Source organism: Pinus tabuliformis, chromosome 5_2 (assembly GCF_031772625.1).
Source record: "Pinus tabuliformis cultivar Carrire ecotype Pingquan chromosome 5_2, CPIR1, whole genome shotgun sequence".
Lineage (NCBI taxonomy): Eukaryota > Viridiplantae > Streptophyta > Pinopsida > Pinales > Pinaceae > Pinus > Pinus tabuliformis.
Genome location: NC_142306.1, coordinates 684,694,718 through 684,838,896, shown reverse-complemented (window position 1 = coordinate 684,838,896; position 144,179 = coordinate 684,694,718).

The following is a 144,179-nucleotide window of genomic DNA, read 5'->3' as shown; positions in this document are numbered from 1 at the left end:
AACTAACAATGTTATTAAGCGACAACTTGATCTCTTGGATAGATTAAAAAATGCAAAATCATTTCAAGAGTTTGATAATTAGATTCCACATCTTGAAGGGTGGATTCCTATACTAGATCAACCTGTGGAATCTTCTTTTGAAGCACTCTCTCGCCCGCACGAAACTCCAACAACGGATGATACTTTGAATGATGTGATTGATAGATTTGGGAGACTCAATATTGATTTAGTCCCAAATCAATCAAGGGAGCAACCTGGACCATCTGAGAAAGGTCCCCCAACGTGATTGACAAAGACACTTGAAAGTATTCATCCTGATGAGGTTGGAAAGACAGGAACTAGAAATTCAAACAGGCAAAATGGAGGTGATGTAGATGACTCCGATTCACATGTTGATATGGATGTTTCTTATGATTGTGAATTGAATTTGTCTATAGATTTTGAACTAACTTCCTTCAAAGAAGCTACTTCCCACGATGAATGGAAAGAAGCGATGCAAAAGGAGTATGGTGCCCTAATAAAGAATGAGACTTGGAAGCTGGTTAATCCTCCATTGGGAACCAAACCAATTGGCTGCAAGTGGGTCTACAAGAACAAGTATAAAGCTAATGGCTCACTTGACAAGTGCAAAGCCAGGCTTGTGGAAAAAGGTTTTGCACAAAAGGAAGGGGTCGATTATGAGGATACTTTTTCCCCCACAGCAAAATGGGCTATCATCCGGACACTCTTTTCCCTAGCAGCTCAGAACAGTTGGAAAGTTCATCAAATGGATGTAAAAACTGCTTTCTTGAATGGAGATCTAAAAGAGAATATTTTCATGTCCCAGCCTGAAGGATTTGTTGTAAAAGGACATGAACATAAAGTATGCAAACTTTTGAAATCCTTGTATGGCCTCAAACAAGCACCGCGAGCCTGGTATGAAAAACTAACTGAGCATCTTCTGAAACTCAATTTCAAACATTATGATCTTGATGATGCAACTTTGTTTGTAAATAAGGTTGGAAAAACAGTTGTATATCTTGTGGTATATGTAGATGATCTTTTGATGACAGGGAACAATGAGAGCTACATTGCATCCATAAAGAAGGAATTGAGGAAAGGTTTTGAAATGACTGATTTGGGCTGTAGAAATTTCGAATAATTTAACACATATTCAACAGAGATTATCCTGATCGTGTACTATTGCGGAATACATACACAATACATAAGCTCCTCTACGTTGATCATCAATATAGCAGCATCAATAACAATAAAACATCAAGAGCATTCACACATTAACACAGTATGTAACCCGGGGAAAGCATCTCGCTAAAAACCCCACACTATCTGTATATTAATGATTGAGACCATGTAACATTACAAAGTACAATGCTTATCACAAGCAATCCAGTACCAGCTCCACCTGTTACACACAATACAGCTAAGATCTGATCTCCAAATCTATTCCACTGCTTGCCTGCCTCCACTGCTCAATACCTGCTCAAGAATGAATGAGAATGGTCTACCAAACTCGTATTTCACCTCCAAAGAATCACTCACAATGTGTAAGGCGTGAGAAGAAGCTACAAACTGGGCAAATACATGAGCAAACTCATTGGCATACTCAATCCCTTGATTGTGCAAGATCTGATGCACAACTATAGTCACAACTGATAGCAATCTGATTCTCTAACACCTGTCCCTGCTGAACTGAACATGCACTGACATGCAACTGAGTTAACTGATGTATTCTATAGTTTTATTATGAGTTAATAATTAGTTTAACAACTCATCATTAGTCTATTTGCAGTTAGACTAACTACAACTAGTTTAACCAAGTCAAACTGAACACAACTCCATCAACTCCACAATCAACTCCACCAAACTCAACTGATTGAGTTCTAACTGAAGTCATGCATGTAACAACTCAACTGACTCATAAGAAAAGCGTACTTCCTTCTGACAGCTACATGGCCACATCTATAGCTCAAAATGAAGTGCTCCAAGAGAATAAGATCAAGTTTATAGTCCAAATATTATTATGAGACAATAATATTTGACTTTTCTATTTTTGACAGCCAGTCTAAAAATAGACTTTGATCACCCACACTTTGGTCACCCACATTGTGATCACTCACACTGTGGTCACCCACACTGTGATAAAAAATAGAACTTGCGCCATAATTTGCCTGCGGGGCCCACTTAGTGAAGGCGACTCTTTTCACTAAGCTCCATCATCTTGTTGCAATCTCAACATGGGCTATGTTCATTACTATCTTGGCATTGAAGTAACTCAACATCTGAATTCCATATTCCTTTCTCAAAATAAGTACATTAGAGATTTTTTGAACAAGTTTGGGATGACTAAATATAATCCTCTGACTACTCCAATGGAAGAAAACTTAAAGCTCACATCCATTGAAGGAAAAGAATCTGAGGATGCAACAAAGTATAGACAGCTTGTAGGAAGTCTCAACTACCTAACTACTACCAGACCATACATTTCATTTTTTGTTGGAATCCTCTCCAGGTTTATGCAAAAGCCTTGTGAGGGACATTGGCCTGCTGTAAAAAGAGTTCTAAAGTACTTGAAGAGAACTCAAGACTTTGGAATCAAGTATACACAGGTGGGAAACTTCAGCTTGATTGGATACTTTGATTCAGACTTCGATGGAGATAAAGAAACTAGGGTATCTACTTCAGTTTATGTTATGAGTCTTGGATCAGGAGCTGTCTCCTGGAGATCACGCAAACAATCAGTTCCAGTAGATTCCACAACAGAGGCAGAATATGTGGCAACAGTTGAGGCAACAAAATAAATTGTGTGGCTTAGGAAAATTCTTGAAGATTTGTAGGTAAAACAAGTACAATCGACTCCACTCATGATTGACAATACCTCGGCAATAAAGTTGGCCAAGAACCCAAAGTTCCATGATCGAATGAAGCACATCAATACAAAATATCATCTGACTCGACATCATGTTGAGGCCAAAATAATCCATCTTCGTCATTGTTCCACTAATGAGAAGATTGCAGACATCTTCACGAAAGCACTTGGAAGAGAAAAGCTTGAAAGATTCAGAACGATGCTTGGACTCACCAACATCCCTTCAGATTAAGGGGAGGAATGTTGAGACCTAATCATAGGGATTGGGTGAACAGCTGTAATTAGTGTAAATAAATAATAGAAGAAATGGAGAGTCATCAGGAGATGAACTGAACAATCACTCCCTCTTGTATATAATAATGAACAACCTGAATGAATAAATCAATTACATTTGAGGAGTTACCTCCTGATCTGAAAAATATTGTTTGGATACCCAACTTTTTCTCAATGGCCCATTTAGATGCCCTATATTTGAAGGCATTTTTACTATAAATACATATCTCAAATGGGAGCATAATATATATGGTTGAATATATTATTTCCAAAACTTTCCAATAGTATATTTAACTCCCTCTAACTCCATAGGAAAGAGGAGAAATGGAAGATTATGTTAGGTTAGTCAAGCCATAAACTATAGGTTGGCCCATCCAATTTTACAATTTAGCCCCTTCAATGAACATAGAAACACTATAAATAAAGGATATTTAATGCATTTGAATACCATCCAAGAAAGAATTGATTTAAGGTGGGTAACAAAAGTTGGGACATACTCTTGGGGCCTTAAAGGTGGAGCAAAAGTGTGATTTTTGGAGTGAACATGTCAACTTGGAAATTTCAATAAAAAATTCTTTTGGGATGTTTTGGACCATGAAACTTGGAGGATGTACAGGGATATTTTATTTACTTCTTATAGAAATTTACAACTCTAGAGATTATGATATAAGGAAGTTAAGATTCATGAATTCTACTTGAATCTACTTCAAACAAGTCAGCTTGGAATTTTCACTTTAAAAATTATTCTGATATGTTTCAAATGGTGAATCTTCGAGGAGATAGAGGAGAGATATTCCTGTACATGTACTAGAAATTTCATACTTTGGATTGTTATAATTTTGGAGATATGTGTAGGTTTTAGTTATATATAATTAATTTCTACAAGCATATTCTTAATTGAAACAAAAAATATGCAATGGAAAACACACACATTAACATACAAATTTTATCCTTGAAACCGAAAACTGAGAAAACCAACAAATTTTTTAATGTATATTCTTCTGTACAATATTACAGTACAATATATGTCTTGAAAAATACATGAATTAGAATACACCAATAGTTCCTTAATTGAAACTACAAAACCATGGGTAACACCACCAAGCGCAACAAAATTTAATTTAGAAAAAAACCGTGTGCCAAAAACCATAAAAAAGACAATGCAAAAAAACACCCAATTTTTTTGGTGTTTCCAACCCCCTTGTTGCACATTGCACATTTTTACAATGTGTGGGGATATTCATGCAAATAATATAACACATACCCAACATTACTCCCCTTGTTCTTTTCTTTGCACACATGGGGTCATAGGAGTACATAATTAGCAATATAAGGTGATAATTCCCATTGTTTCTCTAAATAAAGAGAAAATTTCAATGCTTACATATTTTGTTAATGAATTTGCAACATTATTCAAAGTGTTCACTTTTTCCAACGACACCTTCTTGTCTTCAATCATATCTCTCATTAAGTGATACTTAAAATCAATGTGCTTTGTCTTCAAATTATTAGCTAGGTTCTTTTCCAAGAATATTGCACTTTGATAGTCACAATATATACTTATAGCTTGTTTTACCAACCCAATACTTGAATACAATCTCTATAACCATATTTCTTCCTTACTTGCATGAGTGAATGCCATGTATTCGGGTTTTCTAGTTGAGAATGCCACTATACATTCTCTTTTTTTCATCCAACTAATTGGTCCTCTAAATAGGTTAAACACTTATCAACTTGTAGACTTTTTATGATCCAAATATCCAACCGAATTTGCATCAATAAAGCCATGTATGTCCAAGACTCCCTCCAATCCTGGTCTTCCTTTGTAGCATAATCCATAGGCATTAGTTCCACGCAAATATTTGAAAACCCTCTTTACCAGTGTCCAATGATTCTTCGTTGGTTTTGACATATACCTGCTCAATACTATCACTACATGTGTAATGTTTGGTATAATACATACCATTGCATAAATCCAGCTTCGAACCACACTAGCATATGGAACATGGAACATGTCCTCTTCCTCTTCTTGTATCTTGGGAAACTCATTTGTAGCTAACTTTACACCTACATGAATATGAACCTTTACCAATTCACATTCCTGCATATTAAACGTATGCAATATTGTCTCTGTATACTTCCTCTAACTTAACTATATTTTCCTTTTCTCCTAGTTTCTTTTAATTTCCATGCCCAAAATAAATTTGGTAGCACCGAGATCCTTCATTTCAAATTTATAGGAAATCTGAGTTTTCACTTCCGAGATGATTTCCCTATCATTTCCAAACAACAAAATATCATCTACATACAAGAACAAATAAATAACATGATCACCAAGTAACTTGAAATATACACAATGATCTACTTTCCTCCTTGTGAAGCCAAGTCACATTATATAAGTATCAAATTTTTGATACCATTTCCTTGGTGATTGTTGTAACCCATAAAAGGAAATTTTAAAACAACATACTAACTCTTTATTTCCTTTCATAGCAAAGCCTTATGGCTACTTCATGTAGATTTCTTCTTCCATATTCCCATATAGGAATGCTTCCTTCATGTCCATTTCTCCCACTTCAAGATCAAAAGAAACAACAATAGATAAAAGCAATATAATAGAAGTTAACTTGGAAACAAGAGAAAAAAATTCCCAAAGTTAATTCTCTCTACCTTGTGTTGCTCCCTGGAGACAACCCCTGGCTGTAGGAGGTCAGTTCCCAGGACATCTATCAAGATGTAATGAAAACTTTTTAAATAATTGGTTGGTTTTGGGAAAATAAAAATTGCAATGAACATATCTAATTCAAATACTCATAAATTCTAATCAAAATAGTTGACATCTGAGAAATGTAGATCTTCAAACTGATAAGATAGAGAGAAGAAATATGAGAATTATGTTGAAAAATGCAACAAGAAATTCTCAATTTTATTTTTCCTTGATTAAAATGAGAAAATTTGAATTTCCACATCAACAGACAACTTGGATGCAGTTAACTTGTGTGACATGGCTTGTGTCACCCAGTTTACTCAGTAAATTCAAGTTGGAGGAGTTAGAGTTCAGTTAAGCATGTGTGATTTCTAATTTCTAGCAATCAAAGTCAATTATCTCAAGTTATTTTCAGTTAAGCTAGTTCCAATGGTTGGAGAACTAGTGGACGGTCAGTTATGCAGTGGGACTTCAGTCAAACTCAGTGATCATCCAGTTAACTGATCAATCAACCAAAAATAACTAGTGCATGAAGATAATTCGAGTTCCCCAACTGTGGTGGAGATTCCAAGGTAGTGTAACATCAGTCGTAGACTAGCCTTGAGTGTACATTAGTCAGATGATCAACCTTGGGAATTTTGAAATTCATTTTGGAGAAATTCCTAAATAATAGGGGCCTAATTTCTCAAGGAATTGTGCAAGGAAATAGGGGCTTAGGCAGAGGCAGAAATTGACTAAGTCTAGGTCAGAGCTTCTCAGTGGGAATAGAGATAGGTTATTCACTTGTAGGTTGTGCTAAGTTGAGCAAAAAAATTGTAATAAATCTATATTCATCATATTAATGCAAGTAGGCATTGGGGGTTTTAGCATATTTCTTTCCCTAGAAAAAATATTGTGTGCATGTGTGGTATTTATCATTGCATGCTTGTGATTGATGCTCTAAATTGTGAATTGAATTCTACAGAGCGATAGAGTAGGTTTGTGTCTTGTGATTTTAATTAAAACTTCATGAGTAGTTGCAAATCTACACCATAATTTATACATGGCATTAAAGCAGGATTCACATTAGAGTAAGAATTTAGAAGTTGTTTCTTAAGAGGTTTGAATTTGCAGTTTAGTGTAGTAGGATTTGTTTAGAGCTGAGAACATGACATTCAATGAGATGAGGCTAGGGTATGCCTTTTAAGGAATCTATAATTTAATCACATGGATGCAGTATTCAATGACAATGGATTGCTAAAATACGTTAAGAGAGATGTTGCAAAAACAATGGAATATGATGCCCAGAACCTTGCTCAGTGGAATAAAGATGTAGCCAAGGCTAGGAGAATACTATTGGAGGGAGTACGAGACCAAATTGTCACCAATATCCATGGGAAAGAAAATCCTTATGCAATGTGGCAGGAACTAATAGATCTGTTCCAGAATAGGTGTGACCTCAGGAAGCTGGCGCTCAAGGAGAAACTTAAAAATATTAAGATGCAGAAGGATGAAACTATCCCACATTATTTGAGAGAGTTAACACACATTAGTAATGAGATTGTAGGAGTTGGTGTTACTATTTTAGAGGATGACTTGGTAAGCCTAGCCCTTTTGGGCCTTCCCAAGAGCTAGCATGGCTATCAAGTTTCAATGAACGGGAGGGAGAAACTACCAAATTAGGAATGATTATGGTTTGAATTGGTATGGGAGGAAATAAGGCAGAATACCAGAGATGCAAATTCATCCAAGGGTGATGATGAAGAAAAATTTTCATTGGTTGGAAAGGGAAAGAAAAGAAAAGGGAAGAAATATCAAACCAAACCAGAATCTACCCAAGGGGGTAAGAAGAAATATTTTTCCAAATTAAATGCTTCCATTGTCATGAATTCGGGCACTATGCCATGAAGTGTCTACACAAAAAGCCAAGTAAGAAGATATCGAGAGGAGCAGCAAGTGAAGCCTTGGCTTCACATTTCAAGATTTAATTTACCCTTATTGCATGCATGATCAACACAATGACGGGGAGCATGTTGTACTTGGAATCAGGTGCCCCGTTCCACATGACAGGGTGTAGAGACTTTTTCAGTGACTTGGAGGAGAAATATCTCCAGATGCACATGGAGATAGGGGACAATGGAAGGTACAACAAACTAGTATTGGTACAGTTACATTTCAGAGGGAGTTTGGATCCCCTCTCAGGCTCAAGGATTTCATTTTTGTTCTCGATTTAAAGAAAAAAATCATCTCTCTTATAGTTTTAAAAGACTATGGTTATGATGTGATCTTCAGCAAAGGAAAATCATTCCCGAGACACATAGCCATGGGAGAGGTGAAACAAATCGAGGTTCATGTGAAGAACCTGTATAAGTTAGATGTGGAAGGTTATGCTTCATTAAGCACCAAGGAATAGAAATTGTAGGGCCGCAATGTCAGTGTACTTTGGCACATAACACTTTGCCATTTGCATCATGGCACCATGAAGATTATGAAAAAAATAACCATTGGCCTACCCAAAGGAGGAATTGAGCAACCGGATGTGTGTAAAGGATGTACCTTGGGGAAGTACACAAAATCCAAATTCCATGATTAGGACAAAAAAGCACATGCAGTCTTGGAAATGATACACTCTGATTTTTGTGGACCTTTCTCTATAGCCTCCACTACTAGACAAATATTTTCTCATTTTTATTGATGACTTCTCACAGAAGTGTTGGATCTTGTTCATGCGGAGGAATGATGAGAAATTCGCCAAGTTCATAGAATTTAAGGGACAAGTTGTTAGGCCCCTATACTACTAGTGTAACCCCTTATTGTTATTAGTACAAGCCACTTATTATATTGATGTACCCATGTAGTGCCCATATTGTTACTATTGTGCCACATAGAAGCCCACTATTGTTATTATTGTGCCCTTACATTATTATTGTTATGTCGGCTCTAATTATGTTATGACCCCTTGGACTCCTATATATAAAAAGGAGGTCTTTTCATTTGTATCATCCAAGAATTGTTCATTTATGTAATGTAAAGGAGGTTTCCCCCTCGAAGAGGCTGAATTCTAAGGCGTTGATCTATATTTTCTATCTTTTCTTGAGAAGGTTTCATAACATTTGGTATCAAAGCTTTGGATTCTAGGGTTTCGTTGCTCCAAACAGGTCATCGTGGCATTTTCGCTATAACGTTTTTTCCACGACGTTTCAAAAGCTAAAAAAAAAACCCATTTGAGAAGACATCCCGCTGAAGTTCGAGTCCACATTTCAGAGTTTTTTGTGCTATATTTGTGGAGATATGATTTGAGGAAGTTGGTATTTTTGCAGACTCCTGAATTACATTCCAAACAGGTGACCTGGGGAAAATCATCATAACTTTCTCTCTGAGCATCGGATTGAAATTTCGTAAGAAGGTACAAAAAGCGGACGGACTGTAGTTTCTTGTAGATATTTTTCAGAGCAAAAGGTCGAAAGAGTGACACGTGGAACTTCATACAAGTTCACTCTTCTGGAAAGGTCTATAATCAGGTCATCTTGGGAGATTGTGCATAACGCTTTCTTGGAGAATCCAATTTGGATCAAACTAGTGGCATTGGAAAGAGGACGTAGAGGGCTACTACAGTTCGCAATTTTAGAACTTAAAGATCCGAAAGTATAGAGTTATAGTCGTTTCAAGATCGAGTTCCTAAAGTCAAGAAAAAGCAAGATGAGGAAGTTTGATGGCAAGGATCCGGTAAATTGGATACTTCAGATGGAGCAATATTTTGATCTACATGGTGTACCAATATTACAAAAGGTATGTATTGCATCTTCATATTTAGAACCAGATCAATTTTTATGGTATGAAGGGCTTTGTTCTCTTAAACAACTTGTTACGTGGTCAATTTTCACAGAGGAAATGATAGCACATTATGAGGATACAAAGAGCAACACCTTCTTTAGAGAAACACCACAACAATTGGAAAGAGTAAAAGGGCTTTGTGACATAGTGGAAAGAAAAATTATGGAAACCAGGAAGCATACCCCTCACAACTATAAAGATGGAAGTGTTGTTTCTCCCAGCCTTCCACAACCTACAAGGGTTACACCACAACAATTGGAAGAAAAAAGAGAAAGAGGGCTTTGTTACAATTGTGATAGCAAATGCACTAAAGGTCATAAGTGTGCTAAGAAGAAATTATTTTACATAGAATATGAAGAGGAGGAAGAAAAGGATGAAGAAACATCAAAAGAAGAGATATACGCCAGGACCCCACCCCAGAGAAAGAAGAAATGAATCAGATGATATCTTGTAAAGCATTGGCAAGAATTACCACTCCTCAAACTCTCAAGGTAGAAGGACATATCAAGAAGAGAAAGGTGCAAGGAGTGAAATATCACATCGAGAAAGAAGAAATGAATGCAACCATATCTTGTAATTCATTGGTCGAAATTACCACTCCTCAAACTATCAAGATAGAAGGACATATCAAGAAGAAAAATGTTCAAGAAGTGAAAGATCACATCGAGCATCAAGAAATGAATCTGACCATATCTTGTAAAGGATTGGAAGAAATTACCACTCCTCAAACTCTAGAGATAGAAGGACATATCAAGAAGAAAAAGGTTCAAGCAGAGAAAGATCACATCAAGCATCAACAACAAGTTCTCCAACTTTTAAAGGATAATGCCACTTCGGTGCAAAATCAAATGAAACAACAGGTAGATCAACATCGTAGTGAAAAATGTTTTGATGTAGGTGATTGGGTATTTTTACTGCTACATCTCAAGCAAGCTATTTATGAGAAAGAAATGTTGGCAATACTACATGCACTTAAAAAATGGCGACCTTACCGAATGGGAAGACTCTTCAAGGATGAGGATGTGGAAGCATTGTTTTGTGCTATTTCTATTATCCAACCAAATTGGATAAACGAAGCAAGGGATGAATGGAAGAAGGACGAAGAAGTATGGCCACTTATTCAAAAGTTGCAAAAGATCCCAATTTAAACAATATTTCCAGAAATCGAAGAGGAAGGAAAAATCATATTGGAACCTGGAGCAGTCACAGAAACAAGAACCCGACAACTATGAAATCAATCAATTTCAGAGTATCTCATCAAGTGGAAGAACTTACCCGCTGAAGATTCCACATGGGAGGACAATAATTTTATATAGAAGCATCAAGAACTACTCAAGTGTTGAGGACAATGCTTTTTGAAGGAGAGGGGCATGTTAGGCCCCTACACTACTAGTGTAACCCCTTATTGTTATTAGTACAAGCCACTTATTATATTGATGTACCCATGTAGTGCCCATATTGTTACTATTGTGCCACATAGAAGCCCACTATTGTTATTATTGTTCCCTTACATTATTATTGTTATGTCGGCTCTGATTATGTTATGACCCCTTAGACTCCTATATATAGAAAGGAGGTCTTTTCATTTGTATCATCCAAGAATTGTTCATTTGTGTAATGTAAAGGAGGTTGCCCCCTCGAAGAGGCTGAATTCTACGGCGTTGATCTATCTTTTCTATCTTTTTGTGAGCTGGTTTCATAACAAAAGTTGAGAAAGAAACCAACAAGAATGTGAAGGCTCTCATGAGTGATAATGGAGGTGATTACGTGTCGAATGAATTCAATAATTTTTGTGTGAAAGAAGGAATTTGACGCGAGTTAACAATACCCCACAACCCACAACAGAATGGGATGGCTGAGAGGAATAATTGTAGCATTGTGGGAGAAGTGAGGGCCATGTTGCATGACCAAGGCCTACCTCTGCATTTGTGGGATGAGGCATGGAAGACAACAATTTATTTTTAGAATCGAAGTCCTCATCTGATTCTTGGTATGATTACACAAGAGGAGGATTTCTCAGGGAGGAAGCCAAATGTGTTGCAATTCAGGATTTTTGGAGCCTATGTATACTGCCATGTCTCCAAAGAATGAAGGAATAAGCTTGAGTTGACAATAGAGTTTGGAGTATTTGTGGGTTACACAGAAAGTTCCCACAACTACCGTGTGTACTTTCCATCCCTCAAAATGATAGTTGTGTGAAGGGATGTAAAGTTTGATGAGGAGAAATTGATGTGGTGCTATCTTGAGAGGGAGCTTCAGATCCCACCAGAAGAGGAGATTTTAGCTCCAAAGGAGGAGCCTCAGGAAGTTGTGGAGTATCCACCAATTGAGGAGAAAAGAATGGAGACAGCCACTCAAGAATAACCATCCAAAGAAGGTAGGAAAAGGACTAGGGAAGATGATATACTCGTGCAATATGCAAGAGATAATGTGGGAGCTCCTTCAAATTTGTGCAGGCAGAAGAGGTCCCCTGAATGTTACACTGGCTACATGGCTCTAATGAATGAGCTTGTAGAGACTGAACCATCCTATTTCGAGGAAGTAGTAGAGAAACCTGTATAGGTTGATGCAATGGTGGAGGAATACGAATCCATTGTAAAGAAAAGTGTTTGGGAAGTGGTCCCAAGACCAATAGATAAATCAATAGTGGGTTCAAGATGGATCTTTAAGGTGAAGTAGGTAGCAGATGGAAGCATAGAGAAGCATAAGGCCAAATTTGTGGCAAAGGGGTACTATCAAGTTGAGGGAATTGATTATGAGGAGACCTTTGCTCCTATAGCAAGGTACTCATCCATTAGATTAATTATTGCATTGGTTGCATAGATGGGCTGGAAGATCCACCATATGGATGTAAAAACAACATTTCTCAATGGGGTTATTGAGGAGGAGGTGTACATTGAGCAACCAAAAGGTTTTAAGACATTTGATCAAGAGTCTCATGTGTGCAAACTCAAGTGAGCATTGTACGATCTCAAACAAGCACCTCCTACTTGGTACACCAAGATCGATAGCTATCTCACTAGTTTGGGCTTCATGAAAAGTGAAGCAAATGTGAACCTCTATCATATATTGGTAGAAGGAAAATTTCTTATCATTGTCTTATATTTTGATGATTTGATTTTAACTGGTGATGAGAAGCTCATCAGATCTTGTAAGGAGGACCTTGAAAGGTAATTTGAAATGAAGGACATGGGTCTCATGCACTACTTCCTCGGGTTGGAAGTATGGCAAGGTAATAGGGAACTATTTGTGTCTCAAGGTAAGTATGAAAACGAGATACTACATAGATTCTGCATGGAGAGTTGTAAACCCATGGAGACACCTATAGCGAAAAACTAGAGGAAGGAGGATGTAGCTTCAAGTGAAGAAGTGGATGCTATCATTTATTGGTAGCTAATGAGTTCACTGATGTATCTTATGAACACATGACCAGATATGTTCTATGCAAACAACCACCTGAGCCAAGATATGGTTAGGCCAACCAAATTATTTTGGAAGGTAGCTAAGCATGTTTTACGGTACCTCAAAGGCACTACCTATTTTGGACTATGGTATAAACAGAAATAGGGAGTTAAGTTGTGTGTCTTCATAGATGAAGATTAGGTGGAGAGTCCATTAGACTAAAAGAGTACATCAGTTGGAATTTTTAATGTTGGGTCTGTAGTTGTTACCTCGTATAGTAGGAAGTAAATATCTTTGGCATCAAGCTCGACAGAAGTAGAATACATGGTTGCAAGTCAAGCAACATGTGAGGCGATCTGGATGAGAAACATACATGTAGGATTAGTTGGTCAAATGATGGATCCAACTATGATATACTGTGATAATAAGAGTTGCATTAATCTCTCTGAGAATCATATATTTCACTATCAATCCAAGCATATTGATATCTAGTATCACCATTTACAAGATTGTGTGTAGAGGCGAATAAAGTTATTACACTACACTCTGACAGAGGAACAAGATACCGAAATTTTGATAAAGGCCTTGTTAAGAGGGAAGTTTGAGTTCCACATGTGTAGGATAGGGGGGTTGATTTTCCATTTCTTGCTGAGATGGAGTGTTGAAAAATGCAGCATGAAATTCTCAAATTTATTGTGCCTTTATTAAATTGAGAAAATTCGAATTTCCACATTAGTAGACAACTTGGATGTAATTAACTTGTGTGACATGGCTTGTGTCACCTAGTTTACTCAGTAAATTCGAGTTGAAGGAGTTAGAGTTTAGTTAAGATAGCTAGTGCATGTAGATAATTCAAGTTCCCTAGCTATGGTGGAGATTCCAAGGTAGTGTAACATCATTTATAGACTAGCCTTAAGTGTACATGTGTTGCATGCAGTCAAATGATCGACCTTGGGAATTGCACAATCCATTTTTGTAAGGCTTCGAAAGGGTCTGTTTTCTCAATGAATTTCACAATGAAATAGGGGATCAAGCAAAGGTAGAAATTGACTAAGTATAGGTTAGATCTTCTCAGTGAGCATAAACATAGGTTATTCAATTGTAGGTTGTGCTCAGTTGAGAAGAGAATTGTAATGCATCTATATTCATTAGATTAACGCAAGCAGACATTGGGGTTTGTATCTTGTGATGTTGATTAAAACTTCATGTGTAGTTGCAAATATACACCATAATTTCTATAAGTTCAAGATTTAACAACTTGAGCAAGAAGAATTCAAGCTTGAAACCTTGAGAGTGAAGTGATGAATAACACAATAAAATGAGTAATTATGAGTGAATTTATAAAAGAGACGGAGCACCCATTAAGGAAAAATTTACTCAAAATACAAGTACCTTTTGGTGAAATTAATATCATAGCTAAATATGTAGTATTGATTTAAATTTGCCTTGTTGCTACATATGTATTTCCTAGCAGAAGACAGTATAAGATAAAACACTAAAAACACAAGGAAATATAACATTAGATACTAAAAATTTTGCTTAGAATTTAGATTTAAAATGATCTTTCATTAATATGGTATGTGATAGATTTTGTACATTGCATCTCCATCTGTACTCCAAAGCCTTTGAACCCCCTCTTAGTTATGATTTTTTACTTTTATTCCTCCCCACAGTCTAACTGTCTTTATCATTTATAAAATTGATTTAGTTAAAAGTTATAAAACTATGTTTGTTCTATAATAAAAATTACAATGTTAAACATATATAATATTATATATAATAATATATCCAATAATATATGTAATATTACCTTTTTTTTAAATAAAATGAGGTCTTGTTGCCTTATACAAAATTTTACAATATATAGAATTCAAGCCCTTATGACTCTAAACAATATCTATATCTATATCTATATATATAGATATAGATATAGAGTCGGGCCAAGATATATATATATATATATATATATATATATATATATATATATATATATATATATATATAGATATAGATATATATATATATATGTGTATGTATATATATATATACACATATACATATACATATACATATACATCTTTATTGGCCCGACTCTCATCATATGTATTGGCTAGTGATGTGACACATTTGTTTGGTATGTGTTTTTTTTTTAAACCACAAACAACTACACGGGGGCTTCCTTTGGTGCTTTCAAATGAAGAGGTGGGTCCCCGCTTTTGACACTGGTTGTAACCACCCCAGGTTAAAGTTTCTTGTAATAAAGGATAATAAATGAAAAATAAGACAAAGGTCATGGGGCATGTATTCCAAGTTGAATGTTGGGAAAACACATTAGTTGGCATCACTTGTAGTTTAATAATGGCTATGGAAATTGACAAAGGCATTGACAAAGGAAACGAGGAAATAATTGGAATTCAATTATGGAAATAAAGGAAAATAGGAGAAGATGAAGGTGAAGAGACATAAATTTGCATGCAAGGAAAATTAGAGGAAAGCGAAGAAAAAAGGGGACATCAATGATAAAAATTCATTAGAGAATTAGTTCACAACTTTTGGCTTAGATTTTTGTCAATTTAGTTTTGGCTCTCATTCACTCTTTCACACTTAGAGCATTCTTGGAGCACTATAACATTCACTTGGATTTTGAGAAAGGAAAGTGAGAAAGAAATGGAAGGAAAAGGACAAGCAAAGAGAACAAAGGAGAAAGGTGGATCAACAACTTCAACATGAATAAATTGCATATAATAGGTTGCATATGTGATTTATTTGTTGGGATGTGAATGCATGGCACATGCATTTGTTTATTTGGTACATTAGTTGTCATTGGAATGGGTTTTTCCTGGTTTGACAATGGTTTCAACCTTGCCTTGCCATTTCTTGGATATACATGGTGTGATGGGATTCATTCTTGGTTGACATATTGATTGCTAGAAGGTTTTGGAACTAGGTGAGGTGGTCTTAGGAAAATCCCAAGGGTTGGGGGTGGAGATGATTTTCTTTGGGAATCCCTTGATAGATGGGTGGAGATAGGAAAATTCCTCAAGGTATGGTGAAGGAATTAAGAGGCATCCAAGCTTGGTTTGGTTTTGTGATCTAGGGACGGATTTAGGTGGGATCACGATAGCTTGAAGGTGGAGGTGGTTTAACCTCTGTATTCCCTATTGGTTATGCCTTGGTTTATCTCACGAGATCCCACATTCATGCTTGGAATATTACATGTGGGTGATTGGATGAAAGAAATATTTGGTTCAACCCAATCTATGGTTGGGTGATACATGGATGTCCCTCACTTGGTTGGATTTTTCATAAGTTAATATGGGATATTATTTTAATGTAATTAATGAGCACAAGTACTTTTTATTATGAGGATTTTATGGCTAATTTTTCATAGTTGTTATTTTGGTTATATACATGGTTATATGATCTTCTATAACTATGGCTCTTGTTCATGATTTGATAATTTATTGAATGGTTGATGAATGCATGGGATAATAAGTGTTGTTACAACTAGCTTGAGAGGGCATTGAGCCTTCTTAGTGATTCTCAGAAGAGGTTCAAAAGTTTATGATTAGGTATGCATTCATGACCTGTAGCTTATATGTTTACCTTGTGTTTAACGAAATGTATATCATTTAATAGGCATGTTCTGATCAAGATCTTGTTCAAGTTTTAAATGGTTAACCTTGATATCATGTTATTTATGTTTTTGGAAACTTACAGACAATTTTGGGTAGTGGTATGGAGGCTTGCTTGAAAAAGTGGCACAGATCTTGTGACCACATGCACAAGTGATCCAGGGATCTTTTGCTTATAGATCTATGAAAAGAATCACACGTGAAAATTGTAGCTTAACACAGAAATATAATGTGCACACAAGAAAGAAGAAGAAAACACATAAAGGCACGACAAGAAGACAACAAGACTTGATAACGGAGTTCGTCCAATTCGGACTATGTCTCTAGGCCCTGCTCGATCAATGGGGAGGCCTTCATATATTAAATGGCATGAAAAGAAGAGAATTACAATCACCAGTTACATAAAAAGAGGCTTATACCTCCATTCTGGAAAAATGGTTGTGAAATGGAGACCTCGGATGGAGAAATGGACAACATCACTGCATCTATGGCATCGAGAGGGGCAGAAACCATATAAAACTTGCCCAATTCAAACAAAATGATTAATCGGCCCTCCTACAAGCTGCTACCTCGAACTGTGTGCCAGGAAATCCTCTCCCCATCCTTTTTCCAATCATCGAGCTTTTATAATGTCGGATTTGTGACAAGGCCGCTTGAAAATCGGGGTTGTTTGTTTAGAATAGAATCTAGTGGAGTAGAAGGGTCGGTGGGTGCAACATGTTAGCTACCTATACCAATAGGTTTCATTTTTCATGATTGGCAGGGGAAGTGCTAATATGATCTACTTTGATGATGCAAAGATCTCATATTTGTGTGGAAAACACCTATCTGCAGTTGGTTGATGCTGTCCTACTTCTGAATGGGTGATCCAACAGTCTAAGCTGGGTCATGCCATATTTCAATTTTTTGTTGTAGACTAGAGAAAGAAATCTGTCCAAACTGTTCAAACTTGGCAGATAAGTAGCTAGGTAGAGAATGAAGGTGCCCAACTGCTTAATCTGGGGCCTTGGAAGTAATAAGGCTAGCCTTAGATAGAAAATCAAAAGAAAATGCCAAAGGAAAAGGAAAAGGCACATGAGGGTTTGCAAGTCTAAGTGCACCCTCCTTGAAGTAACAAAAAATGCTAGGCAATAGAATGGGTAGGTAGATGGGGTTGCAGAAGCATGATTTCTTTCATATCACTGCCCTAAGCAAAGGTAATACATGGCCAGTGCAGATATTCCTATTAAGCAATTTTGGAGCAACAAAGTGGAGCATGTCTAACTTCCCAATCATCCCCCATCAAATTCCTTGCTAACATCCCTCTATCACCTTGGTTTATGAGAGAAATCAAACTCATTCATTGATCCTTGTAGCATAAAGAGCCACATTTCTTGTGTAAAAAATCTTTTCATTTTGATCTACTCTCCTAACTAAGTTTGTTCCCTAACAACTTAGTCTTTGCCTCCTCCCATTCCTATTCCCCTCCAATACTAACTACTAACTCTATCTATACTTAACTCCCTATGTTCCCCTTTCCCTATTACTATAGCATCATTGTGTATAAAAACCCCAAAAAATAAGTATATTCCCTTCCCCTAGGCAATATAGCCTAATAGTCCTAAAGGGTTGAAATACAAAGAAATCAAAGCGCTAAGGCAAGACTGCGCTAATATAGTGTCTTGGGATTAAATCAAGATCCGCTTGGTTTATAACCCTAACCCCACTTTTGCAAAAAATATCAAAAACCCATTTCCGCCAGCAGAAACATTGTAAAACCCACTTATGCCGCCTATCCAAAGTTTTTGGTTACAATGCGCATTTCACAAAAAACAAGAGAAATTATTAAAATAATGCCGCCGTATTGTCCTACCATGTTTGCAACCCGTCAACCGTCGGATCTGGGCTTTCCCATCCGACGGCCCACATTGATATCGGACCGCCCCCGATGGCGGTACTTTACCTCCCGAAAAATGTCAGACCATGACGTCAGGGCAGTGCCACGCGTCGCTCCCAGGTTGTATCGGGAGGCCGCCTGCCAATACCGCTCCCGTACCATAAGCGGTCCGATGGAACCACTTACCGCTTTTGTTTACCACCTGCCCGCGCCATGCCCACGTCATGCCAAGTCAGCGTCGCGTCAGCGCCCGGCCCGCCATCGCTCCGACCTGTCCGCCACCTCAGCAGTTCCCATGGACCACTCACAGGCCGCCACGTCACCTTTCCGTACCCGACCCCACCCGATGACGTCATCCAAAAAACGCGCCAAAAGCCAAATTTTCGCTATTTTGGCCCAAAAAGCCCATTTTTTGTGTTATTTGCATTTTTATGCACTGTATTGCTGCATGAACAACCACGTCGTTGACTCGCCAACTTCAAAGACTGCTTCCGTGCTCCCTGTTAGCGCTTGAAATTTCACCTCAGGCTGAAAAAGGTAAACTCCAAGGCAACATCAAACCACTTAGCCTCGTAGCTAGCCCTACGGGGCAGGAGAGGGCTCTCTCCGGTCTATCTCGGTAAAGATCTTCAATGGGTGAGATAACCAATAAGGAAACACTGATTTTAGGCTAGTAAACTGATAAAAAAGTTTGAATTGCAATTTTTAGGGTTTTGGTGGAAAGTTGGGGAAAGGCAATTTTGGGTGCGGGGATTGGACACAGTTTTTGCAGGGGGTTCTTTGGGGCAAGGTAGGAGACTGTACTGATGCCTTTGAAGTAAGTGAATGGATAGAAATGACCGGTGAGGAGCTAAAGAGAGCAAGAAACCTTCAAGAGTTCTCTTTAGACAGATGAAAACATAAATATTAAGCAAACTTAAAAGCAGAGCATGACAATCATGAATTCTACTTTAACACTTCATTTGCCTAATTTTCAGAAGGAAAAGTAAGAAGATGTTTCACATAAAAAACTTACAAGTACAAAGAGAAACACACCATCAATACATGTAACCACAGGAATCCCAAAAAGGAATGCAAAACCCTGGTCTTTCTTCCTTTGCCAAAACTGCAGAGATACAATGAGTAATACAATAGAGCTCTCTCCCTCAAGAATCCAACCATGAAAATGACCAAGAAAGTACATAATATAGGCAATCTAACATCTTTCCTTGCCTCTAAGGGTCGAGCTCACTATCCTAGGAGCTGTTTCAACCAATTCTAAACTGAGCACTAAAAACTAGGTAGTCAAAACAACTTGCCTCTATAAACTAGGAAACCAATTCATTCATTAAATTTTTGCCTATCTCATGAATGAATCTTCTAGAAGAGATAAATAAGTGTCAAAATATCATAAAATTACATCATTTACAACAAGGAGGATCAAAATCTACTCCAAAAAGTCAAATCCAGTCAAAACTGCGTTTTGCTGAGCTGTAGGTGAATTTCTGTGAAAACTGCCCAACAGGTCGCGCCCTGATCCTGAACAGGTTGCGCACCTTTGGAGCTGTTTTTGAGGCACTTACAGGTGTCCAAATGAGGCAAAAGTGGGCTTGTTGGAAATATCTAGAAGTCTACTTTCCAACCCAAGTGGAATTTCTGAATTTGGTGGCCATTTGCCCCTCCAAAATTGCAATCTCCCAAGACTGCTTCCTATGTGTCAAAAAGGTGGCAGAAAGTCATTTTTTGCTTGTTTTTTGACCTTCTGGAGGCTCAAAACTTGATGAAATCTCTTGGTAATTGCTGAGCAGGTGTATCTTTGCATGACAAATCCAAAAATTTTGAGTTTTCCCGAAATGGAGTTGCCCATCGAATAGGTCGCGCGCGGCGCACGACCTGTTGGTGGAGAAAACCTGTTTTTTGCCCAAAAATTCACAAGTGACCAAAAATGCTCAAAATTCTTTGAAATTTGTGCTGAAGTTAAGTCATTTAGTATCATGCTCCTTCAAGGAAGCCTCAGCCAAGATGTGGAGGGGATTGGGCCTTTTCCTTCGTTTTAGTGCCTTGGCCAACCGCCCTTGGATCACCTTCATTTTCGCCTTGCATACGTGCATTCGGGCCCAATAATGGTTTTTCATGTTCCGGAGTAGGTCCTTATCTTTGTTGGCCTTGGCCAGCAACCTCTCCAAATGAGCATTGACCCGATGAAGCATAGCCTCTCGCTCAACGGGTACCAAGTCACCGGGTCTCTTGTGCGCCAAGTTGCGGTCTTCATGGATCCTCCGCAACTCATCAAGAGTGTGCTCCTCTTCAAGTTGCTTGTTGCCCTGCTCTAAGTAGGTGATCGTCCAATTTTCCATTTCCAATCTTTGCTGCAATGAGTCATTTTCACCCTTAGGTGCTGAATGATCTCCTTTGACTCTAGGCTAGGAGAACTGATATCAAGGTCAACAACCTCTATGCCTGGAACACCTGATGGCCCCTCATCAATCTTGGGCTGCTTGCCTCTCTCTGGTACCTGTGCTGCTGTCGAAGACGAGGCCCCTTCCACCTGGTGTGGAGATAACACTCGTGGTGCTGATGAAGAAGGCGAGACCCCTTCCACCTGGCGTGGAGAAAATACTCGCCTAGCTGATACAAATAAGGCCCTGTGGCCTCTCTGATATGTGACCAATGGAGGGGAGCTAACATGTCTGGTCTCAGGAATATCATGCTGCTGTGAAGGCCCTCCCTCCTCATGAACAACCTCAGGGGGTGATGATGCTGATGCTGTGAAAAAATCTCGAGAGATAAAATCCTCCCATGGGATACCCTGCTGAGCCAACTGATGCATGACCACAAGCTGGATCAAACCATAATGATAGATGCTCCTGTGTTGCTGTGTTGGGCTCCTTCTCTGCACCAATGGCACCATCTTCTCAATATTCCGGCACATGAAAAATGGTATGTTCATCATCCGTACCCGTGTGAAATGCATCAACAAGCGAATATGGTACGAATACAAATATGCAAATCTGCCCTCACAGGTGAAATAGCGCATGATGAGCCTCATCAAGGGAGCATACTCATCCCTCAAAAATCTGAAGGGAAACATACAAGTTATGTACCTCATGTAGGCAGGTTTAATGTAGGGCTCATACTGAAATCTGTCCAACTGTTTGTGCTTGTTCCACTCTTCTCCCACATTGGGTATCCCTGTTGCTTGAGCAATAATTTCAGATGACAATATAAAATCCACCCCTGCAAGATTTACATGCCCATCATGCAGATGCAAAACAAACAAGCGGACCAATTCCCTATGGTGCTGAATTTGAGAAATCCTCTCGCAAAATTCATAACATGAGAGGTAGCGGAAACATGTGACTGCAAGTGGACAAGCCTGCAAATAGGTCAAAGAGGTGGGCTCCTCTCTTAGATGGTGACCACTCTTACCACCCCTGTGAGGCCTCCTTTGTATCTCAACTTCTGGTGTTGACTCACGGTCATGACTTTGCTCATAGTCGGTTTCGGTTTCTGACATGGTTTCAAGAGCAAAGTGGCTGAAATGTACTGCTGCTTCTGCTCAAATGACCTGCTGTTTTTCCCTGTTTGTAATGCTGCTTCAAGGGGACAAATAACACAAGGGAGATGTTAGGGAAGGGATATTTCTAAGGGGAATTAGGGAAAATACATGAAAAAGGGAATTAAGGGAAGGAATCATGACATATACAACATCATACCATTATCATTTGTAAGGATTTTATGGGAAGTAGGGTTTAAGGTTATATTATTGGATTTTAGGGGTATGGGTAGGGTGTTGGGCCTTTGATATTTTTTGGTAGGGAGATTAGGTAAAAATGATAAGGGAGATGGTTGGGATGTGGGGGAAAAAATGGGAATGAAAGGGATGACCTTGAGAGCAGCAAAACAAAACCCTATCTCTACTTGCATTTTGACATTTTTAAAGCAAATATACATGAACCTCTCATTTCAACTTGATGGCATTAAAACACATTTCCCATGCTCATTTTTCTTTATCAAGCAAAATACTTTGATGATCAGAGGCCTACCTGCAATCTTGAAGAATTTTGGAGTCGTTTGGGAGTTTACATGCGATTTTTTTGTGGATGAATTCCCAATAGGTCGCGCGCAGGTCTTGACAGGTCGCGCGCACCCAACAGGTCACACCAGTGTATTTTCTCAACTGGTAAGACCTCCCTGACAGGTCGCGCTTGCCCAACAGGTCGCACGCGGGCTCTGTCCACAATTTCACTCAATTTCTCTCCAAATCGCTCTTCACAATGGCTTTGAGGCAAATGATGATCAAATGAGGGGAGAGAGGGGCTTTATAGGCTTGATTTAAATTAATTTCCCCTCAAACCCTCTTTCTAATGTTTTTAACTTGACACTTTTTCAAAATTTAAATGCTGCTGACTTTATGGTTTCTTTTTGTCCTGAAATTGGTTGAACTGATGTTTTTTCTTGAAAATATTTGCAGGGATAGCTTCTGAGGAATCTTGGCAAAGGGGACCAGGGCTGCATGCTGACTTTCGAAGAATTTTGAATTTTTACAACTTTTTACAAATATGAAAAAATGACCTTGTCTTTAAAAACAGGGTTTTTAAATCCAAGGTAAAATTTAGCTGCAAAGGATGAGATCTTTTGAAGAAAAAATTTGATAGTCCTCCCTCTGGCCTGTTAGGAATTTATTGACTTTTAAAGACATGACCTCAAAGACAAATTGGACCTAAACCCTAGACCTAGGACTTTTGACCTCAAGACAAGACAAGAAACCTTGAAAGAGTTTATTGACTGAAACAACTTGATCCAGCAGTGCCAAGAGGGGAATAAAGACACTAGCTCCTCCATCAGGGTTATGGCATGCCTAATGGAATGCAATGAAATGACACTGATGAGACACCTACTTATGCAAATGCAAAGAGTTTTGATCGCTGATGGAGGGCTACTAGACCGACTCTAACATTGGCTCCAATGGGGATGGTATCTCCTTGGAGGTACCAAGAACCTTAGACCTCTGGGAGAGCAGACCAGTGCTTTTCAATCATTGGGCAATGGAGTCATTATTTACATATGTGACCCAAACAAGGACAACTTTATTGACTTTAACAACTGACTGAAAATTGGACTAACTTTGACCCAAACTAACTAAACTTTTGGACGGAAAATGGACTGATAAAAACAACATAAAAAACTCACACCAACTAATCTCCATCTTCAGAATTATAGCCTTCACCGTGGGCCCCAGACTAAAGATGAAAGATTAGTGCACACTTGCAGTGAAATATAAAGTAAAATGGTAATTACAATGATAATGGCTAGAGCAGAAAATGCTCAGACATGGTACCTTTTAAGCAGCCGACCATTGACCGACCCTCCAAGACAATCATCACCGTTCATTTCTTTGAGAAGAAAGGGATTTGGACCACGGTATGCTGCAATTTTGTAAGGACCTTTCCATATGTTATCAAACTTTCCATGTTTCCCTTTGTCTTCATTTCGGGCATCCCACCTCAAAACAACATCATCTATCTAGAAATCATCCGACTTTGCTTTTCTATCATAGATTTTCTTTATGCGCTCTTGCAACTTAAGAGTATTTTGAAGAACTTCCTCCCGTGTCTGCTGTAAATGAATCATTTGACTAATCCGCCTTTGCATTGGATCCTCCTCGCCCCTAGTTTCTTGAAGCAACTTTGCCACCGGAATACTAAGTGAAGTAGGAAACACCGCATCTGTCCCGTAAACTAGTTCAAAAGGTGACATACCAATTGACTTTTTCAGACTTACACGATCAGCCCATAATGCATTTACTAACTGTTTGTGCCAGCTCTTCTTATTGTTTTCCAACAACTTCTTTATGATGTTTACCAAAGATTTATTCGAAGATTCAGCCAACCCATTTCCTTGAGGATGATAGGCGGTTGAATGCCCCAAGCTGATGTTATATTTGTAGCAAAAGTCAACCATCTTCTTTGATTTAAACGCTGCTGCATTATCTGTAATCAACTTATGTGGACACCCGAAACGTGACAAGATGTTATGTTCAAGGAAAGAAATAATTACCAAGTCTGTGGCCTGCCGAGTGGGAATGGCTTCAATCCATTTCGTGAAGTAATCGGTTGCTGTTAATATCCAGCGATGCTGCCCGGAAGATGCTGGATGAATTTCGCTGATGAAATCTAAGCCCCACTGCTGAAATGGTGCGCTGACTTCAATGGGCTTGAGAGGCAAGGGCTGTAATTTCTGCTTTCCTTGAAAATTTTGACATTCATGACAACTCCTGACTGCTTTATATACATCTGAAAACAACGAAGGCCAATAGAAACCTGCCCTTAGGATCTTGTTTGCCGTGGTCTTCCAAAACAAGTGACCCTCGCAGTCACCTTTGTGAAAATCCTCTACAGCTCTCTTAGCTTCCTCCTCGACCAAACAATTCAGCAATATGCCACCGGGGTCTTTCCAATATAGTGCAGATTTGATGATGCAAAATTTGGCAGCCTTTAACTTCAATGTCCTAGCTTTGTTTCGAGGCATCCCGGGAGGTGAAGACAAATTTTGAAGCACATATACATATCAGCATACCAAGGAGAGGAAATAAAGATATCAGATACCTGTAGCACTGAATTTTCTTCATCTTCATCGGACAAGGCAGCAATCAAATTAATGTCTAGGACATGGAGATTTGTTTCAGCCATCAATTTAGCGAGACCTTGGCCCTTGATCAGCTTGGTAGGCTTAACTTCCACATCATACTCCAATAGTGCAGCAATCCACTTACCCCTCTTTCCTTCCGGTTCCGCTTGTACCAAAACATCTTTAACAGCCGCGTTAGGAACATATGCCAAAATGTGGGAATTCAGTATGTACACACGGAAATATTTCAAGGCTTTTACCAGTGCCAATGCTTGTTTTTCAATGATATTATACTTCAGCGCTCCGTCCCTTATAATACGACTGAAAAAAGCGATGGGCTTCTCAACTCCATCTCTCTTTTGCATCAGCACTGCTACCAATGTATGCTCAGAAGCAAATGAAAATAAGACAAAATCTTGTGTATAATCCGGGCTAATTAGAGTTGGGGCTGAAGATAAAATCAACTTTACCAAATTGAAAGACTTTACCACCTCTTCGGTCCACTTGAGCTGGCTGTCCTTTTTAAGCATGTTAGTGATTTCTCTAAGGTGCTCGGCAAGATTCGGAATAAAGCGGCGCAGAAAATTCAACTTGCCATTGAAGGACTGAATCTCTTTCTTGTTTCGGGGCTGCTCTAATTGCTGAATGGCTTCCACACGTGCAGGATCTATACGAATGCCATATTTGGAAATGATGTGGCCCAACAACTTGCCTTCACTCATGGTGAAAAGACTCTTCTTTGGATTCAATGAGATACCATATTTTCTGCACTTTTGAAACACCATTGTTAAATGATACAAATGCTCTTCATCAGATTTATAAAACACAGTTAAATCATCAAGATAAACGACCAAAAAGACATCCTTCTCATTAGCAAAGGCCATGTCCATCGCCCGCTGAAAGGTGGCACCTGCATTTTTCAATCAAAATGGCATCTTGGCATAATGAAATGTTCCCCATGGAGTAGTGAATGCAGTCTTGTCGTGGTCATCCTCGTGCACCAAAATCTGATTGTACCCGGAATAACCATCAAGTAGCGACATCCTTGATGCCCCAACTACCCGCTGCAATATATGGTCCATTTTGGGAAACGGATAATTGTCCTTTAGCGACACCTTGTTCAGATTTCTAAAGTCTATACACAAGCGGATTTCACCAGTTTTCTTTCTCACGGGCACCAAGTTGGAAATCCAATCGGAAAATCTGATTGGCACTATAATTCTAGACTTGTACAACCTGTTAACTTCCTTCTCGATCAATGGCAGCAACTTAGGATTAATTCTTCTCAACTTTTGTCGGAAAGGCTTTTGATTTGGCTTTATGGGAATGGTATGCTGAATGATACTTGTGTCATAAGTTTTCAAATCTGAATAATCCCATGCAAAAACATTAGAAAATGAAGACAACAATCTGATATATTCTTTCTTTACCTTTGGCGACAATGCTTTCGATAGTTTCACCATCTTTGGATTTTCAGCTGTTCCAAGATTCACTTCTTCGACACCTTCTTCCGTTGGCCTCAAGGTTGGTTTGCGGGCCACATCATCTTGATCGAACAGTTCTTCTAAAGGAATTAATCCTTTAGGAATGAAATTGTCCTTAAGCTGCAATACATCCATTTGATTTACTTCCTCAGGTTCTGTATCTATGGAAATGTCTTTGAACTCACCTTCAACTTGCAGAAAATCCTTGATTTCCTCATCATCTTGGAAAACTTGCCAACATCTTTGATTGTCTGGGACTGTAGGACGGTGCTTCACATAAATCTCAAACTTATTGCTGGAATTCATGGGAATTTTTAGATTACTTGCTGCCTTAGCCAGTGCATCCGCAACACCATTTTGGATACGAGGCACACATGTCAAAGTATGTTCAGAAAAGAGCTTCAAGATATCTAGGACAGCATTTCGATATGCTCGCATACGAGGATTCTTGGCCTAAAACTCACCTTTCACTTGCTTTATAACCAGCTCGGAGTCACCATATACTGCTATCTTCTTTGCCTTCAACTTCCGAAGGATTTTCAGGCCAGCAATGAGAGCCTCGTATTCCGCCTCATTGTTTGAACAATCAAATGCCAATTTGTAAGAGCATACTCGTACCTTGCTTGGGACTTTGTTTCGGACAGAAAATGGACTTCGAATCCACACACCTATACCAGCACCATCGCTTCCCACAGCGCCATCAAAATCCATGGTCCAAAGACCATCCTCATCATCTTCTAAATGCTGAAATTGTGATGTCTCTGCATTTTCTGTTTGCTGCCCTTTCATTTCAGCTATTGGCTCCATGACAGCGGACCTTTCTTCACTTTTTTTTCTCAAAATTTCTCTAAAATTTTCTGTAATGTCTGGTATATCTTCTGCTTGAACCAACTGGCTATCTATCTCATTAAAATTATCAGCAAACAAAACAAACGATTCCAAATCTGTATGTACATAATTTACAGGATGATTCACTGGCTTTTCCTTACTAGTGATCATGTATTTCATCTTTTTCTCCCTATATAACTTCCTCATCTGACCAAAGACCGGGATTGTAGCATAAGAAAAATCAAGCTGAAGTGTACCTTTGAGCTTAGCTCCCCAAGATCTCGAAAGCAACATGCTGAACCGCGGAGGAATATCCGCCACCACCACATCCATCAAAACATTCTTTGCTGGGATTTGATCTAGGCTCACCACCAAGTCCTTGATCAAACCAATACATTTTACCCGGCTGGAATCAAACGAATACAAATCATGATATTTCCTTGTGATGTCTAGTCCCAGCTTCTCCATAATTGCTTTCGGCATTAAATTATGCGAAGCTCCCGAGTCAAACATGGCATTATGTAAAACATACTCATGCAATCGCAAACTGATATAGAATGGAGGAACATCACTTTCGGGAGACTCACCATTTAAAGCAGGCCCAAAAATCAATTCCAGCTGATCATCTTCTACATTCACCGTGTCTAGCATTGGATCAAAATTCAACATCTTGGAGATTTGGCCTCGGTAAGTACTGTTCTTCATGATTTCCGTCAAAGGTATGGACACTTTCAACTTTGAAATTTCATTCTCCAAACTAAAAGCTGTAACCTTCTCACCTTCTTTAACCGGAACTTCTCTTTTTTCCACTTTATCTCTCGGTGTGCTTGATGGCTGATCTATCTTGCTTGCTGATGATGATTGACTTGCTGAAGGATCGCTTATGTCTTTTCCTTTTGTTTGTGGGGAAGCTGAATCATTCTTTGCTGAAGCATCTTTCCTTTTCTGAATGGGATTTATGGGAACAGCTCGGTTTCTTAATTGCCTCTGCTGAGGGGATAAAGCATTGAGATATCCTCTTTGGTATTCCTCTGATTCTTCCTCAAGTACTGCCTCATTTGATAAGATATAATGCTCATCCTGATGTATGACTGAATTTCTCACAAATTCTTCTTCTTCTGTAATATAGGTAGGCAGATCATCAGGAGTGAAAAAGTGATTTTCCTCTCCCACCGTATCACCTTCATCCTCTGATTCTTGGCTAACAAAATTCTGCTGAAAAGGAGGTTTAATTTGCTGCTGAACTGCTGCCTCTTGTGCTCTTGTTTCACGCTGTTTGATTCTATATTGCGGCTGCTGCGGACCTCGAAAATTAGGATTACGGATCTGTGGTTCCGGCTTGCTGAGATGAGTATGTTCAAGTGCCCTTTCAATCTTTTCAACCTTACGGAGGAGCTGATCTGATGTAGAAGCTTCTTCTTTGATTGTGACTCGCTTTTCCGCCTTCATCCTTGCTCTTTTATCATTCAAATTCGCTTCAACACTAACAGCAATTTTCTGCATATCCTCCAACGTAGGCGGATCTCTATCTCGCAATGAATAAGCCATCTCCGGATCAAAGCCATCCGGGAATTTGAGGAGCGCTGATTTTCTTGACGGTCTCAAATCATCGGGAATAGCATTGTACACTGTATTGAATCTGATTATGTAATCTTGAACGGACTCACCATGATTACGCTTGAGGTTGTTGTATTCGGCATTAATCTGAAGCAGATCCTTTCTGATTTCCCATCGATCTAAAAACTGCCTTTGAAGTGCCTCTAAGGTAGCGATGCTCCGGGCTATCAAACCTCTGAACCACTTTCTTACTTCGCCATCAAATATTTGTACAAACAAACGCATAGTTACATCCTCTTCATCTATCTCATATAGATCAAAGAAAGTCATCATTTTGTCTATATGTTGCTGAGCAGAGATACTCTATGGAGTGCCATCAAACATGGGAATTTTACTCTGATAATCGGCTGGCATATCATGCAGATTTTGGGGAAGAGCAAGAGGTGCAAATCGGGCAGCCATTGCTTTAGATAGATTAGGTCTAGGAGTAGCAGGTGGAGTGAGTGTAGCTGTAGTATGAGGAGTATGAGGGGGAGAAGTGGTATGGGATGTAGAGGGCGAACCAACTGTAGATTCCGGATAAGTATTTATAGGAGAAACAGAAATAAAAGGAGGATTGGACTACTCATGCGCTGTGATAGTGGATCCGATATGAACAGATATAGTTTCAACGAACTCAGCAAGATTTGTAGCGTGAATATCTGACTGAAGAGATCTTAGGATGAAATTGTCAACCAATTTATTGTGTCTCTCAATTTCAAGGGCAGCTGCAAAATCAGGGTTGGGAACTAGAGAATCAAGTGCACTTTCAGATTTAGTTTTGAACAAGGACAACTCAAAACTCTCGTCAAAATCAATGTCTTCAAGATACTCAAAAACAGCTGGACATGAATGAGATTTGAATATATGACCAGAATCTAAAGCCATTTTGGATATTAAGGAACAAATAGCCAATCAGCCTGTGAAAACTCTTAACCAATCATCCAAAAGTTTAGAGTTTACAAATATACTGGGGTGAAATACAATCGAGGGGGCTGTATTCACAAGCTCACGGAGATTGACTGAAGCAGCGTTTATCTACTTCCGCTAATGCAAAGCAAAAGTGTTTCGAAGGCTACCTGGCATAACTTCAGGCTCCGTCTAAGACTTATGAAACCAACACATCAATCAACAAACAATTTGTTCTTCCCCAGTATGGTCGCCAATATGTTAGCGCTTGAAATTTCACCTCAGGCTGAAAAAGGAAAACTCCAAGGCAACATCAAACCACTTAGCCTCGTAGCTAGCCCTACGGGGCAGGAGAGGGCTCTCTCCGGTCTATCTCGGTAAAGATCTTCAATGGGTGAGATAACCAATAAGGAAACACTGATTTTAGGCTAATAAACTGATAAAAAAGTTTGAATTGCGATTTTTAAGGTCTTGGTGGAAAGTTGGGGAAAGGCAATTTTGGGTGCGGGGATTGGACACAGTTTTTGCAGGGGGTTCTTTGGGGCAAGGTAGGAGACTGTACTGATGCCTTTGAATTAAGTGAATGGATAGGAATGACCGGTGAGGAGCTAAAGAGAGCAAGAAACCTTCAAGAGTTCTCTTTAGACAGATGAAAACATAAATATTAAGCAAACTTAAAAGTAGAGCATGACAATCATGAATTCTACTTTAACACTTCATTTGCCTAATTTGCAGAAGGAAAAGTAAAAAGATGTTTGTTGTTGGAAAAATTATATACTCAGAATGCCCCTATCCCACTCTAAGGTGTGACAGTGCCTTAGCAACAAACAAGGAAAACTACTTTCGTATTCTTCTTTATGAAATGTAAACGAAGAGGAAGGATGTAACTAACCTGTGTCTTGCACTAGTTTGTTGATCCAATCGCTCTCCTCTTTGATTGCTTCCCGCTTCCTGCTCCCTTACTTTCTCGGCTTCACCAAGTTCCTGCAAGATCACAGAAGAGGAAAACTACACAAAGACATAGATTTACACTCACAAATAGCTTAGGATCAGATTTAAGCTAAACATGCATATATAACAAACATCATTGATACACAAACATGTAGGAGAAACTCAAATAGTTTTATTGATATGATAAGAAGATCCAAGAGGAGATACAACCAAGTGAGTCCCGATCCAGCATCTACCTCCCAGCAAAGGAATCCCTTCCTCACCTCCAACAAAGCATAAATCACCCAATGCACTAATCTCAATCTCAAAACCAACAACAATTCTCTGCAAAGTACAAAATTCCAGCCTCTGGATCTTTGGGATGAGGGATCCATATATAGATGTAAGCAGAGAAGATGAGTCAGCTTATGTTTTGACTTGTGGCTTCTCTCTGTCAGTTCTTGCTTCCACTTGGAGACTGAGAGCCTCTTACTCATCACTGGTCGAATTTAGTGAGGCAAGTGTCATTGGAGAAGATTCTGGAAGCTTCCATTGCCTTTCCACCTCGTTGAATGACTTTTCCATTTGTCATTTCCTGCTCAACGCACCCTGGTAGTGCATTCACCTGCGTTGCAACGCACCTAGCCAGTGTATTTGGGTGCTTTGCAACGCAGGCAGCTAGTGGAGCATCTGAATTGATCCTGATTTGACTAGTTTTGAGCAGTTTCTGGTGGAGAACTTCTGGGAGAAGCTGTAATTTGTTGACCTTGTTTCTTCAGGAGCTGGAACAACATCTTTAGGGACTTAGGATCCCTTGGTTTATGGACATTTCATGCTTATAGCTGTAAGGCACAAAAATGTCTATAACAATGTTTCACATAAAAAACTTACAAGTACAAAGAGAAACACACCATCAATACATGTAACCACAGGAATCCCAAAAAGGACTGCAAAACCCTGGTCTTTCTTCCTTTGCCAAAACTGCAGAGATACAATGAGTAATACAATAGAGCTCTCTCCCTCAAGAATCCAACCATGAAAATGACCAAGAAAGTACATAATATAGGCAATCTAACATCTTTCCTTGCCTCTAGGGGTCGAGCTCACTATCCTAGGAGCTGTTTCAACCAATTCTAAACTGAGCACTAAAAACTAGGTAGTCAAAACAACTTGCCTCTATAAACTAGGAAACCAATTCATTCATTAAATTTTTGCCTATCTCATGAATGAATCTTCTAGAAGAGATAAATAAGTGTCAAAATATCATAAAATTACATCATTTACAACAAGGAGGATCAAAATCTACTCCAAAAAGTCAAATCCAGTCAAAACTGCGTTTTGCTGAGCTGTAGGTGAATTTCTGTGAAAACTGCCCAACAGGTCGCGCCCTGATCCTTAACAGGTCGCGCGCCTTTGGAGCTGTTTTTGAGGCACTTCCAGGTGTCCAAATGAGGAAAACGTGGGCTTGTTGGAAAGGTCTGGATGTCTACTTTCCAACCCAAGTGGAATTTCGGAATTTGGTGGCCATTTTCTCCTCCAAAATTGCAATCTCCCAAGACTGCTTCCTGTGTGTCAAAAAGGTGGCAGAAAGTCATTTTTTGCTTGTTTTTTGACCTTTTGGAGGCTCAAAACTTGATGAAATCTCTTGGTAATTGCTGAGCAGGTGTATCTTTGCATGACAAATCCAAAAATGCTGAGTTTTCTCAAAATGGAGTTGCCCATCGAATAGGTCGCGCGCGGCGCGCGACCTGTTGGTGGAGAAAACCTGTTTTTTGCCCAAAAATTCACAAGTGACCAAAAATGCTCAAAATTCTTTGAAATTTGTGCTGAAGTTAAGTCATTTAGTATCATGCTCCTTCAAGGAAGCCTCAGCCAAGATGTGGAGGGGATTAGGCCTTTTCCTTCGTTTTAGTGCCTTGGCCAACCGCTCTTGGATCACCTTCATTTTCGCCTTGCATACGTGCATTCGGGCCCAATAATGGTTTTTCATGTTCCGGAGTAGGTCCTTATCTTTGTTGGCCTTGGCCAGAAACCTCTCCAAATGAGCATTGACCCAGAGAAGCATAGCCTCTCGCTCAACAGGTACCAAGTCACCGGGTCTCTTGTGCGCCAAGTTGCGGTCTTCATGGATCCTCCGCAACTCATCAAGAGTGTGCTCCTCTTCAAGTTGCTTGTTGCGCTGCTCTAAGTAGGTGATCGTCGAATTTTCCATTTCCAATCTTTGCTGCAATGAGTCATTTTCAGCCCTTAGGTGCTGAATGATCTCCTTTGACTCTAGGCTAGGAGAACTGATATCAAGGTCAACAACCTCTATGCCTGGAACACCTGATGGCCCCTCATCAATCTTGGGCTGCTTGCCTCTCTCTGGTACATGTGCTGCTATCGGAGACGAGGCCCCTTCCACCTGGTGTGGAGATAACACTCATGGTGCTGATGAAGAAGGCGAGACCCCTTCCACCTGGTGTGGAGAAAATACTCGCCTAGCTGATGCAAATAAGGCCCTGTGGCCTCTCTGATATGTGACCAATGGATGGGAGCTAACATGTCTGGTCTCAGGAATATCATGCTGCTGTGAAGGCCCTCCCTCCTCATGAACAACCTCAGGGGGTGATGATGCTGATGCTGTGAAAAAATCTCGAGAGATAAAATCCTCCCATGGGATACCCTGCTGAGCCAACTGATGCATGACCACAAGCTGGATCAAACCATAATGATAGATGCTCCTGTGTTGCTGTGCTGGGCTCCTTCTCTGCACCAAGGGCACCATCTTCTCAATATTCCGGCACATGAAAAATGGTATGTTCATCATCCGTACCCATGTGAAATGCATCAACAAGCGAATATGGTACGAATACAAATATGCAAATCTGCCCTCACAGGTGAAATAGCGCATGATGAGCCTCATCAAGGGAGCATACTCATCCCTCAAAAATCTGAAGGGAAACATACCAGTTATTTACCTCATGTAGGCAGGTTTAATGTAGGGCTCATACTGAAATCTGTCCAACAGTTTGCGCTTGTTCCACTCTTCTCCCACATTGGGTATCCCTGTTTCTTGAGCAATAATTTCAGATGACAATATAAAATCCACCCCTGCAAGATTTACATGCCCATCATGCAGATGCAAAACAAACAAGCGGGCCAATTCCCTATGGTGCTGAATTTGAGAAATCCTCTCGCAAAATTCATAACATGAGAGGTAGCGGAAACATGTGACTGCAAGTGGACAAGCCTGCAAATAGGTCAAAGAGGTGGGCTCCTCTCTCAGATGGTGACCACTCTTACCACCCATGTGAGGCTTCCTTTGTATCTCAACTTCTGGTGTTGACTCACGGTCATGACTTTGCTCATAGTCGGTTTCGGTTTCTGACATGGTTTCAAGAGCAAAGTGGCTGAAATGTACTGCTGCTTCTGCTCAAATGACCTGCTGTTTTTCCCTGTTTGTAATGCTACTTCAAGGGGACAAATAACACAAGGGAGATGTTAGGGAAGGGAGACTTCTAATGGGAATTAGGGAAAATACATGAAAAAGGGAATTAAGGGAAGGAATCATGACATATACAACATCATACCATTATCATTTGCAAGGATTTTATGGGAAGTAGGGTTTAAGGTTATATTATTGGATTTTAGGGATATGGGTAGGGTGTTGGGCCTTTGATATTTTTTGGTAGGGAGATTAGGTAAAAATGATAAGGGAGATGGTTGGGATGTGGGGGAAAAAATGGGAATGAAAGGGATGACCTTGAGAGCAGCAAAACAAAACCCTATCTCTACTTGCATTTTGACATTTTTAAAGCAAATATACATGAACCTATCATTTCAACTTGATGGCATTAAAACACATTTCCCATGCTTATTTTTCTTTATCAAGCAAAATACTTTGATGATCAGAGGCCTACCTGCAATCTTGAAGAATTTTGGAGTCGTTTGGGAGTTTACAGGCGATTTTTTTGTGGATGAATTCCCAACAGGTCGCGCGCAGGTCTTGACAGGTCGCGTGCACCCAACAGGTTGCACCAGTGTATTTTCTCAACTGGTAAGACCCCCCTGACAGGTCGCGCGCAGGTCTTGACAGGTCGCGCGCGGGCTCTGTCCACAATTTCACTCAATTTCTCTCCAAATCGCTCTTCACAATGGCTTTGAGGCAAATGATGATCAAATGAGGGGAGAGAGGGGCTTTATAGGCTTGATTTAAATTAATTTCCCCTCAAACCCTATTTCTAATGTTTTTAACTTGACACTTTTTCAAAATTTAAATGCTGCTGACTTTATGGTTTCTTTTTGTCCTGGAATTGGTTGAACTGATGTTTTTTCTTGAAAATTTTTGCAGGGATAGCTTCTGAGGAATCTTGGCAAAGGGGACCAGGGCTGCATGCTGACTTTCGAAGAATTTTGAATTTTTACAACTTTTTACAAATATGAAAAAATGACCTTGTCTTTAAAAACAGGGTTTGTAAATCCAAGGTAAAATTTAGCTGCAAAAGATGAGATCTTTTGAAGAAAAACTTTGATAGTCCTCCCTCTAGCCTGCTGGGCATTTATTGACTTTTAAAGACATGACCTCAAAGACAAATTGGACCTAAACCCTAGACCTAGGACTTTTGACCTCAAGACAAGACAAGAAACCTTGAAAGAGTTTATTGACTGAAACAACTTGATCCAACAGTGCCAAGAGGGGAATAAAGACACTAGCTCCTCCATCAGGGTTATGGCATGCCTAATGGAATGCAATGAAATGACACTGATGAGACACCTACTTATGCAAATGCAAAGAGTTTTGATCGCTGATGGAGGGCTACTAGACCGACTCTAACACTCCCGGCGCCCCGAATCCATCTGCATTGCCACCATTGCCAGAATATACCAGGTATTTATCAAATCATCCCCTTCGCGCCTGGTTTTTACATAAATCATAGAAGAAACTAAGAAGAGAAGAAAAACACAGTAAATTCTAGAAATCCTCATGAACCAGTGCTTTTCCTCCACACTGTAAGCCCAATTTCACTTGCAGAAGTCCCCATTGTGTCCAATTTCCACGAATATACAGTCTGTTTGCGCATTCGCAAACTAAAAGCTCTGCTGCACTAGCTCACCGGGAAAACCACCCTTAAATCCCAGTATTTTCTCATTAAACTTTTCTTAGGAGCGTTTCAACCGGCTTTCACCATAATTCACCCTGTTTCCCCTGTAAATTGCCTTGCTTTTGCAGAATTCATTGCTCTGTGTTACTGAGCCCAGAAAAACAAGTTCAAATACCATTCAAAGTAGAAAAAACCATGGAAACTCCAGTTGCATTAAATATTGCACCTCTAAATGCCCCACAAAGAGAGCTAGAGTGGCAGGCCCTGGCTGACAGAGATTACCAGATGGCAGAAGTACTCTCAATGGACACCAAATATAACATCCATGTACTCAATGACCTTAAAGCCAAACATCTTAGTGGTAATGATATCCTAGGGATTTGGGACTCCAATTTGCCCATTTTCAATCTCCCTCAAGTCAATATCCTCCCAGACTTGATACACAGATGCAGTGCCAACTATGACCCCTGTCAGAGAGCTGTCCTCAATTCCTCAGGCTCAGTTTTGTTCCATGTCACCCCTGAGGCCATAAATGAAATGCTACACTTTCATACTTCAAGGTCATTGACTCCCCTCTTCATCATGGATTTGATAAAGAAAGGAGGTAAGCTGTCCAGTGCCCAAATTGTGAAGATCAATCAGTTATTTATTCAATCAGGCTCTGAAACTGTGAGGACCCCTCCCATTGGGAATGTATATCTAAATGAGCTAGGCAAAATTCTTGTGGATATGATCAGTTATGTCCTGGGATACAGAACATCTAAGGATGTTGATGAAACCATTCTGGCCATGATGTCCATCTTCTCCCCTGGAAGGCCTCCTGCTGTTTACTATGATTATGCTGCCTACATTGCCAATAAGATTCATGAGCAGTTGATGAATCTAGAGAGGGAGAGGATATTCAGATACACCTCTTATATCTATCATTTGTTCCTATTCTATCAGCCTGATAGCTTCCCTATTACTCTCAAGAAGCTTGATGCCCAAGGGAACCCAAGGTCTGTAGTATTTTGGTCTTCTATCTTTCATCATACATCTTATTCACCATACAGCTACTGTGAATTCATAGACCTTTTTATCCACCCAGCCATGTCCTTGCTATTGAGTGCCCCTCCTCCAAGATTGACAGATGAGATGCAAAGAATCCTCCAGCTCTCAAAGGCCTACAGCATTGGGGATTGGTACTTTTACCAACACCATACAGTAATCAGAATATATGGTTGTGAGTTGGCCCCCTATAGGCTACCAAGATATGTCCCTATGAGACTCTTTGCTTTAGAATACTTCAGACAATTTGGAAATGCAGACATGGTCCATTTCCACAGCAAAAACAAAAAAGTGCAACTGAAAGTCAGAAATCAGCTAGGCCCATTCATTTATAATAAGAGAGAAGAGGCATGGCAAGAAGCAGACAAGATCCTGAAGTGCCTCGAGTTGCAGACCAGTTTCCTCTGGATACCCTATGATCCCAATCATTTCATTAGCCTTAGAAGGGTCAAGTATAAGTTGGCTAGCTATGATCATGTCAGGCTGCCTCATATTGAAAAATATGCAAATCTATTAAGATGGAAAGAAGGCACATTAGAAGAGGCAAGTACTAGAGAGGAAATACTACAAAAAGAAGCAAAGAATCTTGAGAAGGAAGCTGACTTGGAAAATTGTGGGCAGGTTTCCTCGTCTTATCAAGTGCAACTTGGACCAGCTGCCTCATCCTCTACAGCCCCCCAGCAGGCAGCTAAAACTACTCCTCAGGCAACCAGCAAAGGTAAAGAAAAAGAGATGGAACAAGAACTGCCACCCCCTACAGCAGAACAGCAGAAGGAGCAGCCCAAACAGCAAGAAGAAATGGCTGAAGCTCCCATATCTACAGAGCAGCAGGCTCAAGAAAGTGTGCCTCCAAGGCAGGAAACAATAGTGGAGACCTCGGTGCTCCAAACTCCATTAAACGAAGAGAGAACCAGGAAGAGGGATAGAGAGCAGGAAACTCCCCTTACTACATCAACAAGTCAACAAGGGGAGAAAAGGCAGAGAATAAATCCTCTTTCTGAGGAAGAGATGCCTATTGGGCCATCCATGGGTATGGGCCCCCCTAGCATGGAAGCATCTGCCAGTTCCTTTCAGCAGGAACAAGAAAGGACAATTGGAGGAGAGGTCAGCTCCTCAAGCCAGCAAAGAAGGGCAGAATCAAGCATAAAGCAGCAATTCATTGACATCAAGAAGAGGAATGAGCCAGTTAGACTCCAGTTGTACAATCACTTGCTCAAAATGGCTCCCACAAACTAGCAGAGGCTTATGTCAGCATATGACATAACATAGGGAAAAATGACTATGAGTCATTTCATGCCTACTATGCTGCAGCCACAGTCAGCTGCAGATTATATAAGAACCAATCTAGAGGTATTGGCAAAAGACATCCACCCAATGGACCAGATAGAGCTTCATAAGCAAACGGGTGAGATGGTATATTCCACTCTTGCAGACAAGACCTTCCTTGCACACAAATTGCAAAACAGTCTGCATAATACAACTGCCCAACTTGAATTGGAAAAGGCCTCTTCACAAGCCAAAGACAACAGGATTAGGTCTTTGGAGGATATTATTATAGAGCTTGGGCATGACCCCAAGGATCCCAAAGCTGTACAGGCACTACTAAAGGAAAGAGATGCAGATATAGCAGCTTTGAGGAAAATGGTAAAAATTCCAGCAACCCTTCACCCTCAAACAGAAGATGTTGCTCAACAGAGGAAGGACCAAGATGTAGCAGCCATGTTGCTAACACTACACAAACAGTTGGTGCAAACAGAAGGGAAATTGGTAGAAACAGAGGCTGCATTACAGGCAGCCCTGCAACAGAAAGAAGGAGGCCAGACATCTCAGCCCCCTCAGCCAGTGATCAACCTTGAGGAGCCCCCTCAAATTATCACTCCTCCCACAGGACAGACAGCTGAAACAGGTCCATCAACATTAGCACCAGCAACAACATCAGAGCAGGCTCCAAGCCTTGATATGCAGAAGATGATGAAGGAGATTCAAGTTCTAGAGGCCCAGATGGCAGAGCTAAATGAAGCCAAGGAGAAATTGGCCACAGTTAATGAAAAATATGATAAATCTAAGCAAACTGTAGCTGAAAGAACAAGGGAAGTAAGAGCTCTTGAGAAAAAGATAAAAGAACTAGAGAAAGAGCTCTCTCTTGACAAAGTGGTGGCTGAGATTAAGAAAGTCCCGTGGGCCAATATTGGTCAATCCATAACAGACCAATGGCAATACATAGAAACCATTCATGAGCACATGGACCTCATAGGCAGGGCACACAAGGAAAATCAGAGAGCAAGGGCATCTCTAGGCACTATGCCTGAGATAGCCAATAGGATGATCAATGTCCTAAACAACCACACAGGTCCTCAGCTGGCAACAATAGGAATCCCCAACAGAACTGACACCATCTTACTGATAAAGAGGGTCCTCACTTTGAGAAATCTGGTGCAAACATTGGATAGGAGATGCCAGGAAATGCAAACAGAGGTGAACAAGTTCACAGAAAAGTTCACAACATTACACAACAGAGGCCTTCCCAGCCTACTAAACAGTGCAGGTAGGTTGCTATCACATGAAAATTATGCCAAAAGGGTAAATACATTTGCCACAAATCAGATCACTGTAGGATCAAGTACTTCAGAGGAAACAGGCCCTGCATCTGGGCAGAGCCTCTATGAGAAAATAGAAAATTTATTTTTTATCATGAATGAGATCAGACATCTGTTTGAAGTGCCTCCTAATTACTACAAATATATTGAGGCAGATGAAACACTAGGCACAATTTTGAGACATCAGTTGCCTACTCAGGAATGGTGGACCAGCATGATACAGACATTGCTGTGAACAAATAGGCTTTCATCCAATTTCTACATCAAAATTCAGATCATCATGTTCAGATAGCTGATACATTTACTATGACTGCAAAAGAGTGGACTGAGCCAACTCAGCAAACCAATTCGGCCACTAAAGCAACCTCGAGAGATGCAGATGACAAGGCTGAGAAAGCTTCAGCACGACAGAACATTAAAGGCATATCATTCAGAATAAATGCAGAGCGCTCAACTAACTCAGTGGCCTCCAAAAGTCAAAAAGGTTTCTGACAGAACTGAAGGGTATTCATTGTATATTTAAGATTGCAATAACTTTCTTATCTACTATTTCTGAAAGTTGGTGAACGCAGTTATTGAACAAATGACTCAGCGTTCAGATATTTTGTAAAAACCGATTGTATATATTTCCCCTCGCATAAGCTTGCAGGGGTTGTTGATTTTCTCTTCTGGAGAACTTATGTTGTAAATTTCAGACTTTTAATACAAGGAGCTGATGGAATTTCCAAAGTTCTGAGTTGTTTTGATGCATTGTGGTGTGATTGCTTACTGCTACAGGATTCCTGCATATTTCATGGCACAATAAGTTTCTTTAACCTTCTTGTTATGTGTTTCATCCTATCATAATCTGTTCATGCTCTATATTTCACAGCTAAATAGCACAGAAAAAGAATAGTTTCAGGATTTGTTCATTGAATACCCTGAACTCAATCTATGCTGTTATGAATGTTTTCCTCCAGTCTTAGTTATGAAAGTGTAATTCTTAATTGCTTCACCTTCAAACTAAAACTTCATAGTGACTGTTATTAAGGAATTCAAATCTGCTCCTGGGTGATATATCTCTTTCTCACATCACCAGCTTAGTGGAAGATTCTTAGTTGCCTCTCACTGGCTAGACACATTTCATCTTCACAAATTTTAAGTTTGTTTCATGATATATCTATATGGCCCTGCAGTTCTAGCAATCCTACTCAATATCTCAAACAATTCATAATCACAGACTCCATTGCCCAATGGACTGAAACCCTCTGAAGATCTCATCTTTGCTACTGGAAGACATCATTCAAACAAAATTTTAAACAAAACCCTCACCTCATAACTAGCCTAAGATCCTCAAAAACAAAGTTAAAACTGAAAGAGAGAGCCCTCTCTGATTGCAGGTGGGCTAGAACCTGCAATCCAAAGCTTGGTTAGTGGTTACCCCGACCATATTCCCTCAGGAGTCAAAGGGAACAACCTGGGTGTTAACACAACAAACCCTTAAAATAGGCCTTTTTCAGTTTAAATGGATAATACACAGAACATTGGAAAAAATCGACCAAAATCCCTTTTAACCGGACTTCAAATATATCAAATCGGGCTTATAGACCCATCGGGTCTGGCCCTTTATTGCAAATTGGCATATCGCTGGTTCAAAGGCCCTATGTATCGGGGGATGGCCGATCACCGATACGCCGATCCACCAATCGCTGATACCGACATATCACATTGGCCCTGTCACACTGGCATTAGCCCAGGGGTCCTGCCTTTGGCATTGGCCGACGTCGATCGCCAATGTTGATATCGGTAGTCGCTGTCGCACATAGCAGGTCCCTGACTCCGATTGATCGAAGATCACTAATCGGGGGATCAACTGTGGCTCCTTAAGTCTGCCCCTTTGTTACAGGGAAAAGTGTCTACTCAGAACTACTTATCCCACTAAGGTGTGATAGCTGCCTTAGAAACAAACAAAGTAAAGCTACTTTCAGTTTTCCTTTATGAAGTATAGATAGAGAAGAACAAAGAAGACCAACCTCTGTCTTGCGCTAATCTCCTGGTTCGATTCCTCTCTTTCTTGATAGTCTTTCGCTACTTGTTCCCTTGCACGCCCAGCTTCATAGAGTACCTGTAAGATCACAGTAGCATAGCACTATACAAGAACATGGATCTATAATCATAAACAATCTAGGATCAAATGTAAATTGACCATACAAATGCAGTAGACATAAATTACACAAGAGTATGGAGGAAAACTTGAATAGCTTTTATTGATAAACAAGAAAGAGCCAAGGGGAGTTACAACTAGTTGTTCTGACCCAGCATCATCCTCTCAGCAAGGAAGCCCCTCTTCACCTCATACAAAGCTTAGATCACCCAACAATCTGATGTTTTATCTCAAGAAACCAACAACAATTCCTTACAATATGAAAAATTCTAGCCTCTAACCTCCGGATCTCTGGGATGAGAGATCTATATATAGATATTTGCAGAGGTGTGAGTCAGCTCTGGGTTTTTTATTAGTGTCTTCTCTCTCATAGTTCTTGATGCCACTTGGAGATCTCATTGATCTCTTACTCATCCTTGGGCGATTCTGAGAGGCAAGTGTCCCAGGAGAAGTTTCTGGAAGATTCCATGATCATCCACCTCGCAAACTGTCTCCGCCACTTGTCTTTTCCCATCCATCGCACCCCATAGAAGGGCTTTTTGAAATGCAATGCACTTCCCGTGTGTACAATGTGCGATGCATCGCACCTTTGCCATGGAGCAAGTGAAATGATCCAGTTTTGACCAGTTCTGAGTAGTTTTTCATGGAGAACTTCTGGGAGAAGCTGTAGTCAGTTGACCTTGTTCTTTTAGGGGTTGGAACAACACCTTTAGGGACTTAGGAGCCCTTAGTTTATGGACATTTATGCTTGGGGTTGTAGTGCCCAAAAATGTCTATAACAGTTGCCCCCTAAAGCATGAGGTCGTTAATCTTTTTGATGTCGGGTGAAATGCTTTATCATGAGGATCCGAAGTTCTTTCAAGCTGGAAGGAGACCTGTAATAAGATACAATACAATACATTATCTTCATAACATTTTCATGATCTAGCTGAGGCGGGCATTCCCATGCTCAGCTTTATAAATTCATTTTCATGTACATAGGACAGACAATCATCTGAGTGTAGACTGATGATTCTGGTAGAGCCATCATCCCTTTGATTGGATGATTATCTGTATAGCAACGATGTACATTTGATGTCTTTATTTCCCTGAATATATATCGCAGCCCGGATGGATGAAACTAGATCCGGGGTCTTCAATCTCGTTTGATCTTCACTCGAAGTACAAGTCGATCCATGTGAGAGATGTTCTGGAGTCGAACATGGAAAGACATCGCTTGATTACCAGCTAATGATGTAAGCTGTTAACAAGCGCGAGAGGAATCACCGATAATGATAATGACCCTCAAGGTACTGCAGTACAATTCACGTGGTGTGAATAAAGGAATTGGCGTCAAACACCATGCAAAATCTTTCGATCGAAGGCCATTGTGGTAAACCTGTCGCCGGAAGTGAGAAACTTGCCATTGAGGCATGCAAGATTCAAAGTACTGAAAGGGGTGTCACTAGATCGACTTCTTGGATAATGAGCTGATGTCGACAAGAAGCGATCCGTCATAGGAGGGCCTTAATGAATCCCACATCAATGACATAGAACGGAGCAAATGATTTTAATGGAGGTGAAAACGATCTGGTGATATAAGGTTCAGGGTGGCGGTCATGAAAGAATGGAGCGTAAATGTATTGTAGCGGGTGAGACACAGGTGAATTCTCTGAGTGACTTCTCTTGAACATATCAGCGACACTGACGTGATGGATTGGTGGCATTAACCCTAAATGTGGATGGTGTGATGGTACCATGGCGATGTGACCGGTGAATGAAACAACCCAACCTGACTTGGATGCGGAGTGAAAGTGTCATGTTCAAGAGCGACTTGCTACCAACAAAGTTTCTTCAAGTTTTCTTCCCAATTTTTCCCCAGTCATTGCTGACCAATACCTATTTATTTTTGTCAAGCTTGAGGAGGATAACATATGCTTGTTCTATAATTTTCCCTTCGGGCAAACCCATCACTATGTTTTAACGAGCCTAGCGATAGTGAAACTCGTTCTTGTCTGGTATGGACAAGTTTGTCGCTATTAAGTTTTAACGAGTTTAACGACAAAGATAACTCGGTCCTTTTCAATTTTAGAGAGTCTGAAAAGGAACGTAAAGGAAACTCCAAAATTCCTTTTTCGTCATCTAATCCCTTAAGTCCAAAAAAGTATAAAACAATACAGAAGGGATGAATTTTCGATACTTTTAATGAGCCGAACAAAACAAGCGCTCGATCTTTTTGTGTAATAATCCCTCAGGTCCAAAAAGATTAAAATCTAAAGGAGGGATAGCACTTCCGGTCCCTTTAACGAGCTGGAGAGGCCAATGGCTCGGCAATCTTTTCATATTTTATGAGTCAGTTGAAAAGAGCTTAAAGGAGACTCGTTTTTTGAGGAACGAGTGATAAAATTGGGTAGCAGCTGATTCCAAGTAAGTTTTGGAATTTTCCAATCACGACAGTGTTACAAGGATGGCTAGTGAAATCACTCTTCGCAGCTGTTCCTCAAAAGGGGTAAACCATCAAATGGAGGTGAATGATCGGCCAATACAGAGTGGAGGTGATGATGAGAACACGACCAAGGCTTTAAAGGCTGAAGTACTACATTCACGATGGTTATTTACCGGGAAATAGTTCATTTTTTAATGAGCTTAAACGCGGGGAGAAACATTTGCTCATGGCTTATGTTTATTTTTTAACGAGCTTGAACTATGCACTAAAACTGCTCGAGGCAGGTTTATTTTTTAACGAGCTTGAACCCTGTGGTAACATTGCTCGTGACTAGGTTTATTTTTTAATGAGCTTGAACCCCGCGGTAACACTGCTCGTGATAAGTTTGCATGCCCCCAGAAAAATAACGCAAATCGAGGTGCATGCCCCCCAAGCTTCCTTGCATTCAACTCGGTGGTTGGAATGAAGGTTTACCTTTGAGATCTTCAAAAGACTCGACTTTGATTTTACGAGATCGTAGTCAAAGACTTGATTTGGAAAGGGAGTTGTTTCATTTTTTAATGAGGTTGACACTGGAAAAGAACTATCCTCAGTATCCACCATATTTACAATATTTGATAGAAAATCAAAAACTGAAGGATGATTAAGGTTGCTGGAATAATCTTCGTGGTAATCTAGAAGATGGGAACGATGGTGGTGATCTTCCCATGGTGCCTCTCCTAACATCATTGATTGAATGATTCCTTTGTCTGTAGAATATACATGCGACCAAGGATCTGAAGAGGTACTATATTCCTTAGACCTATCTATCCAAACACTCGATGAGCATTGATTTGGGTTTGCCCCCCAGGCCAAGAAAATTGATTGCTACAATATTTCTAAAATGGCGATGATCCATGCTGACAAAATGTTTAGGAATCTTCTGAATCCATTAGATATAGAAGATTTCATATTGCAGGTTTCCATTGTGGCCACTTCCGCCAGATTACTCGGAGGCGGTAGGGAAAAAGTACCCATTAAGGCAGGGTCTTTTAGGAGACCTACTCCGATATTTTGAAGCGAATGATTGCTTCCATGGATCATTGGAATGCTTCCCGTAACTTGTGAACTGTTGGGGAGAAATGTTTGTTGGTCGACGATTGTAATTCCTCCTTGAAAGGGAAATGCAATCTTCCTGAAGTAGGTCGACACAACTGCATCCATGGCATATATCCAGGGCCTTCCCAGTAGGATGTTGTAATCGAGGTTTTCATGGATAACCTCAACATCAATTTCTACTATTTTGCCCCGCAGTTCAACTTGCAAGTTACTTAAAATCCTGTATGGAGTGTATGATCATCCATCAAATTCTTTTAACGTCGTTGACGATCTCGACAAGGGTGGTGAGCCTAAATTTTTCCAGCAACTCATCGACATAATACATGTGGATGCCCCCTCATCAATAATTGTTCGATGAACAATTTTGTTGAGGGCTTTCACTTGAATAAGGAAAGCTAGTTGAGCTGGTAACTGAGGGTCATATCCTTTTTGATTAAAGGATACAAGATTGGAATCTGTTGGGTCAATCCCACCTATTACTGATAATAGATCTTGCTTTTGGGAGAGGCAATTTTGTGGTACATCAAGTGTCGACATAGCGGATGGTGATTGGGCCAGGTCCTCTACTATATTATAATTCTGTGCTACTTTGGCACGAGGATTAAATGTCGATTTGTGTACTACTCCCTTTGGCGGCTTTATCATTGGTTCAGGAATGATGGGTGGCACGACTTCGGTCAAAGTTGTTGTCGAACTACTAGGTTGTTCATTAGCCTTGTTATTCGACAGCTGTGGATTCCCGTAATCTTTATTCCTTGTCAAAGCATTATTTTTCTTCTTTGAGATAGATAACATAAGCACTTGGGATCGGGAAGCATTTTGATTAGCAACCAGTTTGGTTCCAGGGTTTAGAAACGGATCAGTCAATACTGCTGAGGTTTTTGAACTCTTAAAGAGTTTCTTAACTTCAGATTTATGTGGACAATCTCTCGTTCGATGATCCTCATCGCATATATGACACCCCGTAGGGGGTTTCCTTTGCCCAGAAGGGTTTGCAGAAGCTTTTTCAGCAGATGACTCATCCTGCTTCTTTTTTCTCCCTTTCTTTTTCTTCTTGCCTCCTGGTTGCTTCAGTTGTATGCCCTTGTCGGTCGACACGACATTTACTTCTGAGGTGAGAAGTTCCTCATTTGCATTTTGACTAGAAATCTTACGGGCTTTCTTAGATGTAGCCTTTGTCGATTTCGTGCTTGTGGTACCTATCACGCCATCACTGGCATGAGAGTCTTTGTTTGATTTAGGAGGGGGAGGAACGGAGAATTCCGGTCGAGGAGCATCAGGTATTTTATCGTAGAGCATGCCAGACTGAGTATAGATCAAGTCTAGATATTGCGCACGAGCAATAACTTGCTCTTCAGTGACGACTCCTCCCTTTGCTACATCTTCTATGATAGAAGGTAATAATGACTTAATAAACCATTCAACTAGCAGCTGGTCAGGAACATATGTTTTTACCATTCTGCGACGATGTTGCCACTCATGAATATGATCAGATATGTGAGTGGTCATTGTCTGTTTGAAATTGGTAAGAAGTTCTGTTCCCATTTCGTACCTTATCGGTAACTGAAAATGGGTTAAAAAGGTTGTGGCTAGGGTACTGAAGTTGTCAAACGAAGCTCTAGGTAATTCGATATACCATTTTGCTGCTGGACCAGTTAACGTTCTCGAAAAAAGGGGAAGCCTAATCGAATCATCATTGAGGGTGTTTGATGAACAACACAGATGAAATGTCATCACATGATTCGACGGGTCCTCACCCAGATTTCCATTAAATTTAGGAATATCTGACGGAAGTTTATGCGGAATCGTCGGCCACCAAGGGGCGTAAGCAATTGGATCATTCATCAGCCGGTTTAAATCTGGTAATTCTAGAGTTGCTACAAAGGGCAACTGTTGATTCAGGTTAGGCGAAGCATACCCAGGATAAGATGGAATCACCTGAGCAATGGGTCTTTGCATACCAGCATAATGTATTTGATGCTGGTAACTTTGACAAGGTTAATGGGCATAACCATTATAATATGGTTGTTGATAACCGCTTTGGAAATGCAGTTGCCCATTACTTACAAAGACTTGTTGCTCAGGTCCTTGATATGATTGCTGGAATGGCGGTTGTTGAGATTGAATCAGCCATGGTTGTTGGACCATTTGCTGTTGTCCAATACTGGATGATTGACCAAGATGAGGAGTCATAGTACTTGTTTGAGCCTGAGTCGCTCCAGATAAGGAGGCACTAACCTAAGGTTGTGATTGAGTCGTTGAGACAAGAGGTTGTTGTATTGCAACCTGAGAAACTTGGGGTTGACCTACAATAGGTAGCGCTTGTACTTGCGACGCAGTCACCATAGCAGGTATAGTGGGAATATCCGACACAGGGTGGACTGGTTGCATTGAATATACAACCCTTGGTTGCTGAGGCAGTATTGGTACCCAACCACTGGATGTAATTCCAGTTTGACCTGAACTTTGTTGTAAACTCCCATATGGTTGTTCTCTGGGAGGGAACAATGAAAAGGCATACTGCCCTCCATATGGTGGAAATCCAGGACTTAAAGGGTAGATTGGCCTTTGAAGACACATTGGATCAATTTGTTGAGTTTCAACATAAGACATACCAGATGATAATCTGGATGAAGAAGTAGGAACTCACCATGTCGTCGAAACAGTCCCTGATTGGACTTCGGCTTGTTGTTGATAACTTGCCAGGACAGATGGTATGTTGACGAACATCGTTGGAGTAGCAGCAGGAGGCTCTGCTGCTGCTGTGTCAGATGACATAGTCCTGGATGTCGATGGTTGTTCAGACATATCTAGCGTATCCAAAAGATTTTTAGCGATTCTACAAGAACTAGCGATGAAGGGAGACTAACTTCTAAGACCAACGAGGGAACAGTGACGTTATTCTGATTAAAATAAATTTTAGATGCTTTGACACAACTTGTTTTTTCAATTTTTAATAGTCGAGAAAAAACAAAAGATGACTCTAGTCGCCTTCGATTTTTAATGAGCCTGAAGTGACAAGTGCTCAGATGGACCTTTTCCGTTAAGGAGTTTGAAAAGGAACGAAAGGGACTGCTCTGGAAATCTAGGTAGAGGGATTACCAAACCAATCGCAAAACTGCAGAATACTTTTTACGGTACGGCAGTTAATCTTCCCGAATGCTGTGTTCAGTGCATTGCGATTGATAGGGCGGCAGACACGGCTTCCTATGGATAAAGTATTAAGCCTATTGTGGTCTCCCAAAATATACTCGACGGTACGTGGGAGCACAAGTCCATACTGGCACTTATCTTCTCAAAGTGGAGGAATCACCCAACCATCAGTGAGAACAACAGTTACCAGGCTTTATGACACCGGAATACGTCTCTAGCCTAGACTTCTAAATGTTGTGCGTTAGGTTCCAAAGCGTTGTTAGATTCCTTGAATTTATTTTATAGTTGATCTTGTTTATGAAGTTTGCCTTTCAGGTTCACCGCGAGATGTAGTATAATTCCTAAAATGCAATCTAAGATGATAAACAATCTTTTTATCTTCTTTGTGCAATGAAAATCATAGCTACTAAGGAAAGAAAGACAGAATTCTTTCACAAAGAGCAAAGAGCACACTCTAAATGCACTTTCCTAAATCAAACCAATCAAACTGTCTAAATGCAAATGCACATGCATGTATTTGTTTTCGACTTTCTTAGTATGTGAATGATAAAAAGAAAGTTGATGCACAAATCTGAATTACTTTTCAAGCGACAGTTATCAACAAGTTTCTTTTCGAAATAAAAAATGGAGGCAATCACAACACCTTACGATTTGGAAATGAATACTTGTTTTCGACACTAGAAAAATTACAAATTCAAACCAAAAACAATAGTAACAGGATAACCGACTATCAACAGTAATCAAATTCTTTCCTATGATTGAAAATGACACTTGCGACACTTTCAAATCAAAGGACGACAGTGCGATTATGCTACTTTTTGCAAAGGAGAACTGAAAATGACTCAACAAACACACAAAAACATTTACAGTTCTTTTGTACAAAGGAGGCAGAATAACAGCAAGGAAAAGGGGTTTCAAACAGAGATATACTGATCACAGGCAGCAAAATTCATGAATAGAACTAGAAAGAATGAATCACAAAAACCAAAACTGAACAATGCCTAGTTTGATCAGCGCACCTACTACACTCGGGAAGTGCGCTAAATTTCAGATTCACAGAACAGTACCTGCGCTGGGCCAAAGATGAGACTTTGCTTGGGTTCCGGGTCACAGTTTGCAGTTCAGTTCATGGGTTTTGGCCGAGCAAATGGTAATCAGTAATGTAACAATCAAGGGTGGATCTAAGGAGGATATAAGAGCTACCACAAGGGGCAATCAGAGAGTTTGTGAATCATTTGTTTAAATCATAAACAGATCCCGGAGATTGACTGAAGTGGCATTTATCTACTTTGCATTTGCATAGCAAATGCAGTTCGAAAGCTACCTGGCTCGACTTCAGGCTCCGTCTGTAAGTTTATGAAATAGACAACAAGGAAGATAAACAAACAAACTAATTCGTCCCCAGCGGAGTTGCCATTTTGTTACAGGGAAAAGTGTCTACTCAGAACTGCTTATCCCACTAAGGTGTGATAGCTGCCTTAGAAACAAACAAAGTAAAGCTACTTTCGTTTTTCCTTTATGAAGTATAGATAGAGAAGAACAAAGAAGACCAACCTCTGTCTTGCGCTAATCTCCTGGTTCGATTCCTCTCTTTCTTGATAGTCTTTCGCTACTTGTTCCCTTGCACGCCCAGCTTCACAGAGTACCTATAAGATCACAGTAGCATAGAACTATACAAGAACATGGATCTATAATCATAAACAATCTAGGATCAGATGTAAATTGACCATACAAATGCAACAAACATAAATTACACAAGAGTATGGAGGAAAACTTGAATAGCTTTTATTGATAAACAAGAAAGAGCCAAGGGGAGTTACAACCAGTTGTTCTGACCCAGCATCATCCTCTTAGCAAGGAATCCCCTCTTCACCTCATACAAAGCTTAGATCACCCAACAATCTAATGTTTTATCTCAAGAAACCAACAACAATTCCTTACAATATGCAAAATTCCAGCCTCTAACCTCCGGATCTCTGGGATGAGAGATCTATATATAGATATTTGCAGAGGTGTGAGTCAGCTCTGAGTTTTTTATTAGTGTCTTCTCTCTGATAGTTCTTGATGCCACTTGGAGATCTCATTGATCTCTTACTCATCCTTGGACGATTCTGAGAGGCAACTGTCCCAGGAGAAGTTTCTGGAAGATTCCATGATCATCCACCTCACAAACTGTCTCCGCCACTTGTCTTTTCCCGTCCATCGCACCCCATAGAAGGGATTTTGAAATGCAACGCACTTCCCGTGTGTACAAGGTGCGATGCATCGCACCCTGGCCATGGAGCAAGTGAAATGATCCAGTTTTGACCAGTTCTGAGTAGTTTTTCATGGAGAACTTCTGGGAGAAGTTGTAGTCAGTTGACCTTGTTCTTTTAGGGGTTGGAACAACAGCTTTAGGGACTTATGAGCCCTTAGTTTATGGAAATTTATGCTTGGGGTTGTAGTGCCCAAAAATTTATATAACACCCTTTGACTTCTCCAATTTCAATTTTTCCCTTTAGAGGCTTAAAGCCGTTTTTAGGGAAAAAAACCCTCATTTTCTAAAGGAACAAGGTGACCTTGTTTCTGCCATAACTTCATCATCCGGACTCGGATTGGAGTGCCATTTGCACTGTTGGAATCAGGGTGACGAGAACTACGATCTGATCTTAGGATACTTTCTTTTCTGCCACTTTTAATTTTGAGATTTTCTATCCCATTGTATCTGAAGATCCACCTGGATCAATCCTCCCCATTGAGGAGCTTTTGGACCACCAAAAGCTTTCATTAGTCAGTTCGCAAGTGAGGGAATTGTTCCCTCACCCTTTCCTTCTCCAGCCATTTGGCCTTGCTGGGGTGCATTCCCTTGAAACCAACTCGAAGGTATTCCACATCTCCTCACCGTGAAGTCCTGGTTCTTTTGTCAAGGATGATGTCCTTAGGTAACTCATCAAGATATTCTGGTGTAAAATCATCAACTATAGGAACTATACCCACCTCATCAGTGTCCATGATCAATGGTGGTTCATACATCTTTAAGTTCTCCACATTCACTATTGAGTACATCTGCATATATATTAACAAATCAAGACGAAAGGCATTGTTTCCAATATTCTCCAGAATGGTGAATGGACCATACCGTATGGGTCACAACTTCTTCCCTCCTCCCTTCATCTCGTCCTTGCTGATGTGGAACCACACTTTGTCACCCACTTGGAATTGGTGGTTGACTCGGTGTTTGTCATGTCGAGCCTTGTAACGGGCTTGACTTTTCTCCAACTGCTCTTGTACTGCTTGGTGAATCAATTGGATTCGTTGAATGAACTGCTGAGCTTTGTCCCTATCATTATGTCCACTGGAGCCATCTTCCCTTCCAAAGACCATATCAAAAGGGTCCTTTGGCAGGTAACCAAAACATGTCTCAAATGGTGAACGCTATGTATATGAATGTACTGCTCAGTTGTAGGAATTTTGTACATATGGGAGATGCTCATCCCACAACTTGGGATGTTTCCCACAATAGCCTCGTAACAAATGTACCATGGTACGGTTGACAACCTCTGTCTGTCCATCAGTCTACGGATGAAATGTCGTGCTTCTTTTCAATTTTGTGTTCATCATCCTCCACAAGATGTTCCAAAACTCTCCAAGAAAGCAAGAGTCCCGATCTGACACAATCGATGTCGGTAATCCAAAATGAACCCAAACATGCTGAAAGAAAAGAGAAGCAGTCTAATCTGTAGTGATCTGCTTTTTACAAGGCATAAGAATACACATCTTGCTAAAATGGTCAATGATGACATACAAATAGTCATGACTCTTTTTAGACAAAGGCAAACCTCCTACAAATTCCATTGACACACTTTCCCATGGACGACTCGAAATAGGGAGTGGTGTCTAGAGCTCGAGTTTTCTATTAGAGGGCTTTGAAACAGAACACATCACACAACCCTTTACATAGCAAGTCACAATGTTTTTCATATGAGGCCAAAAAAAAAATCTTTGTACATGACATAAAGTATTTTCGACACCAAATTGTCTAGACACAAGAGAGGTGTGGGCCTCTCGAATTACATGTACTCTTTCCCCTATGGGAATACACAATTTACCAAGGTGATACAACAGTTTCTCCTGCAAGTGATAGTTTTCCACCTATGAACCATGGGTTAGTTTTGCATAAATCTCCTTAAAGTCATCATCGTTAACATATTGTTCAACATAACTCTCAAAAGACAACGAAGCATTATGCAAAATAACAGAAGTAGAAATAGGAGGGCGAGATAGCATATCAGCCACTTTATTGCTAGTGCCCTTCTTATACTTTATTACCAGATGAAACTGTTGAAGAAAACCCATCCACCTGAAATGACGAGATTGTTACAACTTGGTTTGTGACTGAAGGTACTGCAAGGGTTGATGATCCATATGGATGATGGTCTCCTTGCCGATCAGGTAGTGTTTCCACTTTTTCACACTTTGCACCAAGGCATAAAGCTCCTTGTCATAAGTGGGATAGTTTATCACAACTTGAGAAAACTTCTCAGAATGGTAACAAATCGACTTCTTTTGCTGCATCAGTACAACTCCCATGGCATAACCGCTGGCATCGGTTTCGATCTCAAATGGCTATTGGAGATCGGGTAAGGCTAAGACTAGCGCAGTGCTTATCTTTTCCTTCAATGTTTCGAAGGATTTCTGCTATCTTCCTCCCCATTGGAAGACCTGTTTCACACTTGTCAATGTGTGCAAAGGTGCTACAATAACAGAGAAATTAGCAATAAATCTCCTCCAATACTGGACTGCACCTAAAAAGTTGCGGACCTCGGTTACACTAGTAGGCTTAGGCCAATTTATAATTGCTTCAACTTTAGAGGGATCAATTTTTAACTGACCATGACCAACAATATGACCTAGGTAACCCAAACAGGTTTTCCCGAACTCACACTTTGACAACTTTACATAGAGATTTTCTTTTTACAATACATCAAGCACTTTCTTTACATGACACACGTGTTCAACCCAATTTTTACTAAAGACAAGTATATCATCTAAATATACAAGAAAAAATTCATCAATGAAAGGCCGAAAGAGATCATTCATGACCCTCATAAAAGTGGCTGGAGCGTTGCAAAGTCTGAATGGCATCACCATCCATTCGAACAACCCCTGTTTGGTCTTGAAGGTGGTTTTCCACACGTCCTGCTCTGCAATTCAGACCTGGTGATAACCACTGTGCAAATCCAATTTTGTGAAATAAACAACATTCTTTAACTGATCTAATAAGTCATCAATGCGTGGAAGAGGGTAGCGATTTTTCACCGTGATCTTGTTTAGCGCGTGGTAATCCACACACATCCTCCATGTGTCGTCTTTCTTTGGGACTAAGACAATCGGTGAGCCACACGGAGAAGTGCTCGGCCTGATGACCCCTTGGTCCAGCAATTCCTACACCTGTTTCTTGATTTCCTCCATCTCAATGGTTGACATCCTGTACATGCCAATATTTGGCAAAGGAGCATCATGCTGCAAATGGATCTCGTGTTGGATTTCCCTCTTCGGAGGTAATCCCTTCGGTTCCTGAAACAGCTCATCATAATTAGAAATTAATTCAGATAATTCCTGTTTATGTTCCTAATCACAACCCTGGAAAGCATCAGCTAATTCTGCCTCTTTTTCCCTTACAACCATAAGCATGCAACCCTTACTGGAATTCATCAGTCTTTTCATTTGTCCATTGCTTACAAAGCTGGCATTGATTTTATTTTGATGAGCCCTTACTATGTATTCTACCCCATCTTTTGTGATTTGGTATTTGTTTTCATGATGGAAAAAGACTGCTTTTCTATCATATAGATACGGACTCCCTAACACCATGCCATAGATATCCAATGGTATCACATCAAGTTGTACTTCATCCACTAGCTTAGAAGCGATTACAAATTTTACTTTACACTGCTTGGTTACATTCAGTTTTGCTTTATCATGTATCCATCCAAGCGGGTAAGGTTTCGGATGTGGTTTTGTTTCTAAGCCAAGTTTCTTTACCAAGGATTCTGCAATTAAGTTGGCTTGGGACCCAGTATCAAACAGAGTTTCAACTTTAGTATGATTTATAGCAACTCTGATATGAAACAGTTTAATTATCTTTCAATCATTAGGAAGGGGCTCATTTACAGAACTAGTGCCTTCATGCGATTCAAAATTAACATGAGGTGTAAGAGTAACTTTTGTTCCCGCAGCTGTGATTAATGCTTCATCTTCGGAATCTGATCCAAGGTCTTGCTGCACAGTTACCACTATCTTCTGCTTCCCTTTTCCTCCATACTTCTTTGGATGTTTTTCTAGGTGCTGCTTCCAACAGTGATCATCATCGTGGCCTTTCTTTTTGCAATGATTGCAATACGGCTTTTCTCCTTCTTTGGTTGATGTCGTCTTCTTCTCATTTCCTTTCCATTTCGCTTTAGATTTTCCATTGGGAGGTTTGAACGGTGGTTTTCTGGACTGATCATCTCTTTCATTTTTGTCCCTGTCCTCAATATGAATTGCCTTTACGCTGGCTGAGTCAATATTGGTTGGTTCAAACAACAACAATGAATTCCTAATGTAGCTATGCAATGAGCCAATATACTTAGTTACAACTTCAGGTGTATCAAGTGCAATACCCAGGTTAAGTGCTTGCTTTCTAAACTCCTCTGTAAAATTCTGAACATCCTGACCTTTGCCTTGCCTTAAATACTGCCAATTCATTAAAGCTTTTTGCTTGTATCCCAAGGGATAAAACTGTTCCTTTAACGCAGAAATAAAATCAGGCCATGAGGAAAAGAGGCTACTCACATTCTTACTGCGTTGCAATTTTCTCTCCCACCAAATGAGAGCAGTGATGCTCAGTCATAGAGAGGCCAGTTGAATCTTTGCCTCATCCTCCATGATCTGCTGAATCCTGCAGTAGACCTCAATCTGCCTAGTCTAATTATTAATCTTTTCTGCATTACTTTCACCATTAAACATGGGAATATCAAATTTAACATATAATTTAAAGAAAGTCTTCTTAGATGCATCCTTTGAATTTCTATGACTATGGTGGTGAGAGGAAGGAGAACCTTCACTCGCAGAAGGAGGAGGGAGTTCTTCTCCACCATTCCCTTGTGTTCAACCTTGTTCTTCTGGGTTTCTCTCCTCTACTTTTTCCAGTCTTAAAACCAACTGACTGATATTCTCTGCCATTGAATAGAAGGTCTTGCGGAAAATGTGCTCCTCTTCAAGATAAGCTTCATCTTCTGCCATGTTTCTCCTTCGATGTGCACGCCCTGCTTCGGGATCAAAAGTATTTAATTCCCCTTCACCTCTTCGGAGTCTGTCTCTTGTTAGCATACAAACATGCAATTCACATCTAAAGAGACATGCTTTGATACCTCTTGATCTAGGGATCTTTTTCTTATAGATGTATGAAAAGAATCACATGTGAAAATTGCAGCTTAACATAGAAATCTAATGTGCACACAAGAAAGAAGAAGAAAACACATAAAGGCATGACAAGAAGACAACAAGACTTGTTAATGGAGTTCATCCAATTTGGATTACGTCTCCGGGCCCTACTCAGTCAATGGGGAGGCCTTCATATATTAAATGGCATGAAAAGAAGAGAATTACAATCACCAGTTACATAAAAAGAGGCTTATACCTCCATTCTAGAAAAATGGCTGTGAAATGGAGACCTCAGATGGAGAAATGGACAGCACCACTGTGTCTGTGGCATCGAGAGGGGTAGAAACCATATAAAACTTGCCCAATTCAGACAAAATGATCAATCGACCCTCCTACAAGCTGCTGCCTCGAACTGTGTGCCAGGAAATCCTCTCCCCATCCTTTTTCCAATCATCAGGATTTTATAATGTCAGATTTGTGACAAGGCCGCTTGAAAATTGGGGTTGTTTGTTTAGAATAGAAGCCGGTGGAGTAGAAGGGTTGGTGGGCGCAACAAACCCTTAAAATAGGCCTTTTTTGGTTTAAACGGATAATACACAGAACATTGGTAAAACTCGACCAAAAGTCCTTTTAAATAGACTTCAAATATATCAAATCGGGCTTATATACTTGTCGGGTCTGGCCCTTTATCGCAAATCGGCATATCGCTAGTTCAAAGGCCCTGTGTATCAGCGGATGGACAATCGTCGATACGCCGATCCGCTGATTGCTGATATCAGCGTATCGCATCGGCATTGGCCCAGGGGTCCTGCCTTTGGCATCGGCCGACGCCGATATCAGTAGTTTCTATCACACATAGCAGGCCCCCAACTCCGATTGATCGGAGATCACTGATCGGGGGATCAGCTGCGCCTCCTTAAGTCTGCCCATTTGAATTCTCCAATTGTAATTTTTCCCTTTAGAGGCTTAAATATGTTTTTAGGGAAAAAACCCTCATTTTCCAATGGAACAAGGTGACGTTCTTTCTGCCATAACTTCATCATCCGGACTTGGATTGGAGTATCATTTGCACCATTGGAATCAAGGTGATGAGCACTTCGATCTAATGTCAGGATACTTGCTTTTTTGCCACTTTGAAGTTTGAGCTTTTCTATGCCGTTGTATCTAAAGATCCACCTGGATCAACAAGACAAGGGATTTTTAGTCATAATCGTATGCATGCAGGCTTATGGGTGCGATTGGAGTCTCATAACCTCATACACAATGTGTCAAGGGTGCAGTTGGGGTGTTAATTTAGTGAAAAAGAGTTCCAACTTAGGGATTGATCACCTAGGGTGGTTGTCAAGTTCCTAAGTGGTTTGTAGTCTTGGAGGAAGTCATCTGGAAATTGAAGCATTATTATGAGTAGTTGAAGCACAAGTCTGAGCCTAAGTGTGATTAGAAAAGGAATGAGAAGGCTAAGGTAAAATGGCCTTAGAAGCGAGGAAGACCTCAAGATGCAGGTGAGAGAAAATGTGGCTCCTTACAAGAATTTTAATGCAATTGAAAAGGGACATGGACCTCAGCCTAGAGAGCAATAGAATAAAGGTAGTGGTAGAGAACTGTTGCAGTGTTGGATTTTTGGTAAAGGCCATCACAAGAAGGATTGCCCATTGTACCATGGTGGTAGGTCACGTATCTACAATGGTTGGGAGGCACAAATAGTTGGGGATGTTTGTTAAAGAATTCCTCAAATCTATGTAGCACTTGATAATTGGCAAGTGGATCATCAAACATCCATTATTGAGATGGAAGGTAAGCTTTATGATTGAGTTGTTTCCATTTTGATTGATCCTGGATCTAATTACAGTTATGTTCATTGTTAGTCATGATCTGGTGGATAAGTGTGGCTTGAATAAATAAGTGCATGCAGAGTCTTGGTTGGTGTAGTTGGCTACAATGACAAAGAAAGGAGTTCATTATTGGGTGAGAGCTTGTGCATTTGAGTTGAATGGTATGCCTACATTAGCACATCTAAATGTGATTCCTATGAGATCGTATAGTATGATTTTGGTCATACATTGTTTGTTTAATCATAGGACCAATGTAGACTACTATGAGAATGCTATTGAGTGCCTGGATTATGATGGGTAAAAGAGAATCTTGTAAGGAAATAAGAAGCCTACATGAGTGAGAATGGTTACATCTATGCAAGCTAAGCATAGTATCATGGAGGGGTGAGTATTGTTTGCAGCGCATATTTCCAGTGACAAAGGGAGGGATGTTGAGGATGATGAAGTCCTAAATAGGTATGTTGTCTTGCAACAGTTTCAAGATGTGTTTCCGACAGTGGTTTCAGAGTTACCGCCTCATAGGAAGTGGATTTCTCTATTGATTTGGTACCAGGAGAAACATGATCATCAAAGGCATCTTACAGGATGAGTACTCCAGAGTTGGTGGAATTGAACTCGCAACTTAAGGAAATTCTTAATAAGGGATACATAAGTCCAAGTGTGTCACCTGGGGGTGCACCAGTGTTGTTTGTAAAGAATAAGGATGGTACTCTTAGATTGTGCATTGATTACAGGAAGTTGAGAAAGGTGACTATCAACAAAAGTTATCCATTGTTGTGGATTGATGACTTGTTTAGCTAGTTGGAGAAACAATGTACTCAAAGATTGATTTGAGATCAGGATATCGTCAGGTGTGCATCAAAGAAGAAGATATCTACAAGACCACATTTCGCATGAGTTACAGACACTATGAGCTTTTGGTGGTTCCTTTTGGTCTTACTAATGCTCCAACCACTTTCATGTGTTTGATAAACAATGTGTTGTGTCCTTATCTGGACAAGTTTTTGATAGTGTTCATTGATGATATATTGATATACTCCAAAAATGAGGAGGATCATGCAAAGAACCTAGAAATAATGTTGATATTGTTGAGAGAGCATTAGTTGTATGCCAAGATTAGTAAGTGTAGTTTCTTTCAAAATCATATTCACTACTTGCGACATGTTGTTTCCAAGGAAGGTATAGCAGTGGACCCGTAAAATACTAAATTTATCATAGAGTGGCCAACTCCTAGGAATGTGGATGAGGTCAGATCTATTATGGGACTAGTGGGTTATTACAAGAGGTTCATTAGAAAATTCTCAAGGATTTCCTATCCTACTACATATTTGCGTAGAAAAGGAAAGAAGTTTGAAAGGACTGAGGAGTGTGTATTTAGATTTGAGAAGTTGAACAATTTTCTTACAAATTCTCTAGTTTTGAAGATTGCAGATCCTGATAAAGAGTTTGAAGTTTGTACAGATGCTTGCAAGAAAGGACTTGATTGAGTCTTGATGCAGGAAGGACATGTGGTATGCTATGAGTCAAGGAAGTTGAATGAGCACAAGCAGAACAATGTGACTCATGATCTCGAGTTGGAAGCTATCATTCATGCCTTGAAGATATGGAGGTATTATCTTATTGGCAGGAGGTTTATTTTTATGAGTGATCATAGTGGATTGAGGTACTTGTTCGACCAACCTAATATGAATAGCACACAAGCTAGATGGTTGGACACCCTTAGTGAGTTTGACTTTGAGATCAGATACATTAAGGAAAAGGAGAACGTGGTTGCAAATGCTCCTAGTAGGAGAGTGCAGGTAAATCATATTTCTGTTGTGGGCTCTTATAGGACAAATTTATAAGAGCAGATCTTGAATGTAGGGTAGCATGATGAGAGGTACCAACAACTGAAGTAGAGTTTGTAGCAGCATGGTGAAGGTGATAGAGATGAGGTTTATCACCTCATGAAATATTGTTTGGTCAAATTCAAGAACAAGATTTATGTGTCGGATAATAGTGAGCTCAAGAAGCTTATCTTGTGGGACTTTCATGTCAAGCCATATTCAATCCACCTAGGATATCAAAAGACTTTGATAGCTATTAAGAAGTTCTATCATTGGAAAATTTTGAAGAAAGAGGTGGTTGAGTTTGTTGCTAGATGCTTGGACTGTTAATAGGTGAAAGTTGAGTGAAAGCACCCAGATGGTCTATTGCAACTGATTCTGATTCTAGAATGGAAATGGGAGGTCATTTCCAAGGATTTCATTATAGGGTTACCAAGGAAATCCAAAAAACATGATTCCATCATGGTTGTGGTTGATAGGTTGAGCGAGGAAGCTCACTTCTATTATTTTTTCATAGGGCTATATTGTTCTTTGCTTTGATAATTGAATTTCTTCATTAACACATTATGTTTCTCCCCATAACATCATAACATTATTAATATCTACATAATTATTCAACAGCATATCAAATTATGTAGAAAGAACAATATCATGATCATCAATGCAGTGGAACATAAAGGAACAATAGAAGAAAAACATTCACACATAGAGACACCAGGATTGGTCAGAGACCAGGGAAAAAACCATTATGGGGAAAACCCTTTCAAATTGTTCTTCTTCTTATGTTGTCATCATATGATTCAGCAAAAGAGAGTACAATGATCCATATATTCATCTACGTAAATAACCAGAAAAAACAACTACAACATCCATAAATGAACCCAACAAAGCTTATACTCAAAAATATGATTCTGAATTATGTAATGAACTATCACTGTCTGTAGTCAATTATCGAACCCTGCGGTCGCTAAGAGAAATATTCATACAACTGAGATTCCATCATTTAGGTCCTGGTCACACGGAGGAGGAGTCATGCGAGTGACTATAGTAGCCCATTCGCACCCTTAAGTCTAACATCCGAGCAACTGGGGTCGGATTTGGTATGAGAGAAGCGAGCAACTGTGATTCTGAAACCCTAATTCCTAGCCGCATGGATGAAGAGCTTTTTGTGTGAATAGAAGGCTCTAGTCGCATGGATGAGCTTCTATGTGTGCGACTATGGTTGATCTTTTCCTTTTTTGTGCCTATGACTGTGGCCCAAAACCATAAAACTGAGACGCGAGCTTCATACCCTGCAATTTCACCTTAGAGAGAACCTATTCCTTCACGCACACGCCTCAGACTTGTGCAAGCCAAAACAAAAGATAGGAGAGTGTCTCACGATGGTGTACAAATGAGGTAGAGGTCACTTATATTTATAGCCTTCCAAGGGTGTCCACTTTACTTTAGGGCCGACCTTGTCGAATGTGCACATGTGGGATTTTCTTCATAGATACACTTACCCTTATCCTTTTTGAGTGATATTTAGGTCGATTTTATTCCTCTCGAAAAGAGGAATTCAATGAAATCATTATTACCATCAGGTGAGTTTTACAACATGGAATTTGAACACAATTTCATATTTGAAAAGCTTCATTATAGTTAAGTTTATGATTCAGCTAGTGAGGTGTTGTAGTGGCTACAACAACCCTCCAAAATTTTGGCATGCATCCAAATTTAGAGCCTCCTTTGAGAGTTTCACTTGATGACTAAATGCACTCAAGTTCACTCTGTGAGCTCGTGTGAGTCTTCAAACCCACCTTGCTTGATCATCCCACCCAATTTTTTGCATGTTGATGTCAAATTCATGCTTGCGATCATGTTCTGGTTTAAATTAAAGTCTTTGCTTCATGTGTACTTGTTGTGTTTGATATGAAAACATCTATCGCACTCATGCATAGAGTCACATTTACTATCGTACAAGAGTTTTCATGGTTGTTAGCACTAGAATCTGCCTTAGGCTGAGGGAAGGCGAGACTCAAGGCCACATCAAACCAAGCTCAGCCTCGTAGCTAGCCCTACGAGGATAAGAGAGGGCTCTCTCCGGGTCTATCTTAGCCAAAGGTCTTCAAAGGAGCTGAGATGACTTATAATGGATATTGATTTTAGGCTAGTAAATGGATAGGTAGGTTTGATTTAAATTTTTTTGGGTTTTGTTGGAGAAAAGGGAAAAAACAAATTTGGGCTCGGGGATGAGACCAGATCTTTACAGATTTCGAGTTGGGGCAAGGTAGGTAGTAGCTTTAATGCTTTTTGATCATATGTATGGATGGATCAGAATGACAAGGAGCTGAAAAGGGCAAGGGGAAACAGGGATCCTCTCCAGACTGGTGAAAACATATAAAACTAAACAAATTTAAAGGCAGAGCACTGAAAACAATGGATTCAACCTCACTTACTCATTCATTTAGTTTCAGAAGCAAAAGAAGGGAATGGAATACATTAAAACATTAAAGAACTTACAAATAACTGAGAGAACACACCATCAAAACTGAAAACCACATGAATCCCAACAGGTGCTGCAAAACCTCTGATCTTTCCTTAGCCAAAATGCAGAAGATATGTACAATAGTGTGCCAAAACTTTCCCAATAGTCCAACCCTTGCTACTGACTGAAAATCTACATAATATAGACCATGCCAACCTATCTCCTAGCCTCTAGGGGCCGAGCTCCTCCTTCTAGGAGCAATTTGAACTAATTCCAAACATAGAGCTGAAAATTAGGCATCCAAACAACCTGCCTCTAAAAGAAGGGAAACTGATTCATTACATTAAATTTTTGCTATTTTGTGAATGAATCATCTAGAATAGGTAAATAAGTGCCAAAGTTACATCATATACATCAAATTACATCAAAATAAGTCACATATTACATCAAAAGGTGAAACTGGTGAAAACTGGCCGAATTCCTGAGCTGGAGGATGAAAATTTGACCAAAAACCTCTATGCGTAGCGCGCCTGAGCTCTATGCATAGCGCGCCTTTCAGCCTATCTTTTGGGCACTTACTGACATCGAAATCAAGCTCACAATAGCTGGTTGGAAAGCCCTGGATGTCTACTATCCATCCCAAGTGGAATTTCCCAATTTGGAGCTCATTTGCCCTTTCAAAATTTCATTCTCCCACAAGTACTTCCTGCTGATGCAAAAGGTGGCAGAAAGGTGATTTTCATGGTGTTTTTGACCCTTTTGATCATCCAGAACTTGATGAAATGCCTCGGCCATACTAGAGCATGAATAACTTACCATGAAAAATCCAAAACTATAAAGTTTTCCTCCGGCAAGTGTCCCAATCATAAGCGAGCGCGTCGACGCACTACGCGTTGGGCTGAAAAACCTGTTTTGCAAGCCAAAAATTTCAAAATGACAAAAATTTCTCCGAATTTTCTCAAATTCGGAGTGAAGACCCTCCATCATGTATCATGCCCAGCCACCGAAGCCTCAGCCAAAATCCAAAGTGGATTAGGCCTCGTTCGCCGTTTTAATGCTCTGCTCAACCTCCTCTTCAAAATCTTTATTTTTGCTTTGTCGACGTGCATGCGAGCCCAATAGTGATGTTTCATATGACGGAGCCTATCTTTGTCTCTATTGGCCTTCCCCAACAACTCCTCCAGATGTCGATTGACTTTCTCAAGCCAAAATTGCCGCTCAAAAGGTGTCAAATCGCCATGTCTTTTCCGGGCCAACTCTCCATGAAAAAAATAGTCACTGCTTTGATTATGAGGGGATTTGACAAGTGAGTAGAAAAGAGAGTAATGCGGGGGAAATAACTATTAGGAACAAAAGTGACAATAGCCCTGGCAGTGTTTGACAAATTTCAATGGAGGATGTGGACAAGTGAAAATGGGACTATGTCATAACATGAATGATAAACAGTGTGAAAATGACAATGGCCATAACAATGACAGCAGTGATGTAATGGCAAAGAAAGAGCGTGAGGCTAAGGTTAATAATGAGCAGGGACACCACTGAAAATAGATGACACAGGCATATATCAATAGCACAAGTTTGAAAAACCCCCACACAGTCCCTAATATTTGTTTCAAACCCTAAGAAGTGAATTTGGCAATAAACATAGGGTTTACATTTCTTTACCTTAAACACTTGTTTCTCCACATTCAACACACCATAACCATGTCTAAAATTCACTGAGCAATCATAAAGGACCTACTTGCAAGCAGTTGGAGGCGATTTGGCATGAATCTGGATGAAGGAGCAAAAATTTTTGGCTCTGAATTTGTATGCGTAGCGTGCTTACCCAATGCGTAGCGCGCTCCCAATGCGTAGCGCGCATGTAATTTTGCACAGGCCGGTGATGCCCAGTGCGTAGCGCGCGCCCAATGCGTAGCGTGCCTTCTCTGTGCGTAGCGCGCACTTCTCCTTCAACTCCACAACCTTGAAACGTTTCCACTTTGTCTTCAACACTCTATTTTGGTCTTGCTTTGGGAAATTTGTGAAAATGATTTGTTTTCCATGCTTTATAGTGGGTTATAAAATATCTCATTAAACCATAACCCACTTTTATAATGTTTGGCTTTTGGAACTTTACGATTTAATGCAATTCTGTCCTTGGCTTTCACTCTTTTTCTAAATCTTGGACTGATGAAATGTTTTGATTTTTTGCAGAGATTTTGGCATTTGGCTTTGGCAAACATCAGAGGCTTGCTGTGAAACTTCTTATGGTGAAACAAATACATCAATATTACACAAACTAGATTTGACAGTTTCCAATTCAAAACAGAGTTTTGAACTAAAAATGTCTTCAACTGTTTTTGGGAATAAAAATATGAAATGGAAAACTTTCGAAACCAACCTCATGGCTTGCGAGCTTTTATCACATGTATCCAAAGACTTGAAACCCTAGACTCTAGGACTAAAGACTCTTTTTAACGAAAATAATCATTTGTGACCGTGATGACGTGACCTGAACTTCAGTGATTTTTGAGGAATTTTAATTAGCCCTACAGGTACAAGCATGAGGAAAGACAAGACGACCAGACCCTCTCGTCAGTCAATGGCATGCCCCTAGCGAAATGCAACGAAGTGGAATGAGCGAGACACCTAAGAATGATATGCAAAAAAGCGAACAGATCTCTGACGGAGGGCTGTAAGGACCGACTCTAACATTGGCTCCAATGGGGATGGTAGCTCCTTGGAGGTGCCAAGAACGGCAGATCTTTGGGAGAGCAGACGGTGCCTTCGTCCATTGGGCAATGGAGTCAAAAACTCAAGCTAAAATGCATGACTGAAAACCGAGACAAACTAACTTAACAACAAGACTGAAAATTGACTCACAAATGACTCATGACTCAACTAAAAACTGATGCGATACTTAAACACAACCGACAAACTGAAAATGATGCTCAAAGTGGAGCTTATTCATCAAAACCTACTCTAACAGTTTCATTCATCACCTGATCAAGTGAAATGAAACAACCAATGCAACCAAGTAAGTATCCCATTTGCTGTTTGAATTCTCCACAAGTGCTCGCTTATGAACAACAAGAGAGAACTACTGAAAGGAAACTCCCATGACAACTTGGAAACAAATCCATTGAATGATATGGATTCTCTATCCACCTCCAAAAACACTGCATAAGGATCTTGAAATTCATGCACACTGGGACTTAGCTCATCCAATGGATTACTTCTCTTTTCCTCATACCATGAATACAAACTTTGATCTGAGCCTTGTGACGAGACCTCTGCTGAAAATGACAAAGAAACCGGCTACCGGATCAAGTTTGTATCAATACACGTTTCAAGCTCACATATAGTTAATGGAGAAAGACTTTGACTGCAAACCTCATCCAAAACATCAGCTATTGGATCATGAAAAGCTTGAAAAGACTGCTGCAACCCATTTTCTATTGGTTCCAATGTGATTACATGATTTCCTACATGCTGCTCATTCTTTACTGGAGATGTACTATGCAATTTTCCCTTCAAAAGCTGAAATGATTCAAAACAAAATGGTATGAAATCTTCTCGTATCATTTGATCATATGTGCCAGCTTCCAAGTCGTTATTTGCAACTTGACAATAAAAGGCATTCGGGGGCTGCAATTCTGGATATGAAAAGTCTTGAACAAGGTTTTCATTGCTCTCAAGATGGTCCAAATCAAGACTTGTTGACAGCTGATTTCTGATTGCATGGAAATTGGCTCTGATGAACTGACATGAATCAAAGCAAAAAGGTAAATATCCTTCACGTACTTCAAAATTTGCTGCACTTTCCTTGTCACTGTCATAGCTGATATGTGATGGCTGAACATTGTATTCGAGCTGCTGAAAATGAACTTCTTCCTCCCACAAACTAGCTGCTTGTTTGGTTGCAAGATTAGCTTCTGTTTGGAGAACATAATCATCATCATACTGATCAAACTGAGGCAAATCATCAGTATAAAAGACATCATCAAGCATACATGTCATATCAACAAATCTCTCTTCTCCAAGATGATCTATAAGACAATCATTATCATATCTATGACAACTAGGATAAGAAACAAAATGTTTTGGAGCGGCCATTTGTTCTTCTTCAATCAACAAGCCATGGGCTTGAACATCATAATCATTCCTTGGGGTGATCCTTTGCATCATCTCTTCTACTACACTTACCAAAATGTCAAGCTTCACCTCTAGAGATGTTGATTCCTCCGGATCTATGTGTTTCATCTCTTCTTCCTTCAACCTTGCCCGTCGGATCAGCATATGCGCCTCTACATTTACTGCATTGTTTTGCATCTCGTGAAGTGTTGCAATATTCCTTTCTCTCAGCTGAAACTCCATTTCCGGATCAAAGGCACCCGGGTAGTGCAAGAGAGCAGATCTAGGAGTAGGCCTTATCTCAACTAGCATTGAATAATAAACTTGATTAAATCTGGCCGAAAACTATTGTATTGTCTCCCCTGGTAGTCTTTTCAGCTGGTTATACTCTTCCACAATCAAGAAAAGGTTCTACCCGATCATCCACCTATCGAGAAAAACTTTGAAGAACTGCCGGAAATCTGAGATGCTCGTATCAGGCAGGGTTTTGAACCAACTCTTCACTTTAGCTTTCAAAGAAAGAGCAAAAAGCCTTATACTGACATCTTCTGCATCAACTTCAAAAAGATCTAGAAAAGACTCAAAATTCTGCACATGTTGCTCAGCGTTGACATTCTTACTTTCACCATTGAACCTCGGCAAGTATAGATCATAGTTTTTGGGGAAAGCATGGAGAACAGAAGGTAAAACAAGAGGTTTATACCGATCTGGAATTTTACAAGGTGTTGGGGTATGTACAGCAGGTATAGAATCAGTCTTGGTCTCTTGAGGTTCATCAATTTGAAGATGGTCATCACAAAATTCAGAAAAAGGATCCTGATCAAGCTCAAAGGCATGCAAATCTTTGGTATTCACAATCCTCAAAGAGAAAGAATCAACTACAAGCCTGGGATATTTTCTCAAGCATAGTATACTTTGCAAAGCCTTCTTTACATTCTTGGGAAAAGAGAAGAAATAATTTATGACAAAGAACAAAATGTCTTGGATGAAATTCCAACTTGAATGCCTAATCTTGCCATATTGTCCTTTCATGTTTCTGCTGGTCGGGATCATCCTCCAGTGGAGTCTTTGGATCTGATCTCGAAAATGATTTAGAGTCACTAGGTGAACGATTTCATCCTTGCTAGTGTCTGATCGTTGTCCACCATCAACAATCAAATCTGAACTTGATACATGTACTTGGGCAATTAACAAGTTAGATGTCACGATTACAAGCTAGACCGGAGATTGACTGAAGCAGCGTTTATCTACTTCCGATAATGCAAAGCAAAAGCGTTTTGAAGGCTACTTGGCATAACTTCAAGCTCGGTCTGTAGCTATAAAACAGATGACATCAACAAGCAAACCATTTTCTCCCCAGTATGGTCGCCACTATGTTAGCGCTGGAATTTGCCTTAGGCTGAGGGAAGGCGAGACTCAAGGCCACATCAAACCAAGCTCAGCCTCGTAGCTAGCCCTACGAGGACAGGAGAGGGCTCTCTCCGGGTCTATCTCGGCAAAAGGTCTTCAAAGGAGCTGAGATGACTTATAATGGATATTGATTTTAGGCTAGTAAATGGATAGGTAGGTTTGATTTAAATTTTTTGGGGTTTTGTTGGAGAAAAGGGAAAAAACAAATTTGGGCTCGGGGATGAGACCAGATCTTTGCAGATTTCTAGTTGGGGCAAGGTAGGTAGTAGCTTTAATGCTTTTTGATCGTATGTATGGATGGATCAGAATGACAAGGAGTTGAAAAGGGCAAGGGGGAAACAGGGATCCTCTCCAGACTGGTGAAAACATATAAAACTAAACAAATTTAAAGGCAGAGCACTGAAAACAATGGATTCAACCTCACTTACTCATTCATTTAGTTTCAGAAGAAAAAGAAGGGAATGGAATACATTAAAACATTAAAGAAATTACAAATAACTGAGAGAACACACCATCAAAACTGAAAACCACATGAATCCCAACAGGTTCTGCAAAACCTCTGATCTTTCCTTAGCCAAAATGCAGAAGATATGTACAATAGTGTGCCAAAACTTTCCCAATAGTCCAACCCTTGCTACTGACTGAAAATCTACATAATATAGACCATGCCAACCTATCTCCTAGCCTCTAGGGGTCGAGCTCCTCCTTCTAGGAGCAATTTGAACTAATTCCAAACATAGAGCTAAAAACTAGGCATCCAAACAACCTGCCTCTAAAAGAAGGGAAACTGATTCATTACATTAAATTTTTGCTATTTTGTTAATGAATCATCTAGAATAGGTAAATAAGTGCCAAAGTTACATCATATACATCAAATTACATCAAAATAAGTCACATATTACATCAAAAGGTGAAACTGGTGAAAACTGGCCGAATTCCTGAGCTGGAGGATGAAAATTTGACCAAAAACCTCTATGTGTAGCGCGCCTTTCAGCCTATTTTTGGGGCACTTCCCGACATCGAAATCAAGCTCACAATAGCTGGTTGGAAAGCCCTGGATGTCTGCTATCCAACCCAAGTGGAATTTCCCAATTTGGAGCTCATTTTCCCTTTCAAAATTTCATTCTCCCACAAGTACTTCTTGCTGATGCAAAAGGTGGCAGAAAGGTGATTTTCATGGTGTTTTTGACCCTTTTGATCATCCAGAACTTGATGAAATGCCTCGGCCATACTAGAGCATGCATAACTTACCATGAAAAATCCAAAACTATAAATTTTTCCTCCAGCAAGTGTCCCAATCATAAGCGAGCGCGTCGACGCGCTACGCGTTGGGCTGAAAAACCTGTTTTGCAAGCCAAAAATTTCAAAATGACAAAAATTTCTCCGAATTTGCTCAAATTCGGAGTGAAGACCCTCCATCATGTATCATGCCCAGCCACTGAAGCCTCAGCCAAAATCCGAAGTGGATTAGGCCTCGTTCGCCGTTTTAATGCTCTGCTCAACCTCCTCTTCAAAATCTTTATTTTTGCTTTGCTGACGTGCATGCGAGCCCAATAGTGATGTTTCATATGACGGAGCCTATCTTTATCTCTATTGGCCTTCGCTAGCAACTCCTCCAGATGTCGATTGACTTTCTCAAGCCAAAATTTCCGCTCAAAAGGTGTCAAATCGCCATGTCTTTTCCTGGCCAACTCTCCATGAAAAAAACAGTCACTACTTTGATTATGAGGGGATTTGATCCGGATTTAAACAGGAACGCAACAAATTACAGAGATAACCATATACACAAAGATGCAGCGGAAATAATACTTCATTTCATTAATGGAAAATACTGAAATATGCTTACAACCAGAAAAGGAAATAAACCAGCTAGGGCAATGGTAGCTTATCTCTGAGAAGAGATGTGATGGCTACATGCCTCTGCACTGTGTTACAATGAGGCTCGAAGGCCTATTTATTGTTGAGAAACAATGGAAAACCCTTAACATTCCAAAACCTAACCCTAGGAGATGAAACGCCAAACTGTGGGCCCCGTTTGGGGTAAATTGGTACATCAACTTCCCGGGGTCGTAACTTTGGCATATGATCTCCGTTTGATGCGTACAATAGCTCATTAGAAAGATCTATCCGAGCACTATCATTGTTGGAACGAGCAACATGGGTCCATTCCATGGACCCGCGTCGTTTAGGGCCTCAAAACGGCTCCGGAAGTTCAGGACCCGAAAAACTGCTAAAAATAGTAAGTTGTGCTACAATTAAGGAAACTGAAAATGCTGAGAAAGACAATGGTGGGGGTCCAGGTGGACTTGGCAAGTGGCCACCAATATCCACCTGGATCATTCCTCCCCCCTTAGGAAGCAATGGTCCCCATTGCGTTGAGCTCCTCCATGAGATGAGGAAACTTCTGCTGAACTTGTTCCTTGGTGAGCCACTTGCCCTGCTGAAGGAGTTGGCCTGCTTTGACAACTCGATAGAGTTGGATATTCTGTTGGCGAGTGTTCTTGATCTGTGTGTCCATGATCCGATCTGTTGCAGCTTGTTCCATGCAATCTGGATTTAATTCTGTGGGTTTGAGCTATTCTGCAATGTCGGATGTGTCTAGCAATGGTGGAAAGTATGGCCGAAGGCGGTCCACATTGAACACTGGGTGCAGGCCAAGGAATGGGGGAATGCTGAGCTCAAATGCATTGTCTCCCATAGCCTTAGTAATGGTGTAAGGACCATATCGGAGTGGTCTCAATTTCCGATAGGCTCCAGTAAGGCATTCCTTTTGCAAATGCAACCAGACTTTGTCGCCAACCTGAAACTTGTGTGGCACCCGATGTTGATCATGTCGCTACTTGTACTTGGCATTTGATTTCTCAAGAATGTCATGGACCTGCTGGTGAATATGTTGGATGCGCTCAATGAAGCTAGTGGCCTTATCTGTTTCGGACTGGACATGAGCTGAATTCATGTGAGTAGCTGCAAGTGGCATGGCCACATCAATGGGGCATAGTGGCTGGAATCCCAAACCCACCTGAAAAGGGCTATGGCCAGTGGAGCTGTGAAGAGCTCGGTTGTAGCTGTGCTGAACATAGGGGAGGCTCTCGTCCCATGTGTGTGGATGCTTTGAGTTATACATGCGCAGAATGTGCACAATCATCCTATTGACAACCTCTGTCTGGCCATCAGTTTGAGGATGGAAGGCTGTGGACTTCGTGAGTTTGGTGTCCAGCATTGACCAGAGACTGGACCAAAATGTGCTGAGAAACCGACTGTCCCGATCTGAGATGATAGACTGTGGGATCCCAAAGTGCACCCACACTCGTTCAAAGAAGAGTTTAGCAGTGGCTTCTGCTGTGATATTCTTCTTGCAGGCCATCATAATGGCCATCTTCGAGAACCTGTCGACGACCACAAAAACACAGTCATTTCCATGCTTAGTGGAAGGAAGGCCTGACATGTAATCCATGGAGATGGATTCCCAAGGTCGACTAGGGGTAGGCAATGGGGTATAGAGGCCGTGCTTCTTAATGGTCAGTTTGGCAATGGCACAGGCAGTACATGATCGGATGTACTTCCCAACATCCTGTCGAAGATTCGGCCAATAGAAATAATTTTGCAGTACTGCCACTGTTTTCTTGACCCCGAAATGCCCAGCAGCCCGACTGTAGTGTGCTTCCCAAATCATCTTGGCACGCTCGCTTGAAGGAACACAAAGGTGACCGAGGTGGCATAATAGGGCATCCTGGAGGTGAAAATCTGCAACATGCCGACCCTCCAAGAGTGTCTGGTATGTGTGGCCGAATTCTGGGTCGCTTTTGTAGAGAAGTGGCCAATCAGAAGTCTCGTGCCCACAAGAGTTGAGCACGATGGTTAGCGCCATGATCGGTGGTCGACTGAGGCAATCTACAACATTATTAGTGCTGCCCTTTTTATACTTGATATTCAAGTGAAACTGTTGCAGGTATGTAGACCACTTCTGATGGCGATCATTCTGCAATTTCCCTTGGGTCTGTATGAACTGCAGGGGTCGGTGGTCTGTGTGGATGACTGTTTCCTTCCCCAAAATGTAATGCTTCCATTGTCGGCAGGCCTATACAATGGAATACATCTCTTTATCATAAGTGGGGTACTTCCGAACTGTGTCTGAAAGTGTTTCACTGTGATATGCCACTGGATGTCCATGTTGAGTAAGGACTGCCCCAATAGCATAGTCAGAGGCATCTATCTCGACCTCAAATGGTTGTTGTAAATCTGGTAATGCGAGCACTGGTGCTGTGCAGAGGCGATCCTTCAACTCCCTGAATGCCTTCTGTTGAGATTCAGACCAAAAGAATTTTGCTTTCGCCCCTCCCTTGGTGACTTGACTCAAGGGCCAAGAAATATGAGAAAACCCCAACACAAACCTGCGGTAGAGGTTGGCCAGACCTAGAAAGCTGCGGAGCTCTGTTAGAGTGGTTGGAGAGGGCCAATCCTGAATGACTTGGACCTTGGCTGGATCGACATGCACCCCCTGTTCATCAATGATGTATCCCAGATACTGAACCTAGGTCATGCCAAAAGTGCATTTCTCCAAATTGGCACATAGCTTGTGTTGTCGCAGTGTTTGGAGAACCTGTCGGATGTGGTGGAGGTGCTCTTCCCAACTCTGGCTGAAGATCAGAATGTCATACAAGTATACTACTACAAAGGAGTTGGTGAATGGCCACAAGATGTCATCCATTAGCCTCATAAAGGTTGCAGGAGCATTCGTCAATCCGAAAGGCATGACCAACCATTCGAAGAGGCCCTCCTTGGATTTGAAGGCAGTCTTCCACACATCGGAGGGTTCGATTGGTACCTGGTGATATCCTGACTTCAGATCGATCTTGCTGAAATATTTCGCCCCCTTTAGTTGGTCTAGGAGGTCATCAATCTGTGGGATCGAGTACCTGTTACGGACAGTGATCTTGTTCAGCGCCCGATAGTCAATACAGAGTCTCCACGTTCCATCCTTCTTCTGTACCAACACGATCGGGCTTCCACAGGGCGATGAACTCGGACGGATGTGACCTTTCTGCAGGAGCTCCTGAATCTGCCTCTTGATTTCATTGTTCTCCCGCGGCGCACCTAGGGTCAGATCGATGGAGTGCTTGACTTGACAGTGCAGAGGAACCCCTGCCGGGGAGGTGAAGATGTCCTCGTACTCCTCCACAATCTTGTCCATCTGTAGTTGTCGTGCAGAGGGACCCCGTTTGGAGGCCGCGGCCACTGTCTTCTTCTTTCCTTGAGGGCGTATCATCAGGAAAACAAATTTACTGGTTTTGGAAATGATCTTACTGCATTGTTTTGCAGTAATCAAAGAGATGGCGGCAGGTGGTGCTACCTCTAGTATCCTGAACAACTTATTTCCCAATGTAATAATAACAGCACGGGGCCTTGATTCATACACAGCATGTCGCTTCCACAAGTATGGTTGTCCTAGTAATACATCACAAACTTCAAGGGGAGCAATGTCACACAATACCTCATCCGTGAAGGGCTTGATGTTGTATGGAAGGCGACACTGCTGGCTCAGGCGAAGATCTCGTCCTTGGTGAAGCCACCCAATGGTGTATGGTTGTGGATGTGCTGTGGTCGATAAGCCCAACCGCTTCACGACCTCTGCCGAAATAAGGTTCTTTTGACTCCCGCTATCAACAATGAACTGTATCGGGGAGCCCTTTACCCACATCTGGGAGTGGAAGAGACGCTCCTCCTCCTCTGGATCTTCGGGTTCATTTTTCGGGATCTTTGTGGTAGCAACAGTGGCGCTGGGATCCGCATCAATGATCTGCTTCCCTTTTTCATACCCCTTATCGGGTTCTGACTTAGAGTCGGAACATGCATCTGATTCTGAAACCTTTAGCTCAGCCACCAGTGACTGCTTGGCCCGACACTCACTTGTGTTGTGAGTGGAGCTCTTATGGAACTCGCACCATTTTCCAGTGTCCTTTCTCGGCTTCGCGGTGCTGTTCTTTGCTTGCAGCTTCGGCTGGTTATCTTGGGCTGTCCCGCCTTGGCTTTGTCCTTTGTTCTGTGGTTTAGGGGCACCTTTCCCCTGCTTTGGATTCGCAGATCCAAAGTCTCACTTCTTTTGTTTAAACTTCTGCTCGACCTTGACGGCATATCGGTATGCTGCACCGAGTGAGGGGATGTTTAGGAATTGTATTTCTTCCTGGATGTACTTGTGCAGGCAGCCACGATATTTGAGTATCAAATGTTGCTCCGAATCCTTGATACCCAACTTTGTGCGAAGGGTATGGAAAAGATTGGTGAACTCCGGCACGTCTTGGTCCCTTCCCTGCTGCAGCGTGGTCCACTTTATGTATTCATCCTCATAGCTTCCGACAGGGTAGTACTGCTCCTTGATGGCATCCCGGAATGAATCCCAGGTGGGTGTGGCTAAAAATAGTGAGCCAGTACTTTCATCCTTCTGCTCGCAGTAGGTTTCCCACCAGTCCTTGACGTGGGGGGCTGCTTTGAGAAGAGCAAAAACAATCTTTTCCCGACTCGAAAATTCATGAACAGAAAAATAACCCTCTAGCAGATTTAACCATTTATCTACGGCATCTGCGTCTATCTGACCCTCGAATATGGGGATTTCAAAATTAACTTGTACCTTAAAGGGTGTGGCGTTTCCAGAGTAGATGCTGGAAGCCGATGCGTCGCTTCTGGGTAGCCGCTGAAGGATCTGGGCAAAGCTGTCCATCATCGCATTCCGTTGTCGCTCGAGGGCTTCTTCGAGCAAGATTTTGATGGGATCTCCTGCCCCCTCGTCTTTCTTCTCATCCGCCATGGGAGGCCGTCGGGATTTGCGAGGCTGGTCTTGCAAAGGTTCAACCAGTTCAAGCCCTAACTCCTTATATCCCGACCTTGTTGGGGACATGCAAAGAAAAACAGAGAAAAAGCAGACCGCTCTGATACCACTGATCCGGATTTAAACAGGAATGCAACAAATTACAGAGATAACCATATACACAAAGATGCAGCGGAAATAATACTTCATTTCATTAATGGAAAATACTGAAATATGCTTACAACCAGAAAAGGAAATAAACCAGCTAGGGCGATGGTAGCTTATCTCTGAGAAGAGATGTGATGGCTACATGCCTCTGAACTGTGTTACAATGAGGCTCGAAGGCCTATTTATTGTTGAGAAACAATGGAAAACCCTTAACATTCCAAAACCTAACCCTAGGAGATGAAACGCCAAACTGTGGGCCCCGTTTGGGGTAAATTGGTACATCAACTTCCCGGGGTCGTAACTTTGGCATATGATCTCCGTTTGACGCGTACAATAGCTCATTAGAAAGATCTATCCGAGCACTATCATTGTTGGAACAGGCAACATCGGTCCATTCCATGGACCCATGTTGCCCCCGGATTCCCCAAAAAACGTCGTTTAGGGCCTCAAAACGGCTCCGGAAGTTCAGGACTCGAAAAACTGCTAAAAATAGTAAGTTGTGCTACAATTAAGGAAACTGAAAATGCTGAGAAAGACAATGGTGGGGGTCCAGGTGGACTTGGCAGGTGGCCACCAATATCCACCTGGATCAGGATTTGACAAGTGAGTAGAAAAGAGAGTAATGCAAGGGAAATAACTATTAGGAACAAAAGTGACAATAGCCCTAGCAGTGTTTGACAAATGTCAATGAAGGATGTGGACAAGTGAAAATGGGACTATGTCATAACATGAATGATAAACAGTGTGAAAATGACAATGGCCATAACAATGACAACAGTGATGTAATGGCAAAGAAAGAGTGTGAAGCTAAGGTTAATAATGAGCAGGGACACCACTGAAAATAGATGACACAGGCATATATCAATAGCACAAGTTTGAAAAACCCCCACACAGTCCCTAATATTTGTTTCAAACCCTAAGAAGTGAATTTGGCAATAAACATAGGGTTTACATTTCTTTACCTTAAACACTTGTTTCTCCACATTCAACACACCATAACCATGTCTAAAATTCACTGAGCAATCATAAAGGACCTACTTGCAAGCAGTTGGAGGCGATTTGGCATGAATCTGGACGAAGGAGAAAAAAATTTTGGCTCTGAATTTGTACGCGTAGCGCGCTTACCCAATGTGTAGCACGCTCCCAATGCGTAGTGCACATGTAATTTTCCACAGGCCGGTGATGCCCAATGCGTAGTGTGCGCCCAATGCATAACACGCCTTTTCTGTGCGTAACGCGCACTTCTCCTTCAACTCCACAACCTTGAAACATTTCCACTTTGTCTTCAACACTCTATTTTGGTCTTGCTTTGGGAAATTTGTGAAAATGATTTGTTTTCCATGCTTTATATGGGTTATAAAATATCTCATTAAACCATAACCCACTTTTATAATGTTTGGCTTTTGGAACTTTACCATTTAATGCAATTCTGTCTTTGGCTTTTCACTCTTTTTCTGAATCTTGGACTGATGAAATGTTTTGATTTTTTGCAGAGATTTTGGCATTTGGCTTTGGCAAACATCAGAGGCTTGCTGTGAAACTTCTTATGGTGAAACAAATACATCAATATTACACAAACTAGATTTGACAGTTTCCAATTCAAAACAGAGTTTTGAACTAAAAATGTCTTCAAATGTTTTTGGGAATAAAAATATGAAATGGAAAACTTTCGAAACCAACCTCATGGCCTGTGAGCTTTTATCACATGTATCCAAAGACTTGAAACCCTAGACTCTAGGACTAAAGACTCTTTTTAATGAAAATAATCATTTGTGACCGTGATGACGTGACCTGAACTTCAGTGATTTTTGAGGAATTTTAATTAGCCCTGCAGGTACAAGCATGAGGAAAGACAAGATGACCAGACCCTCTCGTCAGTCAATGGCATGCCCCTAGCGAAATGCAACGAAGTGGAATGAGCGAGACACCTAAGAATGATATGCAAAAAAGCGAACAGATCTCTGACAGAGGGCTGTAAGGACCGACTCTAACAATGGTCAACCAATGATCAATCATAAGTGTCACACTTGTCACTTACACTGTCGGTCAGTCATGTTGAACATGTGTGTCTAGATGATTTGAGTCGTCTCATCATCGAGTCATGTAAGCGTGTGTTTGCAGGATCACATATGCATCTTTCACTCATTCACACACTTAGTCATTTTTTTGAAGTTCTAATGACTAGACTACCTTCAGATAGTTGAGCCATCACATTGCCATCGACTTGATCAACTGTCACCTAGAACAACGCAGAAGCACCAAGAAAGCCATTTCAAGTTGCATTTTCCGCAAGCAAATCAATCAACCTTCTTGCTGGTCAACCAGAGAGTTTGACCGGGCATCCACCCCGAGATTGACACCCCTCAAAAATGCGCAGATGCTGCAGAAATTGCCACCTCCACTGACTGGGAAAATTGTGAAGACAGGCCGAATAGACACCCAATTCCTGTCCTTGTTTCCCTTAGAAAATTGCACCATTTTTCTAGCCAGGCCTCCCGACAGTTGACCAGCTGCAGTTTTCATGAGCAATCCCTCTACTGTTAAGTAGTTCGCTTAGCTTAGAAACTGCATAGAGGTGATCAACAGGCCAACCTCCCAACATCATCCCAGTTTTCCTACCAATAGCTCTCGGTGGCTAAATGCCAGTTCCCTCCAGGAATTATGCAATTTTTTCTGCCAGTGGCCGAGCAACTGACTGCTAGTTCCCCTCAAAAATTGTGTAGTTTTTGTTGCCACTGTCCTGGCAGCTAGCTACCAGTTCCCTCCAGGAATTGTGCAGTTTTGGTTGCCAAGATCCCACTACCCTCTTATTCTATAAATTGCACATATTTTTCCTGCCCAGCCTTCCAGCAGCCAGGACTGTTCCTCCCAAAACTGTGTAGTTTTGTACTCCAGTTGAGCCAGACCCCAAGGATAGTCACTGTTGATCTAGATTTCCCATATTCATTACCCAGTGACTCTTGCGCAGTTTTCATCAGCAGTTCCCGAAGCCTCCATCCTGCCTCACAACTTTGTTACCTCTCCCAGTCACCTGCATTTGAAATGATCATGCATCATGGTATACTAGGAGGTTTTTTGGATTTTATTTCATCTCGTCATGAGTGACTACAGGTACAAGTACACAAACAAACATGGCATGATGACAGATGGGATGAATGAAGGGAGCACATGCAGAAGGACAGGTACACCAATGGACAAATAGATGATGCATGCAAAGATATTTGCTTGTGAATGTATGATCATGCAAAGATGTGTTTGCAGATGAACGAGAAAACATGTAAGATGTGTTCATGAACGGAAGGACAGACGAACATGCACCTTTCGCGAATGGAAGAACCTGTCAAGCTTACCAACATACAAGTAAGGAGCAATGTGCGAATGCAACATCAAGAAAAACAACGACCATCAAAGACTCCGCATGCTTTTCCATGCAGAGGTGAATATGTGACACACCATGAGGACATCCATCACCCAGTAGTATTGCAACTTGACATACACACCAGCAACAGCACGAATGTACCAGCATTGTCATGTCAAATAATGTCATGAGTCATGTCATACACATCTCTACTGTGGGCCATACTGTCAATTAATGTAATGTAACATGAAAGTCCAAGACACCCACTTATTGTATGAAGAGTCATGTAAAGTCGAAAAGTCATGGAAGTCAAACAGTCATTAGGGTAGTCGAACAGCCACAAGGGTTAGTTTCACCCTTAGCTATAAATACCCCCTCATTTGTAAATGAAAGGACTTTTTCACCTCAGCTCCTCCCACATAGCCTTGAGAGTCTATAATATTTTCTTTGATGAGTAAGTAGCGGCTCAAACGCCCCGCCCACGGGGTTAGTGATGTATGGTGTAACAATGTGTCTTGGAACTTTCACTTAATTCAGAAGCCTGCTAATAGGCCAACACGTTTTCACACATGTATTGTAACTATTGTAAGACTAATCTTGAACACTTTTAATACACGTTGCTTCAACCTATGTTTAACACTCGAACTCATTCACTTGTTGTAATACATATATGTTAATGAAAATGTGTTGTATATGTTGTTAACGTTGTCTCTGTTGATCTAAAGATGATATGAGGTTGTCATTGATGTCAACCCAAGCAGCACCAAGGATGACCCTGAACTTCCATGGAACATTGGGAATAATCATTCATGGTTTCTTGTCTCATAACCATTATAGGAATACTCTACTCAAAAATATCTTTCTATCAGTATATAGCTCTCCTCGTAATTCCTCACGGTTTGTAAGTTATTCAAGATTGAAGTTAGTAACCCAAATTAGTGGGCTAAAACCCCATGGGGTTGTGGAATGGCATTCATCATTAATTTTGGTCGTTGAATAGTCAATAATTAATAATTTTGTAACCTCATAAAATCCCTCCAACATTCTCTATAGAAGCCCCTCTCAACTCTATAAAAAGAAATCAAATATATCCTCCAAAAGTAGTGATCGTGGAATTTTTGCTATAACTTTATTTTTGCAAAGTCTTAGGTGCTGAAATTAAAACCCACTTGAGCCGAAATATTTATGAACATCGTGATCGAATTTCAGATCTCATTTTGCTATATTTTCAGAGATATGATATGTGGAAGTTAGGATTTTTTGCAGGCTCCCAAATTTCATCTCAAAGAGGTGACCTTGGGAAAATCCTCATAACTCTCTCTCTGAGAAGCGGATTGGAATTCTGTAACAACTGTCAGATAGTGCACGGACTATAGTTTTCTGTGTATCAATTTTAGATCTGAAGGAGGAAACAACGACACGTGGAACACCGTACAAGTTCTCTCTACTGAACTGATCCACAATTAGGTCATTGTGAGAGATTGGGCATAACTTTGCCTTGAAGAATCCAAATCAAGTCAGACCTGTGGCATTGGAAAGAAGACTCAGAGGGCTAATACAAGACCGAAGATCACATATTGGGGATCTGAAATCACAGAGATACATCAGATTCAATATCGTGCTCCTAGAAGGCAAGAAAAAAAATCTAGATCAAGTGTTGTCAAGGGGTGCAAAGGACCAAACTTTCTAGGGTAGTGTTGAGTGTAGGAATTACACTTAAGAAAACTCCTCAACATTTAAATTTTCAACCCGAGGGATTCGTAAACTTAGAGACGAAGCACAGGCAATGCCAAAGATGGTATGAATGTTTCTAATGTCACTCCCTACTTTCTTTAAAGGAAAGATTGCAGAATCATACCAAAAGGAGAAAAAGGAAACTTGAACCATCAAAATAATATAAGATTGGAACAAGGAATAATTCATTTGCAAAATGGATTTAGAAATAAAGGGGCAATCAATCTAGCTAACTATTGATTAACTACTGAGTGTTTGTTTTTCTTTAGCAGAGACACTTAGTAGTCTCATTAGATGGGCCCTTCAAACCTGCTTATATAGAGATTTCCTTCTTGCACTAATCTATCCTACACTATCACAATCTGCTTGCACTAGTGCAGGAACAGAGATTTATGCAGAGGGTATAAATGGTGTCTTTACTAAAAGCGTTTTACTTCCTGCAAGGGCTTGAACTTTTTCAGGTTCAGAGCACTCAGATCCCGTGGCAAGAAACTAGTTCTTGCACTAGATCAGAGCTTCTTGCACTTAGCATTTAATTCTTAAAATAAGTGCTTAGTTACTGCAAGTGTTATTATACTGTGAAATCAAATTGCACACATAAAAATGAATGTTTCTAATTTTGAAAGAGTGCAGAAATAAAGAAACAATCCATATAATTTATCCTGTCATAAAGTATTTAATGAAAGCAAGAAAATTGTGAGAAGTAAACTAGAAAGGCTTGTTGCATCACACCAACGTGCACTGGTGCAAGTTCATTTCTCCTGCTTGGACCAGGCGGGGAAAACCAACCAAACAGAACTGCAGAAAAGGAATAGCACACCAACGTGCACTGGTGCAGGTTTATTTCTCCTGCTTGGACCAGGTGGGAAAACCAATCCGAAATTAGGTGCAGGAAAAGGAATAGCACACCAACATGCACTGGTGTAGGTTTATTTCTCCTGCTTGGACCAGGCAAGAAAACCAATCTGAAATCAGGTGTAGGAAAAGGAATAGCACACCAATGTGCACTAGTGCATGTTTATTTCTCCTGCATTGACCAGGCGGGAAAACCAATCCAAAATCAGGTGCAGGAAAAGGAAATTTAACTACTTCACACATCGGATCCGCTTTCACTCAAACAGGAATACGTGTGCTTGAAATTAAATCACACTTGACAATATAAACATAAATTACAAGAAACAGGAAATAGGGTAAATGTGCTGGGTTGGCTGGGCCCTAGCTAACCGACACGTTTCCCTTTCAAATAGAAACGTTGCTAAGTACTTTATCAATTCATTAGTTTTCAAACACGGAAATATGATTTATAAAACATGAGGTGGAGCTCCCTTTCTATTAATTCCCCGAGGAAAATACATGCATGAATACATAGTCCAGCCCAGATTCGCGTGATAACAAAACACAACAACCTGTTACCGCCTTTCTGGCTGTGTCTTTGTTCTATACAAAATTCTATTAAAAAACTATCTCGTCCTATTTACATTCTTCATTATATAGATCTTTGGCCGAAGGCCAAAAATATCATTTAACCAATTACATAACCGATATGCAGAATTTAGCTTCTCGGCCTTCAAAATTAGACAGTTCAACAAAACTGCCTAGCCAATCTCCAGCTATTCGTTCTTCATAATTCAATCTTGGCTGCCTTTGGATTGACCTTGCTGTCGTGGCTGGAGCTCGGATACCTTCAGATCTATCTTGCTGTCGTGGCTGAAGCTGCTCAAAATGAAGCAGTGATTAAGGAGGTTCGGATCTGCTGCAAGGATTTATTGTGCTGGTATCGGTGCAAGATCTGATCCTGCAATAGGATCAGCGGTCACGATAAGCACTTTACTACCAAATAAACATTAGAGATATCGATAAGTTACAAGAGTGATTATAAGCAAGAAATCATGTAATAAATGATTAATTAATGCTAAGTTAAGTTAAAAATATGAAATATAAAGTTCATACGAAATATGTCATTGTTCTTGGACTAGTGCAAGATGAGGGTGTATAAAAGAGATAAAACAACGGTAAATTGTTATGATATAGGAAGGGGAAAATGGAAAAAAGAGAGAAAATTAGGGGGCTAACATCCTCCCATCCCTAAACTGTTGTGTGTCCTCACACAACTCTTTACCTTTGCAAAAAACTTCAAAACTTTGAGCATTCCAACTCAATCCTACTCTGGCATACTGTCATTAGCCTACAATGTTTCAGACTTTTTCTTTCTGATGTTCTTTAATTTCTTTGTCACCTTTTTAAGTCGCATGAAACATTACTCAGCTCGATACTTCCAGACTTTAACTTCTCTTTTCTTATTTTGGATCCCTGTCGTCAATTCTCCTCTACTCTGTTCCTTATCCTCCTGCACTTTGGCTATAAGCTGTTCTAAGTTTTGCACTTGAAGCTCTAGCTCAACTACCCGAGCAGCAGGAGTTACCAAATCTTTTTCCTTTTCTGTTTCAGCAGGGGTTGTGTCTTCCTCGGGGACCTCAATATCTGTCATGGTTACATCAGGGAACTCTTCTTCCTCTGGTCCCTCTTCTTTTGGTTCTTCCTCCTCTGGTTCTTCTTCTTCTGGTTCTTCCTCCTCTGGTTCTTCTTCTCTTGGTTCTCCTTCTTCTGCTTCTTCTTCTGCGGGTTCTTCTCCTCTTTCTTCTTCTTCTTCTTCTACTTCTCCTTCTGTGGGTTCTGCCTCTTCTTCTTCAGATTCCACCTCTTCTTCTTCGGATTCTGCCTCTTCTTCTTCAGATTCTTCTCCTCCTGCTTCTTCTTCTTCTACTTCTTCATTTTCTGCTTCTTTTTCTGGTTCTTCTTCTCACACTGGTGCTTCTTCTTGTACTGGTGCAGGAGGGGATTCAACGCCCTGTGGGGACTGTGGTTCTTTGCCTGCATCAGATACTTTATTCTTTTTCTAGGGCTTTTTAATGAAATTGGCCAACAGAGCATCGTCTTCGACCTCTGCAAATTTTTCTGCGTCCGCAAGGACTGACAGGTTGTCATTTTCGGGGGTCTGTGTCTGTACTGGTGGCGTAGAAGGAGTCTCTTCAACTGGTGCGCTAGCTGTCTTCTTATTTGAAGATGGGGCCTTTTTTGCTTTTTCAGATCGTTTCCTTTTTGCACTGGTGCAAGAAGGACTCCCCTTTTCATTTTTACTTGGGCCCTTGCTTGTGCTGGCGGGGTCCTCTATCTCCTTTCCAGTGGCTGTCTCTTTGTGCAGCTGTTTTAACAGCACCTCCCATGTCATACCTTTAACTTCGATTTGTTTCAGGACCAAAATTTTTATCAGGCTGTGGTGATATAACTTCGTGTCGGCCTGGTCTTCCCGTCCATCTTGCACACTTTTAGCCATTTTTTCCAACCTCTTAAGCAGAAAATAGGGGAAATTCATCCTTCACTAGACGTGCCAGCCGGCTTCAAAATGCTACAACATCCTAAAATGATATACCAAAGTGCAGGTGTATCTTCCCTCACAGGTTACAAACTTCTGTAGGATGAAAAGGAGTTCTTTCCACTGTCCCAATAGGGCATTGCGTGGAACTCCTACCTTCTAGTCTACCTCTATCTTCTTGTCGACGATGAAATGCTGCCATTGCTTCCTTTCTAGCTTTTGATTTTTAAAAAATTGTTCACCAGTGTTCTCCAAGCCTGTCGCTGCTGCTATAAATTCTTCTGTGACTTTAAATTTGAGAGGCCCAATTTTCACTCATCCGTTTCCGAAACTCCTGGAAAACTGTAAAGCCACTTCTTTATCATGCTCGTCAAACTTTCTACAAGAAATGAGGAAATCCTGAGTCTCACAATAGTGTAAGACTATTGTGATACTCGACAGTCTGCTCTACCCTACTGAGAGACGAGGGTTCATTCTAAACAGGTGGCATCGCTGCTTAACGGCTATGAACAGTTGAAAATTTTACATGCAATACCGGGAAATTAGTTCTTATAAATAGAGATCCAACTTTCCACCATACCTTCTATCTTACACTTGTTCATTCATCGTAGATGCACAACAACTTTGAGATCAGGCCAGATTGGTACTTGCGGCGGCATTTTAATGGCTAGGTGAGGTAATCATTATGAGTGAAGGACATCTAAGATTATGGCGGAGAGGGGCAATTATGTCCAAGCAACAGTTAAAACATTTCCGCATTCCTTCATAATTCAAAAAAAGAACTTAGCATTCATTAAAAAAATGATCATGACTTCTAACTTAAAAAACACCTTGTACTTTAAATAATTTTCTCCTAGTTAGTATGATAGCATAAGTACTCATCGGCTAAGTGAAAGGACTTCATATAAATTTTCATGATGACCACTTTCCTATGTCATATGCTATGAAAAGAATAACTTGTACTATGTTTCTGACAGGGTGCATGCTTGCACTGATCTGCTTGCACCGCTTAAATTATACTATTCTGCTGGTACCATTCTTCTTGCTTTATCACATAGGACAACATGCTTGCACTAGTGCAAGCATAATATCTAAAAATAGAGAATTTAAATAAAATATAGGCTGGACTTCCACATGACTTCCTCAACTTATACTGGAAATTTGCTTCGCCCTTCCTTGATACTTCAGAGCATATCCTTTTGCTCTTTGTGCGCGAGATCCTGCAATAAATTCATGAGGGAATAAAGAAGTGGGAAAAGAGAAATTTCAGAATGGGAAGGAATTCTGTTACAGGGATTCCAGGAATAGTACCAAAAGAGGGAATAAACAGAAGTGGGATAGGGAAAAAATATCAAGGGTAAGTGGGATTTCTTCGAAGCGAACAGGGTAAATTTAGAAGAATGTGGGAAGGTTAATCATTCTGGGATTGAAGAAGAAAACTGAGGGAATATTACGGAAGTGGAATATGAAGAAAGGCAGAAAATTTTCTGGAAGGTCTGCCTGCACTGGTGCAAGAAAAAATAACTGCAGCGAAAATTAAGCATTACTTGAGTAAAAATATCCATGCTAATTACCCCAATTGTATAAAGGTTGGTTCCACTGAACCTGCTTTTACTTGGTGGTCACTAGCATATCTAAAGATCAAGCAACATTTTATTTTTATTAGAAAATTTTGATCTTCTTTCCAGCAAGCTGGTTTTCAGTTTGATCCTTCTGCGATCATGTCAGCGAATTGATTTTCATAATTACAGGAAAATATTTTTTTCTTTACTTTTTCTTATTTTTTTATTTTTATTTTAAGAAGGAAAATTCATGTTTTCAAAATGTTGGTATTACCATTCACCACTACTGTCCCAAATTGTTGTTGGACTTGTGTAAAATCTTTCCTGGTAGGTGGCTGAAAATACTTCTTTAACCTATGTCCATTTACCAAGAATACTGAATTTTGTCCATCAATAGTTTTAACTTCTACTACTCCATTCTCAAATACTCGGATCACTTCATAAGGTCCCATCCAACGTGTATGGAATTTCCCTTTAAAGATTTTAAATCTAGAATCATAAAGGAGCACCCAATCACCTGGTTGGAATTGCTTTTTCTGAATAGACTTGTCATGCCACCTTTTACGTTGCTGCTGAATTAGTATGTTCTACTGAACAACATCCCTATGAAATTCATCTAACTCATTTAATTGGAGAAGATGATGTTGTTGTGCCTCAGAGAGATCTAGTCCTAACTGAACTACAGTTCTGAAAGTTTTGATCTGGAATTCAATTGGTAACAGAACCTGTTTGCCATATACTAGCTCATATGGTGTATGTCCCATGCTATTTCTCCAAGTGGTTCTGTATGCCCACAAAGCCTCTGGTAATCTTTCAGCCCAGTCCTTCTGATGCATATTTACTGTCTTTGTAAGAATGGACTCGATCACTTTGTTTGTGGATTCCACCTGGCCATTTTCTTGTGGGTGATACGGCGTGGATTTCCTGTGCCGATCTTATATTGCTCCATCACACCCTATACCAGATTAGAAATAAACGGCGGATCATTGTCAGAAACAATTTCTCTAGGTACACCAAATCTAGTAAATATTTCAGTAAAAAGAAAATCAACAAGAACTTTTTCCGTAGCAAAAGAAACAGCTTTAGCTTCTACCCATTTGTAACAAAATCTGTACAAACCAAGATATTATTTTTACTTAATGATGTTGGATTTATTGGCCCTATAAAATCAATAGCCCATTTTTCAAATGGCTCAATCATAACTTGGGGGCATAAAGGAATTTCATTGGTTTGATTAGGTTGGCCCATTCGCTGACAGCTATCACAACGCCTGACATACTGTTTGGCATCCTTAAACAAGGAAGGCCAAAAGTAACTAGCACGCAATACTTTATATGCAGTTCGCTTATTAGCGAAGTGGCCTCCATAAGGTTCGTCATGACCATATTTCAATATGTCAAACACTTCCTCCTCTCTTACACACCTATGGATAATCAGATCTGGACCAGTGTAAAAGAGATCTCCTTGAATCCAGGAATATGCAGCACTTTTCTGAACAATACTCCGCTTTTCACGAGCGGACAAGTGGGGTGGTGTTTTCCCAGTAACTAAGTAATTAGCAATGTCAGCAAACCACGGGGAATCTGTCGACATAGCAAAAATATGATCATCCGGAAAATCATCATTAACAGGAGTTGCTTCACCAAGATTATCTAATCTAGAAAGAAAATCTGCTACAACATTACATTTTCCTAGTCTATTAATAATAGTAATATTAAATTCCTGCAACAATAGTAACCACCTAGTCACTCTACCGCTAGTTAATGGCTTGTTCATCAAATATTTGATCATGGAATGATCAGTATGTACAAATACTTCATATCCTGTAATATAGTGTCTGAACTTATTAATTGCAAAAATTACAGCTAAAAACTCTTTCTCTGTAACTGTATAATTTAATTTAGCGGAAGACAAATTCTTACTAATATAATAAATAGCATAGGATTGTTTATTTTCCTCTTGTCCTAAAGCTGCGCCAATAGCCAAATCTGAAGCATCAGAGGAAATGTGAAAAGGAAGAGAACAGTTAGGACCTCTTAAAACTGGTGCATGTACTAACTTTTCCTTCAATGTTTCAAAAGACTGTTGGCAAGCTGTGGTCCAAGAAAATTCACTATCCTTAGCTAGAAGTCAGAAAAGAGGGGCAACTATCTTAGAAAAATTTTCAATGAATCTCCTATAGTAACCAGCATGTCCTAAAAAACCTCTTACTTCCCTTTGAGTTTTGGGTGTAGGAAGATGCAGAATGATTTCGATCTTTGCTGGATCAACCTAGATACCTTTACTAGAAATCAAATGGCCAAGTACCACTCCCACTTTTCACATTAATCTACATTTCTTGTCACTCAAGGCGAGACGAAGAAGTACTTTTTCCAGATTTTCAAGAGCTTCCTGAAAGGAATCACCAAACACAGAATAGTCATCCACTTAAATTTCTACAAATTCTAGATCAACAAAAATGGCTTGGACTGCCCTTTGAAAGGTAGATAGGGCATTACATAAACCAAAGGGGAGCACTCTATAAGAAAATGTACCCCATGGACATGTAAAAGTAGTTGTATCCTGATCTTTGGGTGCAATCTATATCTGGTTATAACCACTGAAGCCATCCAAAAAGGAAAAACATTTCTTTCCTGCAAGGGTATCAAGCACCTGGTCAATGAAATGGAGAGGGAAGTAATCTTTGAGAGTGGCTTTGTTTAATTCTCAATAATCAATACAAATACGCCATCTTTCATCTTTCTTAGATACTAGCACTAATGGAGAGACCCGCCGACTGTCGGAAATAGGATAGATAAAACCAGCATCCAAGAATTTCTGTACTTCTTTGGTCACAATATCACTTAGAGCTGGATTCATTTTCCTTTGGGGTTGTTTAACAGGTCAGGCTCCTTCCTGAATATGGATATGATGTGTACAAGTTTCAAGGGGAATACCCTTCATATTCATAGCCCCATGCAAAGGCACTAAGATGGTTTTGCAGCAAATTCACAAGCTGTTGTTGCTGAGATGAGTCCAAATCTGAACTAATATACAAGGATTTACCAGGGCTAATCTCAACAAGAGTAGTATCAGGCTCAGGAGTACTCAAAGGGGTGGTCAAATGCAGCAGTACAGAAGAATGAGAATCATGGTTATCTTGAAAATCTAGGCTGAAAATCTGGCTTAATAGCTCAAAATTAGGCATAGTGTCTAGATTATTCAGGAAATCTTGAATCTCATCTTCTTGTGAAGACCCAGTATGCTGATGGATAAGGGAAATGGGCTGAGTCTCCTCATCACTGCTCTGATCCAACCATAAAGTATCTCGAAGTTCCTGAATGGATCTGGCAGGGGGGTATAAGGTAACTTTCTTCCTAGAATCTCCATGCAAAATATACATATCACTAGAGCGACATCCAATATATGCATCGACTGTAGCAAGCCATGGTCGACCCAAGATCAAGGGATGTCCTCCTACTGGGTTCTTTGGCTGAAGCACAATGAAATTAGTAGGGTATTCCCAAGAATCTAATGAGATGATCACATCGTCTAATACTCCTTTTGGCTTAATTTTAGATCTATCTATTAATTCAAGCACATTGGGAGTAGGGCGAAGGTGAGATAAACGAAGTTGATCCATGGTTTGCTTAGTCATGACATTAATGGCTACCCTCAGGTCTATAAGAACATTAGAGACAAGGACATTACCAATCTGAACTGAGACAATAGGGTTTCCGGGATCAGTATATTTTTCCATAGATACACATCCCGTCATCAACTCTGCTGCCCTACCAACAAATTGAATGGTTTGGGGTTCCAATCTCTTCCTCCCGGATTTCTTGAGATAGAGTTCCTTAATAATATTGGTACAAATAGGGATCTCTTTGATGGCTTGGAGCAGAGGTATCTTAATGAAAATATTTCGAAGCTCCGTTGCCAAGCTAGTCTCAGAAATAGGCTCACTTCTTTCCATGACTAGCCTCTCTCGGAAGGGAGGCTAGTTGGAGGAAGATGGCAAGGATTCAGAGGGTAAGGGCTGCTTAGTGACAGCTTCCGGAGAATTATTAAGAGTTTCCTCTTCTTATTTCTCTTCAACAATCACTCTAGGTTGCTTCTGATTTTCTGATGTTACAGTCCTTCCCGCTCTTAACTGAATATCATGAACCCCAATTGGAATAGACTAGTACTCGAATAAAGGTGAGTTTGTTACATAGATCATTTGCATTGCTTTATTATTATTAGGATTGGGCATAGGTTGAGCAGGCAACTGAGGAGGTCAAAAAGGTGGAGGTAAAGGTAATGGTGGAGTAGACTAACTCAGAGGTTGAGGCATTGAATAAGGTGTATGTGTAGATGGATATGACTGCATGGGTGGCTGGTAGGAATATGGAGAATGAGTTGGCCCTCTCCAACCTTGTTGCCATGGTTGAGAAGGTTGTCCATGCTGATATTGGTTCCCATACTGCCACTGCTGATTAGTGTTAGGATAAGAATATGCATGTGAATTATAACCAAAATAGTATGGAGAAAATTCAGGAGCCATACCTGCACCTACCTGAGGCCAATTTCTTTTTGCTCCCATAGCATACAAGTATTCAGCTTTAGGCTGTCCCCCTGTAAATATAGCTTTAAGTCCTGGTATAGAGGGACATTTTTCTGTGACATGGTCTTCTGCACAAATAGCACACTTATTAGTTTCTTTCAAATTAAGAGGACATTCTTTAGGAGGATGCTTGTCTCTACATTTAGGACAGAAAATACTTAATGACTCTTGTTCCTTCATGAGTTTTTGCTGAAATTTTAAAGAGTCCAACTGTTTGGTAACAATATTCATTATATCAATTTTCATGTTTTCCATTTTATTTTCTAGTCCAATAATCATAGCATCAGTAGATTCGGTTTTTCTATTTCTATTTCGAGTTCCTCTACTGAATCTATACTGATTTCTTGAAAATTTCCTGCATAATTCACAAATTTGTTCAAAAGTTTGCTGAGAAATATCACCTTGTCCTAACATATTTAAATTATTTCTATCATTATCAGTAAGTCCTCTTAAGAACAAGGTTCTAATAGTACTGGAATCAAGCTTAAGTTTTGACCTTTGTAAAATATATAGAAATCTTTCTAGGTAATCTTCAAGAGTTTCATCATCATCCTGTATGATTGTAAAAATATCATCTTGCATGTCCCGAGTTTTGCAATATTCTTGATATTTAGACAAAAACACTCTCTTCATCTTATCCCAAGAGGCTATAGTGTTTCCTCCTAACCCCATAAACCAACGTAAAGCTGAGTCCTTGAGAGTAACATGAAATAATCTTAGCTTTTGAGGATCAGTTGAATAATCATAACTTCTACATAGAATATCAAACTCGAATAAAAAAGAGTCGGGATCTTCATGAACTTTACCATGGAAATGGGGGAGAGCTGATGGTGGAATATTCTTCATTTTTGCCACAGTATTGGGGTCCACAATTGGAAACACAAAAGTGGATTGTTCCCTACCTACCTGGTTTTCACCAGTCCCTTCCACATGATCTTCATGGTCTGCCATTTTTTCCCTTTTGCTCCCAACAGACTGAACCACACCTGAGCTATTGTCACCAAAATCCAGGTGGACTGTTCTTGCGTGATGGGTTTGAATTGGATTGGGCTTCCTGCTCATAGAAGGAGACCTAATATGAGAATTGTTTTTAGAATTATTTTGGCCCTTAGTGGGCTTTGAACCCCTACCTTTTCTAGGCATTCATTTCAAGAAAGAAAGAAAAATAACAAACAAATTCTAATAAAAAATGCAGTTAGAAATCAATCAACACCAGTAAAATTCCTTCAAAGAAGATTTTCCAAACAATACTGCAAAAATAAAGGAAAAATTACCTCTATTGTATAATCAGAAAATTCTTACCAAATCAAATCGCCTCCCCAGCAACAGCACCAAAATGTTGAGTGTAGGAATTACACTTAAGCAAACTCCTCAACACTTAAATTGTCAACCTGGGGGATTCATAAACTTAGAGACGAAGCACAGGCAATGCCAAAGATGGTATGAATATTTCTAATGTCAATCCCTACTTTCTTTAAAGGAAAGATTGCAGAATCAAACCAAAAAGAGAAAAAGGCAACTTGAACCATCAAAATAATCTAAGACTGGAACAAGGAAGAATGCATTTGCAAAAGGGATTTAGAAATAAAGGGGAAATCACTCTAGCTAACTATTGATTAACTACTAAGTGTGTGTTTTTCTTTAGTAGAGACACTTAGCAGTCTCATCAGATGGGCCCTTCAAACCTGCTTATATAGAGATTTCCTTCTTGCACTAATCTGTCCTGCACTATCACAGTCTGCTTGCACTAGTGCAGGAACAAAGATTTATGCAGAGGGTATAAATGGTGTCTTTACTAAAAGCGTTTTACTTCCTACAAGGGCTTGAACTTTTTTAGGTTCAGAGCACTCAGATCCCATGGCAAGAAACTAGTTCTTGCACCAGATCAGAGCTTCTTGCACTTAGCATTTAATTCTTAAAATAAGTGCTTAGTTACTACAAGTGTTATTATACTGTGAAATCAAATTGCACACATAAAAATGAATGTTTCTGATTTTGACAAAGTGCAGAAATAAAGAAACAATCCATATAATTTATCCTGTCATAAAGTATTTAATGAAAGCAAGAAAATTGCGGGAAGTAAACTAGAAAGGCTTGCTGCATCAAACCAATGTGCACTGGTGCAGGTTCATTTCTCTTGCTTGGACTAGGTGGGGAAAACCAACTAAACGGAATTGCAGAAAAGGAATAGCACACCGAAGTGCACTGTTGTAGGTTTATTTATCCTGCTTCGACCAGGCGGGAAAACCAATCCGAAATCAAGTGCAGGAAAAGGAATAGCACACCAACGTGCGCTACTACAGTTTTATTTCTCCTGCTTGGACTAGGCGAGAAAACCAATCCGAAATCAGGTGCAGGAAAAGGAATAGCACACCAACGTGCACTGGTGCAGGTTTATTTCTCCTGCTTGGACCAGGTGGGAAAACCAATTCGAAATCAGGTGTAGGAAAAGGAAATTTAACTACTTCACACAACGGATCCGCTTTCACTCAAACAGGAATACATGTGCTTGAAATTAAATCACACTTGACAATATAAACATAAATTACAAGAAACAGGAAATAGGGTAAACGTGCTGGGTTGGTTGGGCCCTAGCCAACCAGCACGTTTCCCTTTCAAATAGAAACGTTGCTCAGTACTTTATCAATTCATCAACTTTCAAACACAGAAATATGATTTATAAAACATGAGGCGGAGCTCCCTTTCTATTAATTCACTGAGGAAAATACATGCATGAATACATAGTCCAGCCCAGATTCAAGCGATAACAAAACACAACAACCTGTTACTGCCTCTCTGGCTGTCTCTATTCTATACAAACTTCTATCAAAAAACTATCTCATCCTATTTACATTCTTCATTATATAGATCTTTGGCCGAAGGCCAAAAAGATCGTTTAACCAATTACATAACCGATATGCAGAATTTAGCTTCTCGGCCTTCAAAATTAGACAGTTCAACAAAACTGGCCGTAGCCAATCTCCAGCTGTTCATTCTTCATAAATTCAATCTTGGCTGCCTTTGGATTGACCTTGCTATTGTGGCTAGAGCTCGGCTGCCTTCAAATCTATCTTGCTATCGTGGCTGAAGCTGCTGGCAGTGATCAAGGAGGTTTGGATTTGCTGCAAGGATTTGTTGTGCTGGCACTGGTGCAAGATCCGATCCTACACTAGGATCAGCAGTCACGGTAAGCACTTGACTACCAAATAAACATTGGAGATATCGATAAGTTACAAGAGTGATTATAAGCAAGAAATCATGTAATAAATAATTAATTAATGCTAAGTTAAGTTAAAAATATGAAATATAAAGTTCATACGAAATATGTCATCGTTCTTGGACTAGTGCAAGATGAGGGTGTATAAGAGAGGTAAAACAACGGTAAATGGTTATGATTTAGGAAGGGGAAAATGGCAAAAAGAGAGAAAATTAGGGGGCTAACAGGCAGCAAAGAGCAAGGTGCAAAAAAATGATGCAGCAGAGGTAAGCTCCAGGTAAGTATCTTCTGTATATGCATGTTCATCTCTTAATTGAATTAGGTTCTTTGTATTCTAATTTGTTGTTTATGTTTATCACTAACATATGCTCTGTAGGATGAGGTAAGTTTTGTTATTATCATGTCATGGGTATTTCCTTGAATACTTTTTGCAGGTATTATATATTCATCAAGAGAAGACTCAATGCATAATATAATGTTTTGAAGAGTGAAAAAGGGTAGCATGATAAGATCAGCAATCAAGGTGAAGAATAACAACAAAAATTTCACCACATGAAGTCTTCAAGTGGGCAGCACTTCATACATTCATTGTAAAAGTATCATTGTACAGAGTCATTGTAAAATTTTTACAAGTGTCTATCTTCCAAGAGTTGAAGAGGCTGTGTCGGGAGGTCTAGGATCATCATTAGGTGGTTGTGTCATAGTTGGGGTTATGGTATAGTGTGTCTTCTTCGTATACATCATTCTATATCATTTTAAAATGGACCATTTTCCCTGGTACGAGAGTCCATTCTTATTTTATTCTTCTATAGGGTGGTAGGGTGATGCTAGGCTAGTGCATGAAGTTACCAACAGGTTCAAGCCTATGAAAAATTCAGGGTGGTAGGGTGGTGCTAGGGTGAATTGTAGCTCATTGGGTGTTGGGGCATCTGTTCAATTGACTACAAAAGAATTTCAGGCGTTGGAGCGTCCATCCAGTGGGAGCTAGAGAAGAATGATTTTCTAGATTCTAAGAAGTTGGAGCTTTCTTTTCAATTGGAGTTGAAGATTAAAGAATTGTTAGAAAAGCATTCAGGTGGTTTTTTTCCTGGAGGGGGTTTCCACCTTAAAAAATGTGTGCATTTGTGTTCCTTTTGTTTAATGCTATCATTGTACAAACACTGATAATAATTGAATATTAACTAATGCTCTGAAAGATTAATAATAATACTAATTGAAAGGAATATTGATTCACCTCCCCTTAGTATTTCCAACAATTGGTATTAGAGCTTGGTTCCTTCAATAGTAGTTTAACAACTGGAAGGAGATCATGGAGCATACCAAGAATGGTGTACCTCTATTCAATGAAAATAATTATGCACTCTAGAAAGGAAGAATGGAGGTCTATATCTTGGCGCAAGGTTACGAAGTATGGGACACTGTTCAAAATGGATTTACACCAACCACAAATGAATAAGGTAAGAAGAATTTGGTAAATGATGCAAAAGCAAAGAATATTATTATCAGTGGACTTATTGAATCTGCTTATCATAAGGTGTTGGGTTGTAAAACCACCAAAAATGTATGGGACAAGCTTGAGAATATGTATGTAGGTGACTCAAACGTCAAAGAAGCAAAGCTTCAAATCTACAGAGAAAAATTTTAGCAACTCAGAATGAAATAAGATGACAACATTGTTGCATACTTCCAACACGTTGATGAAATAACCAACACTCTGGAAGGATTGGGAGAGCTTTTTGACGAGAAGACTATTATACGAAAGATTCTTAGAACATTGCCAGGAAGATTCAACCCAAAGGTATCGGTCTTAGAGTACAGTGAAAATTTGGCCAAACTTAGCAAAGAGGAATTACATGAAGTTCTCATAGCATATGAAATGAGACTTGATGAAGAATAGGGTACTTCGCATCTAGAAACTACATTCACTGCATCTAAGAAAACCAATAAGGAAAAACAAACTTCAAAGGCAAAGACCTGCACCTGCAAGTGTGAAGAAAAGGAAGATGATGAAGAAGGTTTTTCATACGGAGAATATGATTACTTTACGAGAAAACTAAAAATTGGTAAGGGAAAATTCAAAGGTAAACTTCCATTGATATGTTTTGGTTGTGGTGAGGTTGGGCATTTCACAGCAAAATGTCTAAACAGAAGTGATGGAAACTTAAAAGGAAAGAAAGGCTTTAAGAAATTAAACAAGCAAGGAAAGAAGAAAGGATTCAAAAGGGACTTTCTCTCTAAAGAAGATAGCTCATCATCCGATGAAGACAATGACAGTGAAGAAGAAGCCAATGAGAGAGTATTGTTCATGGCCAGCACAATAAACAAGAGGTATCAAACAACGAAGAAGAAGGGTTGAACATAGAAGAATTTGCTAAGGAGGTAATCAAGCTTATAAAAGAGCTCAAGGCTGAGAAGATCTGTTCCAATACTCTTGAAGAACAAGTTCAAGCTCTCAAAATTGAAGTTGAAGAACACAAATGTATTGAAGATTCACTTCAAAAGAAGTTGGAAGAAAGCAACTGAGAAAGGGAAGCATTAGAAACTGAAGTAGTCTCACTGCGTAAGGAAGTGAAGAAGGGAAAATTTTTACAAAACTATGCCAACATCTCAAGGGCATTGGAAGAACTCATCAACAATCAACGATCTTACAATGACAGAATTGGCTTCGGTTACAAAGAAGAAGAAGCAGGGCCTTCTACAACAAAATAGAATGAACCTATGAGATCTGACAGGAATATAGACTTCATTGGACAAGATTCACAAGAACAGCCTTGGAAGACAATTCCCGACGAAGATTTCCATCTAGGTACCAACATATTTTTCATGGCTATTGCTATTCATGTGGAAAAATTGGTCATAAAGTTGTAGAATGTTGCATGTACCCTAGGAACCAATACAATTCTAGGAGATCTGTCAAATATGCACCTCCCATGGATCAACGAAACATCAATAGATTTGGAGATTTAAGAAATAATATTGAATGTTACAAATGGCGAAACTTTGGACACATAGCCAAAGATTGCAGAATTGAAAATCCTCTAGAAGAATCTTCGAAGCCACAGAACGAATGAACATGGAAGAAGAAGAAGATTAATAATTGTGCTCTCTCTCTCAAGGCTCAAAATAACAAAGATGTGTGGTATGTTGATAGCGGTTGATCAACGCATATGAAAGAAATTAGTATCTCTGAAAGAGAAGAAGGATGGAACCGTGTCCTTTGGAAATGATGGATATTCACACGTTATAGGATCAGGTACCGCCAGTCTCGGAAGCAAAGATGCTCTACCCAAGAATGTTCTATTGGTTGAAAACATGAATCACAATCTGCTTAGTGTTGGACAAATGTGTGATCAAGGACACACAATGCTATTCAACTCCACAAAATGTGAAATCAGGAAAGGAAGGTATGGTAAAATTGTGGCTACAACAAGTCGAGCTCCAAACAACATATATGTTCTGGATGAAGCAGCTAAATCATGTCTACTATCTAAAGAAGATGAAAGTTAGTTATGGCACAAACGAGTGGGTCACATAAACTTTGACAATCTTATTAGGATAAGAAAAAAGGAAGCAGTACGAGAAATGTTGAAAATATCAAAACCTTCCAACACACTATGTGAGGCCTGTCGGCATGACAAGTAGACAAAATTCGGATTTAAAACAAAAGAACACTTTGCATCACATCCATTGGAATTGATACAAACTGATCTATGTGGTTGAGAACAAAAGGCTTAGATGGAGAATTATATTTCATGTTAAGCATAGATGAATATACCAGGATGACAACCATTAGTTTCCTAAAGAAAAAATCTGAAGCATTTGAGTGCTTTAAGATCTATAAGGAGTTGGAAGATGAAACTGATTTGAAAATAAAGTGTCTAAGATCAGATAATGGTAGAGAATTCACTTCCAAATTATTTCAGCAATACTGTGACGAAAATGGAATAAAAAGACAATTTTCAACAGCACGAACACCTCAACAAAATGGAGTTGCTGAAAGAAAGAACAGAATCGTATAGGAAATGGGTAGAACAATGCTGAAGGACTCAAAATTGGATGAAAAATTATGGGTTCAAGCAATTGATATGACAGTCTTCATTATCAACAGAATTCTTCTCAGAAATAATTGCAACAAGACCCCATATGAATTATGGAAAGGAAAACCGGCTAATGTAAAATATTTCAGAATCTTCAGAAGAAAATTTTATATCAAAAGAAAAGATCAAAAGTTGGGTAAGTTTGAATCACGTGTTGATGAAGGTATCTTTTTGGTTACTCACGCAAAGAAAGGCTAATAAATTCTATAATCTAAGATGAAAATAGATAATGGAGAGCTTAAATGTTACATTTGACGAAGATGGTGTTCTAACGAATAATGAGGAGGATCTAGAATCTTTGAAACTTGAGACAGAGGCTAAAAAGATACAGAGAAAATTCTAGAACAAGAAGCAACTGTCAACCAGGAAGAAGTAAATAATGATCAACAAGATATATAGGAACAACAACAACAAGCTCCTCCAAAGAGAACAAAATAATGGCTTCAAAAGAACCATCCATCAGATCAAATCATCGGTGACATAAATGAAGGAATTGGAACAAGAAAAGGTCGACAACTTCTTTCATCACAACAAGCTCGCATTGCTTTTCTAGCAATCTTTAAGCCTAGTAGTTTGAGGAAGCTAGCCAGAATGAAAATTGGGTAGTAGTTATGAATGAAGAATTGGATCAAATCGAGAAGAATAACACCTGGGAATTAGTTCTACGACCAAAAGATAAAAATGTCATTGGGACTAAAAGGGTGTTCAGGAACAAATTGAATGAAGATGGACATGTTACCAAAAACAATGCAAGATTGGTTTGCAAAGGCTATGCACAAGTCGAAGGAATTGATTTCGATGAAACATTTGCAACAGTTTCCAGAATTAAGCCATCTGGATGTTTCTCCCCTATGCATGTTCAAGAAAAATAAAAGTTTACCAAATGGATGTTAAGTCTGCATTTCTGAATGGAGAATTAGAAGAACAATTTTACATCGAACAACCTGAAGGTTTTCTTCTATCAGAAAAAGAAGACTATGTTTGCAAGTTGAAAAAGGCTTTGTATGGTCTCAAGCAAGCTCCCAGAGCATGGTATGCTTGTCTTGATGGATATCTATGTCAACAAGGGTTCAAGAAAGGTACTACTGATAGCAATCTTTACGTACAAATAGATAAAGATAATTTAACAATCGTTGAGGTATATGTGGATGATATAATCTTTGGTAGAAATGATGATCGACTAAGTAAGAACTTTTCTACAAAGATGAAAAGTGAGTTCGATATGTATTTACTTGGTGAGTTGACATACTGCTTAGGGCTTCAAATATCTCAGCAAGAGAAGGAATATTTATATGTCAAGCCAAGTACATCAAGGAAATGCTCAAGAAATTCAAAATGGAAGATTGCAAACCCATCCTTACTCCGATGGTAATAGGTTGAAAATTGAGCATAGATGACTCATCTAAGGATGTGGATCAGAGCTTGTACAAATCTATGATTGGTAGTCTTCTATATGTAACAACCTCCCGACGAGATGTTATGCAAGCAATTGGACAAGTAGAAAGATTCCAAGCAGCACCAAAAGAATCACATATTATTGTTGTCAAAAGAATTCTTCGATATCTAAAGGGAACAACAAAATATGGTTTTTGGTATCCCAAGGGAAACAATCTCATTATTCAAGCCTTTACATATGCAGATTGGGCAGGAAGCATTGATGATCGTAAGGGTACTAGTGGAGCAAAATTCTATCTAGGTGGTTGTCTCGTATCATGGTTGAGGAAAAAGCAAACCCCATTCTCGTTATCTACATCGGAAGCAGAATATATTGTAGCGACATCTTTTTATACTCAAGTCCTTTGGATGAAACAAACTTTGCAAGAACTTCAAGTACAATTCAGTGAGCCTATTCCCATCTTTTGTGATAACACCAGTTCCATCAGCATCTCCAAGAATTCTGTCATGCATTAAAAAACAAAACACATTCCGATCAAATATCATTTTTTTAGAGAACAAGTCACTGAAAAGAATTTCAAACTTGAATATGTTGGCACAAAATAACAAATCGCTGATATCTTCACTAAACCTTTACCTCGTGAAGCATTTGAATATCTTCGCCAGAAGCTTGGGATTCTCCTAGATTCTCATTAGATTTTCCTTATTTAGAAAATAAAGGGGGAGTGAAAGTGTGTAAAGGTCCGTGGGATGGTTGTGTGTCAGGGGGAGTTATCCTTTTCCATTGATGTCAAAGGGGGAGAGAATGCAGTAGGAAGAGGTGCCCTAATCGCAGGGGGAGTACTTGTGTTGCCATCAATGCCAAAAGGGGAGATTGTTGATCTAAAGATGATATGAGGTTGTCATTGATGTCAACCCAAGCAGCACCAAGGATGACCCTGAACTTCCATGGCACATTGGGCATCATCATTCATTGTTTCTTGTCTCATAACCATTACAAGAATACCCTACTCAAAAATATCTTTCTATCGGTATATAGCTCTCCTCGTAATTCCTCACGTTTGTAAGTTATTCAAGATTGAAGTTAGTAACCCCAATTAGTGGGCTAAAACCCCATGGGGTTGTGGCATAGAATTTATCATTGATTTTGGTCATTGAATAGTCAATAATTAATATTTTTTTAAGCTCCTAAAATCCCTCCAACATTCTCTATAGAAGCCCCTCTCAACTCTATAAAAAGAAATCTCATATATCCTCCAAAAGTAGTGATCGTGGAATTTTCGCTATAACTTTATTTATGCGAATTCTTAGATGATGAAATTAAAAAAAATTTGAGCCGAAATCCTGATGAACATTGTGACTGAATGTTAGATCTTGGTTTGCTATATTTTCAGATATATGATCTGTGGAATTTAGGGTTTTTGCACGCTCCCGAATTTCATCTCAAAGAGGTGACCTTGGGAAAATCATCATAACTATACTCTGAGAAGCGGATTGGAATTATATAAAAATTGGTGGATAGTACATGGACTGTTGTTTTCTATGTATCAATTTCAGAGCCAAAGGAGGAAAAAGTGACACGTGGCACGTCATACAAGTTTTCTCTATTGAACTAGTCCATAATTAGGTCATTGTGAGAGATTGGGCATAACTTTGCTTTGAAGAATCCAAATTGGGTCAGACCTATGGAATTGGAAAGAAGACTCAGAGCGCTGCTACAGGACCAAAGATCACATATTGGGGATCTAAAATCATAGAGATACATCGGATTCAATATCATGCTCCTAGAAGGCAAGAAAAAAAACTAGATCAAGTGTTGTCAAGGGGTGCAAAGGACCAAACTTTCTAGGGTAGCAAAGAGAAAGGTGCGGAAAAATGATGCAGGAGAGGTAAGCTCCAAGTAAGTATATTTTGTATATGCATGTTCATCTCTTAATTGCATTAGTTTCTTTGTATTCTAATTTGTCGTTTTTGTTTAGCACTGACATATTCTCTGCAGGATGAGGTAAGTTTTGCTATTATCATGTCATGGGTATTTCCTTGAAGACTTTTTACAGGTATTATATAATCATCAAGAGAAGACTCAATGCATAATCTAATGTTTTAAAGAGTGAGAAAAGGTAGCATGACAAGAGAAGCAATCAAGGTGCAGAACAACAGCAAGAAATTCACCACATGAAGTCTTCAAGTGGGTAGCACTACATATAGTCATTGTAAAAGTATCATTGTATAGAGCCATTGTAAAAGAATCATTGTAAAAGTTGTACAAGTGTCTATCTGCCAAGAGTTGAAGAGGTAGTGTTGGGAGGTCTAGGATCATCATTAGGTGGTTGTGTCATAGTTGGGGTTATGGTCTAGTGTGTCTTCTTCTTCTACATCATTCTATATCATTGTAAAGTGGACCATTTTCCCTGGTACGGGAGTCCATTCTTCTTTTATTCTTCTATAGGGTGGTGCTAGGTTGGTGCATGAAGTCACCAACAGGTTCAAGCCTATGAAAGCTTCAGGGTGGTAGGGTGGTGCTAGGGTGAATTGTAGCTCATTGGGTGTTGGGGCATCCGTTTAGTTGATTACTGAAGAATCTCGAGCCCTGGAGCGTCCATCCAGTGGGAGATGGAGAAGAATGCTTTTATAGATTCTAGGAAGATGGAGATTTCTTTTCAATTGGAGTTGAATATTAAAGAATTATTATAAAAGTGTTTAGGTGGTTTTTGTCCCAGAGGGGGTTTCCAACTTAAAAACTATGTGCATTTGTGTTCCTTTTGTTTACTGCTATCATTGTACAAATATTGATAATAATTGAAGATTAACTAATGCTCTGAAAGATTAATAATAATACTATTTGAAAGGAATATTGATTCAACCCCTCCTCTCAGTATTTCCAGTAGTCTCACCCGTGTTGCTTACCTCCCCGGACATCAAACAGACCTTTTACATAAAACTGGCTATAACAACTGTTTCATTCGCGCAGACTCATCCGCTGATTGTTGTACATGTTATCTTCCCTTGTGTGTTGTGACTGCCACATCCGTGTGGACTGTTCTTCCAGAAGTTGTGCACATCCTATTGTTTTGTGTGTTCCTAGCAAAGTTGGGGCTTCTTCCCAACCAACTTGGGACTCACTCCCACCCTCTCCCTCTACAGTAAAAGAACCATTGACACAAGTAACACTAGCAATCACCAGGCACATGAACCTCACTTCTTGAAGACAAAGCGGAAAAATCTCCTGTGTTGAAAAGCAAGAGTTGAAGCAAATCCTTAAGATAATGGCAACCGGGCCATCATATCGGATGGGACTCCCACACCAAGCAGTGTGAGGTCTAGTTGGGACTTCATACCATGGTGATCCCCTAAATGTTGGCAGGTCCAGCACCATTAATATTTCTGGCGCTAGAAGGAGGGTAGCCAGATGTATATGTTTGAATGTCCTCTCACACTCACTCATCAACCATCTAGTCAAGGAAGTAACTCGCACTCCCTCTCACCTACGCATGACTCTGCAGTTGGTTACTTATCACCTCCCAAGACTAAACATGAAATTCCATATCATCACCTTCGCTTCGTCTGTCCTATCACCTTCCAGTTCACGAATGTAGTCGGACTGATCCCAGGCATACAACATCTTCCTTATGCATCAAGGAAGCCAAAAGCCACTCCCACAGGGGTTTTTGTATCATTAGTGGAAGAAGCAGTTCTTGCCACACTCGAAGGCCTGGAAAAAGCTATTGAAGACGAAGAGGAACCTCCGGTCTTCCGACAAGGGGAACAAGATACCCTTATGATCTTGAGGTCAAACTCTGGTACGGGAGGCGGAGGTGGAGTTGAACCAACAGACTCAAAGCCAAAACCGTCATATTCTGAAAGAGAGGAGGAGGATGAAGAAGAAGAAGAGATGGATGACCCAAATCTAGAATGGATGACTCAGGGACCATTGGCTCTCCTGGGTGTCTTGAACAAGATGTCGAAGCGAGCAGAGAGAATGAAAATCAATTTCAACCCTAACAGCACGGTGAGGGCAGAAAACCATTTGGACAACTTCTATCTGTAGCTGTAGACCCTTGAGGTATGGAATTACAACATAGCATGTAGATTGTTTCCATGTACCTTGGACGGTCACGCAACTGCCTGGCATCACAGGCCTTCCACCAAACTCCATATAGAACTAGGGTTCATTCAAATGCATGTTCCTTGAAAAGTTTGCTAATGACAAGACCCAACTATGTTACTTAAAGAATTGGGAAGCCTGAAAATGGAGGGGAAAGAAAAGGTAAAAGATTTCAATCAAAGGTTTCCATGCATATTGAACAAATTTGCAGCGGACACCAAACCTCATGACTCCGTCACTGTTGATTACTACACTTTCGCACTGTTGACAAGCATTGTGGAGTTCATCAAGTGAGTTGCAAAACCAACACTCTTGGAAAAATGTGAAGAGGCTATTGCTGTAGAGAAATACTTGTGCATGATTGGAGTCATCAAGGATGATGAACCAGCAAAGGACTCCAAAGACGTGAGCTGGAAGTCCCAAGCCATGGTGAACAATGGTAGAGACAAGGAAGCAACTGATATTGAGACCCTCACTCGCCTTGTCAATAACTTGACTACGGAAGTGTCTGAGCTTAAACAACAGAAAATGGATACATATACAAGCAGCCATCTGATGAGCCCCAAATTTGGTAACATTTTGGGCTCATTTGGCCTAACTACCCTTGCTCAATCCTTCATTTTTCATAACTTATGCATCATTTTTTAGTATGTTTATGTCATTTGTGCGAATAAGGGCAGTCACTATTCCTAGGTGGCTAACACGTGCTCATTTCAGGTTTTCTTGACACATGTTGGAGCAAAACCGAGCAGATAAGGGCTAGGAGACAGCCAAGATGGGGTTGAGGATTCGTAGGAGGGTTGTCCATGACATTAAATGGAATTCCTCGGGATCTTCACCCCCAACTCCAAGCTCCAACAGCCACCACAACCGAATCTAGAAGGCAACCAAACGGATTTTGAGGAAGCAACTGTTCACTCCCAGTTTCGCCAGCCGAGTCCCACAGATTTAGGAGGCCAGCTTGGGGCCTCGTGATGTATAAATGATAAGGCTTTAGCCTTCGAAAAGGACTTTTGGAAAAATTGTTGCACATTCTGCACTACGAGCTGCCAGCTCTGTTTTTGCTCTTTTGTAGCCATCATTGGCAGAACTTTTGACTTATGATTATTATTTTTTAATGGGAAGCAGTCAGATTTGATCTCAGTTCTGAGTTTCTAAAGGAGCCATAGCTCTCGGGGTTGGGCCCAACCTGAGAGCCTAGGGCCTCCTTCTTTTGTATTGATATCTTTTCTTTCAGCATTATGGTTTTCTTTACATGCATTTGAAACGCAGTTTGTTGAGTTAGATTTCATGGTATGGTTAAGTAGGTCATTGTTAGAAGATAGAGTTGCTTCAGATGTCTAGAATAGAGTAAAGAGATTAGAATTGATAAGAGTTCCAGAAAAGGGTTGCCTGCACTCTCATTTTCACCTCTTTCTAGGGGCTGGAATTGCAGACAGTGCTACCCACCAAAAACATTGGTTTACGCCCTCATGCAATCTTTGGTGCAATATTTTCATTTGTAGAAGTTATCCATGCGCTCAGACCTCTTGGAATGTTTCTTTGCTTCGGTACCATACATGATTTTCTTTAGAAATAACGTTGCTATTCATTGGTTTCATTAAACAGTTAGGATAGATTAGTAATATTTTAATTAAGTGCAGAACGTGGATGATTTGGTTCAGTTCATATTGTGCAATGCATCTCCAGCATTCTCTTGTCCTCCTAAGCTTCATCCAGGCCAACTGCTCATCTCCAAAGTAGACCCCTCGTCTCACAACTACTCTACTGCCCACGTCATCCTACCTTTTTGGCCTTCCATTTCCTCTGCCCTCTTTAAGACAAACTAGCTTTACACACCCTCTCATCACCTCATCTCTCTGTCACTAAGTCATTACAGACCCCTCTCCTACCTCCCTATCCCTCCATGCAGCCTCTTCCACTCACCCATCATCCAAAATCCAATCGTAGAACATCCTGTAGGAATTACTGAACATCCTGTAGAAATTCTGAAACATCCTGTAGAACCCCTGCAGACTTCCTGTAGAAGCTCATAAACGCGGTCTCTTGGAAGCCAAACTTTGTGAAACTCTCTGGGAGGATGTTAGGGACTCCTTAGACCCTCTCCGAGCCTTCCCGACTTTTTCCAAGCATTTCTCCTCCATGATCCGCCTCTGCACAATAAGAAGCCAGTTAAAAGCACATGCATGATAATTATACATAACTTATTCAAAAATACAAAAAGATGTTTTCTTCAGGTAGAAGTAGTCTAGACACATGCATCCTACCTTCATAGAAGTAATGGAATTTCTTTCAGTAGTTTGCATTCCCATCTTTGCATCAGTAGGACTAGCTGGTAGGATTAGGGTTTGCTAGGGTTTGCGTTTCTTGTTGGCTTTCAGGTCCTTTCTGCAAGTAGATTAGCTTCCTTTGAGTTAGCTTTTGTCCATCAGTTAAAAAGCTTCTTCTAAGAGCTCATAGAAGTTGGCTTAAGCCCTTGTCGGACTTGTCCCAGCTGACCAAGTGACAGCTGCGGCAAGAGCTAGTACTTGTGCATACAGCACCGCCGCTTCCAAGTTTGTTACGAACTACCGGGTTGATAAAATTAAAGAAGGAAGCTCCAGGAGTTGTAGCATTATTGCTACAATACTGGAGCCCACCATCTTTTTGGCGCCGTTGCCAGGGAAGCGTCAGAGTATTGGTGATTGTTGCTTTTCTTCTATTTTCCTACTCTCGCCTTCTGCTAAGTAGTTTATTTCATTTCCATTCTGCAAAAGTAGCATAGACATTTCCTGCTTTCCTAGATTAACATTTCAATTCAGCAATTTCATTTTTGCAATCGTAGATTAGCATTTCAATTCCGCAAGCGTAGCCTAGCATTTCATTCCTGCAATTTCATTTGAGCAAAATAGATTAGTTCTTTTATGCTTTCATTTCAATTCCGCATTTCCATTTCAGCAAGATAGTTAGTTGCAGTTCAATCTGTTTTAGTTTTGCAGGTACCAGAAAAAGAACAAAAGCAATCAAAAGTCTTTCCATTTCATGCCTCGTAGAAACCGAGATAAAACAGGCAAATTCTTACCCAACACCCCCACCACATCACTGAGTCACCCTTCTCTCTTCTTTGGTGACAGTGATCCAGAAGAACCTATAGGCGAACCTCCTGAGATATACGAAGATCCTATAGCAGAAGAAGAGTTAGAGAACACTCCATCTGAAGCTATGGCTGACAATAGGAGAGAAGATGTGAGAATTGAAGGTGCCTTCCCCATCCGAGAGACCAATGGAGACATGAAAATGAAGAACATAAGCCCCTCCGCTTTACCTCACTTCCATGGATTGACTACTGAAGACCCTGATACCTTCCTGTTTGAGTTTGCCGTCCTTTGTCGAACCTATGACTATACCGAAGATGAGCAAAAACTGAAACTCTTTCCCTCTACCCTTAAGGATGCAGCATTACGTTGGTTCATGGGCTTACCTGGGAATAGTATCACCACTTGGGCCCAGATGCAGCAAGCTTTCAATACCAAATACCGGGACTACTGTAGGTCCAAGGAAGCCAAGGGAGAAATCTTTCGGATGACCATGGGGAATGATGAGTCCTTAGAAGATTACGAGGAAAGGTTCCAACTTAGCTATAAACGGGTCAGGTGCACACTTGACCCTGAATCTCTCAAGTTGGTCCTGCTCCGAGGAGTCCCTGAAGACCTCTTAGATACCCTTCACATGCTAGCTGGAGGAGATATTTACCAACTACCTTATGAGGATATAAAGACTGTGTTTATAAACCACTCTAGGGCAGCCCGGAAAAGAGGTAGAGGAAACCTCCTCTCAGCTAGTATTCCTTTCTCCAAACATGAGTTTGCAAATCAACTAGAGGACCTCAAGAGTGAGGTGAGACAGACCATTGCCATGCAACTTGATACATTCTGAATCTAGCAAAAGAAAGAGGAAGCTGAGAGGGCTTTGGCTATCTTCTGCCCTAGGTGTACAAGGAAGAACCCTAAGAACGAGTGCCCATTACATTCGGTTGAGGTATGTTTTGTTTGTGAGGAGGACCACCCGACAAACCAATGTCCAACCTTACCTGGGCTTAAAGCCATGTATCAAGGGACAGAAGTGCCCACTGAACCTCTCTATTTCCTCAACCAAAGGAGGCCACATGGACCTAGACCTTACCAACAGGGGATGTAAGGGACACCCCAAGCTTATTATAGCCCCAACCAATCTGCTCCTATGCCTTCCTGGGGTCCCCCTGCTCATCCTTCCTAGTCTGTGCCTCCTCCATGGTCTTACCTGCCTCAGTACCATACTCAGCCCACTACTCATTCGTTTCACTCACATGCCCAGCCACAGCCTCAGTGGAATGCACCTCAACCGTGGTGGAGGCCCCAGTACAATACTCCTCCCGCCATTTTGCCTCCACCACCAGCTCAACCACAACCATTACCTCCTGCTCCTCCAAGGCAACCCCAAATGCCTGCTCAACCAAACCCGAACCCCAACAACCGACAGGCCCAGCAGGTATATACTGGGGAAACATCATGCCCTACCTATGCTGTGGAGATCCAGGAGATCAACCTGCGATCTGGCAAGACTCTTCCGGATCGCCAACCTCCTCCCCCAGAGGACGAGGAAGATAAACAGGAAAGTGAACCAAAAGCCATTCCACCCTTTCCTGAGAGATTAACGGCCACCACACAACCCAACCCAGAGGAGGATGAGCTTCTGGGAGAACTCAAACAGTTGTGTGTGAGAATACCACTTCTCCAAGCCATCAAAGATGTACCGATATACAACAAACTGGTTAAGGAAAAGTGTTTCAGACACCCAGGCAGGCGAAAAAGAGACGCTTCAACCATCAATGTCATAGGACAACTGTCTGATCTTATGTTGGGGCAAGTAATTTGCCCAAAGTATTTGGATCCTGGGAGTCTTGTAGTTGATGTGCACATCAATGGCACCATCATACCACACACATTGATTGATCTGGGGGCTGCCATTAATGTGATGACCAGAGATACCATGCTCAAACTCAACCTTCAAGGTTCCTTGAGAAAGACCTCGACAGTCCTGCAACTAGCAGATCGCTCCACTGTGACTCCCGAAGGGATTGTAGAGGATGTCTTGGTCTCTGTTGACTCTTGGGAGTACCCTGCAGACTTCTTGGTTTTGCAACCAAAGGCAAAGCTTACTGGATACCCCCTTATTTTGGGAATGCCTTGGTTAGCCACTGCAGATGCTTACATAAGCTGCCGTGCAGGAAACATGACCATCAAAAATGGTCCTATGTCCAAACAGCTAGTCCTGTACCCTCCTGCCCAACCCTTATTAGAGCATGAATTACCACTTTGGTTGGAGGAAGGAGAAGAGGATGAGGTGTACTCAGCACCCTTGTGGACCCTAGACACCACTAGGGGAGGCCCCCCAACCGAGGATGATTTGATTGAGACCTTGATTCAGAATCCACCTCCCAGTGCATTGTCCTTAGAGGAATTGGTGGAGGATGCCCAAGCCAGCACCTTAGTGGACCTTTGTGGGACAAACCCAGTCGCTCCCAGAGTCAAAAGTGTGGAGTTCGGCCCCGAGAGAACGTTAAAGATCAGCTCCTCCCTATCTCCTTCCCAGGAAAAGGAGCTGTGTAGTCTATTGGCCAGTCATCTAGATGCTTTTGCTTGGAGCTATAAGGAGATGAAAGGAGTCCATCCTTCGGTCTGTACCCATCACATCTACATCAAAGAAGATTGTAAACCGGTTAGGAAACCCCAAAGGAGAATGAATCCAGCCCTTAAGGACATCGTCAAGGAAGAATTGCAAAAACTGTTGGATGCCGGATTCATTTACCCCATCTCGGATAGCGAATGGGTGTCCCCTCTGGTGTTGGTTCCCAAGAAAAACGGGAAGTGGAGAATCTGTGTGGACTACCGAGAACTGAACAAAGCCACCAAGAAAGACCACTTTCCTTTGCCCTTCATAGATCAAGTGTTGGATGGACTGGAAGGAAAGAAGTTTTTCTCTTTCCTAGATGGGTTTAGCAGGTATAACCAAATCCAAATCAGCCCGGAAGACCAAGATAAGACCACCTTCACTTGTCCTTGGGGTACCTTTGCTTACCGAGTTCTTCCCTTTGGACTATGCAATGCTCCTGCCACCTTCCAGAGAGCCGTCTTGAGCATATTTTCTGAGCTGGTCCATGATTCGGTGGAAATCTATATGGATGACATCACTCCTTATGGGTCCAACTTCCAGGAAGCATTGTCCAATCTGGGAAAAGTCCTAACCAAGTGCATTGAGATGAACCTGTCCCTTAGTCCTGAAAAGTGTGAATTCTTGATGACTGAAGGGACCGTGCTAGGCCATACCTTTTCTCGCCAAGGGTTACAGGTGGATCCTAACAAAATTTCTCTCATCAAGAAGGTTCCACCTCCTCAGAAGGTAAGAGATGTTCGAAGTTTCTTAGGTTTTGCAGGGTATTACAGGAGATTCATTAAAGACTTTAGCAAGCTAGCCTTGCCATTGTTTAGCCTCTTGGCAAAAGATGTTGAGTTTAAATGGACTGACGATTGTCAGGAGGCTCTGAATGAATTAAAGGATAAGTTGGTGTCTGCCCCAATCTTGAGAGGTCCAAATTAGGCCCTACCTTTCCACATCCACACCGATGCCTCAAACAAAGCCATAGGGGCAGCCTTAAGACAAGTTGAACAAAAACTTCCATACGCCATATACTTTGTCAGCAAAAACTTATCCAAGGCAGAATTGAATTATACTATAACTGAGAAAGAATTCTTGGCCGTGGTCCATGCACTGAACAAGTTCCGACATTATATCACTGGCTATCAAACATTTGTGCATACTGATCATGCTGCAATTGGATATTTAATGAATAAACCAGATGTGAATGCTAGTATTATTATATGGTTACTTTTGTTGCAGCAGTTTGATTTGACTATCGTTGACAAACCAGGTAAAGAAAATGTTGTTGCTGACTTTTTGTCTAGATTGGATTTACCTGCAGGTGAGGATGGAACAATGGATGACTAGATGCCAGATGAACATCTGTTTGCTATCTCAGTACTCTCTCCATGGTTTGCTGATATAGCAAACTACCTTGTCTCAGCACAGTTCCCGCCGCACCTATCCTCAAAGGAGAACAGCAGGATCATAAGGAAGAGTGCCTCATTCACTTGGATCGGGGGCAACCTGTTCAAGCTTGGCCCCGATCAGATCTTAAGGCGTTGTGTAAGGGAGGAGGAAGTCTTTGATATCCTCCTAACCTGTCATGACGGGCCTTGTGGAGGACATTTTGCAGCCAAAAGGACTGCCTTCAAAATCCTACAGGCAGGCTACTATTGGCCCACGCTTCATCAAGATGTCAGAAGGTATATCAGCCAATGTGACCGATGCCAAAGGATGGGGAAACCGATTCCAAGGGACGAAATGCCTCTCCAACCTCAAGTGACTCTTGATCCATTTGAGAAGTGGGGTATGGATTTTGTGGGTCCAATCAATCCTCCTTCGAGGCAAAGGTCTTACATCATTGTGTGCACAAACTACCTGACAAAGTGGGCAGAAACCAAGGCAATCAAAGTAGCGACAAAAGAAAAGGTGGCCGAGTTCTTAAGAGAAAACATCTTCTACAAATTTGGCTACCCAAGAGAGCTAGTCACCGATCAAGGAAGCCAGTTCACCTCCAACTTAATTGAAGACCTACTCGCTCATCACAAAATCAAGCAAAGGACTTCCACCCCCTATCATCCTCAAGCAAATGGGTAGGTGGAAGTCACCAATAGAGCATTGGAAGGGATCTTGACTAAGGTGGTGAGCAGCAGTAGAAAATATTGGGCAGATCGCCTGGTTGAGGCCACGTGGGCTTACAACACCACTTGGAAGACCACAACCGGCTTCACACCTTATGAGCTGGTCTATGGGAAGAGAGCTTTGCTATCAATTGAGTTCGAATACAACACCTTGAGGATGGCAGCTCAGCTGGACCTGGATCTCAGCCATGCCCAACAAGAAAGGTTATTGTAGCTGAATGGATTGGACGAGCACCGAATGCAGGCCCTTCTTCACTCAGAAGTGGTTCAACTTCAAAGGAAGGTATGGCATGACCAACACCTCAATGACAAGCAATTTCAGCCGCGAGATTGGGCACTGTTGTACGATTCCAAGCATAAGGATTTCAAGGGGAAGCTGAGAACCAGATGGCTGGGACCATATGCAGTGGAAAAATGTAATGACAATGGGTCTGTTCTTATTCGGACCATTGATGAGCAGGCCATCCCCATGCTCGTCAATGAGCATCGACTGAAGATCTACAGAAAACCTCTTTCAAGGCAAGAATTCATCAAAACTGTGGAAAAATCAGTGCTGGTCATAGAGAAGGGTTCTGCCTCTGTTTTGGGCATACCCTGAACATCTCAAAATAAATAAATAAATAAAGATCCTTGGGTGAAAACCTTTCTGAGGCTCCCAAGGCAAATGGTAGGGGTGAAAACCTCATTGAGGCATCCCTGCTGTCTTTCTGAAATTGTTTGAAAAAAGACCCTTGGGTGAAAACCTCTCTGAGGCGCCTAAGGTAGATGGTAAGGGTGAAAACCTCATGGAGGCGCCCCTGCTGTCTTTCAAAAAAAAAAAAGAGAAAAAAAAAAAAAAGAGAGAAAAAGAAAAAAAACAAACAAAGAGACAAGGAAAACAGATTCAAGATTTGACAATTTATGCAAGTTGCAAGTATTCCATGCAGGGAAAGAGGTCCCTCAACTCAAGGACAAGGGTCTCGACTATGCTACCAGGTGACCTCACCAGCACTCCCTCCAGAAACACTCATCTCTTCCAAGGTCTGGGCATGATTTGATCACAGTGTAGCCTTCTACAGGAAGCTAAAGGACTTTCTACAGGAAGTTCTGTATTTCTATAGGAAACTTCCTGTAGAATCTTTGGACGGCCCAGGACCGACTGTGTGGGAGGATTCGAAGCCGAGGTCCGACATGGAGGCATGCAAGCCATTGTTTTTCTCCATCACCCACTGTTGTCGCCTCCTTCTACCACCCCTGTTGCCATGCAATGGAAATACCTGCACAGTCAAATCAGAACGTTGGATTCTTAGAAGAAACAATTCTCAAATGGAATAAAGCTATGCAGAGGCCCCATGTGCTACTTATCAAAGCCATCTGAGGACCCTGCGACCGTGACCGTGATGCCACTGTCTCCACCGTTTCGGCATGCACCCGAGGAGGAGAAACTGCTACAGGATATCCTACAGGAATCCCGTAGCAGTTCATCCAGCTAGAGCGTACACCATGAAGGCACCTGCAACACATAGAGCGGGCACATGCACCATCCGCAGCCAGGTAATAAGTTTCATAACCAGCAGCAGTCGGCAAGGAGGAACCCCCGTGCCTGTGCATGAAGCAGCAGCAAGCGGATCCGTCACCCTCGTCCTGAAGCCTGAAAATAACGTCGCGGCCGCACAGGTAAGTGCCTCACCCTTTTTTCGTCAAATTACATGAACAATGCTCTAAAATGTTTGTGAGTATGAAAATGAATGGGTTGAGCCAGTCGGGTAGCCATTCAACTGGCCACCACGACCAGTCCGATGGTCTCGTCAGATTTGGAAAGTGTTGGTCGTGTCAAGCAAAACAAGAAATGGACACGTGGGAAGTGTCCAAGCGGGGAGAAGCGGCGATCTAACAGAAATGGCGGTGGTAGATATGCAGGGAATGATGCGGCGGTCAGGCAGACTTGCAGTGAAATGAATAGGTGACGTCGTCCAACGGTCCGGCAGGGACAGCTCACCCCCGCGCCATGAGTTCCGCAGGGATTCAAATCCACCGGCTAGATCGTCACTCCACTCATTTATCATCAACCGCTTTGCAGTCGAGTAAGCATCCGGAATTCCCTGAAGCTTGTTACTCCGAGTCCTCGGCTTGTTCAAATGTCTGGTGGTTGCACAGAAGACCCAGAACCATTGACGTGCTCTCCAGAGCCCATGCGCGACTTCTACAGGAAGCTGCGCTACAGGAAGCTCACTGCTACGGAGGAAATCAATCTATTCACGTCAAAGGTGGCGAATTGGAAAAGGTAAGCCTGAACCTGTTCCTCCCATGCAATTGGTTTGAAGGGTGGCAAAGTCGACGTCCTAAAAAAGTAAAACTACAGTCTGAGCATAAAATTGCAAGCGTCGTCTTCCTTTTGCATGAGAATTGTCGTCGTAGTATATGCGGGGTTTTCTACAGGATTTGGTTCGTAATTAAGGCCCTGTCAAGGCTCACCTGTAGATAGCCGAGAATTCACGAACTGTGTGCTTGACAGAGGCGTAATTCTGCGCTCTGTCTCAAGAAATCCGAAAGGCCCATCTTTTGATACGCACCAGCCACCTTCGGCTAACACAGCAAACTTTCACCATGCCGGGTGGATTCATTAGGAAGGAACCGTCAAACTCAAGGAAACTACGAGAAAACCCTGAGGTGGTAGACCTATTTTCTCGTGCACAATGGCTGTTGTTCTGCGACAAGCTTCAAGGCTACGATGACGAGGTGGCAGAGGAATTCTTGCGAGCTTTGAAGCCAAAATCAAAAACGCTGGCCGTCATCAATTTCAGGGGTTTGAATCTCAGACTCACCCCACAGTTCATCAGCAGAGTCACTGATCTCCCAATGGGGGTACCGTGGGATAAGGAGGAGAGGAAATTAGGCCAGAAGGCTAAAAAGGAGTTCTTTCTGTCGGAGGAGCAATTCTCAGAGGATAAGAACGGGGTTCGCAAAGCTAGCCTACAGCCGCTCTGGAGCAAGGTCAACCTCCAAATTATGAAATATATCACATGCGAAGGACGATTTAGCATCATATACGGGTACCATTTCCGGCTGCTCACAGAACTCAGGCACCAAATGGACCTACCTTCAGAAAACAAGCTAAGTATTCCTTATTTCCTCCTGCAGTCCATGATTTAATGTGCCACCAAATTACGAGAGGGCACGCCAGACCAGGTAGCCCATCATGGGCTCATTAAGCTCCTCGTGGAGGATGCACTCCACACATACACTGTCCCTCTCTCGTGGGAAGCCTTTCGAAATTTAACTAAGGATGGCGACATCAAAATGTTGACCGAGGAGCTCACCTCCTCCAGCAGCGAGGAGAAGGAACCAATACAAACAGAGAAGAAAGAAAAAGGCCAAGGAACCATGGCCAAAGCACCAAAGAAAGAACAAAGGAAACAAGAGAAACACCAGGTTGCCGAAAAAGAAGATGACAAATCCACATTGACACCCAGGGAGAAAAGGTTACAGAGTAGGGTGGACAGGACTGAACAAGTCCACGTCAGTAAAGGCACCTCGAAAGCAGCCTCAGCAAAGTCAAAAGGCAAAGCACCCTCAGCCAAACAGGCTAAAACGGTGCCACCTATTTCTACAGGAAAACCAAAAACGACTTCTACAGGAAGCTAGAAATCAGCCGCTACAGGGCTTTCTACAGGAAGTCCTGAGAAAGGAAAACCAAAGGAGAAGATAGCCGAAATCCTTGCAAGGGAGGCAGCAGCCGTGCTGGCCACCCTTAGTACCCCTCCCAAGCCGAGGGAAAAACGAAAGAGGGAGATCCCTCTGTATTTCAAAGCAAGGAGAAGTGTGAGGATCAAAACAGGCAGGCCCCAACCTCCATCCAGCAGCCCAATTACTGTAGAAGACACCCCTACCTCGCCAAGGGAGAGGTCCCCCTCAAAAATATCAGTCACTTATGAGCGGGGGAGCCCGAAGACAACTGCTTGGAAGGAGAGAATGGACAGGTTGGCTTCAAAAACCCCACTACAGGATGCTGAGGCCGTTCTACAGGAAACATTGGCCCGGCTCAAGGAGACAGAGAGAATGGAGGGAGAGGCAGCCACATCACCACTTAGGGAAGACAGAGTAGAGCTACTGAGGGAAGAAGAGGAAGAGCATATTCCGGAACCAAGTTCCCAGCCAAGCTTGACCTCGTATTATAACTTTTTGGAGGCTGGAAAAATCATTCCACAGAAATTCACAGTGCCGCTTTTCTTTGCGTTGGAGGAAGAAAGAGTGAGAACCCACACGTGGATGAAAATAGCTAAATCAAAAGGAGTGGCAGATATAGGCCCCTTGGAGGAACAACTCAAGGAGGCACGAAGAGAATTAGCTATGGCCAAACACGTGGCAAACTGCCAGCGAGTATTCCTACAGGAAGAGAATGAGAAACTTAAACTGCAGCTACAGGAACTAAGGAAAGAAAAGGGCACATCATCAGGGGACACTACAACAGAACATCAAGGCAAAGAGGGACTGCAAGTTGGTCTTGGGGAGCTAACCTCGCATCTACAGGAAAGGGAACTGCAAGCACAAATCGAGATACAAGCTCTCAAACAGCAGTTGCAGCAAAAAGAGGCACAACTGGCCTGCATGGCCAGTTGGGCCATGGATGCTCTACAATGTAGACAACCGGCCAAATCTTATGGCCTATACCTACGGGACCAGTGGCTACAATTTCAAATTAATGCATTGGCACAGAGGGGTATCTCCCAAATCCAAGACCCCCAGCAGTTCACAGAGTTATGCAATAGCAGTTCATCAGAGGACAAGGCCAAACTATCGGAGTTCTATCTCCATAATTTGGCCCTTCCTAATGTGACTTCATGGGATCCCAACTCAGTCGTAGGAGATATGCAGTTGATGGCATTTGCCTCATGGTTGAACCATGAATAAAAGAGAGCAGCAGAGGTCAAAGAGGTCATGAACCGAGAGTTACATGAGCCACTGCTGATTAGAGCAGAGCCAGGGGATCCCACTGCATTGATATCGGCCCACCAACACTTAGCCACCAACCCTCAAACTTTATTGAAATACATGGATCAGCAGGCTCAGGCTATAGCACATTTCGAGGATATGGAGCGACTATTAGGGGACAACTGTGTTCATGCTTGCACCCACCGATGGAACACATTGTCCCATAGCCTCAAAATCAGAGAATATCACACTCCAACTCAAATGAGGGAAGCTCTAGCACGGGTGCCCCTCTACAAGAAGTCCATACAGAACCTCCAAGCCAGCTGGATTGGCCTCAAGCTAAGCCCACCTTTGCTTTTAGGATTGATGGAAGGCAGCACAGGAAAAGACGAGCATAATCAGTGGGAAGAGGTGGAAAGGAAGGCTGGGTTCCATGCCAGTGAGGAGGATACTACTGCAGAAGCCTGGGATGTGAGGGTGGCGGTGAAAGCAATGAAGGACGAGGAGCTGGATTAGTTGCTCAGGGATGAGCAATCATTTTAGCAGGGGGTGATGATGAGCCCCACATTTGGTAACATTTTGGGCTCATTTGGCCTAACTACCCTTGCTCAATCCTTCATTTTTCATAACTTATGCATCATTTTTTAGTATGTTTATGTCATTTGTACGAATAAGGGCAGTCACTATTCCTAGGTGGCTAACACGTGCTCATTTCAGGTTTTTTTGACACATGTTGGAGCAAAACCAAACAGATAAGGGCTAGGAGACAGCCAAGATGGGGTTGAGGATTCGTAGGAGGGTTGTCCATGGCATTAAACGGCCTTCCTCGGGATCTTCACCCCCAACTCCGAGCTCCAACAGCCACCACAACCGGATCTAGAAGGCAGCCAAACGGATTTTGAGGAAGCAGCTATCACTTCCAGTTTGGTCAGCCGAGTCCCACAGATTTAGGAGGCCAGCTTGGGGCCTCGTGATGTATAAATGATAAGGCTTTAGCCTTCAAAAAGGACTTTTGGGAAAACTGTTGCACATTCTTCACTACGAGCTGCCAGCTCTGTTTTTGCTCTTTTGTAGCCATCATTGGCAGACCTTTTGACTTATGATTATTATTTTTTAATGGGAAGCAGTAAGATTTGATCTCAGTTCTGAGTTTCTAAAGGAGCCATAGCTCTCGGGGTTGGGCCCAACCTGAGAGCCTAGGGCCTCCTTCTTTTGTATTGATATATTTTCTTTCAGCATTATGGTTTTCTTTACATGCATTTGAAATGCAATTTGTTGAGTTAGATTTCGTGGTATGGTTAAGTAGGTCATTGTTAGAAGATAGAGTTGCTTCAGATGTCTAGAATAGAGTAAAGAGATTAGAATTGATAAGAGTTCCAGAAAAGGGTTGCCTGCACTCTCATTTTCACCTCTTTCTAGGGGTTGGAATTGCAGACAGTGCTACCCACCAAAAACATTGGTTTACGCCCTCATGCAATCTTTGGTGCAATATTTTCATTTGTAGAAGTTATCCATGTGCTCAGACCTCTTGGAATGTTTCTTTGCTTCGGTACCATACATGATTTTCTTTAGGAATAACATTGCTGTTCATTGGTTTCATTAAACAGTTAGGATAGATTAGTAATATTTTGATTAAGTGCAGAACGTGGATGATTTGGTTCAGTTCATATTGTGCAGTGCATCTCCAGCATTCTCTTGTCCTCCTAAGCTTCGTCCAGGCCAACTGCTCATCTCCAAAGTAGACCCCTCGTCTCACAACTACTCTACTGCCCACGTCATCCTACCTTTTTGGCCTTCCATTTTCTCTGCCCTCTTTAAGACAAACTAGCTTTACACACCCTCTCATCGCCTCATCTCTCTGTCACTAAGTCATTACAAACCCCTCTCCTACTTCCCTATACCTCCATGCAGCCTCTTCCACTCACCCGTCATCCAAAATCCAATCGTAGAACATCCTGTAGGAATTACTGAACATCCTGTAGAAATTCTGAAACATCCTGTAGAACCCCTGCAGACTTCCTGTAGAAGCTCATAAACACGGTCTCTTGGCAGCCAAACTTTGTGAAACTCTCTGGGAGGATGTTAGGGACTCCTTAGACCCTCTCCGAGCCTTCCCGACTTTTTCCAAGAATTTCTCCTCCATGTTCCGCCTCTGCACAGTAAGAAGCCAGTTAAAAGCACATGCATGATAATTATACATAACTTATTCAAAAATACAAAAAGATGTTTTCTTCAGGTAGAAGTAGTCTAGACACATGCATCCTACCTTCATATAAGTAATGGCATTTCTTTCAGTAGTTTTCATTCCCATCTTTGCATCAGTAGGACTAGCTGGTAGGATTAGTGTTTGCTAGGGTTTGCGTTTCTTGTTGGCTTTCAGGTCCTTTCTGCAAGTAGATTAGCTTCCTTTGAGTTAGCTTTTGTCCATCAGTTAAAAAGCTTCTTCTAAGAGCTCATAGAAGTTGGCTTAAGCCCCTAGTGGACTTGTGCCAGCTGACCAAGTGACAGCTACGGCAAGAGCTAGTACTTGTGCATATAGCACCGTCGCTTCCAAGTTTGTTACGAACTACCGGGTTGATAAAATTAAAGAAGGAAGCTCCACGAGTTGTAGCATTATTGCTACAATACTAGAGCCCACCACCATCCACCCAGACAGAGACAAGGAAGTAACTCATCAAGCAGCAATCGGTTCACTAAAAAAAATGCGCAGAGCTTTGTGTTCCATGTCGAACAGTGGGAAGATCCTAAGTTCTATTAATTCCATGAAGAACATCACCCCGAGAACTCTTGTTCGAACTGGAAGTGAGTTACAAGCTTTGTATACAGTCATACATTCGATGCAGAAAGAAGTATGTAGGAGCATTTGAAAGACACTGATAATGATGAAGAGGTTGCACCTGATGAAGCATCAAGTTCTAGGCATGTGGTGAATGCATATCAGTGCTCATAAGAAATGCCAAAGACCAACACCGATAAGTAGCCCTAAAAGAAAAATGACTGTTACAATCTCAGGAGTAAAGGGGCTCCCCTTACACTTGGAGAAGCACAAGAAAAGATGAGACTATTGAAGAGGAAGGCCAATCCACTGGCCGCCCCAAAGTAGAAGACACAAAACAATTCCAGGAAGACAAAGGTGGACGAGAGTACATCCATGAGCAGCAAACTGAAAAACACTCCGCCGGACAACGCAAACATCTGTTCTACCCTGGACACCTCGGTGAGTATACCACCTCTGGACTACAAAATTGTAGATGACATGAATAAAACTACAATGAACATTAGTTTGTTTGAGTTAGCTAAGATCCAGAGTCAGCGAGACATCCTGCTGCGCACATTGGGACAGACATCAACGGACAATGCAGCCTCTACTAGCAAGGGAGCAAGCACACCTCCCGGATCACATTCTACTGTTCTAAACACACTCCGGATGGAAGAAGAAAACTCAGTTTTCCCTCCACTCCTGTTATCATTTAAATTTTTTAACTACAATTTTCACAACTACTTGGTTAATTCGGAGCGATAGCCAACGTCATGCCGCTCTCCATTATGAAAAAGATCAATGCACAATGGAGCGAGACATCTGCGCAAATCATCCAGCTTGATTGAATATGGGTACCAGCCATTGGTGAACTACGAGACGTGATCATCCGACTATCTCATGACGGTCGAGTCCACCAATGCATCAACATAGTTGTTGTGGACATACCGGAAGCATACGGTCTACTACTCAGTAGATACTGGTCCAGTAAACTGGATAGATATTTTGCTACAGACTGGTCCCACATGTGGCTTCCATACAAGGGCAAATGCAACCAAATATGGGTATTGTCTGAGAGGTATATGAAGCACAATTTCACTCCCCTTAGCGGCAAGAATGAACCGTTGGCCTCTACAGAACTCATGTTTGGCAACCACCTCCTGGAAACAATATTGGGGTCTTATCTTACACGGCCAGCTCCAACCCCACCAGACACATAGTTGGGACTCCTTACATGCCCAAATTATGGTAATGAAACATGTACAGTGCATTGTACTAACAATTGTAGTAGAAATAGAAACAGTAGTAGCAGTTGTACTAGCATGTCAAACGGTCAATGTACAGACAAGTTGTGGACCATGTACTTTGACGGATCAAAGACATAGGATGGATCAGGAGCTGGGTGTGTCTTGATCAACCCTTACAACATGAAGCATCTGGTTTCAAGTAACTTGGAGTTTGAGTGCATGAACAACGTTGCTGAGTATGAAGCACTCATGTTAGGCTTGCAGAAATCCATCAGCGTTAACGTGGTCGTGCTCAAAGTGGTAGGTGATTCAGAGATAGTGGTACGGCATGTATGTAACACCATTCACTGTTTTTCACCACATCCCAAAAGTTATCAGCAAGAGGTATGGCGGCTAATCTCTAACTTCCAAGCATTTAACATCATTGTTGTACCACGTACGCGTAATGCAGCTGCCAATGCTTTAGAAAATGCAGCTTCGAGAATGTCACCGATTAGGGATAGATTTACTATTGAAATTTTGTACATGCCATCTATACTAGAAAAAATAACTAATTTATGTGTGTTTAATGATGATCAACAGACACTACATTTCATGGCCAATGCTGATGTCTTTAAATATGAAATGATAGATGATGATGAGCACGAGTGTTCTCTACAATTAGAAGCTAGTAATAGGAAAGGCTACCTTATCACAAAAGGTGTGGCAAAATTCGAAAATCTTTATGACTTGCAAGAACGTTTTTAGGGGCCGAGTAACAACAAGACCCACAATTCCACCATGATGCATGAATTGATCAACCTGGGAATAGAACAAGATCTGAAGTTCAATCTTGGTACATGTTGCACATAGCAAGAGCGACAACCCTTTGTCTACTTATTCAAACAGTACCGAGATTTGTTTGCATGGATGTATGATGATATGAAAACTTATGACACGAGGATCATCCAACACATCATCATGATCAAAGAAGCAGTCAAGCCATATCAGCAGAAGTTGAAAAAAGCACACCCATCACTTGAACCCCTCATACAAAAAGAGCTCACCAAGTTGTTGGATGCACAGATCATATAGGAATTTCATCATTCCACATGGGTTTCAAATTGGGTTCCTATACGAAAGAAGTTCGGGGAAATCAGCTTGTGTGTTGATTTTCGGAACATAAACCGTGCCTTGGACAAAGACAACTACTCCATGCCGTCTATGGATCATATTCTGCAAACAGTATCTAGGGCATAGATGTTTTCTCTTCTTGATGGTTTCTCAAGATACAATCAGGTTCTCGTAGCAGAACCTAACACACTTAAGACTACTTTCTGTACCAAGTGGGTCACGTTTGCTTACAGACGAATGTCATTTGGGCTTGTAAATGTAGGGGCAACCTTTCAGCGTGCCATGGACATTGCTTTTCACGGACTCATCAAAGAGAGCGTAGTGGTATACCTCGATGATGTGATTGTGTTCTCAAGAACATGAGAAGACCACATACGCCATCTAAAGAAAAAATTTTAGCGATGCCAGAGATACAAGATTTCCTTGAATCCAAAAAAGAGCGTATTCACAGTGTCAGAGGGGAACCTCCTCAGACACATTGTTGCCAAAAGCGAGATCAAGGTGGATTTAGACTAGGTTCAAACTATTACACAGATCCCTCACCCAACCAACAAGAAAACTATGCAATCCTTCTTAGGCAAGATAAAATTCCTCTGGAAGTTCATCTCGGATTATGCGCAGATAGACAAGCCCATGCAGGACATGATCAAGAAAGATACAATCTACAGCTGGGGCAAGAGGGAAAAGTATGCATTCGCTGGGATCAAGTAGGCCATTGCAGATGTGCCTGCACTCTACAACCTAGACTTAAAGAAAGATTTCTTGTTGTACACGTTTGCCTCCGAAAATTCGCTCGTTGCAGTACTCACTTAGAAAGATGAAACGAACGATGAATGTCCCATCTCCTTCATGAGCGCAAGCATGCAGGGACCAAAACTCAACTACCCCATCGTTGACAAGAAATAATATGTAGTTTACAAGGCGGTGAAACACTTCAGGCCCTACTTGTTGAAGAGCCACTGCATAGTCTTCATCCCTCACCCAACAGTCCGTGCATTTCTTGTACAATAAGAACTTGGTGAACAGCATGCGAACTCGATGACAGTCTTGCAAGAGTATGATCTTGAGATCAATCTAGTTCACACGATCAAAGGACATGGGCTCTGCAGACTTTCAGCTGAAGCAGTACACACACCGAAGAGTGAAAAAGAGCTCGCCAGCTGGGAGCAGGAAATCGAGATGTATGATATAAGGCAAGAAACACCCACTGAAGACGGAACCTCTTGGTACGCAGATGTGTGCCAATACCTTGAGCACTACACTGTACCCTCTCACTTTTCCATCAAATAGAAGAGGTCAATGTGTGTCAAAACCTTAGCATATCAGTCGGTGCATGGAGTGCTTTACAGAAAACATAATAACGAAGTTTTTCTCAAGTGCCTGGAGGCACATGAATCAAAGAAGGTACTTCAAGATCTGCATGAATGAACCATCGAGGGTCACTTTTCGGGAAACACCACTGTGCACAAAGGTATGTGAGCCGATTTCTATTGGCCCACATTATTCAAGGATGCACATGCTTATGCCCGCAAGTGGTCGGTCTGTCAGCAATGCACCAGCAGAACATGAAGATCAGTAGCCCCACTTCAGCCTGTTGCAGTGAATGAACCATTCCAAAAGTGGGGCCTGGACATCATTGGGGAAATCTTCCCACATTCATCAAAGAAACACTGCTACATTCTAACAGCAACTGATTACTTCACTCGGTAGACAGAAGCAGTTCCACTTAAACAAGTGAACGACCAGGAGGTCATCAACTTCCTCCAGTAGAACATCATCTCACGCTTCGGCATTCCACTATCACTTGTTTTTTATAATGCAACATACTTTTCATCTTTTAAACTCTATGGCTTTTCATTACATAGTGGTATGGTGCTAAAACATTCATCTAACTATCACCCTCAAGGAAAGTCTTGTAGAATCCACGAATAAAAACCTCATCCGCCCTGACGAATACCTCTTCGTACTTCCTGGTTTACAGTAAAGAAGCCATCCTTACACCAAATATCTACTTGCCCACACTTCAAATTTCCCAAGAATCCCAAGGTAATCCTTTCTAACTAGTTCAGGGTAGGAGGGATGCTCTCCATAAGCTTCAGGAAGAAAGGATGAAAGAAAAAGAAAAATTCACACTCCACTAGAACCGTATCAAGAGATGGTTCAATAAGAAGTCTACAAGGAAAGCTAACTTCAGTGTTGGTGACTTAGTTATGAAATGGGATAAGTCCCATGAGGACAAAGGAAAACATACGAAGTTCCAATCCCTGTGGATTAGTCAGTACATGGTCCAGGAGAAGCTTGGCCCACACACGTATCGTCTACAATCACTTGACGGGAGGGTTGACAACTTTCATGTCAATGACCAAGATCTCAAGCATTACTTCTAGTAGGTCGGGCTACACCCCATGCCATGTACATAGTCTGCTTACTTCTTGTTGTTTTCATCTTGTTTCCCTTGCTTACTATCTTTGTTTTTGTTGGTTTGTTCTACTTACTATTTTTGTTTTCATTTGTTTTGTTTTCTTGATACCTTACTATTTTTGTTTCTAGAAATAAGTTCTTCCAACTATTACGTTCTGGCTTTTGAAAGAGTATGTGGCTGAGACTTGAAGAGACTTATGAGCCTGTAGCACTTGGCCAGCCTTGTATCCGTCTTCTCTGTGCTTGGTTATAATCTTCGGTTGATGAGATCTTGACAGAAAATATGAACCATCTGCAAGGAAAGTTTTGGTCTAACCATGAACCTGTGACCACACTAGGAAGCCTCATCCCTGTACTCAGCCTTCGACTTTGTGTGTTCAATCTCATCCAACTAGTAGAGATGGAGAAGGGGAAAATCTAAACGAGCAAACCTATGTCAGAGGTCTTACATGATTCTCTGAAGGAACAACCTTTTCTTCTCTCAATAAGTCGAGATCCCTCTTCTACCCCAAAAATAAATAAGTTCCTATGCACAGTCCTCTTGAAAAATACAAAGGCGGAAGAAGATAAAGGCTTCCTACACAGAGAGGTGAAGCATGCAACTCCATAGGGGTACTGACCAGGCTCACTGGCAGAGAAGAAATGCGTGTGTTCCTACGTGACTCCATCGGGGTACTTTCCAAGCCTGCTGGCAGTGGAGCAACACTAGAGATGAAAACTTTTACTCTAAAAATATTCAACTCGCGAGATAAACTACCCTTCCCGAATTCGAAACACTGTGATCAAGCTGAACTTTTGATTGTGTTTGATTGAGTTGGCAAAAGGTGAACCATGTATGCCCATGGGATAAGTGGGTAAGCCGGAGTAACCCACACAATGATTTAATACTACCCAAAAGACCAAGGCCTTGTGCTATCAGTGAACCAAAAGAAAGAAGTTGGATTTCTACCAGTGTGTCGCCAAGTGTTGTAGCGGCTACAAAAACCCTCCAAAATTTTGGCTTGCATCCAAATTCGGAGCCTCCTTTTAGAGTTTCACTTGATGACTGCACACACTCGTGTTCACTCCGTGAGCTCGTGTGATTCTTCGCACCCTCCTTGCTTGTTCATATCACCCAAGTTTTTGCATGTTGATGTCAAAGTCATGCTTACGACCATGTTTTGGGTGTACTCAAAGTATTCGCTCAGTGTGTACTTATTGTGTTTGCTATAAAAACATCTGTAGCACTCACAAACTGATTCACATTCACTGTTGCATAAGCGTCGTCATGGTCGACCAATGATAAATCACAAGTGTCGCACTTGTCCCTTACACCGTCGGTTAGTCATGTTGAGTATGTGTGTCTGGATGGTTTGAGTCGTCTCATTGTTGAGTCATGTAAGTGTGTGTTTGTAGGATCACATGTGCATCTTTCACTCGTTCACACACTTAGTCATTTTGTTGAAGTTCTGATGACCAGACTCCCCTCTGACAGTTGGGACATCGCCCCACCATCGACTTGATCAAATGTCACCCAGAACAGTGCAGAAGAGCCAAGCAAGTGATTTCAAGTTGCGCTTTCCATAAGAAAATCAATCAGCCTTCATGCTGGTCAACCGGAGAGTTTGACCCAACCACCACCCTAGGAATGACTCCCCTCAAAAATTGCATAGAGGCTGTAGACCTTGCCCGCTCCTCTGATTGGGAAAATTGCACAGATAGGCCAGATAGACACCCAGTGCCTGTCCCTGTCTCCCTCAGAAAATTGCGCAGTTTTTCCAGCCATGCCTCTCGACAGTCGATCGACTGCTCACCAAGAAAATTGTGCAGTTTTCATGAGCAAGCCCTCTGCTACCCAGCAATCTGCTCAGCTCAGAAACTATGCAAAGGTGATCAATAGGCCAACCTCCCAACATCAACCCAGTTTTTCCCGGCAGTAGCTCCCCGCAAGTGACTGCTAGTTCCCTCCATGAATTGTGCAGTTTTTGTTGTGAGTGACCCAACAACTGACTGTCACTTCCCCTTAGAAATTGCACAGTTTTTGCTGTCAGTGTCCTGGCATCCAGCTACCAGTTCCCTCCAGGAATTGCCTAGTTTTGGCTACCAATATCCCATTGACCGCTCATTCCAGAAATTGTGCAGATTTTGCCTGCTTAGCCTTCCTGCAGCCCAGACTGTTCCTCCCAAAAACTGTGTAGTTTTGTCCTCCAACTGAGCCAAACCCTGCATATAGTAATTGTCGATCTAGATTACCCATCTTCATCACCGAGTGACTCTTGCATAGTGTTCATAAATAGTGCCTAGAGCCTCCATCCCACCTCGCAACCTTGTTACCTCTCTCGGTCATCTGCATCTGAAATGATCATGCATCATGGTAGACTAGGAGGTTTTTTGGATTTGATGTCATCTCATCATGAGTGATTGCAGGTACAGGTACACAAACAAACATGGCGCGACGACATATGGGATGAATGAAGGGAGCACATGTAGAAGGACAGGTTCACCAATGGACGAACAGACGATGAATGCAAAGAGATGTGATCATGAACGAATGATCAGGCAAAGATGTGTTCACAGACAGATGGACGAGCAAACATGCAAGATGTGTTCACGAACGAAAGGATGGACGAACATGCACCTTTCGCGAATGGAAAAACTTGTCAAGCTTACCAACATACAAGAAAGGAGCAATGTGTGAATGAAACATCAAGAAAACCAACGACCATCGAAGACTCCACTCACTTTGCCATGCGGAGGTGAATCTGTGACACACCATGAATACATCCATCACCTAGTAGCATTGTAGCTCAACATACACACCAACAGCAACATGAATGTACCAGCACTGTCATGTCGAATCATGTCATGAGTCATGCCATCCACATCTCTAATGTGGGTCATACTTTCAATCAATGTAATGTAACGTGGAAGTCCAAGAGTCCCACTTGTTGTATGAAGAGTCATGTAAAGTCAAAAAGTCATGGAATTCAAACAATCATGAGGGTAGTCGAACAACCACAAGGGTCAGTTTCAACCTTGGCTATAGATACCCCCTCATTTGTACATGAAAGGAATTTTTCACCTCAGCTCCTCCCACATAGCCTCGAGAGTCTGTAATATTTTCTTTGAGGAGAAAGTAGTGGCTCCAATGCCCCACCCACGGGATTAGTGATGTATGGTGTAACGTTGTGTCTTGGAACTTTTGCTTAATTCAGAAGCCTACTAACAGGCCAACACATTTTCATACATGTATTGTAATTGTTGTAATACTAATCTTGAACACTTGTAATGCATGTTGCTTCAACCTGTGTTTAACACTTGAACTCATTCACTTGTTATAATACATATATGTTAATGAAAATGTGGTGTATATGTTGTTAACGATGTCTCGCCCATGTTGGTTACCTCCTCAGACATCAGAAAAACCTTTTACATAAAACTGGCTATAACATCGTTGAACTCATGTGGACTCATCTATTGGGTGTTGTATGTGTGTTACAGATCCATTTGGGCACATCAAATCCCAACATCTAGATCAGTGTTTTAGGGCTCATCAAACCCTAATTTCAATTGCTTCATTCCCTAAACAAGTCACCCCTTTGAATGCCTCCTTCCCAGACAGTTTCATGACTTGAAGACATCCATAAATTTCCTCTAGAGGGACTAGTGCAGGTAAAACCTTATGAAGGTGCGCTACATATCAGTTAAGTCCATTGCCAGGGTGCTCTGCAGAGCACTTAGGCTTCCTTTCACCTACGCTGGGCGAGAATGAGCGGAATTCACATAGGGTTTGGGGAATATTCTTATCTTCTGGAGTCATCTAGAAGTTTACCTATCTTATCAACTCCTATGAGCTCGAAAATGGATGAGGAATGAGTTAAGGAGCATCCTATCCTCTCATCCCTTCCTCCATGGAACTAATTCTAAGTATGAAGGCCATTCAATACCACCATTAATGACAAAACCTCCTTCATCTTCCTATAAATTGACCACTCATCTAAGTGATCAGGGGATGGATTATGTTGAATTGTAAGGAGATAATGCTGCTATGAGACTTGACTTTGGAGAAAATGATGTGATGCCACAAGCTTGTCTTGCTTTTGATGTGATGTGGATGGGATCCAAGCTGGAGGAATGACTTTGAATCAGATACTGATGGTTGTAATTCCTTCTTCTATCTAATAAAGTGTTTGAACCTTTTTCCATATGTTGTGTTCTTTCATAATGCTTATATGTATGAATTTCTTCTGATTCCTTTCATTTATATTCAATGGATCGTATGCTTTGATCAGTTTCTGTCTTCTGTTGTGTTTACAGGGTACTTCTTAAGAGGATTAAGTACGGGAAGGAGTGACGAAATTGATACAAGGGAGACGAGAGGAAAGTGGAACTACAGGTAGGGCTTCTATCCTCTTTTCTTATCTATTGTTTATAGGAAAAGTTTAAAACACTTTAAATTGTTGTTCTAGGCACAAATACTTGTCTAGTGAATTAGTATTTATCTGTAGATGCTAAATTCTCCAAAACAAATTGGCGACTCCACTAGGGAAAAATCCTCTTTCCTCGTAGCTTATCCACCTCCTAAGACATCCTTGTAGACTTTATTTGTGTTCATATATTGTAATTTAGCTGTTTACATTGAAAAATTGGTCAAAATTGTGTCAAATTTCCTTTTGAAATGGCTTACTATCACCATCGCAGGCTTATGAGGGACACAGTGCATTGCAGAGTATCCTTGGCTCAGGGACAATGCTCTGAAGCACACTATCTCCCACTCTATGCAGCGCTGATCCTCCTAGGATCAGTTTCCCACCTTTGGAAAGAGTTTTTTGCCAAATTTTCTCTGTTTGATTGTTTGCTGATTGATCAATGAATGTTATATATCAAAAAATGAGTTTGTATCTCCTGGTCTAGCCCAACTTTGATTGGATTGATTAATGTTTCTTCATGTTTTCTTTGTCATTATCGATCAATAGTCAAAGTTAGGATATAATTGATTAATCTTCATTCGAAAGAAAGTGTCATAAAGTCTTCTCTTCCTTCGAATTTGAACTGTCGTAAAAGTCTTCATTCATATGAAAGATTGATTGATTGTATGTGCATATTTCCTTTTTGTTCATATTCACATTAAGGAAATCGAAAATAAATACATGCATGTTGCATTGAAAAAGTTTGTGTGTGCTGATAGGAATAGTGTAGGGAAATTGCATTTAGATTGTGCTCTTTTCTCTTTGATCAAAAGAAATCTAATTGCTCTATCCCTAAGTAGCTAGAATTTTCATCGTTAAATTGAATGGAAAGAATGCTTATCATGATAGTTGCATTCCTAGGAATTTTAGAATACATCACATGGTGAACTTGAAAGGCAAATTCCTAAGCAAGATCAACTTAAAATTAACATCAATTTACCTAATGGAGTATTGTCATTAATGAAAACATTTAGTGGTTCTAGGCCAAAGACGTGTTCCAGTGTCATAAAACAAAGCAGTTGTCGCTAACTTGTTTGCAATACATCCTATGTGTGATACCTCATTGCACGTACGTGAGTATATCATAGCTCGTCCACGTACCTTCGGGTATATAAGGCAGTGTTACAGTACATAAAGTATATGGGAATGTTCTCATTGTGCGGTTTTGCATTAGACAACGCTTATACGGACTAGGTCGCCATGTAACTTCGGGTATATATGGGAGGACAACTCTAGGTTTCTATCTATCCTTAAGTAACCGAGTCGGCCGCCTTGTAAACTGTGATACACTGAACATAGCATTCGGGGAGATTGCCTGCTCGTACTTCTTAGTTCGCTAGAAGGTATTCTGCAGTTCATAGTTGCTTGGTAAACCTTTTGCCTAGTATACCCCTTTTTGTTTATTTCTTTTTTAATAATAAAATTAATCAACAATCATGGAGGAACATCAACCCTTACCCCGTCGTTCGCAGAGAACAGCGAGAAAACTGCCTTTGCCACCCGAAGCGACACCTATTCAAACAAAGCAGTCTCGTTTAACTGAGTCTAGTACATCAAGAACTCCTAGTTCTTCATCTGAATTACCTGAATCATCTATTTCGGTAAGTACTGAGACTCTAGTTACTCCAACTATTTCTGGTCCATCTGTTTCTGAAGAAGTTTCACAATTATTTGAGTACATTGGCACTGATCCTAGTGAAACAGTAACCAATGTTGTTCAACAACAAGTTGACCTTCAACTTGAAGTTGCTCAACAAGAAAGTACTTCTAAACTTGAATCAGTTCAACCAGAAGTTAATCCAGAATCTATCCCAAATCAAACAGAAGTTACATCTGAACCTGCAGTTGTTCAGGAACCTCTTTCTAAAACTGTCGTTCATTTACCCAAACATCTAGACATCGAATTTGGACATTTAGAAGTTGTTAATTTACTGGAAGACGATCAACCAGTTACCCCTCAGACATTAGTAACTACTGAAACTTCAACTTTATCAACACCAGAAATCTTTTATGGACCTAGCGGTGAAGTTCTTCCACCTGCTTTAATTGCTATAGAGGAGGAATTGGAAGAAGATTCCACACCTGGAACTCCGTTTCATTTTGGAACTGGGCTTTATCTTTACCCTCATACTCCTTATTTTTCCGCTCCATTTGATCCTGCTTCTTTTCAAGTACCCGTCGATTCTTTAAGACAACTTTTGGGTCAGTTAACTATGGCTGAACAACTGTCAACATCTCAAACTGTATCATCTGATGCAGCTGTGGTAGAATCTTTTGTTGCGACCTCTTTGATGTTTTCTACCACACCTGAGTCGCACCTGTATGGTGAATCGTCCGTCCTGGTTGGTTACCAATCATTTTCTGGAGCCCACTCAGGGGTTGCTTCTACACCATTGTCATCACCCATGTCCTCAACCAGAATTTCACCTGGTTCTTCTCTAACGGGAACTCAATAGTTTGATCCTGCATATTAATATCAAGCTGGGCAATCTGGTCAACAAAGACATATGTATCCATTAAATACTAGATTGCCACCATATGGAGAACAATATGCTTATTCATTGTATCCTCCTTATTCCGCAGGACCATTGTATGGAAATATCCCGTAGTATTCAGGTTAATATGGAATTAGAATTTTTCAATGGCAACCAACAATACCAGTTCAACCGAGGCTTGTGTATCCGACACAACCAATGCAAACTGTGTCAGTTATTCCTACTACACCTGTTGTTACTACTGTACCACAGTCACAAGTTCAAACTGTTGTATCTCAACCGGTACAAATTGATCCTTCTACCTTGCAACCACAAGTTTCAGGTCAAGAAGTTCAAGTTCCTAAGGTTTTTGTACAACAACCACTTTTTTCCAGGGTTCAACAGCAACCTCAAGTTAGTATACCCTTATTTGGACTGACCCAGGCTTACACTGGTATAGTTTATTCACAACCTGGCCAACCTTTCATTGTTGGGAAACAACAACCATTAAATCAACAGCAGTTGTAGCAACAACAATAGTTGATTCAACAACTGTGGCAGCCTCAATTTCAACAACCCCAATTCCAGCAATTCCAACCCCAGTTTGGACTTGTTCAACAAGATCAACCTGGTTTTGGTCAATCTCAAGCTTACCAAGGTCCTGGTCAACAAGGATTTGTAGGTTATGGACAACCACACATTCAACCTAGTTATCAACAACCACCTTATGCTGGTTTTGTTCAACAACAACCATACCAAGGTTACCAAATGCAAATGCCATATGTCAGTATGCAAGGACCTATTGCTCAGGTAATTCCATCATATCCTGGGTATGCTCAACCTGACTTGAATCGACAGTTTCCATTTGTAGCAACTTTAGATTTACCAAATTTAAATTGGCTTACTAATGATCTAATGTTATATGCACCTTGGTGGCCGATAATTCTACATAAGTTACCATCTGACATTCCAAAATTTAACGGAAATCTTGGAGAAGACCCATCAAATCATGTCATGACCTTTCATTTGTGGTGTTCATCAAACTCCTTAAATGATGATTCAGTTAGACTTCATCTTTTCCAAAGAACATTTACTGGTCCAACTGCTAAATGGTACATTGAGTTACCAAGAGCTTCTTTCGATAATTTCACCACTTTGGCCACTACATTTTTGACCCACTTCCAGTTACCCATCAGATACGAGATTGGAACGGAACTCCTAACCAACTTTAAATAGACTACTGCTACCCATATATCAGATCATATTCATAAGTGGTGGCATCATCGTCGAATGGTTAAGATATATGTTCACGATCAGCTTTTAGTTGAGTGGTTCATAAAATCCTTGTTGTCATCAATCATTGAGGATGTGTAAAATGGTGGAGTTGTCACAGAAGAGAAAGTTATTGCTCGTGCCCAATACTTGGATTTTATTTACACACAATCCGGCACGCTTTATGATAAAATTCTCAATGCACCCCGACTAGCTTTCACTATTCCCCCTCCTCCACAATCGAGTAAGGACTCGCATGCCAGCGATGGTGTGATTGGTTCTTCGAGCATGCAAACAGCAGGAAGACCGTCTGGTCAAATTCTTGCTCTTTCCAATCAAACTAACAATGCATCAGAAAATACTCTTGCCTCCGAAATTAATGCCGTGTCATCTGACAAAGGCAAAAATCCAAAGCAACTAGGGAGAAAGAAAAAGGGGAAAAACAAAAAGAAACAAGATAATTCCCCTCCAGAGAAATCATCTGATTCCTACTTCGGCAAGGAAATCTTGTTATCCATGTCTAATCTGTAATGACTAGCATTTTACAAGAGATTGTCCACACTACTCTAAGGTCTCTAAACTTTTAAAGACTTCAAACACATCAGCAGTGTTGATTGATCCGTTTCCAAACCTGGAGACACATTTGTTTGCAACAGACCATGCTTCCACATCCAAAGTACTCATGTTATCCATCACAAAGCCACAAAAAGAAGTTTTGTTGTCAACGAGAAACAAAGATTATGGAAATCCATCATCATTGTCGAATAATCAAGCCACTGATCAACCTAATCCTTCGACTTCGACTTCATCTGAAAATATTCCACCCATTGTACCTAAATTGACAATAAAAACACCAAAGGGAGTTGTGCATAAATCGATGTTTAAACCTCGGGCTCGAGCAGCTCAAAATTACAACGTAGTGGAAGATCTTGCTCAATCACCTTCTGCTATGTTGACACTCGATGTGTTGCAAAATTTCCCCTCCCAAAAGCAGGCTTTACTATCAACAATTGGCGGAATAGATCCTATGGATTCTAATCTTGTGGTTTTTAACCATGTGGGATGTACACCACAGTTACCGGCATAGTTAGCTTTCCTAATTCAGGTAAAAGCTCTCAATAAGAATGTTCACCGAACTATTATTGATGAGGGGCAATCTACTTGCATTATGTCAATGAGCTGCTGGAAAACATTTGGTTCATCGCCGTTCTCATGATCACCGACCACGTTGAGATCTTTTGATGGCAGAACATATACTCCATGTGGGATTTTAAATAACCTGCAAGTAGAACTAGGGGGAAAAACAGTTACTGTTGAAATTGAGGTAGTTGACGGACCCCTCGATTACAACATTTTACTAGGAAGGCCTTGGGTATATGCTATGGCTTCTATGGTTTCCATGCACTTTCATACTATTGCATTCCCTTTCAAGGGTGGAATCACTGTCACTGATCAGCTAGCCTTCTTTGCCAATAGTTCACAGGCTACGAGAAGCATTCTATTGGTACACGAACCCCTGTTGTCACTTCAAAGTGTTGGTCTCTTTAAAGATCCTTCCCTAAGGTGTCTTTTACCCTACCGTCACCATCTGATTTGGCGAAAGTGGCAAGAGTAGAGACTTGCAACATGATTTCCTCCACCTCATCTGATTTAAGGAGGATTACCAACAAAGTTGAAGTTGATAGTTATATTGAGGTGATGCCATTAAGCCCCATTGAATCATCATAGCAATCAATTTTTCGGGCATTTGTGGCCAACCCAAATCCTCACTCAACAATTGTATGGGTAGACCATTCGTTAGAATATGGTACTTCTTCAAATCCTTTTTCACGTATACATTCTACGGATGAAGGAATCATCCAATCAATGATGATAGGAGAGGGATCATGGGAATATTATCATCATCGTTCCCATCTTCTAGATGACATCGAAGATTATTCAAATGAACTAAACCACCCATCAGTCATTAATTTTCTATCGAATTCAGTTTTCATAGACACAATAGAATCTGAGAAAAACCTGTCAAATATTGAAGAAACGATTTCTATTAATATTTCGACCAGGCCTAATATTGTAGAGAATATTCATGTCGGCAAATCTTGTTCTCCATTGGAACTCGATAATTACTGTACTCTCTTCTGTGAATTTAGAGATATTTTTGCATGGTCTTATGAGGAGATGCTAGGCATTGACTCTAGTATTGTTGAACACGAAATTAAAATTACCCTAATTTCAAGCCAGTTCGACAGTGGCTTCGACCTGTTCATCCAAATAAAGCTGTTGAAATTAAAGCAGAAGTTGAAAAACTTTTGCGGGCTGGTTTCATTTACCCTGTTCCTCTTATTGACTAGGTTTCCAACATTGTTCTTGTCATGAAGAAACAAGGAACAACTGGAGTGTGCGTCGATTATAGGGATGTAAATCAGGCATGTCCAAAGGACAATTATCCTACTCCATTTATCGACCAGATTATTGATGAATGTTCCGGATGCGAAATATTCTCATTTATGGATGGATTTTCCGGCTACAATCAAATCAATATATGCCCATAGGACCAATTGAAAACAACTTTTATTTGTCCATGGGGCACACACATTTCAGAGGGAAATGAATTATGCCTTCCATGACATCAAGCACATTGTTCAACCTTACCTTGACGATTTACCTGCTCATTCACGAAAGTGGACTCATCACCCGCAACAATTAAGAGCAATATTTTTACGGTGTCAACACTACAAGATACGACTCAATCCACATAAATTCATGTTTTGCGTTGGTTCTAGTCTCTTGCTTGGATTTTTCGTGTCTAGAGAGGGGATTTGATTGGATCCATTAAAGGTTCAGGCAATTTTGGATTTGCCTCCACCTTCAAATCTTTTACAGTTACAGAGACTCCAAGGGAAAGCCAACTTTTTGAGGAGGTTCATTCCTAATTATGTTGAAATGGCTAAAGGTTTTACATGTCTTTTGAAAACAGAGATACCCTTTCATTGGGATCAGGTTGTGCAAGCTTCCTTTGATGCTCTTAAAGATACTTAATTAGAGCTTCATTAATGTACTCTCCAAATTACCAAAATGACTGTTACCTATATCTCGCCGCTGCAGATACAACCATTGTTATGGTCTTAGTACAGGAAGAAAACAGGATTGAACATCTGATTTATTACTTGAGCCATAATCTCAACGATACAGAAAGTAAGTACTCTTATGTTGAAAAACTAACTTTGGTCACTCTGCAAGCTGTTCAAAGATTTCGCCATTATATCCTATTACGGAAAACAACTGTCATTTTAGATTGCAACCCTATGACATACATTTTTTCATGTCAATTTATGGGGCAAAAATATTCAAAATGGATAGTTATTCTACAAGAATTTGATTTGGAATTCATCAAGTCTAAATCAAAGAAATCTCTAGTTTTCGCTGAGTTACTATGTGACCTTTCCTCAACCTCCATCGATTCAACATCTGAACCATCAATCTTGGATGAGTCTTTGTTTATAATTTCATCATCTAACGCCTGGTATGGAGATATACTAATTTATCTCCCGACCCAAACTTTTTGGCAAGATACCTCTCAATCGCAACAGCGACGTATTCGTTACCAAGCCAAAGATTATCTGATCATTGGTGACACAATTTATCATGTGGTATTGATACGGTTTTATGGAGGTGCCTCACACATGAGGAGGCCAAGAAAGCTTTAAATGATTACCATTCAGGTGCCTATGGTGGACACTTATCTGGATATGAAACCACATAGAGAATTCTCCATGCTGGTTACTTCTGGCCAACTATATTTAAAGATTGTATTATTACTGTCAGAAGCTATCATGCATGCCAGATATATGACCGAAAAACTAGATTACCACCTGCACCATTGCATCCAGTCGTTGTTGTTGGCCCATTCGCCAAATGGGGCATTGACTTTATGACATGTAACCCCACCTCAGACGAGGTACATGGGTATATTATAGTCGTCGTTGACTACTTTACCAAATGGGCCGAGGCAATGTCGACATTGAGCAACAGTGGTGAAACGGTTGCTCTTTTCTTTTTTAACCATGTGGTTACCCAGTTTGGTGTACCACAAGCCATAGTTATAGATCATGGGTCGCATTTTCACAATCACATGATGGCTGAGTTGACTGCTAAGTTAGGATTGTCACATGATAGTTCTACCCTGTATTACCCACAAGCAAATGGACAAGTTGAGGCCATCAACAAGGTCCTGAAGCGGATGTTGCAAAGAATGATAGGGGTTCATAAGAGAAACTGGCACTTAATCCTGTACTTTGCCTTGTGGGCATATCAAACCTCGGTGAGAAATGCAACTGGATTTACACCCTTTCAATTGGTGTATGGTTTGGAAGAAATCTTACCGATACAATGTGAAATTTCATCGCTCAAACTCGCGATTGACCTGTTACCCGACACTTCTGAAGAAGAAGCATGTTTCTTGGAATTAATCCATTTGGATGAAACCCATTGTGATGCTGCATTGGCTAATGAAGTGCATAAGAAACATATTAAGGCGCAATATGATAGGAATTTCAAGCCTCGTATCTTCTCAGAAGGAGACCTGGTCTTGCTTTACGATCAAGAAGCTGATAAACTTGGAGCAGGAAAATTTGAACCAATGTGGATGGGGCCTTATGTTGTCAAGCGTGTTATGGAAAAAGGAGCCTACGAGTTAGTAGATTATGATGGGATTCCATTGTCGCAGCCCTGAAATAGGCTGTACCTCAAATGTTACTATGCTTGATTAAGTATAGTAAAATTCATTGTATATATGCTTTCATTGCATGTGTGTGTGTGTGTATTTTAGAGATTTTTATCTGGTTAGTAATCCGCTTTGCATTTGTTACAGATGTCGGAGTCTTCGGAACCTTTTGTTGGTTATGCTGATGGTGCTAGTCGCAGTATGCAAAATTTTTCTTCTGCAGCATGGGCTATTTTCGCTCCAAGTGGCGAGTTAGTGAGTTTTCAAGGGATTTGTATCGGTCGATCGAAAAATAATATCATTGATTATAGTGCATTGATTGAACTACTCTCTGATGCCATTTCACTTGGCATTCGCCGAATCATCATTAGGCTGGACTCGCAACTCGTTGTACTACAACTAACAAACATTTATACTGTCCGAAATCCAACAATTTTTCGTATGTTCCTTAGAGTTCGTATTTTGGAAAGACGTTTTGAACACATTCAATATCAACATATTTCCAGAAATCTTAACACATTAACTGACTCTCTAGCGAATTATGTGTTAAATATACATTTGCAACACATGTAAAAGTAATATTTTCAATTCACATCATCAGTTGAATAGGATTTCATATAACCATAAAAAACTCTGAAAGTAAAATAGATAGGTGTTTTAAATTTTTTTACAAAATTTGTGCCCAAGACATGTTTGGTCATCTGACCCAAAAACTCAAAAATGCATACAAAATATCCTGAGTAGATCTAGTGGTGCTCATGGTAACAGGTCATAGCCTGTGCTATCATACACAAAAGCCTCGTCCAACGGTTAGGAACACCAATAGTGTGGCATTGTAGCCTCATAGGTAACTCCTCGATCTAGATATCCAGAATACCAAGGGTTAGTCCCTCTATATGATCCTGCAACTCTACTAAAGTTTCGTCTAGATCCAAGTCCTCGATAACTACTCTCCCAATGTTTCTTTACACTGGCCCACTTGCAACCTGTTGGTGTACCGCAAGTCGAACAATACCCACATCTGTATGCATAAGAGTAATTTTAGTTTAGTCTTGGAAACATTAAAAAACACAATAAACATGTAGAAACTTTAAAAATCAAAAAACACTTTGGTCAAACAACTTACCCATAACACCCCATTGTGCTCCAACTGGTAGAATCAAATCTAGATCTCCATGATAATCCATCCCTGAGTATGGATTCTTCTCGATAACAACATGTTGTCGCTCAAGCCAACTGAAAAATGCAAGGGAGAAAATGATTGTTGACTGACCCGCATGTCGAGCCATCAATTCAACCCACCTTTGCATACGTGGATCTCTAGGACCAGCCACACCCAGTGATACATGCTGTGGTTGCATCAATGGGATTTTATCTAAGGCAAAAGCAATTAAGATCGAACCATAGCAGAAATTCTTCATCTTACCACTTTTTACCTTAGTCAGTTGTTCTTTCAGCAACAAAAGTACAGCCTCGCACCAATTGAAAACTTTTGGCTCTAGACACTCCAGTGCATACCGCATATAAGATCTGTTTGCCATATGTAGTGTCACACTGCCAGCCAATTTCATGATCGTAAAGAGGATTATTCTTAAAGGCAAATCACTTACATCCCTGATGTTTATTTTCCCATCCTTGCTATGCTATGTACCTGGCTGACAAAACTTTCTGATGTAATCTCTCACCGATTCACCTCCACGAGCAAATCCACAAAGTGAGATGGGGGCACCGCGCCTCGATAGTCTGGTAAGAAATTAAATATCCTCAATGGTAATAGGGACCATCTTGTCCCTAATGTGAAATGTTTGATCTATCGGATCCCATGCACGAACAAGGAACTGCAATAGTTCTATTTGTTGCCTCATTCCGGACAACTTAAAATATTTGAGTAACCTGCAATTTCTGAGGGCCTCAACTGTACCTGGGTTGTTTAAGGCAACCATGTCTTGTTCTTCATGCTCTCTTTCTCACCATGTAATCAACATTCTAATCCGATGAAAGCCTGAAACACAATCATAATCTAAATTAGGATCCTTTCCATGCAAAAAACAGGACAAATTTTGGAGCTAACATATAAAACAAACTTGGGAAATTCACCCAGCGCAACCCAGGCACAGAGACAATGCACTGCAGAGCATCTAGCCTTCTATCTGGGTGCTCTTCAACGCAGTTTTCGATGAGAAAGCCTACGCTGATCCCAGGGAAAAAAAATTGTAACCCCAGGGGCCCAAAAAACCCTAAAATTTGCATGAAATGACAAAAGAATGAATTGAAAAGGAAGTAGAGAGATTTAGTTCCTACTTGGTCTGAACGGCTCGAGAAATGGTCCACAGAGGCTTTCGCAATCAGCTGGTGAAGTTGGAGGTAAAAACTGAGCTCAGAGCACAAAATTAGATGGTAAGTTCCAAATGGTAAAATGTTATGGTAAAAACTTGTTTTATGTTTATTTCATGTTAATTAATCGACTAAACATTAGTATTTGCCTATTTTTTCCCCATGAAACATATATTTTTAATCCATTTGGTGATGTTCTGTGCAATTTTTACCACTGATTTTCAAAATTCAACGTGCTCGATTGTAAGATTGAACTTTTGACCATAGAGCACACTTTTATCTCTTTTTCGAGCTTTGTTAAAAATGAAAAAGGAACCCCCTTGGAGTCCTCTTTAAGCTCTTTTCAGACTCTCTAAATATGAAAAGATTGTCGAGCGCTTGTCCTTTCCAACTTGTTAACGGATTAGAAAAGATATCTCTCTTGTATTATTTTACGCTTTTTCGGACTTGAGAGATTTATTTACGAAAAATAACTTGTGGATTTTTCTTTTTGTACCTTTTCAAACAATATAAACATGAAAAGGACTGAGTTATCTTTGTCGTTAAACTTGTTAAAACATCAAATAGTGACAAACTTGTCCATCTAGACAAGACCGAATTTTACCTTCGCTAGACTCGTCAAAACATCAAATAGCGATGGATTCACCCAAAGGGTGAAATTATACAACAAGCATATGTTATCCTCCTCAAGATTGATAAAAATAAAGAGGTATTGTTCAGCAATGACTGGGGAAAATGGAAAAAGGGGAAAACCACTTTATGGTAGCAGGTCGCTCTTGAACATGACACTTACACTCTGTCACCGTGACTATCTGAGTTGGGTTATTAGCTTGATGGTTATCACACTGTTGGTCTATAATACCATCCATCACTTTGTTTTGGGTCAATTCTACCAATTCAATTTAGTGTCACCGACATGTTCAAGAGAAGTCATCCAGTCAAAAACCATCTTTTGCAATACCATAAACCTTCATTTTCATGACCGCCATTCCTGAACCTTGTGTCGTCAATCAAATTCCATCTCTAAAATCACTACACTCGTTTCGTGTCATTGATGTGGGATACATCAAGGCCCTCCTGCGACGAGTTGCTTCTTGTCAACATCAGCTCATTATCCAAGAAGTTGACTTAGAAACACCCATTCAGGACCTTGAGGCTTGCATGCATCAATGGCAGGTTTCTTGCTTCCGGCGATAGGAATACATCAATAGCCTTTGACCGAAAGAATTTGTATGGTGTTCAACATCAAATCATCCATTCACACCATGCAAAATGTACTGCAGTACCTTGAGGATCATTATCATTATTGGTGATTTCTCTCACATCTGTTAACAACTTACATCATCGGCTGGTAATCAGATGGTGTCTTCCCATGTTCGACTTCAGATCACATATTCACATGGTTAGACTCGTACTTGAGCAAATGGTTGAACGAGATTGAAGACCCTGGATCTAGTTTCATCCATCCGGGCTGCGATATCAGGAGTACTAAATCATATGTACAATGGCTTTACATTGATAGTCATTCTGATCATGGGTCTATATCTATAGACGACTGTTTATGTATGTGGAATGAAAGTTTATAAGCTGAGCATGGGTATGCCTTCCGTTAGCAATTCATGTAAAAAAAAATATCATGATATATGTATTGTAATTGATGCAAGTCACCTTCCACTTTGATACCTCCTCATCACATCGTAAAGCATTTCATTCAACATTGGCATTTTTCCGACTTCATGCATTAGGGGCAGCTGTTACAGATCCATTTGGGCACATCAAATCCCAACATCCAGATCAGTGTTTTAGAGCTCATCAAACCCTAATTTCAGTTGCTTCATGCCTTAAACAAGTCACCCCTTTGAATGCCTTCTTCCCAGACAGTTTCATGACTTGAAGACATCCAGAAATTGCCTCTAGAGGGACCAGCACAGGTAAGCCCTTATGAAGGTGCACTACAGAGCAGCTAAGTCCACTGTCGGGGTGCTTTGCAGAGCACTTAGGCTTCCTTTCACCTGTGTTGGGCGAGAATGAGTGAAATTCACATAGGGTTTGGGGAATATTATTATCTTTTGGAGTCATCTAGAAGTTTCCCTATCTTATCAACTCCTATGAGATCTAAAATGGATGAGGAATGAGTTAAGGAGCATCCTATCCTCTCATCCCTTCCTCCATGGAACTAATTCTAAGTATGGAAGGCCATTCAATACCACCATTAATGACAAAACCTCCTTCATCTTCATATAAATTGACCACTCATCCAAGTGATCAGGGGCTGGATTATGTTGAATTGTAAGGAGATAATGCTACTATGAGACTTGACTGTGGAGCAAATGCTGTGATGCCACAAGCTTGTCTTGCTTTTGATGTGATGTGGATGGGATCCAAGCTGGAGGAATGACTTTGAATCAGACACTAATGGTTGCAATTCCTTCTTCTCTCTAATAAAGTGTTTGAACCTTTTTCCATATGTTGTGTTCTTTCATAATGCTTATATGTATGAATTGCTTTTGATTCCTTTCATTTATATTCAATGGATCATATGCTTTGATTGGTTTTTGTCTTCTGTTGTGTTTACAGGGTACTTCTCAAGCAGATTAAGTACGAGAAGGAGCGATGGAATTGATACAAGGGAGACGAGAGGAAAGCGGAACTACAGGTAGGCCTTCTATCCTCTTTTCTTATCTATTGTTTATAGGAAAAGTTTAAAACACTTTAAACTGTTGTTCTAGGCACAACTACTTGTCTAGTGAATTAGTATTTATCCGTAGATACTAAATTCTCTAAAACAATGTGTTATCTTCCCTTGTGTGTTGTGACTACCGCATCCGTGTGGACTGTTCTTTCGTAAGCTGTGCACGTCCTGTTGTGTTGTGTTTTCCTAGCAGATTTGGGGCTTCCTCCCAACTAACTTGGGACTCACTCCCACCCTCTCCCTCTATAGTCAAAGAACCATTGACACAAGTAACACTAGCAATCACCAGACACTCAAACCTCACTTCTTGAAGAAAAAGAGGATCACTCTCCTATGCTGACAAGCATGAGTTGAGGCAAATACTTAAGATAATGGAAACTGGGCCATCATACTAGATGGGACTCCCACACCAAACTGTGTGAGGTCTAGTTGGGACTTCATACTTGGGTGATCCCTTGAATGTTGGTTGGTCCAACACCATCAACATGAGGTAACTCAGATCTTCATTAGGGAGATAGTGAGGTTGCATGGTGTTCCTAGGAAGATCATATCAGATAGAGATTCCAAGTTCACTTCCATGTTTTGGAAGGAGTTGTTTGAAGGCTTGGGGACAAAGTTGGCTTTCAGTACGGTTTATCATCCTCAGAAAAATAGACAGATAAAGAGGGTCATCAAGATTATTGAGGACATGTTAAGGATGTATTCCATGCATCATCAAAGGAACTGGGAGGAGTATCTTCCACTGGTAGATTTTTCATATAATAATGGGTATTAAGAATCATTTAGGATGATTCCATTTGAGGCTCTTTATGAGAATATTTGTAATACTCTCATCAACTGGAGTGATCTAGTGAATAGGGTGTTGATTGAACCATATATGTTGGCTGAGATGGAGAAGGAGATGCATGTTATTAAAAGGAATTTGAAGGCAACACATGATAGGAATAAGAGTTATGCAAATCAACATAGAGCATTCAAGGATTTTTAAGTTGGGGAGCATGTGTACTTGCGCATCAAGTCCAAGAGGAGTTCCTTGAGGATTGGATCATGTGCCATGTTGGCACATCAATATTTTGGGCCTTTTGAGACCTTTGAGAGGGTTGGACCAGTGGCCTATAGACCTATATTGTTGCCAATAGTAAAACTGTTGAAATATGGCAACAAGAATATTCCAATTTAATTTGTACTTGAATTAAATTGTGAATAAAAATCGAATTTAGTCTTAACAGCTACTTGGAAATAATTAATTAATTTATTTTAAATTAATTAGTTGGAGAAATTCAAGTTAGAAGTATTTCTGAAGTCATGCAAGAGTTATCCCTTAAATTAAGGAGATAAGATTGAGTTATATTTGAGTTGTAATTAGTTAACTCAGTTTACTGAGTTATGTCCAATTAAATTAGTTCCAAACTATTTGAGGAACTAATAGTGAGTTAACAGTCAATTGATGCATTGATGCACTCAACTAGTGCTACTCTATTTAACTGAAGATTCCCTCATCAGAAATTGATGCATGTCTATTCTGAGAAATACCTAGATGAGATTAATGTTCAAGGACATTGTATTATCAATTGCATGTGTTTTCTTATGGAGAAAACTCATGCATGCAGTCAAGGATTCATCCTTGAGGATTGCGTAGTTTTGAAGGCTTTTTTTTCCACTTGGTAGTAGGCTAATCATCCATAAGGAACAATTCAAGGAAATAGGAGCTTGGAGGGCAGAGAGGAAGGATGGAGAGAAGCCAAGATTGCTTGTGAGCATCTGTGAGGATTGTATCGAGAGTTGGCTAGCTGTGAGAGCTAAGGCTTTGTATAATTACTATGTATTTCCACCATGTATGATAATACAATAGTGTGGGTTTTTTATCTGAGGATTTCCCCAAAGTATTTTCATGTGTATTGCTACATTGATTCTTCTTCTTCTGGTTATATTGTTCAACTCGATCTTTAAGCTTCTGCAAATTGATAGTAGTAGGTTATAGTATTCTGCTTTGATTTATATTGCATTATCGGGTTAACCTATCATAGATTTTCTATATGGTATCGGAGCCATGAATAGTATATTGAGAAGAGAATTCAAAGTTTCAAGTTCGGGGTTACAGGTGGAAATCGAATTCATATCATACTTCAAGGTTGGCCAATGGCGTTCTATGGCTTGAGACTCGAGTATGCCTTGGAAGGTAGCTCGAATTACATAGCATGGAAAGATAGAATGGAGGTTGTATTGGAAGACAATGGCTTGAAAGAATTCATTGATCAAGAAATCCCAAAGTCAGCTTCAATTAATGCACAAGAGTTGGCTAAGTGGAAGAAGTGTGTGGCGAAGGCGAGACAGATCATCCTTGAGGGAGTTAGAGACCATATTGTCTCGAGTCTCCATGGGAAGGATACTCCATTTTCAATGTGAAAGACATTGAAGGACCTCTACCAGAATAGTAGCGACTAGAGGAAATTGACGCTCAAGGATAAGCTTCAAAGAATCAAGATGGAGAAGGGCGATACTATTTCCACATATCTGAACAAGCTCACCACCTGCAGAGATGAGCTTGTCAGTGTGGGAATAACTACTGCCGATGATGATATGGTGAGCCTTGCTCTCCTTGGCCTTCCAAAGAGTTGGAATAGCTACTAGGACTCTGTGAATGGAAGGGAGAAACTGTCAGATTGGGAACGACTGTGATCGAATCTTGTGCAGGAGGAGATCAGGAGGAGCACACAAGATGGTTCTTCATCCAAGAATGATGATGAAGAAAATCTGGCCTTAGCAAGTAAGGCAAAGAAATATAAGGGGAAGGCTTCCCATTTCAAATCGAATTCTTCTCATGGAAGGAAGAAGAGTGACATGTCTAAAGTAAGATGCTTTCATTGTCACAAGATGGGACATTATGCGACTAATTGCCCATCGAAGAAGTCCAAGAAGGGATCCTCAGAAGGATCGGAAAGTGAGGCATTAGCCTCTCAGTTCGAAATGGATTTTACCCTCATCACATGCATGGTGTCATCGATGATGGGTTGTGTCTGGTATCTTGACAATGGAGCCTCATTCCACATGACCAATGATAAAAACTTATTCAATGCCTTGGAGGAGAAAGACCTCAAGATGTGCATAGAGATGGGTGATGACGGAAGGTATAGTGTTTCAAGAGTGGACACAGTTGCTTTTCAGAGGGAGCATGGAGCTCCTCTCACCTTGACAGATGTGATGTATGTGCCTAGACTGAAGAAGAACTTGGTATCGGTCGTGATGTTGGAGGACAAAGGCTACGATGTTGTCTTTAGTAAAGGAAAGGCGTTCCTAAGACACATAGCCACGGGTCAGACCAAGAGGATAGGGATTCGAGTGAAGAATCTCTATAAACTAGAGGTAGATGATTGTGCAGCATTGAGTACGAAAGTAGAATTGGTGCAAAGCCAAGACATTGGCGAGTTGTGGCATAGGCGGTTGGGCCATTTGCATCATGGGGCTTTGAAGATAATGCAGCAAATATCTATAGGACTTCCCAAAGGTAAACTTGAGCAAGTTGACACATGTAAAGGTTGTACCTTGGGAAAGTACACCAAGTCTTCCTTTCATGATCGAGACAGTCGAGCAAAGACTATCTTAGAGCGAGTTCATACTGATTTGTGTGGACCATTCACGATGGCATCCACGGTGAAGAAAAGGTATTATGTGATTTTCATTGATGACTATTCTCGTAAATGTTGGATTTATTTCATGCAAAAGAAGGACCAAACTTTCACAAAGTTTGTGAGTTCAAAGCTTTGGTCGAGAAAGAGTCAGGGAAGAAGATCAAGGCCTTGAGAAGCGACAACAGTGGAGAATATGTCTCTCAAGAGTTTAAGGACTTATGTGCAGTAGAAGGAATTAAACGAGAGTTGACGACACCTCATAACCCATAGCAGAATGGAGTGGGAAGAACATAACTATTATATGGGCAACACGGGCAATGTTGCATGACCAAGGCCAACCACTTCACTTGTGGGCTAAGGCATGCAACACAGCAGTCTATTTGCAGAATAGAAGCCCGCGTCACATACTTGGGATGAAGACACCAGAGGAAG